Genomic DNA, 144179 nt, shown 5'->3' on the forward strand with positions numbered 1-144179 from the left:
ATAAGGGAACCTGTGTGAACAGCAGGCATTTAAACATGTGCTGTATGTATTTTAACCTTAAAGGATAAGAAGAAAGTGAAATTGTCATGATATATCTTCTTAAAACCAGCATACACAGCATGCGCGATGTATTTAAACACAGAAAATAATTTTGAATAAGCAACATATGATTAATTTGGTAGAATAATTGTGAAAAAAGTGCTTGGTAAAGTTGTAAGCTCAAGAATATGAATGTGTCCAGTAGATAGTTTAGTAGTAATGTTAAAAATAGTGATACAAGGATCTTCGTTCTCAGATAAGGTAGAGGTGCATCAATATGTTTTCACAAGTGAAAAGCCTGCCCTCTCGGTGCTTGCTTAGGTTAACGTGAGACAGTGTGTAACTGCGTATGGCTTTGTTTACTTAAAAACAGCACTAGAAAAGAAGCCTGCCTCAGTAATTTCGCATAGGGGGGATAAGGTACAATTTCTCTTCTCCCAATATCCCCTCATAACCCTATAACTCAATCGACTCGGTCAGTTCACTTCTCCCAATATCCTTTTATAGACCTGGAGAACTACGTTTTCTACAGATTTCCCTAAAAACTGGTTACAAACTGTATTTATCCAAAACAATTTCAATATGTAGCGTTTTTCTCCATTCATTCCCTCTAATACACAAACCCTGAATACCCCTGCTATGTAAGCATAGCTTCAGTAAATGTCACACACAGTGCACATCATGTCTGCTGTGTAATCACAATTTTGTGAAGTATTTATTAGCTTTTGATATTTTGAATCTCAGGTTGACAGGAGCTACATGAATACATGCCTTCGTTTCCTGACCCCCTTGTTCAGGGGATCATTTAAAGATGTACAGGGGTTTGTGAAAACATGCAGTCAGGAGACCCAATTCCAGGGCACACTTTGAGATGAAAAGCAATTAACTCCTCAGGCTATTTCCGTTTTCTACCCGGAAAGCTATTAAGTGTTTTATATACAGTACAATTTATCACTGCCACTCCAAAACACATTTTGAATGACATTTTCTAAGAATGCTAACCTGAAGAAAAAAAAGCAAAACAATTAAAACTAGTTTTCCATAGATACTATGGGATCATTTAGAAGAGATTAATTAGAAGGTTTAACAAACAAACAAGCGAATTTGTGGCCATGGCTTGCCTGACCTGAGACTCTTTAAACGCAGGGTTTAGTGTAGAAGACTGTACAATCCTAAGGCTGGTCTTTAAAAATCCTAACACAAAGGTTCATGATTATGAACAGGATTGCCACCCTTCTATATTATTATGATTTTTTCAATCCAGCCTCGCAAGCCAGAATGGTTCATGTGCAGTGCATTGTGTTCCTGGACAGGACAGAAACAGAAAGTGTTTTGTACAAGAAACAAAATCTAGTTACATAAGTAAAGCAGCTTTTCTCATTTCAAACATGCCTGGGCATTACAGGGTTGGGGTCACTACAATTGCAAGAGCTGCAATTCTGAAATACTGGCCAGAAACTGAGAAAATCTGTGTAGGACAAAATCAAGGCTTATTTCTCCCCTTACTTTTACTTATGATCAAATCCTAATGTAGAAACTTGCAGTGCCTTCCTATTAACAGTTACATTTTAATCTGTTTAGCTCAGTGAAGTTGTTGTTTTCATAAACATGCAAAAATGTTATTTGTCTGGATTTTGTTTACAAAATAAACCATAAAATGTATTGAACAAAGCAGCAGGTGGAGCCGTGCGCTTAAAGAATACTTTTTAAAGCAGCAGGGGGCGCTGTGCACTTAAAGAATACTCTTTAAAGACAACAAAGTGTGTGCTATAGGTGGCAGGTATTTCTGTACCTCTGTATATGAATTTATTTTAGTGCATTTGGTCCTGAAAGAATTAGTGTAGAGTTCTGAAAAGCAGTGTTCGTTTTTTTATGTGTTTGTTTTTATGGTAGGCACTGGCAACTGTGAAATTTAAGGAAAATAAAATTCTGTAAAGCTTCATCTTCAGAAATGTCTCAGTATCTCCGGGTCACAGGTAATTCAAACTTAACTTTTTGTAAACCATTTTGCACTGTTGCTCCATAAATCGTACTTTCCTGATGTACCTTTGTTCTTTAAGCTTGGCACCTGACACCTCTCTCATATACTGTACTTTTTCATGAGAGATCTTCATCTGAGCTAAAATTGATTATAATATCTGTCATATCAAATCTACTGCTTTGCAAAACAATAACATTCGGTCCCTTCTGTGACCCTTTTGATATGACAGTCATCTGTTTTAATCTCTGATCATTTACCAGTGTGTACCTCATAGGTCTTTGTCTAGATGCAGACATGTCTGTCTGAATAGTGTGTTTTATTATTTATAAAAGCAATTGCATGCTAACACTCCGTCCCAGTATTAAATAGAATATAACCCAGCAGAACCCAGTGTGAACTTGAAGAATCATTCTGTGCATAATTCCAGGTGGAAGAATATTCATTTAGAGCTCTGCACACATCAATAAAACCGTCCCCCCCCCACACACTGCATAGCAAGCGTCTACTTTGTTTCTCTAAAGTTGCAGTGTCCTAAAATGATGTAAATGCCGTGGAGATGTCTGTGAAGAAATGATTATGTAAGTGTCATTGATTTAATAGCTTGAACCTGGGTGTTAGCAGTTGTGTAATTGGATTGGTTAATCACTTGTACAAAGTAAAGGATGCTACAGTATGCACGGCTAATTAATTTGCAAATGTACTGACCCTTAATTGAGCGCGTTTATGAGAGGGCATGAGATTGCAGAGGCTTGGGTTGTACTAAAGTTGACATTTGTTGGCAGCATCAAAGGCTATAAAATGAATTGACTGGGAGCAAATGCACTGTCTGGGTGCTTGGTGATGGCCTGACCTAGCTATAGAGAAAGATGTGCTCACTTTAACCACTGACAGGCCTTCTGTGGAGAGGAGACACGCCAGTGTCTGCCAGAAGTGGGGGTTTTCATTCCAGCAATCACTCAATTAGTGCTCACTTTTGATTCTCCACAAAACCAGCACTTTACCTGCTTACTGAATTTTCCAACCTGTATAAAGCTGTAACCAGCTGCTCACATTAAACTTCGCTCAAACACTCTTAAAGGAGTGCTAACACATTGGAATGTAAGTTTCAATCTTAAACTGAGGAAACCCAAAGCCTTTTTATGGCATGGAACCTGGTTTCAGGAGACTAGGTTTCAGGCCACTGCACGGCACACCAGGGGAGACTTGGGGTTTGATACTTCTGGAACAAGTTTCAAGCCACTCTTCCTGAAAAAGGGGCTTTGTGTTCCCTCAGCTTAAGGGTTTATACATTTAAATAAATCACTCAACCGTTTGACTGATGTCGCAAAGTACCTCTCAAGCACTTCAAATCACTAAATAAAAAGCACATGTTTTTAAATATAAACTCATGGCGTGTACAGCAGCAGTCATTCCTGAAGGCTGTACAATGTGTAAGTTCTTTCATTCTTGGAAGGCTGTACAATGTGTGGAGTTCATTCATTCTTGGAAGGCTGTACAATGCGTGGAATTCTTTCATTCTTGGAAGGCTGTACAATGTGTGGAGTTCTTTCATTCTTGTAAGCTGTACAATGTGTAAGTTCTTTCATTCTCGGAAGGCTGTACAATGTGTAAGTTCTTTCATTCTCGGAAGGCTGTACAATGTGTGGAGTTCTTTCATTCTTGGAAGGCTGTACAATGCATGGAATTCTTTCATTCTCGGAAGGCTGTACAATGTGTAAGTTCTTTCATTCTTGTAAAGCTGTACAATGCATGGAATTCTTTCATTTTTGGAAGGCTGTACAATGTGTAAGTTCTTTCATTCTTGGAAGGCTGTACAATGTGTAAGTTCTTTCATTCTTGTAAGGCTGTACAATGTGTAAGTTCTTTCATTCTTGTAAGGCTGTACAATGTGTAAGTTCTTTCATTCTTGTAAGGCTGTACAATGTATACTTGCATGCCTTTGGTATGTCGTAGAATAAAGCAAAGAAGCTGTGAAAAGAGATGAATTATTGCTTATTCTACAAAGATATTCTAAAATGGCCTGGACACATTTGTTGGTACCCCTTAGAAAAGATAATAAATAATTTGATTATAGTGATATTTCAAACTAATTAGTTTCTTTAATTAGTATCACACATGTCTCCAATCTTGTAATCAGTCATTCAGCCTATTTAAATGGAGAAAAGTAGTCACTGTGCTGTTTGGTATCATTGTGTGCACCACACTGAACATGGACCAGAGAAAGCAAAGGAGAGAGTTGTCTGAGGAGATCAGAAAGAAAATAATAGACAAGCATGGTAAAGGTAAAGGCTACAAGACCATCTCCAAGCAGCTTGATGTTCCTGTGACAACAGTTGCAAATATTATAAAGAAATTTAAGGTCCATGAAACTGTAGCCAACCTCCCTGGGCGCGGCCGCAAGAGGAAAATCGACCCCAGATTGAACAGAAGGATAGTGCGAATGGTAGAAAAAGAACCAAGGATAACTGCCAAAGAGATACAAGCTGAACTCCAAGGTGAAGGTACGTCAGTTTCTGATCGCACCATCCGTCGCTTTGAATCTGTGCAGGGCACAATGAAATCTCAAGACTATCAAGGCATTCTGGAGCGAAGCGAATCCTATCGAACATCTATGGAAAGAGCTGAAACTTGCAGTCTGGAGAAGGCACACATCAAACCTGAGACAGCTGGAGCAGTTTGCTCAGGAAGAGTGGGCCAAACTACCTGTTAACAAGTGCAGAAGTCTCACTGAGAGCTACAGAAAACGTTTGATTGCAGTGATTGCCTCTAAAGGTTGTGCAACAAAATATTAGTTTAGCAGTCCCATCATTTTTGTCCATGCCATTTTCATTTGTTTTATTATTTACAATATTATGTTGAATAAAAAATCAAAAGCAAAGTCTGATTTCTATTAAATATGGAATAAACAATGGTGGATGCCAATTACTTTTGTCAGTTTCAAGTTATTTCAGAGAAAATTGTGCATTCTTCATTTTTTGTGAAGGGGTACCAACAAATTTGAGCACGTCTGTGTATATATATATATATACCCTTAACTGAACTTGTTCGGAGTCGGCTCCCACGTTGCTTCTCAAATCTTTTTGATGTGTGTTCCTAATACCTTTCACACAGCAGAGCCATTACTTGGGATGAAAAGAAAGAGATGGAGAAAAGAGCATAGTATAACACAGGGAGATGGAGTGCTGTGTGAGTGGAGTGGAGAGATCTAGCAGCATCAGTTAATGTGCCTGTCTGCAGAGTTATTGTTCCCTTGAAGGCTGGGGCTCTTTTTCTCTAGTGCAGCTGGACACTGGCTAACAGCTTTCTGAAAAGCCATGTGCCTATATCTGCCATCAAAGCTTTTAGCCTTCTGGGAACAGTACAGGTATAAATAGATGGGTTGTAAATGTGTTTGAAATCAAGAAATTTCTTACAGCTTTTAGCATGGATTTGTTACTTCTACTGAACCACGGTGCTGATGTGTAAATTAAATCATCCTTTGAAAATGTTTATAGGTGGTCAACGCTTAGTGTTTTGATTTATTTCTTGTAAAAACCAACGAGCCTCACTTTATAAACTGTCTTTGGCAACTGCGTTCCTTTTACACCTCACAGCAAATGCCAAACATTTTGAAATGTATCAAGTTAAATCTGTATTGCTATTTTGTTTTTTTTTCAAGTTTAACTCCTATATTATTTTCACAAAGTGGTGTTTTTTTCTCCCTTTCATATTATTATTATTATTATTATTATTATTATTTATTTCTTAGCAGACACCCTTATCCAGGGCGACTTACAATTGTTACAAGATATCACATTATTTTTACATACAATTACCCATTTATACAGTTGGGTTTTTACTGGAGCAATCTAGGTAAAGTACCTTGCTCAAGGGTACAGCAGCAGTGTCCCCTACCAGGGATTGAACCCACAACCCTCCGGTCAAGAGTCCAGAGCCCTAACCACTACTCCACACTGCTGCCCATATATGCTGCATATATTTTGTTAGACATTAAACACCAGCACAATGGATGTGTAACAGTACAATGCATGCTGTATGTTGTCAAAGACTTCTGGTCTTTGTACCGTTCAACGTTCATGGACACATAGTTGACAATTAGCAGATATTGGAGTCTTTTATGTACAATTGAGGAGATACAATATATTCCATCTGATATGTTTTTCACACAAACAGGATTGAAAGATCTCTTCACACACAGAGTCCTTTGGCTCAGGATGCCTAGCTGTCGCTGCAGTCAGTCATCTTGCAGATAATGGCAGCTGTGTTGGGCATTCATTTTCATCCAGTTTGTATTGCTGCATAACCAGCGTAAACCTGCATTATGTAACACACTCTGCAATCAAGAGAGATGCTGATAATATACTGCTAACTGTTTTGTTGGTATGTTATCAAGCCGGGATGTAATTACTAATGGGTTGACCCATCAAATATTCTGATGGAGTGTCAAACAATTCATTAATAAACACCAGTAATTGTTTCTTAAGTGATTTAGATGTCTTATGTATTGAGTAATTTTCTATTACCGAATGGAGGTCGTTCCATGTCAGTTTACAGAGTGTGTATGCCAGGCCATCTCATTTTGTGATGCAAGTGTATTTAAAGTAAATGTCCAGTCAGAAATGCATGCCTGCCAAGTCCCGCAGCAGGGAGGCGTGTGCCGGATAAGACGCCGTCAGGGACACAGCTGCACATTTCAAGCTTTTTTTCACCACTGCAATGGCTGTCAGTTTAGCCAAAAAAAGATAATTGTGGCGGAATGTAATTATTAAAAAGAAAAAAAAATCAACAATCAAAAATCAATCTTTACGCTTTTATGAATAGGTCCCATAGTCTCTCTCCGCCACACACTCATACTTGTGGTTGGGCATCAGTCCATCATTGAAACGAAACCTTCAGTAGGTTTTTTTTTTTTTTTCTCTTTCAGATACTGCTTAAGAGTTCTGAAAATCTCCACGATTTTCATCATTGTAATGATCTGCACGGTACGTTCCACCTTTTCAGCTTCTGGGTTTTTTTTGTTGTTTTTTTGTTTTAGTTTGGATTTTGCATTCTTTAGTAACCCCAGCCCATTAAGGTCATTTCACATTGGTGCCCTTATTTCACTTGTCTGATCGCAACGTTTGTAGTAATAATAAAGGCATGTTCTTTTTGTAGTAATAATAAAGGCATGTTCTTTTCGTAGTAATAATAAAGGCATGTTCTTTTTGTAGTAATAATAAAGGCATGTTCTTTTTGTAGTAATAATAAAGGCATGTTCTTTTCGTAGTAATAATAAAGGCATGTTCTTTTTGTAGTAATAATAAAGGCATGTTCTTTTCGTAGTAATAATAAAGGCATGTTCTTTTTGTAGTAATAATAAAGGCATGTTCTTTTCGTAGTAATAATAAAGGCATGTTCTTTTTGTAGTAATAATAAAGGCATGTTCTTTTTGTAGTAATAATAAAGGCATGTTCTTTTCGTAGTAATAATAAAGGCATGTTCTTTTCGTAGTAATAATAAAGGCATGTTCTTTTCTATTTCTATGTCCTTGTTGCAGGTTTTTTTTAGCACGAATCCTGACCATGTAAACTCTTGGCAAATGCTGTCCGTTTTATCTGTGGAAAGCTTTGGTATCCTTTCTTTGATTTATTTCAGAGGTGTCGGTTATTCACTAGATTATTCCTACGGTGGCTCAGTGTGTGTTTCACTGTGGATCTGATAAAGCCTTCATCTTTTCAGAGGGCCTGACAAGAGTGACAACTTGAATATGTGTGGAGGTTTGTGAAGGGGTGTGGCAAAGTGCCCCGCCCCTGTGTGCATTTGTGTGTTCTGTGTATGTATGTATGCGTGCGTATGTTAATGTTGGTGTATAGATTGGTACACGGGATATAAACGGGTCTGTGTTTCACGTGTATTTAAATTGTAGATTTATATTTAGGCACGAGGAGAGCACAAATCACTTCACGTGCTGGTTAAATGTAATATGTGAGCACGGGGTTGCACAGAATTAATTCACGTGCTGGGATTCAAGTGAATAATTAATTAGTAATTGAATCCCAGCACAACAGTATAAATAGGCACATTTTTAGTCACTCGTGGTTAGGTGTCGGAAGAGGAGAACGGGAGAGAGAGAGGAGAGTTAAAGATTGTAAAAGTAAAGATAAGTGTGTGTACTCACCGTGTTTGTTTGTCTCCGTGCACCGTTTGTGTTTAGTGCGTTTTGTTTGTCTTTTTACTTTGGCGTATAGTGCCGTGTCCTGTTTTGTGTACCGTTTAAAACCTTTTATTTGTTAATAAACGCTGAGTGCAGCCATTGCACTCAGCTCATCACAACCACTGTCTGTGTCTGTATTCCTTCCTGCTTCTGGTCTGACGCCACCCACTCTGGCCGTCTTTGTGACACGTGGTGTCTTCGTGGGATAGCCGCGCCTCCAAGCGTCAGACCAGGAGGGGTCTGGATAAAAAAAAAAAAAAAAAAAAAAAAAAAAAAGGATTACAAATATTGTTTTGGGGAAAAAAAAAAAAAAAAAAAAAGAGTCAATGGCAGAAGACGCCATCAAACTGCGGGGCTGGTTCCTGGAGAATGCTGGGCTGGAGGCCCAGTCTCTACCCATAGTCGTCCGGGCCCTGTGGATGATGGACAGTGAGAGATGGGAGGCATATCAGGAGGAACACACCCCAAACACCTTGGAGGAAGGTGTGGAGTTTGTCCTCAGCTACCTGGAGGCAACCATAAACGGAACAGCAGCCCAGGTAGCAGGACCACCAGCAGAGGAGTACCTGCTGTCCCCATCTCCACCAGCAGAGGGTGAATGCCTGCTGGTTTTGCCTCCACAGCCCAAGTGGGAGGAGCCCGAACGTCCTACGCCTGAGTGGGAGGAGCCCGAACGTCCTACGCCTGAGTGGGAGGAGCCCGAACGTCCTACGCCTGAGTGGGAGGAGCCCGAACGTCCTACGCCTGAGTGGGAGGAGCCCGAACGTCCTACGCCTGAGTGGGAGGAGCCCGAACGTCCTACGCCTGAGTGGGAGGAGCCCGAACGTCCTACGCCTGAGTGGGAGGAGCCCGAACGTCCTACGCCTGAGTGGGAGGAGCCCGAACGTCCTACGCCTGAGTGGGAGGAGCCCGAACGTCCTACGCCTGAGTGGGGGGAGCCCGAACGTCCTACGCCTGAGTGGGGGGAGCCCGAACGTCCTACGCCTGAGTGGGGGGAGCCCGAACGTCCTACGCCTGAGTGGGGGGAGCCCGAACGTCCTACGCCTGAGTGGGGGGAGCCCGAACGTCCACAGCCTGAGTGGGGGGAGCCCGAACGTCCACAGCCCAACAGGGAGGAGTCGGGGCGTCCACAGCCCAACAGGGAGGAGTCGGGGCGTCCACAGCCCAACAGGGAGGAGTCGGGGCGTCCACAGCCCAACAGGGAGGAGTCGGGGCGTCCACAGCCCAACAGGGAGGAGTCGGGGCGTCCACAGCCCAACAGGGAGGAGTCGGGGCGTCCACAGCCCAACAGGGAGGAGTCGGGGCGTCCACAGCCCAACAGGGAGGAGTCGGGGCGTCCACAGCCCAACAGGGAGGAGTCGGTGCGTCCACAGCCCAAAGGGAGGCAAGTCGGGGCTTCCACAGCCCTGGGACCCAAGCCACCAGCAGAGGGAAAATGCCTGCTGGTTCAGCCCCAAGAGCCGGAAGGGGAGGAGTTACAGGCTCAACCCCCTGAAAATTTTTTGGGGGGGAGAGGGGCAGGAGGCTGGTGTCCCCCAGCAGCCTCTATTCATGCTGATGAGGGCAGCACGGCGCGCACCAGCCCAGCCGCCACAGCGGAGGGAGCCAGCGCCGCCAGGAGCAGAGGAGCTGGAGCTGCCTCTGCCTCCACCTCCACCAGGAGCAGAGGAGCTGGAGCTGCCTCTGCCTCCACCACCGCCAGGAGCAGAGGAGCTGGAGCTGCCTCTGCCTCCACCACCGCCAGGAGCAGAGGAGCTGGAGCTGCCTCTGCCTCCACCACCGCCAGGAGCAGAGGAGCTGGAGCTGCCTCTGCCTCCACCACCACCAGGAGCAGAGGAGCTGGAGCTGCCTCTGCTTCCGCCACCGCCCGGAGCAGAGGAGCAGGAGCTGCCTCTGCTGCCCGTACCTCCACAGGGAGTACGGTGGCCGGAGCCCCAGAAAGGGGAGCTGCCGGCCACGAAGAAGGGGGACGAGGTCTGGAGACCACTTTCCCCAGCAGCAGTTTCGCTGCAGGAGTTCTTGTGGCCGGAGCCCCACAGGAGGGAGCTGCCGGCTACGAAGAAGGGGGAGGTCGGGGGACCACCTGCCCCCGCAGCTTTTTCGCTGCAGGACGGGACCAGCATGCTGTCAGCCGTGCCACTACCGGCAGGGGAGCTGACAGCATTTCCAGCCATGGGCCCACTGAAGCCTCCCTTCCCAGCCCGAGACTTTGGCCTGGACTGCTGGGTATTTAAGGGGGGAGGTGGCCGTTGAGGCCATGTGTGCTGCGCACAAGGGGGGGTATATGTGGCAAAGTGCCCCGCCCCTGTGTGCATTTGTGTGTTCTGTGTATGTATGTATGCGTGCGTATGTTAATGTTGGTGTATAGATTGGTACACGGGATATAAACGGGTCTGTGTTTCACGTGTATTTAAATTGTAGATTTATATTTAGGCACGAGGAGAGCACAAATCACTTCACGTGCTGGTTAAATGTAATATGTGAGCACGGGGTTGCACAGAATTAATTCACGTGCTGGGATTCAAGTGAATAATTAATTAGTAATTGAATCCCAGCACAACAGTATAAATAGGCACATTTTTAGTCACTCGTGGTTAGGTGTCGGAAGAGGAGAACGGGAGAGAGAGAGGAGAGTTAAAGATTGTAAAAGTAAAGATAAGTGTGTGTACTCACCGTGTTTGTTTGTCTCCGTGCACCGTTTGTGTTTAGTGCGTTTTGTTTGTCTTTTTACTCTGGCGTATAGTGCCGTGTCCTGTTTTGTGTACCGTTTAAAACCTTTTATTTGTTAATAAACGCTGAGTGCAGCCATTGCACTCAGCTCATCACAACCACTGTCTGTGTTTGAATTCCTTTCTGGTCTGACGCCACCCACTCCGGCCGTCTTTGTGACAAGGGGTCATTCCTTTAGCTTAAACAAACTGTATCAATAGCACATACTAGTGACTCTGACTGCATAGAAGATCAGTTCATTCAGGAGGGCAGGGTTGTCTTCAATGGGGGAATGTGAAAAGCAACAGCCAGCATAGTTTAAAAAAAAATATATATATATATATATATATATATATATATATATATATATATATATATATATATATATATATATTATATTAACAAGGTGTTAGGCTTTAATCAGAGTTGAAGAACTTATTTTACGTTGGTCTAAAGCAAAAACAGACAAGTACAGGTTTAGTAGAACATTGTGTTAACACTGCTGATTTTAAAGACTGTCATAGAGGATCCATGTGTGGTCTATCAGTAGATCCCAGGTGGTCCCTCATATTAGGCTACTGCATCTGCCCATTCCCACACCCTCTAAATGGCTCAGATCCAAAACTGCACTGTTACACTGAGTCAATGTTGATTACTTTAATGGTAAAGCACAATTAAACACTTATTTACAAAGCCTGGCAACTCAAATTCTCTGTTTCTGACTAATGGCGAAGACATTGAAAAAGAACAAGGTTTTGTCATAAACCAAGACACTGTTTCTGTTTTGTGCTAGATATGGTTTATTGTTGCATTTTTGACAATAACCTCAAAGGTCTCCAAATGCCACTTTGACATGCATAGAAAAATGTATGTGGATACAAGAGCTCTGTGACAATATGGCATATTATTGTGTTCTACAGATTAGGAGACACGTTCTTGTTGTTGATTCGAACCAGCAATGAAACTGGTTCAAATCAAATGATTTGCATTACTGCTGAATAGCTTTGTGTCATTGACTTGTAGATGTAAAATGCTTTGAAGTGCGTTCCGATGAAGGAGGGCAATGTGTTGGGGAGGCTGGTGTATTGTTTAAGTTAATTAACCTGAAGGTCACATTCTCAGCATGTCTGCTCTGACTTGTTAGAATCTGCAGCTTTTCCATCAAGCCTCATATAAAACTTGTTGTGCAGAGTTGGTGTTGGAGCAATGGCATGTCTACATTCACAGCCTGCAGAGGAAACACAGAGAAAGGCCAGGTGATAAGGTGGGTGGCTTGTGCAGCAGGGGATGACAAACAGGGTTTGATCCATCTTGAGGCACTACACACTGCTTTCTAATGACAGGCTGAAGATATTAAACCCAGGACTTTATTAATATAACACCACAAGAAAGAGCTACACATTAAGCTTAAACCAAAGTCATAATCTTCAACCTGCCTAAAAAAAGAAAGACAAACCTGCTATTTGAACATTGTTTAATACAAAGTGGAGTGCCAGTCATGGAGTTTGAATTGGAATGCTTGCCTGAGGCTTGAAGCATTGGGAGGATGTGATTTGTTGGACACAGCAGTCTCACAGGCAATGCAGGGTCAGTACAATAATGAATAGAGGCTAGCAGGCTAATTTAATGCTCTTTTCTTGAAGGCCAGTCTGCTCTCCTAATTGAGTTGTTAAGCATGGATTAGGGATCTAATGGTTTGCAAGAGGTGAGAGGCAGGGTTTGAAGATCTTCAGTTGTACGTCATGATGCATTTAATCAAAAAAACATAAAGGAATGGAATAGGACATGTCCAAGCTGCTGTAAGGCTTAACTTATACAGGCTAATTCATTTACCAACAAGTCGTCTGTCAAATGGAAAGCAAAGTCAGACAGACATTAGAGGTGCAGTAGCTAGGCTTGAACATGGCTGTGGGTCCTGCTCGTGGAGTTTCGAAAGAAGCACATGTTACAGCAAACATTAAGGGCTGGTTCATACTTCTGTCTCGGATTAATGCGATACATCAGGCACAGGCAGCTATAAAAGCTGCACAGCTTCACTCTGACCATGCAGCAAATATGATTTCAGGTCGCAAATGCACGAGAAAAGGCTGTACGACTTTCCAATAAAGACGCACGTCGAAAGAGTGTGGATGAACTAATTCTGACCTGTCGCACTGAAGTCTAAAACCAACCTGCCCATGTTTGCATACCTTGCTTTTGTGTAGTTTGTTGCACAGTCCACTTCCTGTCTGGAGAGTGAAATGTCCCCACCTCTTCGACACTGCCTTTCCTGTCATTAACTAACCAGTTTCTTCTCCCAATGACTGACAGACGTTGACCCCAAAGAAGTGAATCCTGGTAAGTGCAAGTTTTAACAGAGTATGTGAAAGTAAGGTGTACATACTGAGGTGCCATTTAGCTTTATGGCATAATATTTATCAGTCAAAGTATGTGAATAATAACAATGAATTTTACCTTCATACAATTTAGTGAAACCCCAAATTATTAAACGTGATTCAACAAACATTCTTCTACGTAATTTGCATAATGAAGGAACTGTTAATTGAGACGTGCATGTAACTGAGCTTGTTTGGATCATAGTTCAGTTACAGTAGGAACGTAACTTGGAGTACGGGTACTTTCAGAATTGAGCCCCACATTTGTTGAAACATTTTTCCGGACGCTTGCAGGATTGATTCTAAACTGTTGAGTCTGTGATTGATATCCACGTTCTTGGACAAAGAAGCTGCTTGATTGAACCTCACTTCATGCATTAGTTCTTGCCGAGTGCTTTTTCTTAACAGACCAATCCAGCTGTGAATCTTACAGATTTTGGAGATCGCGGCCTTCTAAAACTACAAGTCCGAGGACCTTTTGTTGACAGCGTGGCTTACAGGGAGACCGAATACATAGTCATCCAAGTTGAACAGCTGGAAGATGTTGGCTTGAGGAGAAGGCGTCCACAGCAGGTTTGCAATGGTTTAAGACACCGATTTGTTCAGATGATTCATTTGTTTTCTCTTCTCTGGCCTGTGGTCAGCCTGCTGCGTGGTGATCAATGTTCATAAACACACTCCTGAAATGACATGGTGCTGAAACCCACAGTCAGTGCCTGTGCCAGGGACAATAGCATTGATTTCGTCTTCTTTACTGTCAGCTTCCCTTCACACTTCAAGCTAATGTATCTTTTTATTCTTGAATAAACAATATGACTGGAACTAAATACAAGAAGAAGAACTGTGCACAAATAGGCTCGGGTATGTCACGGGCCGTGTGCTTTTATTCTTATTCTCTCATTGTGGTACAGGCGGGTTCTTCAGAATCCGCTCATCATATTAGTGTATACCAGGCCTGTACAAAATACATCGAAACACTTGCCATTGCTAGCACACTGTCACATGTAGTAATTGATCATTGTATAAATGAAGGCTGTTTCTAAATTTGAGGAAGACGTAAGGGTGAGTAAGTAGCTACCTTTTACGTCTCCAATTACGGTGCATTTGCATAATAGTTACTTAGTCAATGCATGTGCACTTACACATAATTACAATGTTATTATGCACAGTTACAATGTACTTAACTTGAATCTTTTTTGCACAGTATATGCAAGTACACAATTGTATCAGAAAATGGTTAGGATTATATAGTGTAAAAAACAAATTAAGTACATTGTAACAATGCATAAAACCATTGTAACTGTGTGTAAGTACACATGTATATACTAAGTAACTACTATGCAAATACACATTAATTAGACACTTAATGTAACGTGTTCCCCACTTTAATTATGTTTATATGTTGAGTGATTCTCATTGTAATTACTCATTTTTTATTTCATTATTATTTATTTATTATTATTATTTGTTTATTTAGCAGACGCCTTTACCCAAGGCGACTTACAGAGACTAGGGTGTGTGAGCTATGCATCAGCTGCAGAGTCACTTACAATTACGTCTCACCTGAAAGACGGAGCACAAGGAGGTTAAGTGACTTGCTCAGGGTCACACAATGAGTCAGTGGCTGAGGTGGGATTTGAACCGGTGACCTCTTTAACCACTGGACCGCACAGCCTCCTATTGCTTTTTATTTATTTATTTATTTATTTATTTATTTATTTATAAATAAATAAATTCACCTTTTTGGTATAGTCAGTTGTAGGTACCAGCCATCGAGCTGTCTAACAGCTTCTGTGCATCAAGTTTCCTTTTTTTTGCTGACAGTACACAGAGCTGTGCACTAGATGGCGATGGCTGTTACACTATAAAGTCAGAAAACACATGTATATATCTGTGAACCAGTCCTGACGAGCAGCTTGTGAACTCGGGCGGAAGCACTTACAGCAGCTCATCAAAAACACACACTATTGCAGCAGTAAGAACCAATACAAATGATTGCAAACATCATAACAAGGCAAGGGGAAATACAAACTCTGAACTCATTATTTAAAGCTGTCTACTCTTTTAAAGGAGTCGTGCACAACTCCCAGATCTATTCCAGTCCAGGTCTTTATTTCAACCAGGCCAACAGGTTCAGTGAATTAATCTAGGAGCTGGTTGGAATAAAGACCTGGACTGGAATACCCTTTCCTCACCTGGATGTCGCTGAATCAATATGTGCTGCTGTTTGTCCTCCTGTATCCCCACCTCTCGCTGGACTTGTGTGCATGTCAGGTCAGCTCCTCTTTCAGAGGCCACGGGTAACACTTTATAAGAAGTGTCAGAGATTGAAATCGAATTCCTGATCCACTAACACATTTTCTCTTGACTTCATATGAAGTAATAACACACTACATTTCACACACGCTCGTATGGTGAAATTATCAAGCTCATACTGGTGACAGATGAAATGATCCGTAAATATTTTCAGACCTGTCCTTTAGCATATCATGTTTATTTTTCTGCCAGTTCCTGGTCTAGTCCCGTATAGTTTAGTTTCCACGATAAGGAGCCATGGTTAACACACGTTTGTTATTCAGGATTAATTAGGGTTCAATGTAAAGTAACTTCAAAACCAGTTTTATCACAACTTCAATAGGGAATTACAAGTTGGTTATTTATTGTAGCCAAATTACTGACATTATTAAAAGTCCTGTATTGTCATTATTAGATGAAGTGACTCAAATGTCATCAACCCTTTCATCCATGAAATATTGAAAATAGATTCATAGATTTTTTTGTATCCGTCCCAATATTAGGTCGCTGTGCATGAAAGGGTTAAACTTATAAGTCTTTCATTGACTTCTCTGTTAAAAGAAGTGACTGAATTGCCATTACACAGGGCTTGAGTGGACAGGCAGTTTGCCTGGATTTTGATGATAACTAGTAGGCATTATTACATTGCCACTGAAAGCTGTATTTAAATTGTTTTGTGAAAAGCTTTCATCGTCATTGTGAACTGTAAGCCCTGAGGATGGAGCGATCTGGAATATAATATGGATGGCGTCAGCTTGTAATTGTTTCAGCACTTGCTACCATTTTCTTTTGATTAGGTTCTGTCACTACGCAACTCTGCACAGCGTGGACTTGATTACAGTGCAGAGCATGTCCTGTAGGAAAGCTCTTTCAAACACAATCTGAAATTCAAGTGTGTGCTGCTGTGCTTTGAAACAAACCCTCTCTCAGTTATAGCTTTTATGTATCTATTTATTTGAAATTGCAAGACACATCTTTGGAAAGGTCTTGGCTAATTGACTTGTCTTTTAAAAACTGCAGGTAACGTACAACTGGACCATTCCATTACATCCCCAAAGAATGGATCAAGTAACGAAGATGAGAACCTTTGAGATGCTGAACAGGTATGCCTGCTCCATTACAATGTGTTGCCTCTGCTCAGTTTGAACAGGAGATCTACCAATCCTATTTCAACACAGGACACTATATTGTGAACATTTGATAGATATCTCCTTTTGAGATGAACTGAATTCAATAACTTTTCAATACATGTACCTTAAAACGAATGTATTTAAGACTTTAAGCATTCTGTAATGCTTGCCAGGTTATTGGGGTTGGCAGTCATCTGTCCAGGGTGCTGAAATGTCATGTCAACCAGCTGAATTAAGACATGCTAAGTCCTGGCCTGTGCCTACATGTTTATGCTTATGACTTGTTCTGTCTTAGTCTGCAGCAGTGCACAGCTGTACCATTCCACACAGCAGCTTTAGAAAGTTTACACGGCCATGTTGTGGTACTCTATTCCTGAGTTGAAGTCTGACACAGGAAATAACATGCTGGTACTTTATAGCAGGCTTCCTGAAAAAGTGTGCATGTACGCAATACAGAAAAGCACACTGAGAAGCAAAGAAAATGGGACCAGCAATCGTGTTTCTAATGCAAATAGATGTAATACAATTTGAAAACCTTTTAAAACTATTTTAGGCACTTTGATGTAACATCATGTTGTGTTGTGGTGAGTGGTGTAGTAAATAAAATCAATGTCCAAACTTTCCAAAACAATCCGTATTTATTTTAAAGCTCCCAAAACAGTAAATCTGCCCCTCTACCAGCTATGGTATCGGTGGGTATACGACAGGTTACAGTCCCAAAAATAAGACGGCACTTCAAGGTTGTAACTTGAAAGTGCTCCGTGTCTCCTAACCCGGATGGTGCTGTGCTGGGTTGTGCATGTTGGTGCAGTGGTAAGTCGTGCTCTGGGTGGTAATGCTGGCTCTCCGGCTGTGCTGGGTTGTGTGTGTCAGTGCAGTGGTGAGTCGTGCTGTGGATGGTGATGCTGGCTCTCCAGGTACAGCTCCCTGGCTCCTCAATTCTCCACAACTACAATAACAAAACACAAGCTCCTGCTTCCTGATCACGTGTCGGCGTAGGGGCCGTACTCACATAGCTATGTCCCCTTTGTACTACCAAACTCCTCCCTGCGATCAGCCTGGTGTATCCAATCACTGCCCCAAACTCCTCCCTGCGATCAGCCCGGCACACTGGTGTGTCCAATCACTGCCTCAAACTCCTTCCTGCGATCAGCTTGACATCCTGGTGTATCCAATCACTGCCTGCCCCGCAGCTGATCACAGTAGAGTCGTTCAGAGCACTTGCGGCTACGCACTTCCCCCAAGATGGCCAACCTCCGGTTTCCGCCTACCTTCAAGTAAGCCCGTCTATGGGGAAGCATACCACCAACCTTACATAGCGCCCCTTTCTGGTTGGGAGGGAGATTTACAGCTCAAATCACTTCTCTCTCGCTCACACATCCTTGCAAAAGGGGTCAGTGTAAAGGTTTTGTAGTATTCACAGTATTAGGAGTTACATTTTAATGTCCCCCTGACTATGCAGTTTAGTGAATGTTGTAATGCTGTCCACTATTTCATTGATAAGATGGCTTGCTGTGGAGTCCTGTAATCATTTCATTTTTTTCTTCTCTTCCCTCCAGTGTCCCCGTCTCTATAGGCATCCAGGCTTTCCTGCAAGACAGTCAGGTTGTTCCTCTCAGTATGACTCATCAGTCCATCTATGCCAATGTGGAGACTCAAGTTGTAATTGCAGCCGTCATCCTGGCAGGAGTCTATGTTCTGATTTATATTTGAGGTAATTTGCTGTGGCAGGAGAAGCTGTACTATAGTTTCTAAAGGCGTGGCCACTGTGGCAGGAGAAGCTGGGAGAAATGAATTCAGCATGTTTGTTATTGATCAACGTCATCCAGATGACACTGTCGCCTCTGTCATAACTCCCTGTCAACGTCCAGCTCAGTTATTTTACCCTGTGTTTTTCTGCCCAGTTTAGTATGTCAAGTAATGTTTGACTTTAAGTAGATTCTGGGACGTTTTCCATTCTTTTAAGATGCTTGACATGGTGACCCGTGATTTGATGGTTCCAGCTCAAGTTGCAGGAGGACAGGATTCCTGCTTTTCCTATATATGTAATGAATCCCTGCGATAATAGTATTTAGGAGTGTAATTGGTTAGTATGATAGTTTTTACTGTATAGAGGTCTAGAAGCATGTCTGAAAGCTGGTAGCCCTCCAGTTTCCCAGTAATGCATTTTCACTCTTGGAAAGAGAAAATGAATTGACACCGACTCCTTCTGTAAATCCCACACCATGAATAACTACGATCTGTACCATTTCATAATCAGTAGCACCATAGCTGTTCTTTAAAGTGTACAACGCTGTATACAGCACTGCTTGTAAGCCAGATACAAATCACTCTCATCATATGCATGTCATACATTACATACTGTTAGTTTTTCTCAAGAATAGATACTACTTGTCCTCATTTGGACCCAAAATCTCCTTGACAGGCTTGAAGGTAAGCTCTGTACCATCCCAATCCAATCCTGCCTGCCCCCTGTCCTAGCAACCCACATGCTCGGTGAGTGACAGCTAAACAGCCCAATAACAAAAGAGGAAACAGAATCAACAAAGAACACTGAAATCCGTTATTCAGTTCTCGATTGCTAACTGTGTACTAAATGTTTGAACAGCTTTCTAAAAAGGCACAGATTCCTTTGCCTTTTTGAATGATTCCTAAAGGGAATGCCACACGTTCATTGAGTCTGAAAATGAAGCTTCACAGACACCATGCCGGTATTTTGTTACTTTTTATTACAAAGTCTGTTTTTTTTATTTTAGGAGTACAGTGATGGGAGAAAGCAAAGGCAGCCTGATTTAGATCATTCACTTTAATGCCATCAGAAGCCTGCCTGGGAAAACCTGTCAAGCTTTGACCTGGTGGAGAGGGTTTGATTTCCCAGAGTTCAAATCTAGCAGTTAAATACTCGGTGCTAGGCAGGCTGCCAGGGGTTTAATGTGGGGGCTGGGAATGTGCCATGTTGCAGCAGGTCACACCTGGTAGAAATGAATTGAGATATAAATACATTTCCTCTGCAGATTAGAGACTGTAAAGCAGAAGCGGCTCCTGTGTAATTGTGAAAGTGGTTTGGAGTTTTTAATTAAGTAGTGAAACGGTATTTAATGATAAAGGTTAGAAGTAGCTTTCTCCTTTCAAAAATAAAGCACCACAGAGGGTCCAGTGGTAAGTGTTTAGATCTGCTACCTTTTTTCGATCAAATATATAAACCTCATGAAGTTTAACATTGAAGCCTCTTTCTGAATTTTTCATAGAAGAGACTACCCTAAAATAGTTAATTCCAAAAATGAAAAAGCTGAATAAATAGTAGAAAACAATCTAGAAGGTTTTACGAGACCAAAGGAAGATGCTTCATTGTTATTTGGCTTATTTAACCCAAACTGCGTTGTGATATTCTATCGGACTCCAATGGCCCTGTCAGTGTAAGGGTTCAGTTCTAAGTGTTTAGTGTATGCAGCACACACTCTTTCAAAGGAGATCCATGTCCTTCGGCTGAACGCTTGATGGTGCTGCGGTTTGCCTTGGCTTGGCTTTATTACCTGTGTAGTAAAGAGACAGAAGACATCCAGCCTGGGACAGATGTCCACTGTGAGTGGCTTTGAATGAATAGAATCATAAGTGTTAATGGAAATGTTTACAGAGTGGTACTGATTTATGTGTGAGATTCAATTCAATGCTGTGTCCTACCCTTTCATACCCCAGGACTTTCTTTCAATTCAATGCTGTGCCCTACCCTTTCATACCCAAGGACTTTCTTTCAATTCAATGCTGTGCCCTACCCCTTCATACCCAAGGACTTTCTTTCAATTCAGTGCTGTGCCCTACCCTTTCATACCCCAGGACTTTCTTTCAATGCTGTGCCCTACCCTTTCATACCCCAGGACTTTCTTTCAATGCTGTGCCCTACCCTTTCATACCCCAGGACTTTCTTTCAATGCTGTGCCCTACCCTTTCATACCACAGGACTTTCTTTCCCAAAGAGCTTCATTCTTTCTTGTCATTCTTACACCACATCACAGTGGCTATTTTTCTTTTTATTTTTTGTTATTACGTCTGGTTTTTAAGCCACTTTGAACCACATAGCTGTTCATCAGCTGAAATTCAAATCCCTCTTTGTTTCCGGGCTTTGTACTGCATCATTAATTATGTCCAGGTTCAGGGCAGTTTACTTTTTAGTTCAAATGTAATTTTGATTTCTTTCTTCTTTTTTTTTTCTTTTACATTTTCCCTTACCATTGTTTTGCTGTTTGCAGTCTTGTTGAGCTATGGGAATTCAGATTTGGTTTGTTGTAGTTGGATACCATAATCTTGTGTCCAGTAGAGCACACAGCTGCAATGGGTATATTACTGGAATTTAGGGTCTATTAATTGGGCATTAGTGAGGATCTTAAATATTTATTTTTTGAGCTTGCTAGTTTAATGTTTAATATGCTTTACATTTTCAAAGAATGTAGGACATGTTGGATTCTCTTCAAACTAGTACCCTGCATGTGCTTTTTATTTTTAATTTAATTAAATCAATCTTTTTACTATACATATCTGGTATCCTTTAGTAATTGAATGGGCATGTTCAGCCTAGCCTTCAGTATTTAATGTTTCGGAGACACACTGGAATATTGTTAAGAGCAGTGTTTCTCCAAGGACTAAACTTGGTTATGTAACAGTGTACAGACGTTAAGAAGATGGAATGTGGCCTCTGGATAGAAAGTTGGCTGACATGTCTTTCATTAGACCTTCTAGATAACAATGAACTAAATAAGGGCCAACAGTAACTCACGATGGAGCCAGAAAGGGATGCAGTTAAACAGATAACCCACTAAAAACTCTCAAAAGTGAGTTTAGTTTAGATATGTTTGGAACCTTTCCAGAGTGCTAATTGTGATGATAACTTCTCACTGTGTTTTCAGTACAGCAAGGCCTATATTAAAGAGCTGGTCACCTGGTCCAAGCACTGAGTGGGTGGATATGTGTTCATTTTATCCAACAAGGATGGGTTTGTTCAATGGTGACTGTCCAGACTGGTATCACATTGAATGTTGTACCTGTACTGGCAGAAATATGTGAACAAATATCTGTCCAGTTGTTCGGCATGGGGTTATCATGGTCTCATAGGTTTATCCATAGTCTCATAGGGTTACCCATAGTCTCATAGGGTATAGTGTCATAGGGTTGTCATGGTCTCATAGGGTTGTCATGGTCTCATAGGCTTGTCATAGTCTCATAGGCTTGTCATGGTCTCATAGGGTTATCAAATTCTCATAGGGTTACCCATAGTCTCATAGGGTTATCATGGTCTCATAGGGTTATCCATAGTCTCATAGGGTTACCCATAGTCTCATAGGGTTACCCATAGTCTCATAGGGTTATCCATAGTCTCATAGGGTTACCCATAGTCTCATAGGGTTATCCATAGTCTCATAGGGTTATCCATAGTCTCATAGGGTTACCCATAGTCTCATAGGGTTATCCATAGTCTCATAGGGTTATCCATAGTCTCATAGGGTATAGTGTCATAGGGTTGTCATGGTCTCATAGGGTTGTCATGGTCTCATAGGCTTGTCATGGTCTCATAGGCTTGTCATGGTCTCATAGGGTTATCAAATTCTCATAGGGTTATCATAGTCTCATAGGTAGCTAATTGGTAGAATTTGGGGTGCCACTGCATTCAGTGGTCAATTGCTTATTGAAGTTATTCTTTTATTTTTGAAGAGGGCGAAATTAATGTATTTTGTAATATCAAGAAGCTTAGTTAAATCTGACCTGGGTTAATGAGCAATGGGCAATTAATGGCCCACACCAGACTGTTATCTATTCAGGGATACCAATATACATAGTAACCAAACAGCATGGGTAAAACCAGTGACATCTTCCACAGACAAGCATCCCCAATCGCTTAGATATGAATGCAAAATAAAAGCTGCAACACTTCGACCGAGTTTTAATGGCATAACTAGGGGAATCAATAAAAGGATTTAGACAGTAAATTTTATTATAGGCTTTTGCAAGGTTCAGTAATTATTTGAAAACAGGCTGATCTGGATGGTATTTTATTCTGCCTATTCCTGCCTCTTCAGTGCGTTTAGCAGATAGACTGCTTGATGATAATGATACATCTTGAGATCCTAATTCCTTCCCACCGCTATCCATTTCTAACAGTGATAAATTGCAGTTGAGGGATTGCTGTCATTACTGCACCTGGTACTTTGGCTCAAGCTTCATTGATGCCAGTTTCATTTTCTCACGATGCTGAGTGACTGTTGCTTACTGTATGTTTGCAGCTGTTGCAATACCTTCTTGGTGTTTCTTCTTCAATCGGTACTAAAGAAAGCTATATGTTTTTTTTTTTTTTTACCTTGTTTTATTGCTTAAAGCATCACTTGACAATGCACAAGGTGGTCGAACTCTCTTAGTATTAAAACAGGACAAAAAATGCACTGAACTCAAATAACCAAGTTAAACTTTTTTACCACAAAAAATACTTGGTGGTCAAGTTTTGAAGTACTGTAAGTCAACGTATTGTCCGTAATTCTTTTTTTTTTTTTTTTTTTTTTTTTTTTAGCAATTAAAGACATGCAGTAAACCAATTAAAATGACTGCGTTGAGGAAAAACCAACAAGAGGCTTTGAGCTTCACAAGGGTGCACACTTGAGCGGGCACAAACTATTTCTAATATCCATTCTTTTTATTTTGACTTTGAAAAAGGATTAGAGATACACAAACCCCCCAAGGCAGCAGCCCGCTGTGTGGACCCCGATGGCTGTATATTCAGAGGTTCTCAATCACATAACAGGCATTCCTCAATCCGCCAGCCAGTGGAAATGAATGCTGTTATGGTAGAAACACTGGACCACAGCTGGGTCCTTAAAGCAGCACCACCTGAGATTTTCAAAGCTCTTTCCTCGTATTGGCACCACAGATATCACAGCTGGTCTCAGTTTTCTCCAATTGAAACTCTTTAATTTGTTGCTTGTATTTAATACCTCTGTTTGGAACCTGCGGGTCATTTGTGTACCGCGCTGTAGATGGAAAGTTTTGGGCTGCTGTTTCCTGGTACTTAAACACTTCATGTGTTGTACTTAAATAGAATAAAATAAAACAAGGGAAGAACGAAAAGATTCTCAGTGCAATACAATGGGGAATAGTAACAATGTTCATAAAGCTAATAAGAGGTAAGGCAATAAATTGACAATGCTCAAGGTAGTACAAATCTCTTAGTTATGAAGTAGGTAGAAGAACAACAGATTTTGTTTGCCCGTTGACATCAAAGGACCAAAGAAGATTTTACTGCAAATCTGTTTTACTGTTTGTCCTCCTTTTAAACTATGGCGAGCCTAAGGTTTCAGTGACCCTGGTTATCACTAATCTTGGACTAACTAATGTTAACTTGGGTAAGATTAGTGTTAATCAGGGTCTGAGAAATTGCTCTAATGTTTAATTCCACAACTGAGAGAAGGCACTCCACCAGCATACATCATCCAATGTGTGTTGTGAGAATGGACATGTTGGGTCGTTTTTAAATAAAACTTTTTGTGCTGTGGTTCAAAATGAACAAAGAGAAATCAAAAAGAACAATAAATAAAAGTAAAGACGTCCTGTATAAATAGGAAAGATAAAATGCGAGAATACAAATGGGTTCTGACCTTTAGTGGTGCTGCGCAGTAATGGCACAGCTTGGAGTCCCAATCAGCTAATCAGCAAGCAGGATTTATTTCCTCCATTGTCTCACACATAATGCATCGTAATTCACAAAAACAAATTACCCACCTGCAATGAGCCATTGCACAATCAGGAGGTCACCATCTGCAAAGGGCCTCCTTCAAGCCTCTTGTCAGTTGATTAAAGCTGCAAGATTTGTGACCATAGTTGACTTTCTTACGGCACCAACATATTGATTTGTATTTACAAGTATCATCGTAAATCTTCTCATTACCCACACAGCATTATACCACACATGCATCTTCAAATGATGTCTTTGTAAATGTGGAGCAAAGATTGCTCTTCCAGCCTAAACCCTGAAATCAATCTGGCACAAGGTCACAGGTTCCATTTGATTAGGAAAACACTTCAGTGAATCGTCATGATTGTCTACTGCAATTCGTTTTAGGCAATGCAAACCCTAAACTTTGTGGAAATGCCTTCTGGGATTTCCCAGCTGCTTTGGGAGGCGTGTAGTGTAACATGACAGACTGGACATGTCGCAGTGACCATGCACTCTCCAGGGGTTAGCCAGTGCCTCACACAGCACTGTCAGGTACACCTGAGTCATGTGATTCTCCCATTCACACAACATGGAATCAAACAGCTACAAATGTAAACAAAATCGCTTAAACATGTCAGTTGTTAAAACGACCCCCTCTTTCTTTCTTTCCAAATTCGAATTTCAAATAACTTCTTTTCCTGGTTTTAACATTTAGAACTCAATCCGATACAGCCTGATGGAGACTCCAGCAGTGGCATCATGTAATACATTTTACATGATTTAAAATTCAATAGTTTTCTTTTTAAACAAAGGCAATGTTACTATTCTCATTAACAGGGCTGGCAATATCACTTGAGCACTATTGTTTTCTGCCTGCCTATAGATTGCCTATTGTTTTCATGTCACACGTCTGTCGTCATTTGTTGCAGACAGATTCAAGATTAATGGCAATGTGCTTTTGTTTCCCCAGATTGTTCACAGGACTCTTGCAGCAATGCTGGGCTCTCTGGCTGCTTTGTCTGCATTGGCTGTGATTGGTGATGTAAGGTTTGATATATCTACTCATTTGTATCCCTTTAAAGTCAATAATCTCTGCAAAGGAAGTTCACAAAACAACTCTCTTTACTATGTCATTTCATGTCTATTATCACCCAGTAATGGCTCTTTGATCAATATATTATGAAAGTTCAGAGATGTGTAATTTGGCTGTAATGCAGATTGCTCTGTCCAATGCTTTAAATAATAAACAAAACTATTGCTAATGCTTAGAATCTGCAGTGCAATTGGGTTAAAAGGCTTGATAATCACTACTTTTAACCCTCCAGTTTGAGATGCATACACGTTATCTTTTCCCTGTATTATTCTACAGTATATGAAGCATGATGAAACATTACCTATAAGAGACTCGAGTATCATATTCTACATGAGAAACACTACCTATAAGTTACTCCAGTCTCATACATGAGAAACACTACCTATAAGAGATTCCAGTCTCATACATGAGAAACACTGCCTATAAGAGACTCGTGTCTCATACATGAGAAACACTACCTATAAGAGACTCTAAACAAACCTTTCCACTAGTGCCCTGATCAGTGTAATGATCCCAGTATCTGACCCACTCCTCTCACCCCCTTACTGTTGTGAATAGCCCTTGTATTTTTATGCTGGACTTGCTCCCTGTCAGCTGGTAGGTGTTTGTGTAGAGGTTTGTAAATGGAAACCCTTCCTTATTTGTGCATCACCCTGGCATTTATTATAATTTACTTTATTAAACTTGTATTTGTTTCCCCTTCGCTTACTGCATGTTTTCTACAACTCCCAGGTGCTTTTTGTTTTTATGTGGTTGGTTGTACAATCAAAGCCTAATTAACAGACTTGTAGGTCCTTGGGAACCCACTCTTCTCTCAATTGAGTTGTTTGTACAAAGTCTTCGCTAGGCGTTTTGCAAGTAGCAATAAAAATGTTGCTTTTGAAAACAAGGGTGTGTTTTTCAACGTCCATCTTCTCTAAAAATACAGCTGCTGAAAATCAGGCTGTGGGCATCCTTCAGATGTATGTAGGTGTTTATGATCTGTCATTCAAATGGCAGTTTCTCATCTGAGAAAAGTGTGTGCTTTACTGCAGGTCAATTTGGAGAAGTAATTTGTAGAAGACAGGTGCTCTATTGCAATACAGCTGAATCTCTGAGACCTGTGTATTTTGGCGAGTGAGTGTCTCATTGGCTGTGGCGCTCCCGTGGATTAGGGAGGCAAAACCAGCAGAGACTGCTTCTCCTCATCGTGCTACAGCGAACCCCGCTGTCCAGACCCCCAGAGAGCTCATAGCGGACACCTGCAGGGCTGGCCTTTGTCCTCCAGAGGCCGGTAGCTGACAGCTGCTCTCGAGTTCCTGGGTGTAAAAGAGGAAGCTGGCTCGGCCGTGGGATCGGAGGATGCCCACTGAACCTCCGGATATCCTGAGCTGTGTGGGGAATTGCTGCAGTGAGGAGAGAAAATAATTGGACGTTCCAAATTGGGGAGAAAATCGGGGGTAAAATAATTGGGCACACTAAATAAAAATAATAATAATAATAAAAAAGAATAAATAATTGTCTGCACTTTTATGCACAACCTTTTTATAACAAAGCTGATTTCCTTGACACTGTTTGTTATTTAAGCTCATTCAAGTAGAGTATATGAATACATGAGTATTAACCACAGTGTGCGTTTGCAGGCTAATCGCCAAGTCGATGATTCTGCAGGATTGACTGATGATTGCATTCTTTGATTGCAGAGGCCAAGCCTGGTTACAGTGGTGGAGGGGATTGATTATGGAACCCTTGCGCTATTGTTTGGCATGGTAATTACAATCTTTACAGCAGGGAATCAAATGGGTTTACAAAAGCACAAGTGTTTTTAAATAGATTTTTTTTCATTTGTCAAATGCCCTATATCTCCAGAGGTGTGTGCAGGATATTAGTTAGGTGGATGAAGCTCACATATGTGGGCTATCATTATGACATTACAGGCCAGCAGTGTAAAGCCCCTTTCACAGTGGTACTCCTTTCAGGGTCCTGACCTGGGTTCTGGCTCCCTGGGTCACAATCCCGCGTAGTGTGAAACCATGTAGCATGGCGGCCGTTCGCAAGCCGATGAAATAACAAACAGCCGTGCCTGCGTGAAGGTTTCACTTCCAAAAGGAACATTTCTCTTTATTCTGTTTAGCCATATTTTTGTTGATTTTGAGACACACCATGATCCAGATTGCAGCAGGGATGAAGAAACATTTGCTCTAATCAGCATTTGAGCCGATTGTTCAATCCAGAGAAGCTAGGATGGAAGCGTCTGTAACAAGCTGCTTCCGGGGCATTGATACGCACGTTGTGTATTTGCTTCTGTCACCCAGGTCGACCCGGCTTTATCAAAAGCAGTGTGAAATCGCATAGCTGACCCGCATGACACCGGGTCCCAACCCGGGTAGGTTCTGACCCGGGTAGAGCATGCCAGTGTCAAAGGGGCTTAAGCAGTTTCAGCCCTATTGTAAATGTACTGCAAGGTCTTCCGGTCTACCAGGCAATTAAAAAAATGAAATAGTGGCAGCTAATTCTTCTTCTTTAAGAAGGCCTGTCATTATCATTGCCGGGCCCTTTGCATTCTCCTTTATGAATAATGCTATTCACTTTTAATATTCGCACTTCATTCTGTTATTATGCGCTGCACAAACAGGCATTTTCTAATGAAAGGTCAGATGCAAATGCAGGTCCTTTGTCTTCCAGTCTCTGATTAATAACAATGAGCAGAGCTGATTGATTGCATGTGAATGTGTATTTTAAACTGGGACTGCACTGTAGACAAGCCGCTGGTAATTCATGCTCTTGTGATGACTCTAACTAACAATAGCGCAGAAATATACACCATACAAGCTTTTAGAAACCATTTGAAAAGGCTTTTTACTTCTTTCTAATCATTTATAAAATGACATGGAACTTTACATGGCACACTGATACTATACATGCTGTACACTCGTACACTCAAATTGCATTTGTGGAGAAAAAAAAGAATGCAATAAAGATCCTGAATAATATGTATCCCTTCTGCATGTTGGTGTCCTTACTGCCCATATCATCTTCCTAGTTATGTAATGATAGTGCTGTCACACACAGAGTTTGTATCCGGTATGCATTTCTTAAACTTCTAATGAATAATCTGATACACGGCAAATGTTGTTTTTAATGTCTGTTTGTTTCTGTATTCTGCTTAGATGATTTTGGTGGTAATATTTTCAGAAACTAGATTTTTTGATTACTGTGCTGTCAAGGTAAGCTCATTGAGATATATATATTTTTTCAATTGTCATGGAGATTAATAAAAACTTAATTCATAACTTCAGCGGCCAACATTTAAGAGAATACAATGAGGTTTTGGGTTTAGTTGTAATGGTTATTATTTCTCAGTATGGTAGAGGAATGTCAGGAAATGGAAGGTATTGTGGAATGGCCTTGCTCAGTTGCTGTAATGTTTTTCATTTACTTACAGACAAGAAGCCAAACAAAATCAATACCCTATACTAAACCATATCAATAGCTAAAAACAAGTTCTCCAGCGCACAAGGATCAGTTAAGACTTTTCGAAGTTATATCTCTGAACATTGTCATCTTGTCTGTAAAAAGTAGCTGTCAGCCAGGTCTTAAACACACCAGTATGTTATACAGGTCATCAAAACACCAGTATATTATCATAGCAGTTACTTACTAGCTTTTCTAGTGGCCTATGTGTGACAATCAGAAAGATTTCAAGAGGAAGCGTGCTTTTAGTGGTGAAAGTCCCTGCTTAATCCCTCTGAAGGGTTGCAGTCTGTGTGTGCTCCTGTATTGGAAGAATACGAATGCATAATGTCTTGTAGTGCTGCTCCACAGGTTTGCCATCATTCACTGTCTGGTGAGGTTGCGAGCACATGCAAACCGTGACATTTTAAATGAGCAGCAGCATATTAAGTGCCTTAAAGGTGTGCAAATTAGATTTGCTGGAACAAATTCAACTTGGCATGGTAAACCTGTTGAGATGTGTTCACTGTATGAAGTAGGAAATGTTCATGCACTATCTGCTGCGTAACTTTAGATCGCAGTGTTTGGGTTTCTTGAGAATGCCAGTGGATGATACGCGGATCTTAAATCATGAATAGCTGCAAAATGTCTTCTGTATGCATCCCGTACATGTCGTACACAGAAGCCTAGGATCGTAAATTGTGGATTATATACTGTAACTTTCAAACCTTATGCAAAGTAGACATTACATCTACACAAACTCATTTCTAATATGTGGAGATAAAAGGAGAGGAAGGAGGCTCAGAAACGATGCCTCCCTTAGATCAGTACATGATGTTGACCACTGATGAATTACAATCTATGATAATTCATATTTCAATTCACACATTTTGATCTCATGCAGCTAAAACAGTAAATAATGTAATTGATGTTCTGTTGTATTCTCTGTGTTTGTCAGATAAGCAAGGTGCTTCACAAAACGAGCACGCTTCCTATTTGTTTGGCATGGTTTGTTGGAATTTTGAAAGCGTACCAAGACTGCAAAGTGTTTGAGTGGGCTGTTCGAGTACTTCATGATCCCTTCACTAGTGCAATGTCCCCAACTTCCTGCAGAGTGGAGATGGATCTCAGCGTGTTATTAGAGAAGGATTGACCGGGCAAAGAGCAATGCCCTTTTCTATACATGCAGCGGCACAGAGAGAGGTTCATTTAGAGGAGCCTGCCCTGCCCTTTGTAAAGATTGATCATTATGAACTTGGTATCGTGCCTTTTGCATTAGGCATATATTACGACCAGATAAAAGAAGCAGCTTGTTAGTTAAGAGCCATCTGCTAGAAGAGTGAATGTACTTGTACGTATTGTGCAAATCCTGTGAGTTATGCAAATCACTAAGGTAAACGGCTCTGGCAGCCACAGACAGTATTTTCCTGGGTCTGTAAATTGGCTTCTCTTGGGGAATATTAGCATTCTCTTTTCTGTTGTTATTTCTTTTAACATTTATGTGACCATTAATTTGGAAAGAAGAGCAGTGTACTAATGAGGCCAGCCGTGCATCCGAAAGGCATTCAGATGCAGTGTTACTGCAACAGCCAGTTATCCTTTCCAATAATTAATAAGAAGGTCTGGAATATGGGCTTGACCTTCCATTCTGAAAAATCTTGGACACAACGGACCAGACTTATCAAGGTCTCTTTACACAAAAAAGCAATTTGTGCGGTTTATTTCCCAGACACAGTATAAACTGTTAGGTCTAGTAAACAATCTGGAAGGTTAATTTAAGAACCTCAAGTAGTTATCAGTTATTTTTCTTATAAATAAGAGTAAGTAGCTTTAACAAAAACTGTTTAGCCTTAGACAAGATGTACGTCCTCCATTTGAAGGCCTGTGGGATTCTGGGGTGTGGCTGCCCTCTGTCTTACCATTCATCTCATGAATAGTGTATTTTTCTCCTATAGGCTTACCAGCTCTCCAGGGGAAGGGTGTGGCCCATGATTATCATTCTCTGTCTCACTGCTGCCATTCTGTCTGCTTTTCTGGACAATGTTACCACTATGCTTCTCTTCACCCCAGTCACAATAAGGTAACCCTTGTTACAGGTGTCTTCTAAGAAGCTCTGCTGCAGGGCTTCATGATGCAGCTTGCCAAGGGGTTGCAAGATCAGAATGCAGTTTTAATAGCAATTATCTGTAACTTTCCTGAGACCTCATTACCATAGAAAGAACTCGAATACCAGGAAATCCATACCGCTGAGTATTGCCTTTGGAGTCTTTTAAATGAGTTTCATACATCTTTGCTTAAGCTCAAGTTAATGGAAACAATTGTATTTAAGTCTGGTGTTGTAGCAATTTAAATTTGATCTCCTTTTTCGCCACCAGTTGTAGATCTGATCATTATATTGACCAGTAAAAAGTGTTAGTTTTCTCCTTTTCTGGGCTCATGATTTAAGAGTGAAGGTGGTAAACATTTGGGGTTTTTTATTATTATTATTATTATTATTATTATTATTATTATTATTATTAATAATGCCTCCTTCATATTCTAGCTTGCTAAATCACTTTCATTCTGATTTGCATTAATAGTTTAGCTAAAAAAAAAAAAAAACATATTCTTAGCATCATCAGTTCTCTAATTTGAACCTAACCTATGAATCTGAAATACTAAGATTAGAAATGTAATGAATGTATTCTTTACAGTAACCCCCCTCCTGTCTAGCCCATGTGACTTAACCTCCTTGTGCTCCGTCTTTCGGGTGAGACGTAGTTGTAAGTGACTCTGCAGCTGATGCATAGTTCACACACCCTAGTCTCTGTAAGTCGCCTTGGATAAAGGTGTCTGCTAAATAAACAAATCATAATAATAATAATAATAATAATGGTACTGCACAGTTCAGTTCTATTACTTTCTCGAAATCCAGTATTTCCAAATATGGCTTATTTCATGTCCACTATCCTTTTTGTCCCTAAATCCTTGCATATAATCCTGTAACCTATTGTGTGGAATCATCATGCACTGTTTATCACAGAAGAATTCTCAAATGTGCACCTCCGCTGTCAAGTGACAGGAAATTCCCCTGATCCAAAAAGAATGCTGGATCGTCAACGCAGGATTATATGCTCTGATTTAATGCAAGATTAACCTACAGTAAGAAGGCTATTAACAGGCATTAGCGGAGTCTTTGGTGGAGTTGCTGCTGCTGCTGCTGTGAAAATAGATGCATTTCACACGTGTTAGTAAAGCACAGCAGCATGGCAGGTGCTGGAGCTGTACATTGGTTCATTAAAAGGACTCTTAAACTCATTTCATATCCTACCAATAATTGTCTGGATTCGCATTCTGTTTGCATGGTTTGTCATCCGGACGCATTTCGAAGCACAATAACCCAGCTTGAAATATTGCAAATGAAGTGAAGGGTTAAAGCAGTCTAATCAAGACTTAAGGGCTTTTCTGTGTCTGTGCTTTACCCTGCAGGTTGTGTGAGGTGCTTAATCTAGACCCGAGGCATGTCCTGATTGCAGAAGTGATTTTCACAAACATTGGAGGAGCTGCCACAGCTGTCGGGGATCCACCCAAAGTGATCATCGTCTCAAACCAAGACCTGCAAAAGAAAGTATGCAATTCTTACTATGCTACTTGTGGCAGTAGGGGGCGTACAGTAGCCTAGAATCCTCTGTGGCTTGAGATCTTCTTGCCCGCTTGTAATTTAGGCATTTCTTAAATATTTTATAGACCCCTAATTTTAGTAACGGGCAATGTGGAGCTGCTCTCCAAGGAATCATTTACCAAAACGCATCCTGACTAAGATGTAGCTTGTACATTCATTTTGTGATGCCTTCATTACCGCTCAGGAACTTTAACTGTTGAATGCCCAAATTCTGTTTTTTTTTAAGCATTTTGAGGACAACTTGCCAAGCACGTGAAATGATGGAAATCCTTTAATCTAAGTAATAGGAACAGTATGGGGGATTAATGCCCTGCTACACTGTGCACTCGCCTTCCACCTTTGACCTTGCTGCTGTGAGTCTTTAACATATTGTTATAAAAACATCAAGCACACGCACACGGACGCACGCACGCACACACACACCCTCACCCTCACCCTCACGCGCGCACATACACACACCCACCCTCACGCGCGCACACACACACACCCACCCTCACCCACACACACACACACACACTCTCACCCTCACACACACACACACTCACCCTCAAACACACACACACACACCCTCAGACACCCTCACACACACACTCACACTTACCCTCACACACACCCTCACCCTCACACACACACACACACACACACTCTCACCCTCACACACACACCCCCTCAGACACACTCACACACACACTCACCCTCACACAACCACACTCACACTCACACACACTCACTCACACCCTCACACACGTACTCACCCTCACACACACACATACTCTCACCCTCACACACACACACTCACTCTCACACGCGCACTCACCCTCACACACTCACTCTCACACTCTCACACACGTGCACACACACACTCTCACACTCACACACACCCACAAACTCACACTCACACTTACACTCACTTTCACACACACTCTCACACACATATGCACACACTCACTCTCACACACGCACTCACCCTCACACACATCCTCACACTCACATTCACACACACTCACCCTCGCACACACCCACAAACTCACACTTACACTCACCCTCACACACACTCTCTCACACACATATGCACACACTCACTCTCACACACGCACTCACCCTCACACACATCCTCACACTCACATTCACACACACTCACCCTCGCACACACCCACAAACTCACACTTACACTCACCCTCACACACACTCTCTCACACACATATGCACACACTCACTCTCACACACGCACTCACCCTCACACACATGCACACACTCACTTTCACTCACCCTCACTCTCTCTCACACGCACACACTCACTCACTCTCACCCTCCACACACACACACACACACACACACACACACACACACACACACACACACACACACACACACACACACACACACACACACCACAAGGGAGTCACTCATTCAGTTCATACTTTATGACAAAGGCATTTTCGGTTTTTATTAGTGATCACTTGATGGCCCTATTTGCAATACAGGTTATAACATTTTTGCAACGAGTCCTTGAGATTTTAAATCCGGGAAAAGCAATTTAACTGAACTTGCTTTTTGTGTTTGGTTTGAATTAAAATAAACCCGAAAACAAAGAACCCTATGTTCCCAATCTTCTCTGTGCCCTACTCATTCCACGTCAGATCAGCACACTTTTTATATGACCTCATCTGACTTTAATGCAAACCACCACAGAAGATGGGAAGGTACGTGTTGCAAGTGCTGTGGACCAGTATCTTCATTGCACCTTTGTGAATGTCTAATCAGATGAAGTGTCGTGTACAGCAGTCTGTGTGTAGGACAATTATATTGATCTCTCACATAGAAGCAGGAAACACTGCAGCTTTATCAGACTATTTAAGGTGTTTGTTATCTTGTGAGCCCACGGTGAAAATAAATCTGATTAACAAAACAATGTAAACAAACTAGGGTGTAAATAAGGTCTGCTGAATGTGCACAGACCGAACCGTGGTGAAATGTTGTGAATGTGAACTTTATTGTGGAGCCCCGCAGCTTTCATTTTGACTTCCTGTTCCTCAGTTTTCTCCGCTCCTCTGAAGATTTCCTACTTTGTCAGCAGAAGCTGTTGAGCTTTAGGGTTTTCTTAAGGGCAGACGTTACCTCTGGCAATCTACAAATCCATTTGAAATAAACCCTCTGCGCTGAGGAGGGTACAGGAAGCAGAACACTTCAAAGATGAAAAAAAGAAAAGAAAATATTTTTTCCTTTTGGACCGGGTTGGGGTAGGTGTGTATTAGGGGTGCAGGAATTGAACGATATGCGTATTACAAGAGACACTCCCAGTTTGACTTGAGTTCCTGCAATTTCTTGTTACATTACGAAGTGTGTTTCTGCCCACCACATTCACAGGCTACTGCTGTTGCATAGAGGGTTGCTTTATTTCACTGTTTGGATAACCTGGAATAAACAGTTTAGTTGCAGGTGTTTTCTTTTTATTTCCTGAGTTCACACTTCACGTTCATCATGTGTCAATGCATGGAGCTCACGAGACTCGACTCGGTGATGTTTGGAGGATTGTCAGGTGTTTTTTCATCATGTGTCAATACATGCAGCTTTTAGATTTGTCTCAGTGATGTTTGCAGGATTGTCAGGTGTTTTGCACGGTCCTCTTTTAGATTCTTCTCGGTGGTGTTTGCAGGATTGTCAGGTGTTTTGCACGGTCCTCTTCTTTTAGATTTGTCACGGTGGTGTTTGCAGGATTGTCAGGTGTTTTGCACGGTCCTGTTCTTTTAGATTTGTCTCGGTGGTGTTTGCAGGATTGTCAGGTGTGTTTTGCACGGTCCTCTTTTAGATTTGTCTCGGTGGTGTTTGCAGGATTGTCAGGTGTGTTTTGCATGGTCCTGTTCTTTTAGATTTGTCTCAGTGATGTTTGCAGGATTGTCAGGTGTTTTGCACGGTCCTCTTTTAGATTCTTCTCGGTGGTGTTTGCAGGATTGTCAGGTGTTTTGCACGGTCCTCTTCTTTTAGATTTGTCACGGTGGTGTTTGCAGGATTGTCAGGTGTTTTGCATGGTCCTGTTCTTTTAGATTTGTCTCGGTGGTGTTTGCAGGATTGTCAGGTGTTTTGCACGGTCCTCTTCTTTTAGATTTGTCACGGTGATGTTTGCAGGATTGTCAGGTGTGTTTTGCACGGTCCTCTTCTTTTAGATTTGTCTCGGTGGTGTTTGCAGGATTGTCAGGTGTTTTGCACGGTCCTGTTCTTTTAGATTTGTCTCGGTGTTGTTTGCAGGATTGTCAGGTGTGTTTTGCACGGTCCTCTTTTAGATTTGTCTCGGTGGTGTTTGCAGGATTGTCAGGTGTTTTGCACGGTCCTGTTCTTTTAGATTTTTCTCAGTGATGTTTGCAGGATTGTCAGGTGTTTTGCACGGTCCTGTTCTTTTAGATTTGTCTCAGTGGTGTTTGCAGGATTGTCAGGTGTTTTGCACGGTCCTGTTCTTTCAGATTTTTCTCAGTGATGTTTGCAGGATTGTCGGGTGTTTTGCACGGTCCTCTTCTTTTAGATTTGTCTCGGTGTTGTTTGCAGGATTGTCAGGTGTTTTGCACGGTCCTGTTCTTTTAGATTTGTCTCGGTGGTGTTTGCAGGATTGTCAGGTGTTTTGCACGGTCCTCTTCTTTTAGATTTGTCTCGGTGGTGTTTGCAGGATTGTCGGGTGTTTTGCACGGTCCTGTTCTTTTAGATTTGTCTCGGTGTTGTTTGCAGGATTGTCAGGTGTGTTTTGCATGGTCCTGTTCTTTTAGATTTGTCACGGTGGTGTTTGCAGGATTGTCAGGTGTTTTGCACGGTCCTCTTTTAGATTTTTCTCTGTGGTGTTTGCAGGATTGTCAGGTGTTTTGCATGGTCCTGTTCTTTTAGATTTGTCTCGGTGGTGTTTGCAGGATTGTCAGGTGTGTTTTGCATGGTCCTGTTCTTTTAGATTTGTCACAGTGATGTTTGCAGGATTGTCAGGTGTGTTTTGCACGGTCCTCTTTTAGATTTGTCTCGGTGGTGTTTGCAGGATTGTCAGGTGTTTTGCACGGTCCTGTTCTATTAGATTTGTCTCGGTGTTGTTTGCAGGATTGTCAGGTGTTTTGCACGGTCCTCTTCTTTTAGATTTGTCTCGGTGTTGTTTGCAGGATTGTCAGGTGTTTTGCACGGTCCTGTTCTTTTAGATTTGTCTCGGTGGTGTTTGCAGGATTGTCGGGTGTGTTTTGCATGGTCCTGTTCTTTTAGATTTGTCACGGTGGTGTTTGCAGGATTGTCAGGTGTTTTGCACGGTCCTCTTTTAGATTTTTCTCGGTGGTGTTTGCAGGATTGTCAGGTGTTTTGCATGGTCCTGTTCTTTTAGATTTGTCTCGGTGGTGTTTGCAGGATTGTCAGGTGTGTTTTGCACGGTCCTCTTTTAGATTTGTCTCGGTGGTGTTTGCAGGATTGTCAGGTGTGTTTTGCATGGTCCTGTTCTTTTAGATTTGTCACGGTGATGTTTGCAGGATTGTCAGGTGTGTTTTGCACGGTCCTCTTTTAGATTTGTCTCGGTGGTGTTTGCAGGATTGTCAGGTGTTTTGCACGGTCCTGTTCTATTAGATTTGTCTCGGTGTTGTTTGCAGGATTGTCAGGTGTTTTGCACGGTCCTGTTCTATTAGATTTGTCTCGGTGTTGTTTGCAGGATTGTCTCCACCTCTGTGGAGATTGAGAGAGGGGAGTGTTGTTTTTCAGGCTGTTGGCATGAGCAGGAACCATGTCCTTAACAGCAGATTGATTGTAGGATTTAAGTAACACTGCATACTCTTAGCTGAAGTAATCTGTTAAGCTCCAATCACCCGTTCAGTCCTTGTTGAAAATGAAACTTTAATGAAAGCCCCCTCTACATACTAATGAATGGATAATACCAGGTATCTCTGTGGCTTAATGACAATGACTGTAGCCAAGTGTGCTACATGAATGAGCCATGCCATTCTGGATTAGGAGACCACAATACAATATACAAGGTTACCATTGCGCATAGGGCTGTTTTCTAAGGTCAACCACTTTTAGTTTATATTACTAATATTATTTTATTATTTAATTATACAACTTGACCCACGCTGTGACACAATACACTGTGTGTGTATATGTGTATATATATATATATATATATATATATATATATATATATATATATATATATATATATATATATATATATATAATTTATATTGTGCTTGTTGTATAAACACAATACCCATTAACAGTTAGGGGAGTTTGGTTCGCTGGTTAATTCTTTCTTGAGGGTACCCTTAAACATCCCAATCTTTCATCTGTCCGCATTCCTGGAATAACTACAGCACTGCATGGATGTACAGGAGTATCCTCTATCCTCTATTCCTGCCACAGCTAACCTGGATTGAGGTTTGGTGTTTGGTAAAGCCTGATGCTTAATTGAATTCCAGTGTCATGGACAGTGTGGCGCACACGACAATGCAGAGTGTGTAATTCCAGCGTCTTCATTCATGGACAGTGTGGCGCACACGACAATGCAGAGTGTGTAATTCCAGTGTCTTCATTCATGGACAGTGTGGAGCACACGACAATGCAGAGTGTGTAATTCCAGCGTCTTCATTCATGGACAGTGTGGCGCACACGACAATGCAGAGTGTGTAATTCCAGTGTCTTCATTCATGGACAGTGTGGAGCACACGACAATGCAGAGTGTGTAATTCCAGCGTCTTCATTCATGGACAGTGTGGCGCACACGACAATGCAGAGTGTGTAATTCCAGTGTCTTCATTCATGGACAGTGTGGAGCACACGACAATGCAGAGTGTGTAATTCCAGCGTTGTCTTCATTCATGGACAGTGTGGCGCACACGACAATGCAGAGGGTGTAATTCCAGCGTCTTCGTTTTCATTCTTGGGAATATTCCTCTGAGTCTTAACCCAACAGTGAAACAGAACCCTAAATTAAATCTATAAGAAACCAGTCCGGTAGACAGATGTTTCCTCGTTCTTCCTTCCTGAGACGGGCTGGCTATCCAGGTTAAAAGGAATTGTTGTCCTCTCTGTTGAATAGGCAGTTTCATTAGTTTAGCTATATAAAACTGAACCGCCAGAATGTGAGTTACACACTGGAGAAGTGAAATTGAATGGGGTATTTCAAATTAGGGAGAAACTGAATCTTATAAAAAGAAATCAAACTTGGTTAGCACTGCCTTGTTAAAAGCTGCTTTGATTTTGATGGTCCTTGGAATCTTTGAGTTGGGTCATGAACAAAAAGCATTGTAATTGGGTGATTTCGGTGATATTTCTTTGTAAAACACGAATCATAGTGGTTTTCAAAAGAGATTGTCTGACTTGTGTCAGAAGGTTTTATGTACGCGGGAAATAATAAATCCTCCACTAAGTCGTTAGATAGTTTTGCACACTTTTTTCAGGTAACACTTTAACATTAGGTGCCTAATTACTGTGTATTTACATAGTAATTACATACTTACACATAATTACAATGTTATTACGCATAGTTACAATGCTCTTAACATGTAAATCTTTTTGCACCATACAGTACACAATTGTATGAGAAGGGTTAGGATTAGGGTTATGTCATGCAAACAATGTTACAGAATTCCGTTGTAACTATGCATAATAACATTGTGTAATGTGTTTAGGAATTAGCTACAATGTAAATGCATGGCAATGAGAGACCCTTCATGTAAAGCTTTTCCTTTTTGAAATGCTGTTCTGTTGTTTCAGGGGATCGATTTTGCAGCGTTCACAGGGCTCATGTTCCTGGGAGTAACTCTTATTCTAATGACGTCCTTTCCATTCCTGAGGCTGCTTTATTGGAATAAAAAACTGTACAACAAGGAACCTGGAGAGATTGTTGGTAAGTTTGTCTTTTTGCATGTCCCATTGCAGGATTTGATGTTGCTGCACTTGCAGGTATCTCAACACAGAGTTTGCATTCTGTACTTCATTAGGAGCTTTGAAGGAAACTGATCCGCAGATAGACTAAATCTAATGTTGTTAACACCTGACAAACGGCACACTAAAACTGAGCCATTTGTTAAGAAGTAACAATTTTTTTCCCCTATAGATAAATACAGTATTTGACAAATCTTTGATTTACTCCCTTTAAGCTTATACAGTATCCCAAGACTGGCCAGCGGTTTCATTCTCCATGCATTTAATTTTGTACAAATATCTTATATCTTATTTGATAGCGCTCAATGTCTGCAGTAAATGGCTACACAGGGATGCACTTTTCAATTACAGTACCTTCGGTCTGGGTTTGGTACAGTCCTGTTAAAATGGTGTGGTGCAGCATTCATGCAGATGCAAATACAAAGCACCTTTGTACAGTGTGTGCCGTCTCTAGAGGATGGAATGAAAGGACATTTTAAAATCGTTTTTGAAAATTTTTCAAACACATACCTTCTAATTATTGTTTGTGTCTCATCTAAGAGTAAACCCCCCAGATGCAGCGATCAAGTTTAGATTTCTGGAAGTTATTCAGAAATGTTCAGTTACTTCTGTCTTGAGTTTCAGAAACAGTGATGTCATACCATGATCAGGTACCGTTAGGTTTATAATAAAAAATGCGAAAAATAACTTTTAAAATGTGTTTCATTCCTTATTGGGGGCTATACGTACTGTCACAAACAAATGAACCATAATGTGAAATAAAACACCCTCAGTTTTAATATTGCTTTCCTTTCACTTATTCATTTTCATTTACAATCTTTATTTTGAACAATACATTTATGAAGAGACTCCTCACATTGAAATGATTAAAAACAATAGAGGAAGAAAAAAACAAAGATTCATAACCGTTGCAGTGCTCATTATTCCCAGCAGGGAAAACCACAAATAAACTGGAATAACACCCTCTCCCCTCCATCCCTCAATCACACGACTGGAATGACCCTCCCCTTCCCTCTGCCCCCTCTCCCCTCCATCCCTCAATCACACGACTGGAATGACCCTCCCCTTCCCTCTGCCCCCTCTCCCCTCCATCCCTCAATCACACGACTGGAATGACCCTCCCCTTCCCTCTGTCTCCCTCTCCCCTCCATCCCTCAAACACACGACTGGAATGACCCTCCTCTTCCCTCTGTCCCCCTCTCCTCCATCCCTCAATCACACGACTGGAATGACCCTCCCCTTCCCTCTGCCCCCTCTCCCCTCCATCCCTCAATCACACGACTGGAATGACCCTCCCCTTCCCTCTGCCCCCTCTCCCCTCCATCCCTCAATCACACGACTGGAATGACCCTCCCCTTCCCTCTGTCTCCCTCTCCCCTCCATCCCTCAAACACACGACTGGAATGACCCTCCTCTTCCCTCTGTCCCCCTCTCCCCTCCATCCCTCAATCACACGACTGGAATGACCCTCCCCTTCCCTCTGCCCCCTCTCCCCTCCATCCCTCAAACACACGACTGGAATGACCCTCCTCTTCCCTCTGTCCCCCTCTCCTCCATCCCTCAATCACACGACTGGAATGACCCTCCCCTTCCCTCTGTCTCCCTCTCCCCTCCATCCCTCAATCACACGACTGGAATGACCCTCCCCTTCCCTCTGCCCCCCTCTCCTCCATCCCTCAATCACACGACTGGAATGACCCTCCCCTTCCCTCTGCCCCCTCTCCCCTCCATCCCTCAATCACACGACTGGAATGACCCTCCCCTTCCCTCTCTTCCCCCTCTCCTCCATCCCTCAATCACACGACTGGAATGACCCTCCCCTTCCCTCTGTCCCCCTCTCCTCCATCCCTCAATCACACGACTGGAATGACCCTCGCCTTCCCTCTGTCCCACTCTCCTCCATCCCTCAATCACACGACTGGAATGACCCTCCCCTTCCCTCTGCCCCCTCTCCTCCATCCCTCAATCACACGACTGGAATGACCCTCCCCTTCCCTCTGCCCCCTCTCCTCCATCCCTCAATCACACGACTGGAATGACCCTCCCCTTCCCTCTGCCCCCTCTCCCCTCCATCCCTCAATCACACGACTGGAATGACCCTCCCCTTCCCTCTGTCCCACTCTCCTCCATCCCTCAATCACACGACTGGAATGACCCTCCCCTTCCCTCTGTCCCACTCTCCTCCATCCCTCAATCACACGACTGGAATGACCCTCCCCTTCCCTCTGCCCCCTCTCCTCCATCCCTCAATCACACGACTGGAATGACCCTCCCCTTCCCTCTGTCCCCCTCTCCTCCATCCCTCAGTCACACGACTGGAATGACCCTCCCCTTCCCTCTGCCCCCCTCTCCTCCATCCCTCAATCACACGACTGGAATGACCCTCCCCTTCCCTCTGTCCCCCTCTCCTCCATACCTCAATCACACGACTGGAATGACCCTCCCCTTCCCTCTGCCCCCTCTCCTCCATCCCTCAATCACACGACTGGAATGACCCTCCCCTTCCCTCTGTCTCCCTCTCCCCTCCATCCCTCAGTCACACGACTGGAATGACCCTCCCCTTCCCTCTGCCCCCCTCTCCTCCATCCCTCAATCACACGACTGGAATGACCCTCCCCTTCCCTCTGTCCCCCTCTCCTCCATACCTCAATCACACGACTGGAATGACCCTCCCCTTCCCTCTGTCTCCCTCTCCCCTCCATCCCTCAATCACACGACTGGAATGACCCTCCTCTTCCCTCTGTCCCCCTCTCCTCCATCCCTCAATCACACGACTGGAATGACCCTCCCCTTCCCTCTGTCCCCCTCTCCTCCATCCCTCAATCACACGACTGGAATGACCCTCCCCTTCCCTCTGTCCCCCTCTCCTCCATCCCTCAATCACACAACTGGAATGACCCTCCCCTTCCCTCTGCCCCCTCTCCTCCATCCCTCAATCCTTCCCTTTCCATCTAATGAGAAACCTAATTGCTGTTGGGGTTACATTACCACAAAAAAAAAAATCCAGCCGTCCTAAAAAACCTTTGTGGGGGAAACAAAGAAGGGTAATCCGCTTTCATTCAGGGCGGGTGTTTAATTTGAGCATTACTGAGAGACACCCCAAGCAGTGCAAGAGACATGAAGCAAGCTGTATAAAGCTGTGACAGTAACTACCCAAGAGACTGAAGCTTCACTTTGTGTTGGGGAGACAACACCAGCTAGTGCTTGCAGACACAGCTTCCAAACAAGCTGCTAGGCTCCTGAGGCAATAATCCATATCTCGCCATTGTTCTGTAATTCTGTAAATTAAAAATTATACAAATCATCAAATCAAAAGCAAAGATGAAATGCAATTGGTGCAACTACAGGTAAGCTGTATTAACATGCAACATTGCAAATCGTACAGAAATATAGCATTCTATGCTTTGAAGTTCTCCGAACTAGACTTTTAATGATACAGTATCTGCACATAAAAGGGAATGCTCCCTTCAATGTCAGCCAAGTGCTCGCTTTGTGTTTTTCCACTGTATCAATGAATTATAAATAGGACTGGTTGTGTTGCCTCTGTGTTCATGACTTGCAGATAGAAGACAAATACTGTATGCAGTGCAATGTAACAGTGAAGTGATATTATATAGAAAAGATTACTAAACTCTTAGACAAGACTGCAGATCTCCATGGATTTCATATACCGGAGGCGGTAATGGTGTGTGTAAAAGTAAAGCTGCCTCGTGTGTATGTGTTCAGTGCAGCAATGTCCACACTGAAGAGCTCCTGCATAGTGTATTGGTCTCGGCTTCCATGTGCAGACTCTCCTCTTGATGGCACTCTTTGCTCTGCTCAGAATCAGACACATGACAATCGGCTTTAGTTCAAACTAAACTGATGACAGAAGCATGGTGTGGCAATTCCAGCTGTGTGAACGCTCACATAAAAACACACCTTACAAAACCCTTTAATCACTGGCTTAGCTCTTTAACAATACTAAGTTGCAAACATGTAAAATATATTTAATATATACCACATGCACATGCTTTTCAGCTTTGTCATTATTTCACTAGATTTTATATATATATATATATATATATATAATTAGGGCTGTCACTCGATTTAAGATTGATCGGTTAATTTAGTCTTTGTTTGGCTTTCTTCATGCTACAGTTGTAGTCAAAAGTTTACATACCCCAATGGAAATTTATAATCTGTAGAAATTTCTCGAAAACAAAAAATGTAGCAAAAGTTTTGTTTTGTCTACAATAATTTATTTCAGCAGTTTGTTTTTTAGCAAACTCCAAAAATGCTAATTCAAAAGTATTCATGCCCTTTGATGCTATGATCGCATTGTCTACAAGGTGCTAGAAATTTCAATGTTGAACCTAATTCTAAAAAAGTCTAGAAAATGCTGAATTGTAGCTGAACATTCGTAGAGAGTATAAAAGGGTTAGTATAGGATGATTGCTGTCATTACCAATATGTCAATATGGGGAAAAAGTAAAGAGCTATCTGAAGACCTTAGGCAGAATATGATTTATTGTTATAAAGCTGGAAAAGGATACAAGAAGATTTCTAAGCATTTGAGTATCCTGATTTCAACTCTTGGTGCTGTCACAACGCTCCCTCGGTCTGGAAGAAAGAAGGTTCTTTCACCAAGAACAAGTAGAAGAATTGTGAGGAAGGTTAATGGGTGGAGTGATGAAACAAAAATCAAGCTATTTGGTCATGCTGATAGTCGTTATGTTTGGAGATGAGGCATACAAAGAAATGAACATACCTACTGTCAAGCATGGAGGTGGTAATGTCCTTCTATGGAGCTGTTTTTCCTCTAATGGCACAGGAGATTTAGTTCCAATACATGGTAAAATGGTTGCTATAACATACCAAAAGATATTGGCCAATCATCTGAAACCCTCCGCTACAAAACTTGGTTTAAAGCGCAAATGGACATTCCAACACAACAATGATCCAAAGCACACATCAAAATCTACTTCAGAATGGTTAAAGAAGAATAAAATCAAGGTTCTGGAATGGCCCAGTCAAAGTCCCGATCCAACTGAGAATCTTTGGTTTGAGTTGAAGGCTGTGCACAAGAGAAGTCCTCAGAATTTGAATGGAACAATTTTTCGTTGAAGAATGGTCAAAAAATCACTAAAGAATCATGCCAAAAGCTCATTGACACATACCCTAATTGTTTAAAGATTATTGCTAAAGGTGCCTCAACTAGCTATTAATTTAATTTTCCTTGTCGGGGTATGAATAATTTTGAATTAGCATGTTTAGCAAAAAATTGCTGAAGTAAATAATTGTAGACTATTTCTTGTAATTTCTTGTAACTTTTTCCTCATCCACAAAGCAAAAGTTTTGCTACAAAATGTTTCCTCTAATTATTTGTTTTCAATAAATTCTACATTTCCATTGGGGTATGTACATTTTTTACTCTGTGTGTATGTGTGTATATAATATAATGTATGTTGACTAAGTGCAATAATACTGTATCTCTCTCGATGCACAACTGAGAAATCACACCATGAAGTCTAATCTGTTAATCATGGCTTGTATATTGATTTTGTTTCTCTGCACAGCCCTTATCCTGACATTATTTAAATGTGTGTAGACTAATGGGTTCCTGATAGAGATTGGGCATGCCAGCTGTACAGGCCCATTGAAACCCAGCATGCCTTTCAGCTTGGGGCAGGACGTGCTGCAGAGCCCCTGTGCTTGTGGCTGGCTAATGCAAATTAAACAAGTCCATGAAGTTCATCACGCTGAGCAATACATCAAGCAGCAGCACCTGACCTCCTTACCAGTCATGTGATGCCAGGGATCCTAAATCCAGCGCAGTGTGTGCTGTTTGCTCTGTACATGTACTGTGATGGGAATGCTGTGTTAGACGTTATTAATGGCACTAGCTTGATTGCACACCAACTCTTAATTGGTGCAGCGTTTGAACGGAATGGAACAATTTGAACAGGCTACACTCTTTAACATTCACATCAGTACTGTATGTGCGCAGATGGAAATAAGACCCCTATTGCACAGCAGTTTCACCCATTCCAGGTTTTGCTACAAGCTTGATTAGCCGCAGTGTGTATAGGTGACAAGCACAGGTGTGTCTTGTTAAACTCCTAATAAAACCAGGAAGGGATCAAACTGTTCTGCAATGGGAGTCTTATTTCCATCCCTGATGTGAACGTACACTGATGATTTGTATCCACACAATGCCACCCATTAATTCCTTGGCAGAAGCAAAAGGCCAAATATTGCTGAATATAAAGCAAAACGGAAAATAAGTGTTATGTTACAAAACTAGTAACTGACAAGTCAGAAATGTAATTCCATTTAAAGAGCAACTTGCTGATCTAATTGACCCTGAGCTTGCTCTCATGCAATTAGAATGACCCGTTGATGGAGAGACTGCACCAAAGCCAGTGGAGACCATGCTCTACACTCACACATTCATTTGAACCAGTTTCAAACGCTCCCAGAAATTCATTTCCAGAGAATAAGCCTCTAGGCTTTGTGTTCAGATGCAACTGCTGTTCCTGCCCTAATATTGGTTCATTGCAGTGTGTGAGACATTCTCTCTTAAAATACTCTGAAGTGATTCTAGTTTAAAATGCTGCTCCTGGAATTTTCTTGTAGTGTATTTGATATCCTTGAACAGAAATGAATTGAACTTTTGATGTATCCCGATTAGAATCCAAGAAAACCAAGATACATTTGAAATTAGTGACAAATAAAGCCAGAGCTGTTGACGTTGCTGCTGTCTGTGTTTCTCCATACAAGTTTGTTTTTAGTATACTTTTCTGTATTATAGTAAAACATGCAGTGTAATCTGTACAATATCTGCTTGATTTTGTATATGCCAGTTTCCTTGTTGTCACTTTACTGTTGTGTTCAGAACTAAAGCATGAAATCCATGTGTGGAGACTCACGGCTCAGCATTAACCCTGCCAGTCGTGAAGAGACTGCTGTGAAGTGTCTCTTGATGCACAAAGTGCTGACTCTGGAGAGCCTGCTGAGGAAGAAGCTGCAAACATTTCAAAGGTTTTTATTATTCATGTCTTCATCTGTGCTGGATGGCATGCAGATACCAATGTGCTAGCTTTGCCGTGTTCTGTGAAGGACAACGTCACATATCAAATACATGTACTTTTATATATAACTTTGATACAGTGCTCCAGTCATTGAGGTGCCATAAGCTGGAAGCTTATGCAATGCATTACAACTGAGCCCAAACCCCAATATTTATTTACATTCAGGACAAATTAACATCAGAAAATGTTGCCAGATTGAATTTTCATTCGCAGTAAATGATTGATTCCATTGCATAAAACAGTACAGTGAATGCATGACTTTAAGCATTTCTAGCACTGAGTAATCACTGCATTCGACCTGATTTTCTCAAGGTATATGCACAAAAACAAACCAACAACTGTTTAATGTTGCATTCCTAGTAACAAACAAAGACACAATGAGTTGTGTTTTCAAATGGTATTGTTTTATATTTTTTAATTGCCTTCTCCTGTAAACACCTTGCTAAATATAGCCTGTTGAATCCTATCAGATGCATAAATTCAGGCATGCTTTATCCTTATTCATTATACATCCAGTTAGGAAATATAATTCTGCAGCCTCAATTCATTTTGCATTCTTCTCTTCATAAGCCGACTTCATATGTTAAGATCAGTCTAACGGGACCCTACACTTTCATGTGTGACCTAATGTGGTGTCATTGTTATGGTCCTGTCACTTTTGTTTTCCAGATTAGAGACCTTCTGCGTTGATGTATTATTATCATTATTATTTATTTCTTAGCAGACGCCCTTATCCAGGGCGACTTACAATTGTTACAAGATATCACATTATACATTATTTCACATTATACAGATATCACATTATTTTACATACAATTACCCATTTATACAGTTGGGTTTTTACTGGAGCAATCTAGGTAAAGTACCTTGCTCAAGGGTACAACAGCAGTGTCCCCCACTGGGGATTGAACCCACAACCCTCCGGTCAAGAGTCCAGAACCCTAACCACTACTCCACACTGCTGCCTATAAAGTCACTCTATATTCAGCAGTGTGTTGATGTATTCACTGTATATTCAGCAGTGCGTAGATGTATTCACTCTATATTCAGCAGTGCGTAGATGTATTCACTCTATATTCAGCAGTGCGTTGATGTATTCACTCTACATTCAGCAGTGCGTTGATGTATTCACTCTATATTCAGCAGTGCGTTGATGTATTCACTCTATATTCAGCAGTGTGTTGATGTATTCACTGTATATTCAGCAGTGCGTTGATGTATTCACTCTATATTCAGCAGTGCGTTGATGTATTCACTCTATATTCAGCAGTGCGTTGATGTATTCACTCTATATTCAGCAGTGCGTTGATGTATTCACTCTATATTCAGCAGTGCGTTGATATGTTCACTCTATATTCAGCAGTCTATGTCTTGGAGCATTTGAAGTAGAGACTTGGACCTTAGTCATGTGTATGATTCATAACTGTGACTGTTATTAACCAGAGTGTGATGATAAGTAAAGTTATATTGTTAGGAGCTTGTCCCTATCCACTGTGTTTTGGATGGGTGACATTAACAATGATATTAATCGGATTTGACTGTACTTGGTTTAACACACAGTGTTATGCAGAACACTGCTGCATCCTGTCAATATATTTAACACAGTGTTTTGCAGAATATATATATATTTGCCAGTGATTTAAACTATGTTCAAATTGGCCTCCGTTATGTTTCAGGCAAATTTCACAAGAAGATAAAAACTGGGAAACTAATATTCAAGAACTGCAAAAAAAGGTAAGAAACAAACTGGGTACTGTGACTTGAGTTTTGAGAGATCTGCTGTACATTGTAACCTCATTGCAATGTGTTGGATGATTCTGATATTAATCAGATACTGTGACTTGAGTTTTGAGAGATCAGTCCTCTCTCACCACTGGTTCCATGAGGAAGTCTGCCTTTTATTAAAGGTAGAGCATTTCAGATGTGACAGTGTTTAGATCCTCTTTATTAAAGGTATTGCGTTTCAGATGTGACAGTGTTTAGATCCTCTTTATTAAAGGTATTGCATTTCAGATGTGACAGTGTTTAGATCCTCTTTATTAAAGGTATTGCATTTCAGATGTGACAGTGTTTAGATCCTCTTTATTAAAGGTATTGCATTTCAGATGTGACAGTGTTTAGATCCTCTTTATTAAAGGTATTGCATTTCAGATGTGACAGGGTTTAGATCCTCTTTATTAAAGGTATTGCATTTCAGATGTGACAGGGTTTAGATCCTCTTTATTAAAGGTATTGCATTTCAGATGTGACAGGGTTTAGATCCTCTTTATTAAAGGTATTGCATTTCAGATGTGACAGTGTTTAGATCCTCTTTATTAAAGGTATTGCATTTCAGATGTGGCCGTGTTTAGATCCTCTTTATTAAAGGTATTGCATTTCAGATGTGACAGTGTTTAGATCCTCTTTATTAAAGGTATTGCATTTCAGATGTGACAGTGTTTAGATCCTCTTTATTAAAGGTATTGCATTTCAGATGTGACAGTGTTTAGATCCTCTTTATTAAAGGTATTGCATTTCAGATGTGACAGTGTTTAGATCCTCTTCATTAAAGGTATTGCATTTCAGATGTGACAGTGTTTAGATCCTCTTTATTAAAGGTATTGCATTTCAGATGTGACAGTGTTTAGATCCTCTTTATTAAAGGTATTGCATTTCAGATGTGACAGTGTTTAGATCCTCTTTATTAAAGGTATTGCATTTCAGATGTGACAGTGTTTAGATCCTCTTTATTAAAGGTAGAGCGTTTCAGATGTGACAGTGTTTAGATCCTCTTTATTAAAGGTAGAGCATTTCAGATGTGACAGTGTTTAGACCCTCTTTATTAAAGGTAGAGCATTTCAGATGTGACACGGTTTAGATCCTCTTTATTAAAGGTATTGCATTTCAGATGTGATAGGGTTTAGATCCTCTTTATTAAAGGTATTGCATTTCAGATGTGACAGTGTTTAGATCCTCTACCTCTGTTTCTGATTCCACTGTCAACCAGAGCCCCTTTTCTTGTCATTATTGTGTGACTCATGTCAGCATCACTTAGTGCTGCATCCCTGGGTTACGCTTGCTAACATTACACACCTCGGTAACATGTAAAGCTGTTTTTTTTTTGTTTTGTTTTTTAATTTTTCTTTCCACAGCACAGAATAACAGACACAATCCTCCTGGTCAAATGCATCAGTGTTCTGGGAGTTGTAATCCTCATGTTCTTTCTCAATTCCTTTGTTCCAGGCATTTATCTTGATCTTGGTAAGTGTCTTGTATTAATATTACTGAGGAAACAGATACTTACATAAACAGATTGTCCTTGTATCTTGACTGCATACTTATAGGGTCCATGTAGTAATTATACGATAAGGCTTCCTTTTTTAAAGTGTTCAGGCAATCCATAATTACAAGATAATAATTAAAAGTAGGTAATTACATGGCTAGCTTTCCATCTGCTCCACTAAATTATGGGAATTATGTTTTTTTTTTAACAAGTAGTAGTTATTTTAAAACACACTTTTTTTCTTTAATATATTAATATATACACATTGGGAATTAGAGATGCATAAAATAGTGTGTTGCCCACAAATATTTCAAAAATACCTCAATGAAATGATAAAATGGCAGTACATAGTTTGTACTACACTCCAGTAAAACTACAGAGATGGGAGTGATTCTAAGAATTTGTGTGTTCTGTGCCGCCTGATACCCGGCACTCTTGGTCAAGCGCTTTGCTTGGACTTGGTCTTGCTCTTCTTCATATGACTCGGTCTTGTCCAATTCTACATTCATTTTGGCTTGGAATTAAACAGAACTTAAATTACATGATTGGTGCATCAAAGTGTTTCTGCCCAAGAATTTGTATACCAGGGATGTGTCAAGCGATCAAGTTCTATGGCATTATTTTCTTTTGAGATGAAAAGGCTACATTTTTGAGACTGGATGCACTCTCCCTCACAAGAATTAGCACAGAGCATTAGTAAATCCTTCTGAGAAAAGTCTATTAAGAAAATCTTACTGACCATTAATTAAAGACTTGTCTCAAGTAATAACAAGAACATGCTATGTTATAAATACTCTGTTGGTGTATCTAGGTGAAAAGATATTTTAAAGATCACGTTTCTTCTCCAAACGTGGTCATATTACTGAAGCTCTGTGTGTAGATGAGGTACAGCAGTAGGGGTAATAATTTAGAGATGCTGTGTATGTTTGGTTTAACTAATAAGATGGCTTGTTTTCTTTTATGCAGCTAGATAACCCATGGTGATCGTTCATCTTTATAAATTCTTTCTTGTATTTGTGCGTGTTCGTGTGTACGCAGACTATGACTGCATGTCTGTGGTCACGTTCCTCCATGCATCTTGGACTTTCCTTACCATACACTCTTGAAGGTGGATGATCATGGTGACCTCATTTCTCATGAGCTTCGGATTGGATTAATACTCTTCCACAGAATTACAGTACTTACCACAACATGTACAGTGGATATGCCCAATTAAATTAGCAAATATGTACTGTAATAGAAGTCTGGAAGAATCTCGACAAACTTTGTAAAAACATATCAAGGTGTAATAAAACAGTGATTGTAAGGCTCAGAGAGGTATGGTAAAGCTTATTAAACATGGTAAACTATGGTCAATGCAGAGCATAACCATGGAACTGTAGAATTACCATGCAAAATGACTGACTGTGGTAAACTTGAGGGGAAGATGCCAGCATGGCATCTATAGCATATACCAGTTTAGACAAGCGTGGGTAAGGAAAATGCTCCTCTAAAACACATCAACACATTTAATACATCGCTAGAGGTGTTATTCATTGAAATAAGGAATATTTACAGGGCCTGTAAATCAATGCGTCAATGTTTTCTAAGCATGTGGTTATCTTCATTTACTCTTGCAGTGATTTCAATAAAAATGCGCCGCTGTAAAGCTAGTTATCGGGGCTTTGTTCATAACTAGCTCCCTGTGTGAGCCTGTGAGATACACCCTAGTGATGTCACACCTAACAGCATATGACCTTTTCCTTGTATTGCTTGGCTAGTGTTTTATGTGCTAAAAACAAAAACGCCACTAACTGTAGAAATTCACACTTCCTTAATGAGATGTCACAATGGCAGATTGTTCTTGCACCCGCGTCTTGGTCATAATTCAAGCATATGCTATCTTTTTAAAATTAATAAGATACAGCATGGGACCCTAAGTACTTTACTTCCGTTAACACTTGTGGTTAATGCTACGATGACTTCATAATGGGCAACAGTTTATACACTTGAAGAACATGTTGGCATTGCCCTGGAAATGACATTAAATTTTCATTAAATAAACCTGCACTGCTGGATTGCGTCTGCCCTTTAATTCTTAGCCATTTGATTCAGCCCTGGTGTAGTGTAGGATGTATGAAAGTTCTCTGGGAAAATCCTCTGCTCAGTCTGTTGCCCATCAGAATCGTACCAACTGCATACAATTTCATTTCATTGTGTGCTCCCCCATGCCAGAGGAAGTCATGCAATCTGGTTTGAATCCTGGGCACACAGTGTCGCCGGGGCTGGGCCCCTAGGGATTGCTTAACTGGTCTTTGCACTCCTAAAGGGTAGAACATTGTCTGTGCAGAGTTTAGCTTATCTCGCCTCGGGGACCCTGTCAGGATGCGAGTGGTGGGAAGGAATGACGGGAAGTCCAAACAGAGGGGCCATGTACAACACAGTTTATTTTCAGTGACAATAGTGACAATGACAATTGTACTGCCAAACTCCTTCCCACGTTATAGGTTAAATTATGATGTTTAGATCAAATAAGAACACCTAGAATAATTCAATAAAATACCAGACCCTTGCAATCAAATGCAAAATTCACCCACTAAAGCAGTTTTTCTACTTGTTCTCCCTGCCTCTGGAATTCCCTGCCTCCAGTTGTCAGAAACTCTAGTACTCTCGAGTAATTTTAAGTGTATTAAAAACATGTTTTTTCCAAGCTTATGGAAAAAAGACATTTTCATATTTTAATAATTAGTATTTTTAATTGTTGTAATTAATGATTGATATTGTAGTTTTGCTTGTTTTTTAAAGCGCTTTGGGATGGCTTGCCATAAAAGACGCTGTATAAAAATAAATTGATTTCCGGTAGTTGATGTTTTTTTGTAAAGTGAAACTGGGTTGAGACCACCGGTAGGGTCCCCCCAGCCACCAGACAGAAATCACCTTTGATTTATGCTGGTCTTAAAATGGATCTAAGAAGCCTGAGTGAAAGGTGGCTCGCCGCTCTGGTAAGTATCTCATGAGGATGCAATGGATCTAAGAAGCCTGAGTGAAAGGTGCCTCGCCGCTGTGGTAAGTATCTCATGAGGATGCAATGGATCTAAGAAGCCTGAGTGAAAGGCCTCACCGCTCTGGTAAGTATCTCATGAGGATGCAATGGATCTAAGAAGCCTGAGTGAAAGGTGCGTCACCGCTCTGGTAAGTATCTCCATGAGGATGCAATGGATCTAAGAAGCCTGAGTGAAAGGTGCGTCACCGCTCTGGTAAGTATCTCATGAGGATGCAGCAGTAAAATCTGAAGCATTGTTTCAGATCAGGTTCAGAAAGAATAGAAAACATGTGTTTTAAGAATTCTGAAATGCACATATCTGCATTACCAAATGGAAAACAAGTGTTTTGCTTTCGTTTTGTGATGTTTGTATTCATGTTTCATGCAGGATGGATTGCTTTGTTTGGGGCTCTGTGGTTGCTGGTTCTAGCTGACATTCAGGACTTTGAGATAATCCTGCACTGAGTGGAATGGGCAACCCTCTTCTTCTTCGGTCCACTTTTTGTGCTGATGGAGGAAGGCACATCACATGGTCTCTGCTTTACACTGTTGCACATGCACAAGTGCACAAGTTACAGGGGAAAGCTGACCCGGATCTTCAGATCCCCTCCAAATAAATAGCTGAATGAATAAACTGCTGCACGGCGATTCTGTGACCAGGAAATGAATTACAAAACATACTAGAAAAGAAAGAAAAAAACTTGCAGTATGAGCTTCAAAAACAATTTCTGTCATTTATTTCTGTTATTTAGTTATTTACTTATGCTGTATCAGCTATATTTAAACAAGATACTGTAAAGCCATAAATATTTGCGACCAAAATATTTGGTGAATCACACACATAACCTATTTTGCTCCAGAAATGTTGGCAACCTGTTAATGTTGATGACCTGATATTCGTGCCAAAAATGGTTACGTTTGTTTGTTTTTTTTCCCATATGTGAAAAACGCATAATAAAAGGCTCATAAATATTTATGGTTTTACAGGATATAAAGTCATATTTACTATTCAGCCTTGCCTCTCATTATTTTGACTGAGTACTGCAGACTTGGCTAATAGTGGAAAATTAAATGCCTCTCAAGAAGACTATTGTTACCTCCAGGGTGCAATGCCCTGTCGGTAACAATAGTCTTCCCTGGGGTCAATAATTTTCCACTATAGCCCTCCTCTCCAGTCCATATTTACTATATACAGTATATACTTCAATGGAAAGATTCCACGCGTTCTAAATACAGTTGAGCTAGAGGCATACAATCTCTGATCACTCCATCAGCTATTATCAAAATGTTGTTTAAAGTAAATGTCAACCTTTTTAATAAGATGTCAATTGAGGAATGGCTAAATCAAAACATCCCAGAAAATACAAGCCCCTCTGAGATGTCTACAGGCGCTGTGAGATGTCTACATGCACTGTGAGATGTCTACAGGCACTGTAAGTTGTACAGCGAGTACTGTCAGACAAACTGACCCGGTTTCTTCATCAAGCTCTTCTGAAGGTCACACTGCTTATGCTGCCCAATTACAAGGCAACTTTCCCGGAAGTATTTTTAATAACTGCTCGATATCTGGAAATATTCAAATCAATTACCAAGGAAAAGACTACTACTACTTATTATTATTATTATTATTATTACAATCTTTTGTTCTCTGTTTTTAAAAACGCTTTTTTGTACTCATTTTATAGAGAAGGTCATTGTTATGGAGGACTATATTTATAGAACGTTCATTGTGGCAGGAAACGTAAAAAATAAATAAATAAGGAAAACATAAATAAGCCTGGGGTTAGGGTAAGGATGAGGGTAAGTAATAGACTTCCCAGAGAGGTCACATTTCTATTTGGGATTCTAGCATAGAAACAACAAACAAATAGAACAACAAATAAATCTCAAGAGGATCTCACGATAGCAAGTGCAGCAGTGTGGAGTAGTGGTTAGGGCTCTGGACTCTTGACCGGAGGGTTGTGGGTTCAATCCCCAGTGGGGGACACTGCTGTTGTACCCTTGAGCAAGGTACTTTACCTAGATTGCTCCAGTAAAAACCCAACTGTATAAATGGGTAATTGTATGTAAAATAATGTGATATCTGTATAATGTGAAATAATGTATAATGTGATATCTTGTAACAATTGTAAGTTGCCCTGGATAAGGGCGTCTGCTAAGAAATAAATAATAATAATAAAAAGTGTGTTTATTCTTAAACCTTGTCAGAGAGCACCAGGACTCTACTGTTTGTCAATGGGCTCAGTATTACCGTGTTTTTTTGGAGTCATAATCCACTTTGTTATAATAAACCCTATTGGCTTACCAGGTTACATAATGCAGCTTGACATCATTGCTTGTTTTGTAAGCCAACAACCTAACCGAGAAATTAATGTTACTGTTGCTCTTTTAATGAAAATGAATTAAGTGTTGTGGTTATTAGGGACATCTATTACAGTTTACTAAAGCAGTTAGTAATCTCTGTGCTTCTCATAAGCACACACACATGGACATAAACATAATCTGTAGTCCCACTGGTAACCAAAACCCGAGTCAAGAGTAAACAAAGATAACGGCTGCCAACTAGAATACAGGACATATGGGTTATTGTATTACTGCCAGGAGCAGGAGACTGCACAGCTAGGCCACATTGAGCAACACATTCAGAGCTCGGTCTGGTACTTTATAGAGATCAGTTAATCCCTCGCATGGGTTCGGCTTGGGTTCAGAATAACATGCCACTTTTTATTGTGAAAAACTGATCCAACACAAAGTGTGGAAATGCATTGATCCAAGTTGCTTTTTGGTTAATTGTTGATTGTTGTAAATCTTTAGGCATTGGCCCAGCTGCAGCTGATTGACTACATTGGAGAGCAGACAGCTGTATTGATAAAGGTAACTGTTAATATAATGCCAAACATGTTGATAACCTTGTCTACCCGCCATCAAGCAAGAACAATAAAATATCACCAATCTGTACAGCAAAAAAATACAGTAGTCATCCAGCATCATAAAAGAAAACTATTGAAAGTTAATCAAGGCCATTTTGACTTCTTCGATTCTCTCTCTGGTGGTTAATTTCCCTTCCCTTTGTGGATACGACGATGTGTCCTACACCAGGGCTTCTGTATCTCAATAATGAACACGCTTTAAAAGCTGTAGAATGTATTACAATGAATTTCAGTCGGATTGATATGTCAGGTTCCGTTTGGACTGCAAGATCTCAATGTGGATAACGATATATGACAACCAGCGCACTCCCCTGATTTCCTTTGTAGAATCTAAAGTCAAAACATAATGAGAGAGGATATCGTGGATCTGTTTCCCCAGTGCAAGCGAACAGAACTGGGGCCGTAATATTCCCATGTAATATTCACCACATGCTCTCCAAGGAAACTGTACGCTTCACTGTCCTCCAGTATGTCAAAGGGCACTGAAGCGTCAAACAGATTGTGTGTGGTTCATATTTATAACAGTCATGCCTTTCCCCTTCGGGGCTGTCTAAAATCGAGATGGTTTCATCTCTGTGAGTTTCTCCGGGTAATAGAAGTCCAAATTGAAAATGTAACTGTACTTGTTTTCCCAGGCCTTTGGGCTTTCCTTCAGCTGCTGCATGTCCTGTAAAGTGCTTTGAGATTGTCAGGCATACAAACACACAGTAAAAGCTGAAGATGTACAGGGGTTGGATCTGATGAGCCTGGAAGATATGTTGCTGTTACCCAGTGATTACCTGCCTCTAATTCCTTCAAGCAGTCGGAAATGAGAATCTGCAGCCAAGACATTTCTCCAGAATGGCTGCCTGTGCTGTCTCGAATACCGAAACTGCACTTTTTATGTAAAAAATACCATCTGTTGAATGCCGTTTGCAAAGCAGATGAATCAGCTGTGGTTACAGACAGTCCATGTTTTGTCCAACAAGGCAATATTCTCTTCTCTCTTTCCTAGGCTGTGCCTGAAGACCAGCGGCTGGCAGTCGCTGTCATCTTGGTGGTCTGGGTTTCTGCTCTGGCATCGTCCCTCATTGACAACATCCCATTCACAGCCACAATGGTGAGATGGAACTAATAACATTGACCACAAGCAGTTAATGCATTTCAAAGAGAAACCAGAGTCTCCCAGACCACCTTGCAACGCTTAAAACAAACACCTTACATTACCTTTGCTGTGTCCCGTGCTGTTCGTTTAAATACATTTGGAACAACATTATAAGGATGTTACACAAGGCAGTTAACTCGAGGTACTATATACTGTAGTGTAATAATTGTACAATGTCTTGATTTCTTTATTTATTGTCATTTGTCTCCAGTCCCCCCCGCAGGTATAATGTGTAGAATACTAATGTTCACACGAGTTCATAAAACCTGCCACAACTGTTTATTTCTCAAGCGTGCAAACACGTGAGCAGAAATGACTGGTACTGTTCCCTGCCTTGTAAAAGTTAATCGCATTAAAAACCAAAAAAAAGCTGTCATTAAGAGGACTGTCAAATTCATTTTAATTGAGACTTGCAGCGGCTACAATATGTGACTTGTTATTCGAATTGCTAAAAGCCCAAGTACATTCAGCCCTGGTGTAAACACATTTGTAATTGTAAACTTTCATGAATGACAGTGCAGTGAAGTGCAGTTTGTTGGGGCAGCCCTGGGTAAGCTCTGGCTTTCAGTAGAACTCCAGTCTCCGGAGTACAGGAGGTGTCTCTTTCAATGATTGATAGCATTGCTTTTTAAATGCACTAATCCAAATGCACCGAATAGAGGCATTTTATATATCATGTAAACCAATACCAATGGTACAGTGTCATTCCTTTTGCAATGCAATGTATTTGGTTGGAAGCAAGCGGTAAAGCGCTGCTAACAAAGTAATTATTCATTTTGTTGTTTTTCTGCCACTGTAGGCCAACCCAGTGTTTTATTTCCATATAAATGTTCATACTGTACATAAACATTCCATAATTTTACATTTTTTTATTTTCTTATTTATAAAATAGACTTTGAAAAAAAAAAGATTCTTTAAATCTTTGGGATTGTGGTCCACAGTGTCGATTGGCCTATCAGTCGTGTATTCCCAAATTAGATAAACATCCTGACTAGGATCTTACATTTCCAAGACTCTTCTCATCTCTGACTGTGGTATGGGTTTCTACTCTCATCACAACACTTGTTTTCCTATACACTGAAATCAAATTGTGTGTGTTGAGTGTTGGTGCGGAGACCAGTCTCAACAATTAAAAACAGCAATCTGCTTTTCTGGATGGAGAACACCTGTTTCCTGGCTTGAGATTCATTTCCCAGTTGTTTGCAGCTGATAAATGATGTATTGTGACATGTGGATGCACAACAGAAATAGCAAGGTGCAGTGTGTGTGAAACAATGCAGGGATTTCAATTACTAAGCATAGGCACCAAGCATTCAGATTGTGCAACAGGCGTGGAAATGGATGCTCGGTGGAGCCGTTGACGTGATCTTCAAAAGAGTTGTGTCTGTCTGATTACATGGTTTCATTTCCTAGTAGCTGTTTTTAATTACATATTCACGCAGGAGAAAGTCTGCTCTCAACCCTTTATTTTTAGCAGAAAAAACAAAAGTAAATAGAGGGATATATCTTTTGTAAAAACTCTTAGATCTTCAATCTGCTTTTTCTATTAGCTTCTGTATATAATGGTGCATGTTAGGTCATGGCACACACACTTCTAGACATAATCTCACTGCTGAGCTCTACCTGTGAACTAACCCTGACACGCCTGTAAGGATCATCGAAGGCTACACAGATACACTGGGGCCCAGCTGCAGTCGTGGGAGTTACTTGTTATTCTACTGGACCTGCCCGGACCAAGGAACAAGGCTTTCATAAAGTGGGGTACATTGTGAGCTGGCATAATAATCTGTGTCTGGAACAACATCAAAACTCACACCAAGAAATGAATCTGTTTCCTCCTCATAGTGGAACAGCGTTCTTAAAGTTCAGCTTCACATACATGCAATTAGGTGGGATATATAAGAAAGGCACTTGAGAGTGAGACAAGCTTACCTGAATCCTCTTCTCCTCCGTATCCGAGCTGTCTCCCAGAGCATTAGGTAACTAATCAATGATCTGGTCTGTGTTTAAAACTAGGTGCCACATGTGTTGTTTCTAACGATCAATGTTTACGCTATAGCTGTGTAACTTTTGACTATTGGAATCAATAAATGGAAACTTGCTAACATAGCGATTGGTATTGCGTGCCCTAGTTTGCAGACATCTCATTGTGTTTCCTGGTGTAGTTGCAGCTGTTGAGCTTGCTGCCTTGTGAAATGGAGACAATGAGGGCCTCTCCGCTTTGTTGACAATTACTGATCTTGAGTACCTTCTGCCTCTGATTGACTGTTGTGATTTATAGAGATGGGCTGTTGTGAATTATTTATCTTCGTGAAGATTGAAGCGCTGGTACATGACTGTTTATAAGGCTATGCTTAGCAACGCCCCGAATTATCTTAATAAATTGCTAATTACTTCCTGTAGTGTGTATAATCTTAGATCTCAGACATTTATTAGTTTTTCAGTTCCTAAAGTTTGTACGAAATTTGATCTTGGAGTGCACTTCAGGAAGACCTGAAGCTTTACTGGAGTTTAAACAAACAGTTGACATCTATGCAGCCGAGATGTTTTTGTTTTGGCCAGTGCTCCTAAATTGTTTCTTGTAATGTAACTTGTTTGTATCGGTTATGCTCATTTGAACTTGTGTGTGTGTGTGTTTTTTGTGGTTTGTATTAAATACCACCTTCTTGACCAGGTCCCCCTGAAAAAGAGAGAGATTTGAACCGCAATGAGACTTTCCTGGTTAAATAAAGCTTAAAAACAAAATAGAATCTTGTGTCAAAGCCTGTCTCGTGTGAGACAGCTGAGCAAGAAAAACAGCCTGCAATAAGTAAAGACTGAAAGTCTTTTCAGTTCTCTTAATGGCTCACTTTGGTATCACTTCAGTTTTCAGAGTGATTTATGCTGTTTGTCTGTAGCTAAAAAATGCCCTGCTTTTTATTGTGTTCCAGTTTGCTGTGTAAAATGACATTGAATCATACTGCAATCTGTTAAAGGCAGGCCAACATTCTGTGTTGTATCGTGGGATGTACTATAGATAGGAGCTACTGTTGAAATTGAAGAGCTGCTTTGTATTGCAGTGGCTCATGTTGTGTGTTTTGTTGAAATTAGCTTGGAAGAGTGATAACAGTATGACATATAAGGCAGCTTTTAAGGAAGGTTTTTTAGCACAGTTGAAGGCAGTACCTGGTTGTTTCTGCTTGTTGACCGTATTTGTTCTCTCTCTGCCTATGCTCATCCATAACACAAAGCTGAAGGAACATGAAGCCACTTTGTGGCTTGGAACTTGGTTTCAGGAGGACAACAGTGGAGACTTGGGGTTTGATATACGGCAAAGTTGCCTCAAACTAGGTCTCCTGGAACCAGGTTTCAAGCCACTGTTCATGAAAAAGTTCTTGTGTGTTTCCTTAGAGCTCCATAGGGAATAAAATCCTAAAACAACCGAAAAAAGAATCCATGGCAAACGTTTCTACTGTCTTTCTCAATGTCTTTATTTTTTATTTTTATTTTTATTTATTTAGTTGTTGCCAATGATTTTACCCCAGTTTTCTCCCCAATTTGGAATCGCCAATGGTGTTATTATTAATCCCTGGTGACTCGGGGAAACGGTGGCTGACACACGCGTCCTCTGAAACGTGTCTCTGCCAAGCCGCCTTTTTTCGTACTGTGGCTCCACAGCGAAGCCATCAGACCTATAGTGCCGGAAGAAAACACAGATCTGAATGGCTCCACAGCAGACCTGCAGGTGCCCTATCGGCTGCAGGGGTCGCTGGTCACGGTGAACTGTGGATTACCCTGCCGACCTAAGCCTTCCCTACCCGGGCGACGCTCGGCCAATTGTGCGCCGCCCCCTAGGAACCCCCGGTCATGGTCTTTAATGACATAGCCTGGATTAACAATTGCTGCGGAGTTCACATGGGGGGAAAACTGTGAAGCTGAGATGTCCTTGTGTTAACGTACGAATAATGTTGTTGTTGTTATTATTACAGAATTGATAGCAGTTAATGATCTTATTTTGATGAGCTGTTTTGAGATGTAAATGCAACTGCTTCACTTTTGATCTAGGACAAGCAGCACCAATGTTACAGGAGTGTCTGACCTTGCTTTCACACACTGTTTGTTTCCCCTGGTGTACAGTTTTAGAATTATCCTACAAGCTTTCCATTGGCAAGATTGCATTTAGACAATAAAACTCTGCTGTTCAGTTTTGTAGACATGAAAGACTTTATGTTCTCTTTATCGCCCTGCAGAATTTGTTATGTAATTTAATTTCGTTTAGCTCTAACAGAAACAGTCTGGATCGCTTAAGACACTGGAAGAACCTATGTTTTACTGAACTGTTACTGCTAATAAAGTGGTCTGGATGTCTAATTACATTTACCCAACAAGTTAATCAACTAGACTCTGCTCAAAAGTAACATTTGAGATGTTTTTTGGGGGGGTGTTATCTCCAGCCTGATAAGAGAATAGATGAGAGTTGAATTTTGAGACTAGCTGGATTGAGATCTCTCTGTACTGTACTGTATCACTGGAAGCATTATTGACTGGACTCATGTGCCTAACAGATCAGCCCAAGTGTGAATGCAAGGGGTCAGTGCCAGAGGAACCTCAAAGCATGGCTTTGTTTCGTCAACAGGGTTTTTAGAAAAAACAAACCGTTATTTCCATGAATTGTCAATAATAATCTGGCAGAATGTTTTCAAATCATTTTAAGCTGCTTTGAAGCTGGTGACTAACTTTCTTTTTGTCCTTGACAGATCCCTGTGCTCATTAATCTAAGTCAGGATGCCGATGTGAACTTACCACTGAATCCTCTCATTTATGCACTTGCAATGGGAGCTTGTCTTGGAGGTAAGAGACAAGCGCTCCTTCCTACATACAGCTCCCACTCTAGCCTGTCACAAGAGAAGACTGGAACTTCCTGTGCAACAAATAGGATGGTTACTGAGGAGATCCAGGCAGGATCACACTATCAGTTATAGACAGGCATTGCAATAGGAGGGTTACTGAGGAGATCCGGGCAGGATCACACTATCAGTTATAGACAGACATTGCAATAGGATGGTTACTGAGGAGATCCGGGCAGGATCACACTATCAGTTATGGACAGGCACCTCAATAGGATGGTTACTGAGGAGATCCGGGCAGGATCACACTATCAGTTATAGACAGGCATTGCAATAGGATGGTTACTGAGGAGATCCGGGCAGGATCACACTATCAGTTATAGACAGGCACTGCAATAGGATGGTTTAGTTACTGAGGAGATCCGGGCAGGATCACACTATCAGTTATAGACAGGCATTGCAATAGGATGGTTACTGAGGAGATCCGGGCAGGATCACACTATCAGTTATAGACAGGCATTGCAATAGGATGGTTACTGAGGAGATCCGGGCAGGATCACACTATCAGTTATAGACAGGCATTGCAATAGGATGGTTACTGAGGAGATCCGGGCAGGATCACACTATCAGTTATAGACAGGCACTGCAATAGGATGGTTTAGTTACTGAGGAGATCCAGGCAGGATCACACTATCAGTTATAGACAGGCACTGCAATAGGATGGTTACTGAGGAGATCCGGGCAGGATCACACTATCAGTTATAGACAGGCATTGCAATAGGATGGTTACTGAGGAGATCCGGGCAGGATCACACTATCAGTTATAGATGGTCACAGCTGCATTCTCTATTTGTCTTGCCAAACCTATTAAAAAAAATAAACATGATGGCATATATGTGTTTGTGTAAGAGAAAATAATAAACCTTAGAGATGTATCTGCCCATTACCAGCCTGCCACAGGTGGACTATTACAGCAGCTAGTTTATTTTTCTGTGGCAGAACCCAAACTGTAATGAGTTCTTATTAGTCGTATTGCTGGCTAGTAGAATCTGACATTATTATTTTCATTCGGCGAGTACCACTTAAAAACAACACCGCTTTCCTGAAGGAAGCAGGAGGGATCCGTCGCGTGGCAGTAAATTGGTATATTTAAAAGCAGACAGGAGAGAGAAAAGAGAACTCGTCGTGACAGCTTTGGATTGATTTGAGGAGCTGATGTTATCATTGCTGAATGAGATTTTTTTTCTCTAATATGTAGTGCAGAAAATTGACTCCTGTTTAAACGGAAGTGGTCTCAAGTTGTGCCGCCCGCAGGCAAACTCTGTGTATGTGTTCTTGTGGGAGGGAAAGCTGAACAGAATGAAGTTGGCAGGCTTGACATGAGCAATTCACAATTTCAAAAAGGGGATCATTCATTATTGTTGGGACACTATGGAAAGACATTGTTGGGACACTATGTAAGATTACACGATTACAATTTCAGAATCAGTAGACATACATTAAGGTCTTCACTGCAGACTTCAAGTGCTGTGTTGATTTGTCTGCGTTTTTAGATTATCACCCTTTTGATTTTTTTAATCCAATACACTTGGGGGGGGGGGGGGGGGGAGGTTATTATAAAAGCTAGCAGGAAACACTTCAGGAGACTGTAAATGGCTGTTCATGGTAGTTTCATTGTGAGCCTTACAGTAAAATGATTGTATTTCTTTCAGAAAAATAAATTGCGTTTTCATTGTACTGCCTCCTTTGGGGTGCATTTAAAAAAGGAATCGAAATGTGTTCTCGAGTCATTTTAATTGCATGTGTTCTAATATTTCAAGCTTAATACAAAGGCAGCATAATGGCCCTTGGTAAATTAGTATGGAGAACATGTAAAACTATCATTACAATGGCAATGTTTACTACTAGCATTGAATAGAGACAAGCTTGTTGCTGATATCTATTGAACATGAAATCATTACTCTTCTAACCTGATTAATTACACCCCACTTTAAACCACGTTGTGTCTTAAATATGTTCAACTTGTAAACACATGCTTCAACATAGCTTACAGTTCATGAGTGTGCAATAGATCTAAACATACAATATAACTAAGCATTACAATTCAACACGGCTTTCCCCTGACAAAGAGAGCCATTTCATTTGTAGTGTTACTTCTACAGTCTTTCATTTCAGGTTATATTGTGTGAGACAGGCAGGTTTTATTATTCACACCAGCTTTGTAATCATTTCTCCAGGGAATGGGACACTGATCGGAGCATCTGCCAATGTAGTCTGTGCTGGGATTGCAGAACAGCATGGGTACGGCTTCTCCTTCATGGAATTCTTCAGGTAAATTGATTTGCCTTCAGGAAATAAGGGCAGGATTCTCCACAAAGCTTACCAAGGATTGTTCTAAAGCAGAACTAACCCTACAGTCCTCTGCTGAATAATTTCCATTCCTTTACTAACCCTACAAAGGAATGGGCTAGTTGAAGAAAGGGCTACCCTTAGGAAAGTTTACTACAGTATTTCTGTAGTTTTCCCATGGTTATAATATCAATTTACCATAGTTTACTCTCTTTTGCCATGTTTATTAATATGCTTTACCATGCTTTCACTGTGCTTTATTACACTTTGCTATGCTTTTAAGGTGGTAAACTTTTATAAGGGGAACCCTCATTTTAATAAAAAGTAAGTTACATGCAGGAACATTGTGTAAAGTAGCATGTTGCTGGTGTATTTTAGCCAGCTTTTTGGTGCTACAGTGGTAGCTGTGGCCAGCTGTAAAGATGGCGAAGTGTGGCACACTAATTGAGGTTAATACGACAAGCTGCTCAAAAAGAACAGGACAGCAACCCTGTGCCATTGTTGTGACAGTCTTGCGTCAGGTACAGTGCTGGGCCACGCTACCACTGTAGCTCTGTTTTACTGAAAGCTGTATACTGATGCACAGTATGTAAAGAGCTTTAACTTTAAGAACATTGAATGGACCCTGCCATGCACGTGAATGCTTTACACTGAAGCTGGCACTCTGATTAGCAGGATGTGAATACCATTCAGTGATAAAGTAGGTCAGCTTGAGGTTTATTTTATTTTTTTCCCAATGCCAGCTAATGAAATTGTTCCAACAATGTTTTTTTCCAGTGACACCTACTAAGCTTGCTACTTAAATAGCATGCAAATAAAGCCATTCATTTTTTCTCAAAGCTGTGATTATGTTTGGTAGAGCAGATGAATTTCAGGAGACTGTATTATCTCATGCATGGGATCTATATTTAAAAGAATAATTCTCCTGGAATGTTAGTCATTATTGAAAGCAGATCACCAGTGAACCAGGACACTGCGTAGTTTACTGTGCACTAACGCTCTGGAACAGAAAAACAGAGAGGAAACTTTTGTCAACACTCTTGTGTGACCTTAGCATTAATAATAATAATAATAATAATAATAATAATAATAATAATCTTTTTTTAAAAATCTGTTCATTTGATGCTTTCTGCTTGCTACGTTACAGTTGTGCTGTTAATTTAATGTATTGGTTCAGGATGCCAATGTTGTCAGTGGCATAAGTCATTCTAACTCGAATGTATTTTAAAAACCATCCGTTTTGAACATTACTTGTGTACCTTAAGGGGTTAAAAGTGAACTGAACTTCCTGCAAGCTTCACTGGGTTGTTGAAGAATCAAGCTGAGATGCTTTTCACAGCATGTATGCTTTGTGCTGTATTTTATCAATCGTGTCTGCTCTTAGATGGGATGCGATTATTAACGGAACAGAATGAAAGGTTAACAACTCCAGATTGAACTGTAAGTCAAGATGATTTCTCTGACATTTATGAATGTTGTGGCACATTGTTTAGTCCAGTGATGGAAAGCTTTCTTAGACAAAGGAAAACAACTTCAGTCCCTGTGTCTTCTCCAAGGAATACACGTTATTTGGATTCCAGGATGTTTCAGTGTGACTGTGTTGCACTTGCATGGTTTATTACTAATTCATGGAATACTCTCAACACATTTTGCCACATGTGGGCCATCTCAGGGCCCCCTTATAATAGATCATTTCAGTTACAAAGTGAAATGAATTGGGATTTGGGATTTGGCCCAGAATGCATAAGTGTGGTGTCCGCATACATTGTAGAACAGATTTTGTGTATGATTTTCAAAATGTGCCGCTTCCACTGTTTTTACTGGGCCTGAGGGTGAGTTGCTTTTCATTTCGATTTACAGACATGGTCTTCATTGCTGTTTTACCAACGCTGTTTGGATTTTGGACAAGGTGTTACAATGATGGAAAAAGTGTGCTGTTAATGTATAATTTTAGTATTAACATGTTACTCTGTTTTGGGGTGGCAGAAAATCTATTTCTGTGAGTAAATATACTAAGAAATAGTCAGACGTTAAGGCTATACCACTGCCTTCTTTCTCCTTTAATGCTTGCTTTGGATTTTAAAAACAAATCAGGAACCCGCTGATGCTTCAAGTACATACAGAGGCGAATCTAAAAGAAAACATGATGGCTGTGAGCTGACCTGACAATGCAATCGCAATGTACAGTAGCTCGGTGTGCTTTGTCACTATGTGAGGGACGTAGCCGTGTGAAATGGCTTTGTTGCCCAATAGAATCATTGTGCTATGTATTGCCTTGCTCAACAATACAATAGCACAACAAAGATGTTCCTGAGGTGTGCTAGATGTTTCATTAACATAGCTTAACCCTGCGATGGCTCGGTACCGGTTTTGTAAAGCTTACTATTCAATGAAGGTCAAAAGTGCAGAACAATGATTGCTTGTATTATTTCAAGTGCCTAATAAGGTTCCCTGCAATCATGGGCCATTTAAGTAACTGACATTCACTAGTCGCGACTCTGTCAGAAATGTATCAAGTCAGGTGATTTGAGTGGACTGGAGGAGAGCAAAGTTTTACCACTCTTTTAGATGCTGAATTCCAATTAACAAAAACAGTAACTTGAGCCACATTGAACAGTAAAAGATGTATATGATGATTCATTTAAAATTGTATGTATGCATCTTTGTCATCTGTTGAAAAGATGAAAACAAAAAGGTGTTTTTTTTTCACTCTGTAAAAATCCAACAACGTCATTTTCCTAAACCTGTTTGAGGCTGAACTGTTGGAAAAGTACAAAAGAAAAGAGAGGAAACCAGGCAAAAAAAAAGACTTTTGCTTTCCCTTAATCCCAGAATGGAGACTCGCCATGTTTCCCCTGAGCGTGTTGTGTATTTCATTAACACCCCAGGGCACAGGCCCCAGCACTTTGTCCAGTGCTTTACCAAGGAGCTCAGATACCATTTTGATCTTTCTGTAAATGCACCCATCTGCCACTCTGTCTGTAATACACACACCCACACTGTTTTTGCAACCACAATGTTAACATTGGCAGAACATAAGAGGCTGTTTAGGCTTGGTGACTTCATCTTCTATCTTCTGTCTTGTGTCCCGCTTTGCTTCCAGCATGCCACCTGCTCCACTGCTAATGGCATTCGCATTAGTGTCACAAACAGGTCTCTGACAGTTTCACAGCCTGAGACGCCCCTGGCGTTCAGTATCAGAATATGCAGTAAAGCCATGCCATGCAGCGTTTTTTCTTTTCTTTTCTCAAAATCTCAAAAGAATGTATCTCATTCAGAATTGAAGAAATGCAGTACGTCAGTGTCAGTTCAGATGTGAGTCTTGAGCTTTTTTTTTTGTTTTATGCATATAGTCACCAAGTTGTGATGTTATGGGTGTTATATTGCACTCTTGGTCAGGCCTTTGTCCGAAGTAGTATAAATATGATGTGTAAACTATGCAGGGATTGTATTAGGAGGCTGTGTGGTCTAGTGGTTAAATAAAAGGGCTTGTAACCAGGAGGTCCCCGGTTCAAATCCCACCTCAGCCACTGACTCATTGTGTGACTGTGAGCAAGTCACTTAATCTCCTTGTGCTCCGTCTTTCGGGTGAGACGTAATTGTAAGTGACACTGCAGCTGATGCATAGTTCACACACCCTAGTCTCTGTAAGTCGCCTTGGATAAAGGCGTCTGCTAAATAAACAAATAATAATAATAATATAAATTGCTGTAACAAATCAAACAGCTTGGTTGCACTTTAGTTGCAGTTTCTGAAGAGGGTCTGACACTTTCAACTTTACTTTCCTTTTGAGTTTGTAGCTTTAGTGCAGTGTGTGTTTAGGTCACAGTGTGAAGTGCGCACATGCTGGTTCTGATTTTAGTTTCCTGAGAATCTGTTCCGGTGTGAACCACTCATTTTGGATTCGATGAACCTTCGCATGGTTTTCGTTACTCAAGAAGTTCTTCATTCATCATTGCAATGATCTGCATTTTTAATGACATCTGATTGGCTGAGCTATTGGAGACCTAACACACATGGTTCAGTAGCTGTCTTCAGCCATTGGTTTCAAACTATATCCAGTGTGTTTTTAAATGTCCTTTTTAAGGGATATAGGTAGTTTGTTACAATAGATCTGCAAGTGAATTCCCTGGCTGTAATGCTCTTCCACCCTCATGCTTGAACTGCATTTTAATACAAAACTCAAAAGCTTCAGGATTTAAACATGTTTTTATGCTCGGGGCTTAATTTAACTGCATGAAAACAAATTTACCCCTTGAAGACATAATAACTTTAAGAGTAGACAGATTAAAATCATTGGAGAGTTGAAGGCACTTGTGCCATAACATTCCTTTCCTGAGAAAAACAAGCCTGTGACGATGTGCAGTTGTAAACCTCACCTAAAGATACAGGCTTAGTCACAAGAACAGCTCATCCCGTGTAGAGATACGCCTGTGCGCTCACTCCCAGTGGAAGGACATGGAGTCAATGTATGCCAAGGGCTGTGAACACCGACACCCTATGAAATGAGACTTCAAATTCATAGATGTAAAGGATGGGCTGTGTAATGCAAGACTAAATGACCCATCAGATGCAGAGCGTACTTTAAGATGAGGAATGATCAATGTATGTTCATTTAATATGACTCGTGAATCAATCACTGGTCACACAGAGGTCTTAGGAAAGAGGGTTATACACCATGGTGAGAATACAACTTTCCCAGCTTTGACAGAAATGACTTTGCAGTCTGAATCAGTATGTAATAACTCTCTGTCGCTGTGGTGAATGAAAACCCTGGTCTATACTGAATTCCAGGTACTGTGATCTCCCGCGACAGGAATAGGCCACTTCTATCATCTTGTGTTTCTTTACCTGCATCACATGTACACCAAATCAGCTTTTTTTGTTTTATCTCAATAGAACTGTAAACAAGACCCCTGCTGATGCAGGCTGTATATTGTTCTGCATCTTCAGCTTGGCTATAGAAACAGGACAGTGTGTGACATTTAAGTCTGGCATGCCCTTCACAGAGATGAGTCTGTGTAGAGTAGAGCTGAGTGTCACAAATAGTTCTGATTACTATGTCATCTTCGGAAGAGTGATTCATTACAACAATTTACATACGGTGAAAACAAACTGATTTAAAAATCCATTGACTAATGTTTGAATACATAAGTGTACAGGATTATTATTATTATTTTAACTATTTTTCCAAGCTCTAGGAGTACATTATTTATTTAATTAATTTTTTTTTTTGGGGGGGGGGCAGTGAAGTTAAATGATAGCGAGTAAGGGAGGGGGGGGGGGGGGGGTGAAGTGAAGTTAAATGATAGCGAGTAAGGGGGGGGGGGGGGGGTGAAGTGAAGTTAAATGATAGCCAGTAAGGGGGCGACTGTAGCATGGCCAGGTGACTCCCTCTGCACGCAACACGGTTGTTCCTTAACCAGGTAAGCCACACGGGGAACCATCATTTTTTAACAAGATTTAGTATACTGGCATATTGGCATCTCCAACTTGAGCAATCACATAGTGAACAATATATTTTCAACCATTTTGTCAAGGCTTGCAGCATGCATTGATAAGCTCGTTAAGTGTCCAGTAATACACAGGCACATGGTCTGAAATAGGAGGCTATGGTGAGGGTTATTGTATAGACTGGCTTGCACTCACTCTGTGAAGTGCATCCAGAGATGTCAACGTGAACGCTGTGGTTTTTGATCAGCAGCAGGTATAAACTATAGCGGACCCTCGGCTGTAAATGCAGTTTTTATTACAGAAGGGCAGGAAGCCACAAACTCACACATTCAAACAGGCTTGGAATCTTCAGCACTGCCTGTCTATGTTTATTAAAACTACAAACTCCTTTCCTTTTCATTAAGTGTTCCAATTCGGCTTCAGAGAAGTTGGGGGGGAAAAAGGAGGAGAAACAGGAAGGAAAATGATTAAAAGAGACTTAGTGGTTCTAAAAACCATAGTAACAGATTGAGCAGTACATTTCACTGTGGGGGTTGAATATGTCCTAGATAGAGGTTGTCTTGCTTGTGCTTAATTCACACAGTTTAGCTGTCCTTTACATAATATGCGGTGGAAGATGTTCTTGTGCATTTATCAATGCCACTGAGGATTCCTTTAGCAGGTAACACAGCTGTGTAGGACGTGCCAGACAGAGAGGATGGGAAACAGACACCGAGACAGCAGATGGATTATTTAATTGCTCATTTATCATTGGCTACTTTGCATTATTACTGGAGATAACCTTCATTTATGTAATATGGACAGTTAATGTCATTTTCATTTTTAAATGCTGGTCACTGAATGGAGATGTTTGATGACCCTGAAAGACAAAAACAGCTTGTTTGGATCAATGCTTTCCACAGCTAGTTTGGATCAGTGCTTTAAACAGCTAGTCATTGTATTCATCATTGTATTTATCTTGCTCTTAATTGTATTATTACTTGCACTGTGATTCTTGAAATGTATTTGTTTATGACTGTAAGTCGCCCTGGGTAAGGGCGTCTGCTAAGAAATAAATAATAATAATAATAATAATAATAATAATAATAATAATAATAATAATAATAATAATAGCTTGGATCAGTGCTTTCCACAGCTAGTTTGGATCAGTGCTTTCCACATTTAGTTTGGATCAGTGCTTTCCACAGCTAGTTTGGATCAGTGCTTTCCACAGCTAGTTTGGATCAGTGCTTTCCACAGCTAGCTTGGATCACTGCTTTCCACAGCTAGTTTGGATCAGTGCTTTCCACAGCTAGTTTGGATCAGTGCTTTCCACAGCTAGTTTGGATCACTGCTTTCCACAGCTAGTTTGGATCACTGCTTTCCACAGCTAGTTTGGATCACTGCTTTCCACAGCTAGTTTGGATCAGTGCTTTCCACAGCTAGTTTGGATCAGTGCTTTCCACAGCTAGTTTGGATCACTGCTTTCCACAGCTAGTTTGGATCACTGCTTTCCACAGCTAGTTTGGATCAGTGCTTTCCACAGCTAGTTTGGATCAGTGCTTTCCACAGCTAGTTTGGATCACTGCTTTCCACAGCTAGTTTGGATCACTGCTTTCCACAGCTAGTTTGGATCAGTGCTTTCCACAGCTAGTTTGGATCAGTGCTTTCCACAGCTAGTTTGGATCACTGCTTTCCACAGCTAGTTTGGATCACTGCTTTCCACAGCTAGTTTGGATCAGTGCTTTCCACAGCTAGTTTGGATCAGTGCTTTCCACAGCTAGTTTGGATCAGTGCTTTCCACAGCTAGTTTGGATCAGTGCTTTCCACAGCTAGTTTGGATCACTGCTTTCCACAGCTAGTTTGGATCAGTGCTTTCCACAGCTAGTTTGGATCAGTGCTTTCCACAGCTAGTTTGGATCAGTGCTTTCCACAGCTAGTTTGGATCAGTGCTTTCCACAGCTAGTTTGGATCACTGCTTTCCACAGCTAGTTTGGATCAGTGCTTTCCACAGCTAGCTTGGATCAATGCTTTCCACAGCTAGTTTGGATCAGTGCTTTCCACAGCTAGTTTGGATCACTGCTTTCCACAGCTAGTTTGGATCACTGCTTTCCACAGCTAGTTTGGATCACTGCTTTCCACAGCTAGTTTGGATCAGTGCTTTCCACAGCTAGTTTGGATCACTGCTTTCCACAGCTAGTTTGGATCAGTGCTTTCCACAGCTAGTTTGGATCAGTGCTTTCCACAGCTAGTTTGGATCAGTGCTTTCCACAGCTAGCTTGGGTGAATGCTTTCCACTCTTACTGTATGTTAATGTTGATAATACACCAGTGATTATATATCCCTAGCTATGCAACTGATTACCATTCACCAAGAATGATAATGTGGAATGTAATAGTTTGGTGTAAGATAACTGGATGGGATGGTGTGTGATATAATAATATTGTTAAAGCATAGAAAAGTGTAATAATCATAGTGAAAGCATGGTACAGTATATGTAAGCATTTGTAAAGAACAGTGAAGCATAGTAAAGTCTATTAATAAGCATGCAAAACCAGGGTAAACTATGGTAAATCCAGTCTATAATCATGCACATGTTCATGCAGCTATAAGGGGGGAACAATGTGTCTGAGTTCAAACTACAAGCTCCTGATCATTTCAGTACTATTCTTCATTGAGGGCACTGCTGGGTGTGGTTCTAGTGTCAGTTTTAAGCCATGTCTTTTTTACATGTAGAAGTGTTGTTTCCTGAGCTGTAACAGAGCTGGCAGAATCATTAACATTCCTGTAACTAAGAGATCTGATGGTTATTGGGTTTGTATGCAACGTTATCATTAAAAAAAAAAAAAAAAAAAAACTGCATACAGTTTTATATTCATTATCATAATTCATATTTAATCCTATGGTTGGCATATATATCTTTTGTATTTTATACTACAGTGCAGATTTAAAAACTTGAGAACTAAGGCTGACAACCACTGACTTAAACTGTTACTACGTACGTTGACTGCAATTTTTGTTTAGGAACCACACCAGGACATTGTGACTATCTCTGCATTCAAACGCAGTTCTGTGTCTCTGCATTCAAACGCAGCTCTGTGTCTCTGCATTCAAACGCAGTTCTGTGTCTCTGCATTCAAACGCAGTTCTGTGTCTCTGCATTCAAACGCAGTTCTGTTTCTCTGCATTCAAACGCAGTTCTGTGTCTCTGCATTCAAACGCAGTTCTGTGTCTCTGCATTCAAACGCAGTTCTGTGTCTCTGCATTCAAACGCAGTTCTGTGTCTCTGCATTCAAACGCAGTTCTGTATCCCTGCATTCAAATGCAGTTAAGTGCCTGAATGTACTCTAAACCCCTGGCTGATGAGAATAGCACCACGCTTTGTAGTGTAACACCACTTATTCAGGGCTGCTGATTTGTACAATCAACATAACTGACTTTACTTGCCAGGGCCCTAATGTATCTCTTTGAGCATTCTTGTTTAACATGAATTCCCGTGGAGTTCTGCTTCATCAGCCCCACTCTGTAGCCAGTGTGAAAGTGCTGACCTGCTATTGATCTGCTTGATGCTGAATGAATTGCATTGAATTACTGAAATTGAAGGTGCTGAATAAATCCGGGCTCTGACACATTTATAGGTGTGTGGAAACTGATGCAGCTACTGAGCTCTGTGCTTTGTGCTATACATTTATAATGTGACCATTTTTGTTCAGACCCTTCATTGATTGTGCTACAAAGCACCATGTGGACTCCTTTATCTTCCTGCCATGGACAAATAGCTCATTTAACGGCTCAGTTATTGTCGAGTGCAGCTCTAATTATATGTATGAAACGATAACGTAACTGACACGAATGGACTTCCATTATGTCATTTTGAAAAGTGCTCGTCGAAATGATCAGTCTGATTTGGTGCTTGGTGGGTGGTTTGATTTTTGAACAAACGCTATCACTGTGAGATTTAGCACTCAATAGACAATGGAACCATACAGGATGCACCTGAGCAATTTGAGGTATTCAACACCAGTTTTATTCTTTATATGGGCATAATCACAGATTTTAAAGTGTTAGTTCCAGGAACGACAGGATTTCACACTAAAGCCCGTTTCACACTGGCACATCTACCTGGGTCCAGACCCGGGTTCTGGCTACCCAGGTCACAATCCTGCGTAGTGTGAAACCACTTACCTGGGTCGTACCCGGGTCCCAGTGACCCACTTCAGGATGTGGTTCAACACATTTTGATCCGGGTCGAGCGAAACAAAATGCATGACGGACGTTCGTTAGCCAACGAAATAACAAACAGCCACGCCTGCGTGAAGGTTTCACTTCCACAAGGAACATTTCTGTTCATTCTGTTTAGCCATATTTTTGTTGATTTTGAGACACACCATGAGCCAGATTGCAGCAGGGATGAAGAAACATTTGCTCCAATCAACAAGCTGCTTCCGGGGCATTCATACAGGTGTTGTTTACCTGCGTCTGTCATCCAGGTCAACCCAAAAGCAGTGTGAAATCATGTAGCCGACCCGTGTGTCATGTTTGTTTGGTGGCTTCATGCGCGTTTTCAACCTGAGGCCAGTGCAACCCTGTTGCATTCACATTTCATTTTTCAATCCAAGGATAGCATTTCACCCTGGCCGCCCTCTCTGTTACAGGGTCTTACACTAAGTGAAAGCTGCGTCCTCTCTGCTGGAAAGCCCTCTCTGTTACAGGGTCTCACACTAAGTGAAAGCTGCGTCCTCTCTGCTGGAAAGCCCTCTCTGTTACAGGGTCTCACACTAAGTGAAAGCTGCGTCCTCTCTGCTGGAAAGCCCTCTCTGTTACAGGGTCTCACACTAAGTGAAAGCTGCGTCCTCTCTGCTGGAAAGCCCTCTCTGTTACAGGGTCTCACACTAAGTGAAAGCTGCGTCCTCTCTGCTGGAAAGCCCTCTCTGTTACAGGGTCTCACACTAAGTGAAAGCTGCGTCCTCTCTGCTGGAAAGCCCTCTCTGTTACAGGGTCTCACACTAAGTGAAAGCTGCGTCCTCTCTGCTGGAAAGCCCTCTCTGTTACAGGGTTTCACACTAAGTGAAAGCTGCGTCCTCTCTGCTGGAAAGCCCTCTCTGTTACAGGGTCTCACACTAAGTGAAAGCTGCGTCCTCTCTGCTGGAAAGCCCTCTCTGTTACAGGGTCTCACACTAAGTGAAAGCTGCATCCTCTCTGCTGGAAAGCCCTCTCTGTTACAGGGTCTCACACTAAGTGAAAGCTGCGTCCTCTCTGCTGGAAAGCCCTCTCTGTTACAGGGTCTCACACTAAGTGAAAGCTGCGTCCTCTCTGCTGGAAAGCCCTCTCTGTTACAGGGTCTCACACTAAGTGAAAGCTGCGTCCTCTCTGCTGGAAAGCCCTCTCTGTTACAGGGTCTCACACTAAGTGAAAGCTGCGTCCTCTCTGCTGGAAAGCCCTCTCTGTTACAGGGTCTCACACTAAGTGAAAGCTGCGTCCTCTCTGCTGGAAAGCCCTCTCTGTTACAGGGTCTCACACTAAGTGAAAGCTGTGTCCTCTCTGCTGGAAAGCCCTCTCTGTTACAGGGTCTCACACTAAGTGAAAGCTGCGTCCTCTCTGCTGGAAAGCCCTCTCTGTTACAGGGTCTCACACTAAGTGAAAGCTGCGTCCTCTCTGCTGGAAAGCCCTCTCTGTTACAGGGTCTCACACTAAGTGAAAGCTGCGTCCTCTCTGCTGGAAAGCTCTCTCTGTTACAGGGTTTCACACTAAGTGAAAGCTGCGTCCTCTCTGCTGGAAAGCCCTCTCTGTTACAGGGTCTCACACTAAGTGAAAGCTGCGTCCTCTCTGCTGGAAAGCCCTCTCTGTTACAGGGTCTCACACTAAGTGAAAGCTGCGTCCTCTCTGCTGGAAAGCCCTCTCTGTTACAGGGTCTCACACTAAGTGAAAGCTGCGTCCTCTCTGCTGGAAAGCTCTCTCTGTTACAGGGTCTCACACTAAGTGAAAGCTGCGTCCTCTCTGCTGGAAAGCCCTCTCTGTTACAGGGTCTCACACTAAGTGAAAGCTGCGTCCTCTCTGCTGGAAAGCCCTCTCTGTTACAGGGTCTCACACTAAGTGAAAGCTGCGTCCTCTCTGCTGGAAAGCCCTCTCTGTTACAGGGTCTCACACTAAGTGAAAGCTGCGTCCTCTCTGCTGGAAAGCCCTCTCTGTTACAGGGTCTCACACTAAGTGAAAGCTGCGTCCTCTCTGCTGGAAAGCCCTCTCTGTTACAGGGTCTCACACTAAGTGAAAGCTGCGTCCTCTCTGCTGGAAAGCCCTCTCTGTTACAGGGTCTCACACTAAGTGAAAGCTGCGTCCTCTCTGCTGGAAAGCCCTCTCTGTTACAGGGTCTCACACTAAGTGAAAGCTGCGTCCTCTCTGCTGGAAAGCCCTCTCTGTTACAGGGTCTCACACTAAGTGAAAGCTGCGTCCTCTCTGCTGGAAAGCCCTCTCTGTTACAGGGTCTCACACTAAGTGAAAGCTGCGTCCTCTCTGCTGGAAAGCCCTCTCTGTTACAGGGTCTCACACTAAGTGAAAGCTGCATTCACCTCTGTTAGTTTGGTTTCAAGTACACTGCGATAACACTGAAGTAAAGAATTAATCTAATTCTGCCTTTTGCCAGCCTATTGGCACATCTGTGTGTTCCTCAGTTGGGTCTCCCATCACTTTGGAAAGAGGAGTCTCTCTCACACACCCACACACAAACAAAATAAATAATTTAGTGGTTCTGTTCTTCTTGAATTTACTTTTGCTAAATGGAGCATGCCGCCTTCTGATTTAAATCTTTTTTTAAATGTTTGCTTTTTCAGACCATAGCAAAGTGAAAGTTATTTCCAATGGTTGGGATGGTGATGACTCAAGAAAGACCGAAGCAGAGTTTTTTTTTTTTTCTCATTTTGGAATCCATCTGGCATTCATTCAAATTCAATGACAGAATGTCTGGGTGGATTGCACTATTATTATTATTATTATTATTATTATTATTATTATTATTATTATTATTATTATTATTATTATTATTATTATTATTTATTTCTTGGCAGATGCCCTTATCCAGGGCAACTTACAATTGTTACAAGGTATCACATTATTTTTACATACAATTACATTATTTTTTACACATTATTTTTACATACAATTACCCATTTAAACAGTTGGGTTTTTACTGGAGCAATCTAGGTAAAGTACTTTGCTCAAGGGTACAGCAGCTGTGTCCCCCACCTGGGATTGAACCCACAACCCTCCGGTCAAGAGTCCAGAGCCCTAACCACTACTACACACTGCTGCCCTAGAATGTTACCATTTAAAAAAAAATTTTCCCCAGTTTAGAATCCGTCTGGCTTTCCTTCAAATCCAATGACAGAACTCATTGCTAAGTAGATAGAGCTTGATCTAAAGAAAGGAATTCTCCTGAATGAATTAGGTTTAAACACGCTTTCCTGCTGTACAGTATGCAGCACTTGTTCTAAACAGAATACGCCATGATCATGTGAAACGCCCTCTTTTCTGGTCTGGGTTTGTCATGCATAGACTGTATTTTCCAATGTAAGCAGGGCTTGTGTAGATATGTACTACATTCAGAAATGGGATTACACTTTTGTCACAAGAAGTTATTCCACAGTCTGGCGAATAGCATGTTTTCTTTCGCCTGGATCAAAGGTGTAGTATCAAATGACTGCTGATGATGACAAAGTTCATTTTAGGGTAATATGCTCCTCTGTTATCTAAGAACATCTCCTGTGATCTGATCAGCTTTAGGCCATCTTTCAGCTTAGAAAACCCTGCCTGTCAAGCCAGCCAGACCTTGAGTCTAATGAGGTTTGACTTGACCCATAGATCAAGATTATATCATGCCTAATCAAATCACAGCAGAAGCTTGCTAAGTACCATTGGGTTTTCTGTCAAGGTGCACACCTTGTACGTTTTACATTGCAGCACACTTTCAGGCAGTTTCAAAAGAAAGAGAATAAAAGAGCTGCAGCAGATATTCTATATGAATTGTGTGATAACGGGCAGAGATAGTCGGGTACAATAGAAAAACTAAATGAGTTGAACTGAAAATATCTTTCACATTTTAAGCCTTGTGTTTTTTTTTTTTTTCTATGTATAATTCTGGTTGAATCTATAAGAAAATGTACCTAAATTCTTTAATACAAATACAGTAGTCACTTTTTTAATTTTCTTCCATTTTAGACCTGCCTTATTTGCATAACCTTGCAGTAAAGTCTCAGGGGCCGGCCTTAGGAGTGAAAGAAAATCAGAACAGTAGGACTGTGTGCTTTTTGGTTCGTTATTATCTTAATTGATTGACTCAGATAATCAGATTATCTGTATAAAACTAATTATCGAGAAACCTAACATCCACACAACCCCTGTACCTTTTCAAGGTAGAATGTACTGTACTCTACTGTAAATATATGGGATAGAGCAATTTCTCCATGACAACGGGGCAGAACCGCACTCCACACAACACGACGGGTTAAATCATTTGGAGAATTTTAGTATCTAATTTTACAACCAAATCTTACGGGTATGGTTTGTGATGGTGTTTAAAAGACCATTATAATTGATGAGAATGCCCTAGATTTGTTCTGTTTAAAAGACCAGCTGCTCTGGATGCAAGCTGCTGTAATTTGCTTTGCTTTCATTTATATTTTATATATACAGATGAGCCTGCTTTATTTCATGATTGCCGTGCAGGCATCATTTGTGCTATAAAGTGGGTCAGGATATAAAGCGGGTTTCACGTTTGCCTGTGTGTGTGTGTGTGTGTGTGTGTGTCTGTGTGTGTATATATATATATATATATATATACAGACGTGCTCAAATTTGTTGGTACCCCTCCATAAAAAACGAAGAATGCACAATTTTCTCTGAAATAACTTGAAACTGACAAAAGTAATTGGCATCCACCATTGTTTATTCCATATTTAATAGAAATCAGACTTTGCTTTTGATTTTTTATTCAACATAATATTGTAAATAAGAAAACAAATGAAAATGGCATGGACAAAAATGATGGGACCGCTAACCTAATATTTTGTTGCACAACCTTTAGAGGCAATTACTACAATCAAATGTTTTCTGTATCTCTCAATGAGACTTCTGCACCTGTTAACAGGTAGTTTGGCCCACTCTTCCTGAGCAAACTGCTCCAGCTGTCTCAGGTTTGATGGGTGCCTTCTCCAGACTGCAAGTTTCAGCTCTTTCCATAGATGTTCGATAGGATTCAGATCAGGACTCATAGAAGGCCACTTCAGAATAGTCCAATGTTTTGTTCTTATCCATTCTTGGGTGCTTTTAGCTGTGTGTTTTGGGTCATTATCCTGTTGGAGGACCCATGACCTGCGACTGAGACAGAGCTTTCTGACACTGGGCAGTACGTTTCGCTCCAGAATGCCTTGATAGTCTTGAGATTTCATTGTGCCCTGCACAGATTCAAGGCACCCTGTGCCAGGCGCAGCAAAGCAGCCCCAAAACATAACCGAGCGTCCTCCATGTTTCACTGTAGGTATGGTGTTCTTTTCTTTGAAAGCTTCATTTTTTCATCTGTGAACATAGAGCTGATGTGACTTGCCAAAAAGCTCCAGTTTTGACTCATCTGTCCAAAGGACATTCTCCCAGAAGAATTGTGGCTTGTCAATTTGCATTTTAGCAAATTCCAGTCTGGCTTTTTTATGTTTTTCTTTCAAAAATTGAGTCCTCCTGGGTCTTCTTCCATGGAGCCCACTTTTGCTCAATAAGCGACGGATGGTGCGATCAGAAACTGACGTACCTTCACCTTGGAGTTCAGCTTGTATCTCTTTGGCAGTTATCCTTGGTTCTTTTTCTACCATTCGCACTATCCTTCTGTTCAATCTGGGGTTGATTTTCCTCTTGCGGCCGTGCCCAGGGAGGTTGGCTACAGTTCCATGGACCTTAAACTTCTTAATAATATTTGCAACTGTTGTCACAGGAACATCAAGCTGCTTGGAGATGGTCTTGTAGCCTTTACCTTTACCATGCTTGTCTATTATTTTCTTTCTGATCTCCTCAGACAACTCTCTCCTTTGCTTTCTCTGGTCCATGTTCAGTGTGGTGCACACAATGATACCAAACAGCACAGTGACTACTTTTCTCCATTTAAATAGGCTGAATGACTGATTACAAGATTGGAGACATGTGTGATACTAATTAAAGAAACTAATTAGTTTGAAATATCACTATAATCCAATTATTTATTATCTTTTCTAAGGGGTACCAACAAATGTGTCCAGGCCATTTTAGAATATCTTTGTAGAATAAGCAATAATTCATCTCTTTTCACAGCTTCTTTGCTTTATTCTATGACATACCAAAGGCATGCAAGTATACATGATAAAATAGCTTTTAATTTCATCACTTTTCAGGAAGAATGAAGCATTATTTCAATGACCTGTAAGGGTACCAACAAATTTGAGCACGTCTGTGTGTGTATGTATGTATGTATATGTATATGTATATGTATATATATATATATATATATATATATATATATATATATATATATATATATATATATATATATATATATATATATATATATACTGTATATACAGTGCATTGCAAAAGTATTCAGACCCCTGACCAATTCTCTCATATTACTGAATTACAAATGGTACATTGAAATTTCGTTCTGTTTGATATTTTATTTTAAAACACTGAAACTCAAAATCAATTGTAAGGTGACATTGGTTTTATGTTGGGAAATATTTTTAAGAAAAATAAAAAAATTGAACTATCTTGCTTGCATAAGTATTCAACCCCTGTGCTGTGGAAGCTCCCAGTTTACACCGATGAAAGAAATTGCCCTAACAAGGACACAATTACCTTACCATCGGCCTCCACCTGTGAACCATTAAAGTTGCTGTCACATTTTCTGGATAAAAACCCCACTGTTGAAGGATCATTGGTCAGGCTGTGAATCTGAAGGAAAATGAAGACCAAAGAGCATTCTACAGAAGTTAGAGATAAAGTAATACAAATGCATAGATTAGGGAAAGGGTACAAAATAATATCCAAGTGTTTGGATATCCCAGTGAGCACAGTTGGATCAATAATCAGGAAGTGGAAGCTGCATCACACCACCCAGGCACTGCCAAGAAAAGGCCGTCCCTCAAAACTCAGCGCTCAAACAAGGAGACTTGTGAGAGAAGCCACAGAGAGGCCAACAATCACTTTGAAGGAGCTACAGAGTTCAGTGGCTGGGAGTGGAGTAATGGTGCACCAGTCAACCATATCAAGAGCTCTGCATAACACTGGCCTGTATGGGGGGGTGGCAAGAAAGAAGCCGTTACTCAAAAAGTACCATCTGAAAGTACGTCTGGAGTTTGCCAGAAAGCATGAGAGTGATCCAGCTGCGATGTGGGAAAAGGTTTTGTGGTCAGATGAGACCAAGATAGAGCTTTTTGGCCAAAACTCAAAGCGCTATGTGTGGCGCAAACCTAACACTGCCCATGCCTCAAGACACACCATCCCTACAGTGAAGTATGGTGGTAGCTGCATCATGTTGTGGGGATGCGTCTCATCAGCAGGGACTGGGCATCTTGTTAAAATTGAAGGAAGAATGGATGGAGCAAAATACAGGGAAATACTGCAAGAGAACCTGCTTCAGTCCCCTAAAAAACTGAAGCTTGGGAGGAAATTCACCTTTCAGCAGGTGATTGATACCAAGCACAAGGCCAAAGCAACATTGGAGTGGCTCAAGAACAAAAAGGTGAATGTCCTACAGTGGCCCAGTCAAAGTCCTGATCTCAATCCTATTGAGAATCTGTGGCACTATTTGAAAATTGCGGTCCACAAGCGTCGTCCAACCAACCTGAACAACCTGGAGCAAATCAGCCAAGAAGAATGGGCCAAAATCACTCCGACACTGTGTGCAAAGCTGGTACATACTTACCCCAAAAGACTTAAAGCTGTTAGCGAAAGGTGGCTCTACCAAATATTAATGTGTGGGGGTTGAATACTTATGCAAGCAAGATAGTTCAATTTTTTATTTTTCTTAAAAATATTTCCCAACATAAAACCAATGTCACCTTACAATAATTGATTTTGAGTTTGTGTTTTAAAATAAAATATCAAACAGAACGAAATTTCAATGTACAGTAATATGAGAGAATTGGTCAGGGGTCTGAATACTTTTGCAAGGCACTGTGTATGTGTATAGATATATAGATATGATGCTGCAGTTTTTTAAATGTATTATAAAAACTCAGATGTTAATAGCATTGGTCATTTTTAAGTGACATATTGTACAGCTTTGTGGGTCTATACAATCCCCTGGATGTAGTTCCATGGTTGTGATCCTCTCTCTCAGCTAGTCTGGTTTGTTAGCTCCAGCACACAGGATTTCCTTGGCAGGATTTTCTCACCTTGTGAGCTGAATGTAATGATGATGATGTCAGGGATCTCGGCTACAACTTGCCTATAGGGGAATAATTAGCTGTTTCTGTTCACCAGAAAAAAGTTAGGGGTTATGGTGAAGTTTTCGTATGCATTGATGTGTAGAAAGCTAACCCTTCTCAGGAAATGAAAGCTTTTATCCTCGATCGTTACCTATTGATAGGATTTCTGTACAGTGTTGAACTAATGTATTCCTTTGTATGACAGATAAAAGGTAAATCCCTTTATTCCTGAATGGTTTTAAAAAGGAACCCTGAGACTCTGGATTATCCAAACCCCATGTCTCTACACTGTATAAATAAAGGAACCCTCGGACTCTGGATTATCCAAACCCCATGTCTCTACACTGTATAAATAAAGGAACCCTGAGACTCTGGATTATCCAAACCCCATGTCTCTACACTGTATAAATAAAGGAACCCTGAGACTCTGGATTATCCAAACCCCATGTCTCTACACTGTATAAATAAAGGAACCCTGAGACTCTGGATTATCGAAACCCCATGTCTCTACACTGTATAAATAAAGGAACCCTGAGACTCTGGATTATCCAAACCCCATGTCTCTACACTGTATAAATAAAGGAACCCTGAGACTCTGGATTATCCAAACCCCATGTCTCTATACTGTATAAATAAAGGAACCCTGAGACTCTGGATTATCCAAACCCCATGTCTCTACACTGTATAAATAAAGGAACCCTGAGACTCTGGATTATCCAAACCCCATGTCTCTACACTGTATAAATAAAGGAACCCTGAGACTCTGGATTATCCAAACCCCATGTCTCTATACTGTATAAATAAAGGAACCCTGAGACTCTGGATTATCCAAACCCCATGTCTCTACACTGTATAAATAAAGGAACCCTGAGACTCTGGATTATCCAAACCCCATGTCTCTACACTGTATAAATAAAGGAACCCTGAGACTCTGGATTATCCAAACCCCATGTCTCTACAATGTATAAATAAAGGAACCCTGAGACTCTGGATTATCCAAACCCCATGTCTCTACACTGTATAAATAAAGGAACCCTGAGACTCTGGATTATCGAAACCCCATGTCTCTACACTGTATAAATAAAGGAACCCTGAGACTCTGGATTATCCAAACCCCATGTCTCTACACTGTATAAATAAAGGAACCCTGAGACTCTGGATTATCCAAACCCCATGTCTCTATACTGTATAAATAAAGGAACCCTGAGACTCTGGATTATCCAAACCCCATGTCTCTACACTGTATAAATAAAGGAACCCTGAGACTCTGGATTATCCAAACCCCATGTCTCTACACTGTATAAATAAAGGAACCCTGAGACTCTGGATTATCCAAACCCCATGTCTCTATACTGTATAAATAAAGGAACCCTGAGACTCTGGATTATCCAAACCCCATGTCTCTACAATGTATAAATAAAGGAACCCTGAGACTCTGGATTATCCAAACCCCATGTCTCTACACTGTATAAATAAAGGAACCCTGAGACTCTGGATTATCCAAACCCCATGTCTCTATACTGTATAAATAAAGGAACCCTGAGACTCTGGATTATCGAAACCCCATGTCTCTACACTGTATAAATAAATGAACCCTGAGACTCTGGATTATCCAAACCCCATGTCTCTACACTGTATAAATAAATGAACCCTGAGACTCTGGATTATCCAAACCCCATGTCTCTACACTGTATAAATAAAGTAAACCTGAGACTCTGGATTATCCAAACCCCATGTCTCTACACTGTATAAATAAATTAACCCTCGGACTCTGGATTATCCAAACCCCATGTCTCTACACTGTATAAATAAAGGAACCCTGAGACTCTGGATTATCCAAACCCCATGTCTCTACACTGTATAAATAAATTAACCCTCGGACTCTGGATTATCCAAACCCCATGTCTCTACACTGTATAAATAAAGGAACCCTGAGACTCTGGATTATCCAAACCCCATGTCTCTACACTGTATAAATAAATTAACCCTCGGACTCTGGATTATCCAAACCCCATGTCTCTACACTGTATAAATAAAGGAACCCTGAGACTCTGGATTATCCAAACCCCATGTCTCTACACTGTATAAATAAATTAACCCTCGGACTCTGGATTATCGAAACCCCATGTCTCTACACTGTATAAATAAAGGAACCCTGAGACTCTGGATTATCCAAACCCCATGTCTCTACACTGTATAAATAAATGAACCCTCGGGCTCTGGATTATCCAAACCCCATGTCTCTACACTGTATAAATAAATGAACCCTCGGACTCTGGATTATCGAAACCCCATGTCTCTATACTGTATAAATAAAGGAACCCTGAGACTCTGGATTATCGAAACCCCATGTCTCTACACTGTATAAATAAAGGAACCCTGAGACTCTGGATTATCCAAACCCCATGTCTCTACACTGTATAAATAAAGGAACCCTGAGACTCTGGATTATCCAAACCCCATGTCTCTACACTGTATAAATAAAGGAACCCTGAGACTCTGGATTATCCAAACCCCATGTCTCTATACTGTATAAGCAAATGGAATGCAGCCACAATTACCCCCGATCATCAGAACAGAATGTGTGTAATTGAGCGCCTCTCACTATTCTCATAGCAGAATACAGGAGTACAATTACTCACAACATCGATGCAACATGCAGGCTTGCATTTTCAGAGCTTGTTAAAGTCCTTTACGCACCTGTCACTACGTTGCGTGATTCTGTACGTGTCTAATTTACTCGTCACTTTTCATTTACTCAGCACTGGTTTTCATGTATTAAACTACCATGCAAGCTTCTCATTGTGAGGATCAAACACATCAACACTGGTTTTCAAGCTTCTCAGTGTGAGGATCAAACTCATCAACACTGGTTTTCATGCATTAAACTACCATGCAAGCTTCTCAGTGTGAGGATCAAACATGTCAACACTGGTTTTCATGCATTAAACTACCATGCAAGCTTCTCAGTGTGAGGATCAAACTCATCAACACTGGTTTTCATGCATTAAACTACCATGCAAGCTCTTCATTGTGAGGATCAAACACATCAACACTGGTTTTCATGCTGAGAGATTTGCTGTGGCTGTCCTTATAAAATGTTAATGAATCTTTATGATTACACTCGCATGCCTTTAAAAGAGTAACCTGCTGTCATCTTTAAACTGTATACTTAGTGCAGATGCTTTTGTTATAATTAGTTTTTACCAAATACATGGTTGGCTGCAACCAATTTGCTTCTCTGTTGGAATTTGGAAGAGTTTAACTTTTTTTTTTTTTTAATTCAGGTAATATATTTTGTAATAGCTTTTTAATTTAAATTTTTTTTAATTCCATCATATCAAGGGCTTGATTTTTCGTGAGTGTTCTAAATCCTGTAATAAATAACTCACCTTTTAAAGTAAGGTATTTGTTTTGAGTCTGGTTTATTCAGAGGCTTTGCAACCGAATGTGATAACTTTCCATGAACTTTTAATCCGCTGCATCAAATAGGAACAGAATGAGAGGGCGGAGACAAACCATGCTGGATGTTAGAGGGGGTCAGGGAGAGGGGGGCAGGGAGGGGGAGGGGGAGGGGGAGAGGGGGTCAGGGAGAGGGGGGCAGGGAGAGGGGGGCAGGGAGGGGGAGGGGGAGGGGGAGAGGGAGAGGGAGAGGGGGGCAGGGACAGGGGAGATATGTAAAACAACCAGGTTCATTTTATAATTCTGGCGAGTGTAGTCCTGCTGTGAATGGAGTAGTGTTTAGGAAATGGATATGTAAAACGACCAGGTTCATTGTAAATGAAAAGGCCACATTTTATAATTGTGCCAAGTGATTTCTTTTAACATGTTGAATACCCTTAAGTGATATTGGATTAGCTTGTCAGTGATGGATATATAATTGGTCATCAGGTGCTTTCTTCCCATGTCCACTCGTTGGTGGGGATCATGCCGGTGAAGTGCCACCGGACAATGGGAAGCAGTTGATAAATCACGTCGCTGTAGCACATGCAAACAGATTGGACCCCACGAGTCAGTGACATAGTATTAACGTATAGCAAGAATTTGCAGGAAAAAACAGGACCTCACATGCAAACAGCAGCACATTATTCCTGCTGTTCCCTTAATACAATTATCTGGGCTCTTAAACGCTCACAGATACAGGAGAAGAGTCTTTTCAAAAGGAATGAATGATCTTGTGTCCTCAAGCAGTGTCTGAAAGAACTAGACATGTCTTTGGTGTGTTGCAGTGTAGAGGCAGAGCACTTCCATGCTGTGTGGAGCTCTGACAGAGCTATACATGTCTCTGGTGTGTTGCAGTGTAGAGGCAGAGCACTTCCATGCTGTGTGGAGCTCTGACAGAGTTAGACATGTCTCTGGTGTGTTGCAGTGTAGAGGCAGAGCACTTCCATGCTGTGTGGAGCTCTGACAGAGCTAGGCATGTCTTTGGTGTGTTGCAGTGTAGAGGCAGAGCACTTCCATGCTGTGTGGAGCTCTGACAGAGCTAGACATGTCTTTGGTGTGTTGCAGTGTAGAGGCAGAGCACTTCCATGCTGTGTGGAGCTCTGACAGAGCTAGACATGTCTGTGGTGTGTTGCAGTGTAGAGGCAGAGCACTTCCATGCTGTGTGGAGCTCTGACAGAGCTAGACATGTCTCTGGTGTGTTGCAGTGTAGAGGCAGAGCACTTCCATGCTGTGTGGAGCTCTGACAGAGCTAGACATGTCTCTGGTGTGTTGCAGTGTAGAGGCAGAGCACTTCCATGCTGTGTGGAGCTCTGACAGAGCTAGACATGTCTCTGGTGTGTTGCAGTGTAGAGGCAGAGCACTTCCATGCTGTGTGGAGTTCTGACAGAGCTAGACATGTCTCTGGTGTGTTGCAGTGTAGAGGCAGAGCACTTCCATGCTGTGTGGAGCTCTGACAGAGCTAGACATGTCTCTGGTGTGTTGCAGTGTAGAGGCAGTGCACTTCCATGCTGTGTGGAGCTCTGACAGAGCTAGACATGTCTCTGGTGTGTTGCAGTGTAGAGGCAGAGCACTTCCATGCTGTGTGGAGCTCTGACAGAGCTAGACATGTCTCTGGTGTGTTGCAGTGTAGAGGCAGAGCACTTCCATGCTGTGTGGAGCTCTGACAGAGCTAGACATGTCTCTGGTGTGTTGCAGTGTAGAGGCAGAGCACTTCCATGCTGTGTGGAGCTCTGACAGAGCTAGACATGTCTGTGGTGTGTTGCAGTGTAGAGGCAGAGCACTTCCATGCTGTGTGGAGCTCTGACAGAGCTAGACATTTCTCTGGTGTGTTGCAGTGTAGAGGCAGAGCACTTCCATGCTAGTTCTAGTTGTCTTCCCAGATGTTCCTGAGACACCCTCTGCATAAATACCGTAACCCTGATTGAGGTGATTTTAGATTCTCCAGTGGTTTTGCAAGACGTGTACACAGTATGAACTCAATGCTACATAGTGTAGTCACAGGGTACGTTTCTGAAATGCAGCAAATGCATACGTTTGGTTGTAAATCGCATGTATTTTTGTATAATGATGTTGATTCTTTGCTCAATCTGTTATGCTGATTGTGTTATGGAGATATGTGTTCAAACACAGGGCTCCCAAAATGGACGGCCTGTGTTTTGTTGCACAGAGCACCTCTACATATATATGCTGTGAATAAAATGCAGCGCTTCGATTGGCTCAGATTGATTAATGACGACAACATGACTTCTATAATTCTGAATCTCGACCCTAACCCTGAAGAAAATTATACCATGAATAAATATAACCCTAACGAGAAGACATTTGGTTCTAGGAATGAGTAGTGAACAGTTTCATTGTCTCACAGAGAACGTGTCGAGGTGTTTGTCTTGCTGCTAAAGTATATTCCCCGGATAATGTAGTTTTATCTTATAAATATTCATTTTGTACTGACTTTCCCTCGGACGTCCCTTGGTTTGACAAGCCCAACATGTTTGTGCTCCAGAACATACTTGAACACCGGAAACCGTTCTGGATTCCCCCTCACAGAGACTGTATGCAGTGTTAATGACAGCATTGAGGTACCCAGTGTGTGCTGAGGCACATTCTGTAGTCCTCAAGAGTTTATCTACTGTAGTGTTCCTGTGTTTGAGGTCAAACTTGGGTTAACTATGTCAGCTCATTTTAAGACTTGAATCAAGCTCCCCCTAATTCTTCTTTGTCTCTGTCAAATACAGCTGAATATAGTTGTGGTTCTGAAACGCATTTACAATTCATATGTATAACTGCTCAGATTGGCAGCTTCTTCCATTAACAGCAAAGCATACAGGATTTTCTTTTCTTTTTTTTGTTGTACATATACTTTGTTTTGTAAAATGTCAAATGATTAAACAACAATACAAGACACAGAGGTCTGTACATGATCTGTGTTTATAGGATTGCTAAACTGATCTTTATGCTCAAATCTGTGATGATGTACATCCAAGTGCTTCGATGCTTATGTTTTTTATTTACTATATCACTTAGCTACATAATTTATATTACAGACGTAATCTGATCCCCAAATAGCAGCCCCTGCAATTTAATTTCATAATGCTGTGTGTGTGTGTGTTAAGGGTAATCCATTTGTAATAAATATTGGTTTGAAATCCATTGGAAATCGTATGTCTTCAGGGCAGTCTTCATAGCTGTAGTTGTACAGTCTGTTTCAAGTCCCTATGAAGACCCTGGGGCTCCCTGTGGTGGTTGTAATACAGATATTCCACTGTCCTTTGTATTTCAGGCTGGGGTTTCCAATGGTGCTTGTGTCCACCTCCATCGGTATGTGCTATCTGCTGGTCATTCACGTTGCACTCGGATGGAACTCCCAACTCGCCCACATGCTTGGACCAAAGAGCTCTGCTTCTGTTTTCATCATCACCATGAATAGAGCTTGATCAATCACTAGAAAAAGAGTTTACAACTCAGTTTAAAACGACGGGCAACCCGACACTTGATCACGTTCCAACATACAGTGATGAAGTGCGCGTGTAATGCATGTGTGCGGAATAACACCACAAGGGAATGCTCTTTGTTCTAGGAGCACATTTCATTTGTATTGTTTTGTAAACTTGCCTTGCAGCATTGAATACTATCAGATGCTTGGGAGATGTTTCACTGTTACAGTTCATGTTTAGCCCTGGAAAACCTGTTGTTTATGATAGAAATGCTAGCATATGCTGGGTTCTGCGGTTACTGAAGAGCTGACAACAAGAAATGCATACAATGTGAATTCATGTTTGTTTTTTGATATATGATGTACAGCAGGAGAGCCCCACGTGGGGGATTATTATTATTTTACTGTCGCCACAAAATCACACTGAATACAAGCAGCTGGCACACAACAATGAGCAGGGAGACTCCCTGTTACATTGCTGCCTCTGAAGGTTCCTGTGACAAGGATGACCGAGGTTTGAGACTCAGAGACAGTTTTAAAGTTCAAAATAAAGCTTGTTAATAAACTAAAAATACAAAATAAATAGGCATAAGGGCCAAACAAAAAGGTTTCAAAAACACAAAACAATCAACACCAAACAAAACTTACAAAATAAAGCTTCCAGGCTGGGCGTTGCCTTCACTGGTTTCAATAACACATCACAAACAAAACCACTCTTCTTCTCCTTCCAGAACTCTCCCTCCAACTGGGAGGCTGAGGCCTCCTTTTATGCCAGGTGGCTAAGTCCATAATTGAATAATTAATTGACTGATTGCTCCCACCTGAAGCAATCAATCTGGGCAGGGAGGAGAATTTAACTCCTTCCCTGCCAGTATTTCTAAGGGCAGAGCCCTGCTCTGCCACAGTTCCCCTTTTGGGATGTTCCCTGGCTGTGTAGGTGGGACTGCATTATTGGTTCTCTGTTTGTGAATACATGTGCTCTGAGTTCCATGGGCATCTTGTTGAGGTTATGATGAGAACCTGATGGACTGAGCTGCACCTGGTGGGAGGGATTTCCAAGGGGAATATAGACTGGGGTCAGGAGAGATACAATGGTTGCAAGTTTGAAGATGGATCTAAAGCTAATACTGTACATATACATTCTCTCTCTCTCTCTCTCTCTCTCTCTCTCTCTCTCTCTATATATATATATATATATACAGACATGCTCAAATTTGTTGGTACCCTTACAGCTCATTGAAATAATGCTTCATTCCTCCTGAAAAGTGATGAAATTAAAAGCTGTTTTATCATGTATACTTGCATGCCTTTGGTATGTCATAGAATAAAGCAAAGAAGCTGTGAAAAGAGATGAATTATTGCTTATTCTACAAATATATTCTAAAATGGCCTGGACACATTTGTTGGTACCCCTTAGAAAAGATAAAAAATAATTGGATTATAGTGATATTTCAAACTAATTAGTTTCTTTAATTAGTATCACACATGTCTCCAATCTTGAATCAGTCATTCAGCCTATTTAAATGGAGAAAAGTAGTCACTGTGCTGTTTGGTATCATTGTGACAAGCATGGTAAAGGTAAAGGCTACAAGACCATCTCCAAGCAGCTTGATGTTCCTGTGACAACAGTTGCAAATATTATTAAGAAGTTTAAGGTCCATGGAACTGTAGCCAACCTCCCTGGGCGCGGCCGCAAGAGGAAAATCAACCCCAGATTGAACAGAAGGATAGTGCGAATGGTAGAAAAAGAACCAAGGATAACTGCCAAAGTGATACAAGCTGAACTCCAAGGTGAAGGTACGTCAGTTTCTGATCACACCATCCGTCGCTTATTGAGCAAAAGTGGGCTCCATGGAAGAAGACCCAGGAGGACTCAATTTTTGAAAGAAAAACATAAAAAAGCCAGACTGGAATTTGCTGAAATGCATATTGACAAGCCACAATCCTTCTGGGAGTATGTCCTTTGGACAGATGAGTCAAAACTGGAGCTTTTTGGCAAGTCACATCAGCTCTATGTTCACAGACGAAAAAATGAAGCTTTCAAAGAAAAGAACACCATACCTACAGTGAAACATGGAGGACGCTCGGTTATGTTTTGGGGCTGCTTTGCTGCGCCTGGCACAGGGTGCCTTGAATCTGTGCAGGGCACAATGAAATCTCAAGACTATCAAGGCATTCTGGAACGAAACGTACTGCCCAGTGTCAGAAAGCTCTGTCTCAGTCGCAGGTCATGGGTCCTCCAACAGGATAATGACCCAAAACACAGCTAAAAGCACCCAAGAATGGATAAGAACAAAACATTGGACTATTCTGAAGTGGCCTTCTATGAGTCCTGATCTGAATCCTATCGAACATCTATGGAAAGAGCTGAAACTTGCAGTCTGGAGAAGGCACCCATCAAACCTGAGACAGCTGGAGCAGTTTGCTCAGGAAGAGTGGGCCAAACTACCTGTTAACAGGTGCAGAAGTCTCATTGAGAGCTACAGAAAACGTTTGATTGCAGTGATTGCCTCTAAAGGTTGTGCAACAAAATATAAGGTTAGCGGTCCCATCATTTTTGTCCATGCCATTTTCATTTGTTTTCTTATTTACAATATTATGTTGAATAAAAAATCAAAAGCAAAGTCTGATTTCTATTAAATATGGAATAAACAGTGGTGGATGCCAATTACTTTTGTCAGTTTCAAGTTATTTCAGAGAAAATTGTGCATTCTTCGTTTTTTGTGGAGGGGTACCAACAAATTTGAGCATGTCTGTATATATGGACTGGAGAGGAGGGCTATAATAGAGAATTATTGACCCTACGGAAGACTAATTTGTTACCGACAGGGAGTTATAATGCCCGAAGCCGCAGGCATTAATGTCTCATTTTTAACCTAGCTGACAGACTTTTTCCAGCATTGTCAGGATGACATTTAGTGTACTGATTTCAAAGGAACTGTGCACAAAGCATTAGCAACGAGGACAGTCCAGTCATGAATCTTCATTCAGCTGTGTTCCTAACAGACTGCGACATTTGTTATGGAATCCTTCTAGCTCCTTTAATCCTGTTGGTATATTATACTGTTTTCATACACAATGCACTGCTGCTATTGGAGTTTAATCTGCTATCTGATTCTGCATGATTAATGCACCTTCACTTTCTGTTACTTTTTAAAAATGCTTTGACATTAGGCTACTGTTGTCTATACTTGTCATCTCTTTTAAATGAAATATAAGCATCAACCTTGCATTGAACCCATCCTGATGAAATTGCAATGAATATATTAACCAGCCAGAGTTAAGAAAAATGTCATTCTGACAACCCCTCTCCCTTGGGTCCCAGACAGACACACAACCAGGGAAACTACAAATTGCCCAGTGAAACTAAATTATGAACCAGCCTCAAGCCTAAACCAGGCATTGTCACTTGCAGAAGCAACAAGAGTAATTATCATGCTTTATCCTTCTTTATTATTCTTCAATTTGTAATTTGCAGAAATCATTGACATTATTAAAATGGCCATTTTTACAGATGGAACCAGTAATAGACATCTACAAGTTTATACATGTGGCATCAGTGAGAACAAGCATGTTAGTAACATACAGACCCTGCCACAGCATCCACCACACTGTATGCACAGACAGACTGATGGACAGATGCCTCCATACACCCCCTCATCCCTGACATTGTGATACTCTCAATAACACTGTATGCACAGATAGACTGATATAGTATATATGTTTAGTTCTCCCAGATGCCTGCTTCTGCCAAGGTTAACAGAGCCTTCCACACACGATAGTGCTTATTAATTTAAAGATAGGGGAAGCCCTATTTTAAAGTCTGACCAGCTTCCAAGAGTGTATGCACTCTAATAACAAAGGCACATAGACAAGCTTTTTTTCTAACATTAACACTTGTTCAGTTTTCTTAGTTAAAATCCTTGTAACCTGTTCATAATTTGCTGCAATATTCTTTATGCTGGTTTTATGTTCTTTAAAACACAGTGCAATTATTACAATAATCTGACAGTGTCAGTTAGTACTGAACTTCTCTCATTTTTAACTGTAATATGTTCTTTCAGCAATAATTTCGTATTTTTTATAACAGTTTTACTTTAAATGATTTTCTAACATGTATTTCTAATTCAGATACTTCAGACCTCAGGTCAGGTCTGCTCTATGCTTTCCTCCAGCTCAGGTCAGCTCTCTGTGCGTTCCTCCAGCTCAGGTCTGCTCTATGCTTTCCTCCAGCTCAGGTCAGCTCTCTGTGCGTTCCTCCAGCTCAGGTCTGCTCTATGCTTTCCTCCAGCTCAGGTCAGCTCTCTCTGCATTCCTCCAGCTCAGGTCAGCTCTCTCTACATTTCTCCAGCTCAGGTCTGCTCTGTGCTTTTCTCCAGCTCAGGTCTGCTCTCTGAGTTCCTCCAGCTCAGGTCTGCTCTCTCTGCATTCCTCCAGCTCATGTCTGCTCTCTCTGAGTTCCTCCAGCTCATGTCTGCTCTCTCTGCATTCCTCCAGCTCATGTCTGCTCTCTCTGAGTTCCTCCAGCTCAGGTCAGCTCTCTGCGTTCCTCCAGCTCAGGTCTGCTCTCTCTGCATTCCTCCAGCTCATGTCTGCTCTCTCTGAGTTCCTCCAGCTCAGGTCTGCTCTCTCTGCATTCCTCCAGCTCATGTCTGCTCTCTCTGAGTTCCTCCAGCTCAGGTCTGCTCTCTCTGCATTCCTCCAGCTCAGGTCAGCTCTCTGCGTTCCTCCAGCTCAGGTCTGCTCTCTCTGCATTCCTCCAGCTCATGTCTGCTCTCTCTGAGTTCCTCCAGCTCAGGTCTGCTCTCTCTGCATTCCTCCAGCTCATGTCTGCTCTCTCTGAGTTCCTCCAGCTCAGGTCTGCTCTCTCTGCATTCCTCCAGCTCATGTCTGCTCTCTCTGAGTTCCTCCAGCTCAGGTCTGCTCTCTCTGCATTCCTCCAGCTCATGTCTGCTCTCTCTGAGTTCCTCCAGCTCAGGTCTGCTCTCTCTGCATTCCTCCAGCTCATGTCTGCTCTCTCTGAGTTCCTCCAGCTCAGGTCTGCTCTCTCTGCATTCCTCCAGCTCATGTCTGCTCTCTCTGAGTTCCTCCAGCTCAGGTCTGCTCTCTCTGCATTCCTCCAGCTCAGGTCTGCTCTCTCTGCATTCCTCCAGCTCAGGTCAGCTCTCTATGCGTTCCTCCAGCTCATGTCTGCTCTCTCTGTGTTCCTCCAGCTCAGGTCTGCTCTCTCTGTGTTCCTCCAGCTCATGTCTGCTCTCTCTGAGTTCCTCCAGCTCAGGTCTGCTCTCTCTGCATTCCTCCAGCTCATGTCTGCTCTCTCTGAGTTCCTCCAGCTCAGGTCTGCTCTCTCTGCATTCCTCCAGCTCATGTCTGCTCTCTGTGCGTTCCTCCAGCTCAGGTCAGCTCTCTATGCGTTCCTCCAGCTCAGGTCAGCTCTCTGCGTTCCTCCAGCTCAGGTCAGCTCTCTATGCGTTCCTCCAGCTCATGTCTGCTCTCTGTGCGTTCCTCCAGCTCAGGTCAGCTCTCTGCGTTCCTCCAGCTCAGGTCTGTTCTCTCTGAGTTCCTCCAGCTCAGGTCTGCTCTCTCTGCATTCCTCCAGCTCATGTCTGCTCTCTGTGCGTTCCTCCTGCTCAGGTCAGCTCTCTATGCGTTCCTCCAGCTCAGGTCAGCTCTCTGCGTTCCTCCAGCTCAGGTCAGCTCTCTATGCGTTCCTCCAGCTCAGGTCAGCTCTCTGTGCGTTCCTCCAGCTCAGGTCTGCTCTCTGTGTTCCTCCAGCTCAGGTCTGCTCTCTCTGTGTTCCTCCAGCTCAGGTCTGCTCTCTCTGCGTTCCTCCAGCTCAGGTTAGCTCTCTGTGCGTTCCTCCAGCTCAGGTCTGCTCTCTGTGCGTTCCACCAGCTCAGGTCTGCTCTCTGTCTCTTCAGTCCTCCTCGTCTCTGTGCCCAGACTCTGGAACTCACTCCCTGAGAATATCCACCAGGCTGACTCGCTTCTGAATTTTGAAAGTAGGTTACAAACTTTCCTTTGGGCTTATTCTTGATTGTGCAGCTCTTTGTGATAACTCTGTTGTGAAAGGTGCTTTATAAAAAACAATTGTATTGTATTGTATTGTATTGTTATAGAAAGCAATGGTACCATTTATAAATGGTAAACCAAATGGTGTTTAATTTCAATATGTACTACACCCACTGACCTTCAGTTCTCCTGAGCTGTTGTGGGGAACATAATGGGACTTTGTAATATTGGGGAGGTTGAATAATTGGACACTAATTTATAAGAACGAACCTCAATTGACTCGCTGTGCATCAGGATTTGCGCCTCACAACCAATCATAATACAGGGAGCTCCCAGGTGCTTACATTAGGCATTTTCATGATGTGAGCCCACCTGCAGCCAGTCTTATTGGAGCTACAGCAGGATAGAAATCGCTCCACAGACAGCTTTACCTGCCTTTATATAAACCTGAATCACTGAAAGTTCAACAGGATGAAACACTGGCTTATCAAGGTCGCCTCAACACAATCAGATTATATTTAGAACTTGTAATCGCTGAACTGATTTTACACATGAACAGCTGCATTCGCTGTAACCCACAATGAACTGGCAAGCGGAGATGCATGGCCAACATGACATCACCATCACCTACTGTCAAGTGATGCTCGTTGCTGTTTAGCATCACATAAAACAGGTGGGTATGACTTAGTAGGGCAGTGAACAGGTACAGCACTGCAGTATTGTATTTGCAACTTTATATGGCATCCACTTCTATTTTGGAGTGTTTTGAAGTTATGGATGAAGAGTTTAAAACCTATATCAGGGTTGGCTAATTCCGGCCCAGGAGGAACTTTAATAGGCAAATACGTTGGGGTCTGAATGGACATTTAATTGGTGCAAATAAATAATTGAGAACATGGTTGGAACAAAGAGCTGGAATGGAAGAGCCACCCCTGGTCTACAGCTATTCTGCATTTCTAATTAGACAAAGCAGAAGCCTCACTGTTTACTAAGTGCACTGAAATGGGGGGAGAAACTCAACTCCCTCAAAGAGCCAGTATCATGACCATTGATATGTTATAAGAACACCTGCAACATGTATTGGACCGGATTGTACGGAAATGGAAAAAAAACAGAGAACGTTTTCGGGTAAAATGGGTTACAATTGAAACAGAATGCCTGCATATCGTAATGAAGGTTAAACCATGATACTGGATTTGTGTGGTGCCTGACTGAAGCAGTGCTATATTGTATTACACTGCCTTGATACATTGTATTACAGTATGTGAAAGGTGCTTTACCCATGGCAGCTGCTGTTGTGTCACACTAAAACAGTCCCAGCAGTTTTCTATCACAACTTGTCAGGCTTACAGCACCGAGAAGACCTTTTAAAAATGAGCATTGCTGTCACTCACACTGTAGTATGCTTTGCATAGACAAGCTGTCAATTCTTATTAAAAAAGCGTAACGTCCAAACACAAATCTAAATGATGGAAACTCTATCTGTTTTTGTTTCGCTTACACTGGCAGGTTTAATAGCCAGTTTTATACAGTATGATATATTAAAGTTCAGTTGTGTTAAACAAGACATATTTTCCAAGCTGGAAATATATCTTGGAAATATCCTTCTTTGCAGCGCAAGCAGTGCAATATTTATTGGCCTTACTAATTAAACAGAAACGTACATTTGAAAACGATAGACGGGTTATTCAGTTCATGTTAAGTGGATATCATTTGTCCCCCTCCACACCATGTTTGAATTGTTTGTATAACTTGTTAAACTTAACTTCCCGACATTATAACCTATTGTAACGATACAGAAGTAAGAAACACAATAGTGAATTGCAACAAAACTAATATTATTTACTGTTGTTTTCAATTCAAAATGCTGTGGAAAAAGTACTATACAGTCAATAGAATTGTACTGTAAACACATGATAAGGCACACAATAAAAGTGGATAAGGGAAATGGTTTTAGCCATATAATCCACAGCTGGATATTGGACTTTGCATCTCAAACCCAAGTGTAACTGTGGGGTTTGTTCATCAGTGTGGCGGGTTTGGGGATCTTTTACAAATACTTCTTTACACTTCCTTAAAATCAATCAATAAAAAACAAGATCTGGGAAGCCTTTTCTCGATAATTGCATGTGGGTATAACAATGTTTAAATACTGGGTAGGCAGTTCTAAATGAAAGATGCTGCAGTACCTGTGGCTACCACTGTAGATGTTGCTCCCCTGTGTTTATTATAGAGGCGATTATTATTATTATTTATTTCTTAGCAGACGCCCTTATCCAGGGCGACTTACAATTGTTACAAGATATCACATTATACATTATTTCACATTATACAGATATCACATTATTTTTACATACAATTACCCATTTATACAGTTGGGTTTTTACTGGAGCAGTCTAGGTAAAGTACCTTGCTCAAGGGTACAACAGCAGTGTCCTCCCCTGGGGATTGAACCCACAACCCTCCACTCAAGAGTCCAGACCCCTAACCACTACTCCACACTGCTGCCCCTGCGATGAAGCACATGCTCTCAGTGAAGGGTTCAAGGGAGGTCCATCATCCACAGCTCTTAAACACTCAATAGAGCTGAATTAAGAGATACCAAAACTACATGTGGAAACTAGAACATGTTTTGGTTTTCAGCAATTGTTTTGAGTTTTATATCTCATACTACATTAATACAAATGCAAAGCACATTGCAGTTCAGTACACATGTTTATTTTGTATCTGTTTAGCCGAGAATCATTCAAGTCCATATTTAGAGCTTCATGTTAGAAGTTGAGTTGCCTGGTGAACTGTCTTGGACTCCTGAATCAATTCAAGTTCTTGTGTGTTGATAATCTCTATTGTGATGCTGCAGCTAATCCCAAAGGCTTGCTGGGACTCTGCAGTGGTTAGCAGAGGCCTACTTTCCAATGAAAAGTAATTAAATAATTTTAATTGAATTATTCAGTTATTAACTAAACTTCATCCACACTTTCTGTGTAATGATCTAAGTGGCTGATGCCCTCTTCTCTCCTTCTAACAATTTCTCCTCATGCTTTTGTAGGCTGTGCTGTCATGACTCCAGGGAAAGAAGGGGCCAGGTGATGAACTATGGTATGTATTCTCAACCTGTATCCAGGTTCATGAGGAAGGAAAGAAGGGGCCAGGTGATGAACTATGGTACGTATTCTCAACCTGTATCCAGGTTCATGAGGAGGGAAAGAAGGGGCCAGGTGATGAACTATGGCACGTATTCTCAGCCTGTATCCAGGTTCATGAGGAGGGAAAGAAGGGGCCAGGTGATGAACTATGGCACGTATTCTTAGCCTGTATCCAGGTTCGTGAGGAGGGGCCAGGTGATGAACTATGGCACGTATTCTCAGCCTGTATCCAGGTTCATGAGGAGGGGCCAGGTGATGAACTATGGTACGTATTCTCAGCCTGTATCCAGGTTCATGAGGAGGGAAAGAAGGGGCCAGGTGATGAACTATGGCACGTATTCTCAACCTGTATCCAGGTGCTGTGTGGAAATAAAAACAACCCTTTGATCCAACCATCTTAAATCTTTACATTTTGATAACATGAACTGCAAAAAAATAATAAATAAAACAAACATTTAAAAGAATACAATAATACACACATTCATCACAGGAGCTCATTTCTGTATAGTCTCAATCCAGAGACCATACTACACTTTGTGAGCTTTCTCCTAGAAATCATCTTCACCAATGCCAAGTGCTGTATCCAATCAGACGGCTATTTCGTGCACAGCTCATATTTGATAATGTGAGAATTTGGAGCCTGTGCTTTTTCTGAGAGTAATCGGTGCCTATTGTGATGTGAAAAGACACACATGGGTTTAATATGGGAGTAGACCTGAACCCCCCTGTGTAATTAGACAGAAATTATTATTATTTATTTCTTAGCAGACTCTCTTATCCAAGGCGACTTACAATTGTTACAAGATATCATGTTATTTTTTTTACATACAATTACATTATTTTTTACACATTATTTTTACATTCAAATTACCCATTTATACAGCTGGGTTTTTATTGGAGCAATCTAGGTAAAGTACCTTGCTCAAGGGTACAGCAGCAGTGTCCCCCACCAGGGATTGAACCCACGACCCTCTGATCAAGAGTCATTAGATGTAAAGAAGAGTCAAATGGTTCTGATCAAAACCCTGATTAAACACAGTGGAACTCCCTGTGTCGTTAACATACACAGAAACTCTCCGGTTGTTGCAATAGCGTACTCCAGGGATTTGTGGGGATTTTCAATGTAATAAAGATGGGATTGTATTCTGCATAAGGAAGTCAGGACTGTTTTGTATAGATTTCAATATTGCCAAAGTCATATCATCCTACATGGGGCATTCCTTGAGAAACTGGAAAATGTATTCACTACAAATCAGACCTGGGGCCATTTCTAATTATAATTACAACGTGAATGATTGAGCTTGGAAAGGTGTGTAATTGGACTGTAATTGATCAATTCTACACTAGAATTACAATGACAACTACAATTATGCAGGTGTGCCAAGGTGCAACTTAATTCTGAATTACACAATTAGAATTTAGTTTTTTTATATACAGCTCTGGAAAAAATTAAGAGACCACTGCAAAATTATCAGTTTCTCTGGTTTTACTATTTATAGGTATGTGTTTGGGTAAAATGAACATTTTTGTTTTATTCTATAAACTACTGACAACATTTCTCCCAAATTCCAAATAAAAATATTGTCATTTAGAGCATTTATTTGCAGAAAATGACAACTGGTCAAAATAACAAAAAAGATGCAGTGTTGTCAGACCTCGAATAATGCAAAGAAAATAAGTTCATATTCATTTTTAACCAACACAATACTAATGTTTTAACTTAGGACGAGTTCAGAAATCAATATTTGGTGGAATAACCCTGGTTTTCAAGCACAGCTTTCATGCGTCTTGGCATGCTCTCCACCAGTCTTTCACATTGATGTTGGGTGACTTTATGCCACTCCTGGCGCAAAAATTCAAGCAGCTCGGCTTTGTTTGATGGCTTGTGACCATCCATCTTCCTCTTGATCACATTCCAGAGGTTTTCAATGGGTTCAGGTCTGGAGACTGGGCTGGCCATGACAGGGTCCTGATCTGGTGGTCCTCCATCCACACCTTGATTGACCTGGCTGTGTGGCATGGAGCATTGTCCTGCTGGAAAAAACAATCCTCAGAGTTGGGGAACATTGTCAGAGCAGAAGGAAGCAAGTTTTCTTCCAGGACAACCTTGTACTTGGCTTGATTCATGCCAAAGGTGCCCGATTCCAGCCTTGCTGAAGCACCCCCCAGATCATCACCGATCCTCCACCACATTTCACAGTGGGTGCGAGACACTGTGGCTTGTAGGCCTCTCCAGGTCTCCGTCTAACCATTAGACGACCAGGTGTTGGGCAAAGCTGAAAACTGGACTCATCTGGGGGTTCTTCAGCAAGGCTGGAATCGGGCAGATTTGTCTTTGTGAAGGACGCATGAATCAAGCCAAGTACAAGGTTGTCCTGGAAGAAAACTTGCTTCCTTCTGCTCTGACAATGTTCCCCAACTCTGAGGATTGTTTTTTCCAGCAGGACAATGCTCCATGCCACACAGCCAGGTCAATCAAGGTGTGGATGGAGGACCACCAGATCAGGACCCTGTCATGGCCAGCCCAATCTCCAGACCTGAGCTCCATTGAAAACCTCTGGAATGTGATCAAGAGGAAGATGGATGGTCACAAGCCATCAAACAAAGCTGAGTTGCTTGAATTTTTGCGCCAGGAGTGGCATAAAGTCACCCAACATCAATGTGAAAGACTGGTGGAGAGAATGCCAAGACGCATGAAAGCTGTGCTTGAAAATCAGGGTTATTCCACCAAATATTGATTTCTGAACTCTTCCTAAGTTAAAACATTAGTATTGTGTTGGTTAAAAATGAATATGAACTTATTTTCTTTGCATTATTCGAGGTCTGACAACATTGCATCTTTTTTGTTATTTTGACCAGTTGTCATTTTCTGCAAATAAATGCTCTAAATGACAATATTTTTATTTGGAATTTGGGAGAAATGTTGTCAGTAGTTTATAGAATAAAACAAAAATGTTCATTTTACCCAAACACATACCTATAAATAGTAAAACCAGAGAAACTGATAATTTTGCAGTGGTCTCTTAATTTTTTCCAGAGCTGTATATATAATTTTTCCAAACAATGCAAGGAATTACCTAACATGATTTGATTGAGAATAAAGAAAAATAATGTTTTTTGAGTAAAGGAGTCTTAAAGAAAAACAGGTGAATGGAAATGATTCTAATGCTTTTTCTGACTCTACTCTCATGGGTCCTTCTTTCTGTTTGGTTGTTAGCACTAGAGTATGTTAATAGGGAGGCAGTTTAGTTATGAGAAACATCATTGTTTGAACATCCAATGAAATGCTTTCTAACATTTAATAGTGCAGTCAAAAAAAAAGAAAAAAACTGAAAGTTGAATTTAAGGGTCTAAACTGTGGGTAGCTATCCTCAGCACTGAGCCCAGGTCCTTGTTCCAGCAATGTCTCTAGCTGTTTAACTAACCCCGTGACCAGCTCTCTAAGCACGGACTCATTTCATTATACTTAATAAACCTGCTGAATCTATACTAACCCCCTGACCAGCTCCTGAAGCACGGACTCATTTCATTATACTTAATAAACCTGCTGAATCTATACTAACCCCCTGACCAGCTCCTGAAGCACAGACTCATTTCATTATACTTAATAAACCTGCTGAATCTATACTAACCCCCTGACCAGCTCCTGAAGCTCTGACTCATTTCATTATACTTAATAAACCTGCTGAATCTATACTAACCCCCTGACCAGCTCCTGAAGCTCTGACTCATTTCATTATACTTAATAAACCTGCTGAATCTATACTAACCCCCTGACCAGCTCCTGAAGCACGGACTCATTTCATTATACTTAATAAACCAGCTGAATCTATACTAACCCCCTGACCAGCTCCTGAAGCACAGACTCATTTCATTATACTTAATAAACCTGCTGAATCTATACTAACCCCCTGACCAGCTCCTGAAGCACGGACTCATTTCATTATACTTAATAAACCTGCTGAATCTATACTAACCCCCTGACCAGCTCCTGAAGCACGGACTCATTTCATTATACTTAATAAACCTGCTGAATCTATACTAACCCCCTGACCAGCTCCTGAAGCACAGACTCATTTCATTATACTTAATAAACCTGCTGAATCTATACTAACCCCCTGACCAGCTCCTGAAGCTCTGACTCATTTCATTATACTTAATAAACCTGCTGAATCTATACTAACCCCCTGACCAGCTCCTGAAGCACGGACTCATTTCATTATACTTAATAAACCAGCTGAATCTATACTAACCCCCTGACCAGCTCCTGAAGCACGGACTCATTTCATTATACTTAATAAACCTGCTGAATCTATACTAACCCCCTGACCAGCTCCTGAAGCACGGACTCATTTCATTATACTTAATAAACCTGCTGAATCTATACTAACCCCCTGACCAGCTCCTGAAGCACGGACTCATTTCATTATACTTAATAAACCTGCTGAATCTATACTAACCCCCTGACCAGCTCCTGAAGCACGAACTCATTTCATTATACTTAATAAACCTGCTGAATCTATACTAACCCCCTGACCAGCTCCTGAAGCACAGACTCATTTCATTATACTTAATAAACCTGCTGAATCTATACTAACCCCCTGACCAGCTCCTGAAGCACGGACTCATTTCATTATACTTAATAAACCTGCTGAATCTATACTAACCCCCTGACCAGCTCCTGAAGCACAGACTCATTTCATTATACTTAATAAACCTGCTGAATCTATACTAACCCCCTGACCAGCTCCTGAAGCACGGACTCATTTCATTATACTTAATAAACCTGCTGAATCTATACTATCCCCCTGACCAGCTCCTGAAGCACGGACTCATTTCATTATACTTAATAAACCTGCTGAATCTATACTAACCCCCTGACCAGCTCCTGAAGCACGGACTCATTTCATTATACTTAATAAACCTGCTGAATCTATACTAACCCCCTGACCAGCTCCTGAAGCTCTGACTTAATAAACCTGGAACGGAACAGCAGAGATGCCTACCCCTGGTCTAAACAAACCAGTACAAAATCATACTAGGTCAAATTAAAAGCTCAGTAGAATGTACTAAGTGTGACCTGGCTTAACCTTCCCCGACCTCTTAGATCCTTGATCTCTCAGCTGTTAAGAGGACCATTGTGCAGTGTGAGAGGACAGTGGTATCTTGATAGGGTTTACCCCTTTGATGTTTTTAGACATGTAAAATGTTTTTGTCAAATTTTCAACAGTGCTTAAGTAAGCTGTAGCATTGGTTTGGCCTTCCGGAGTAGTTAAGGGACCCAGGATCTACCAGGAGAGCGGACCCCACACCTGAGTGATGTTAGAACCAGAGGAGTTAAGGGACCCAGGATCTACCAGGAGAGCGGACCCCACACCTGAGTGATGTCAGAACTAGAGTAGATTCAGGGTGAAGGGTGTAATAATCAGGTCCAACACAAGTTTCCATGCAGATCGTGGAGGTTTAGAAATGGGTTAAAGAGAAATAGAGACACAGTTTTACTGCTCTTGGCAGCTCCTCTGGCACCTTCTTGGACGAATAAGACAGATCAAACTGTGCTTGGGAATACTGTAGAGCATATGGCTTCAGTTTAATTTTTTTAGAAAAATGAAAATGCAATTCAGACACACAGCAGGGCTTGTTGGTTTGATTGGCAAGGTGAGTGGTGTGTAAGCTAAGCAGTCACAGTCCAGTTTTAAAATGAGTTTTGTTTTTAGAAGCCAGATGGGTTCTTCAAAGAGCTGAGTAGGAATTTAGCTGGCATGGAGGTTGAAAGGAGCAGATTGAAAGAGTCAGGTTGATGCTTGAAGATACCTAAGCGGCCAGCTTATTAACTTTATCTCCCTTTAAAAAATTTTTTTTTGCCCTCCCAAAATAAATATTAACAAACGTTATTAATAAACGTTAAAAACTACGGCAGTAATGGTTATGTTTTAGTAAAAAGAGACAAAATTAGTCAAAATGTACTCAAATTTGGTTCGGGTTTTTCAATGTTACTAATGGCTACTGCTAGATATGCAATGCATATTATACATGCACGCATGCATATATATGGTCTAATTACCATTATATATTGTAAGTAAACTATATTGTACTGTAAAGGCTATGTATTTAACCACCACCAAAACACCACAATAACAATGTCCAGTTATACAGTATGTCAAAAAAAATATTAAAGGAAGGTTGGTGTTTCTTATGTGTTTCACTTACATGAAATTTCACAACATTAGGATGTATAGGTTTGTTAATTCTTGCCACCCGTACACAGATGCCAATTACCGGACTGTCCGGGTCAAACCCGAACAGGTGGCACCCCTACTCATAATCCCATGAATGAGTTCATGTACAGGGTATAAACATGCACGTAAAATCGAAGGTTTATCAGATTACAGTCCAATGCAATCCCACAAGTCTATAGGGGCTAGGTGTGTATGACAAACAGTTTGGTGAAGACTGGTGCAAAACTAAGGCAGTCATCGAGTTCACCCACTATAGTGTGACATATGGACAGCAGCTTCCAATCAATCACATTTGCTCTGTAACTGCATACTATGTGTTTGAGAAAGTTACAAAATAAATGGGACGCACCATCAGCTGTGTAACATTCCCAGTTAAGTGCAACAGAAAGCTGCAGAGAGGAATCGGTAGAAAAGAATGAGATTGTCTGCGGTGAACTGTGAACTCACACAGAGAAGCTTTTTTCATTGCGACTATTGAAACAACCATAGGACATGAGTCACTTAAGAAATAAAGAAGCTGCTAGGTTCAGAGACCATGACTTTGCTATTCCATTCATATCCATGGCCTCTGCAATGAGGCAGATCTGAACTGGATGATCAGAGACCAGCTTGCTCCTGTGATTTCACTCAAATGTCAGGATGTCTAAATAACACCCTTTGCGAGGGATGTTTTAATCTATGCTTTACCTTCTTAGATCCTCAGGCAAAGTGGTCTGTGATTACTGAACAGTCTTTCTAGTGATTCTTAGATCAAAATAGCTCAACTGTGTGTATGGTATTTTTATTAATTAGTCATTTAGCCAAGGCTTTTATCCAGAGAGACTTACAGAGACTAGGGGGTAAACTATGCATCACAACTGTGGCTGCAGAGTCACTTACAATAGGACCTTGTTTGTTTTACGTCTCATCCGAAGGACGGAGCATAGGTGACTTGCTCATGGTCACACACAGTGAGTCAGTGGCTGAGCTGGGATTGAACTGGGAACCTCCTGCACCACCAAGACACCATTATAGAAGCAATGGAACTGTATACTAAGAATGTAGAATTGAATTCAAACAGACCACAGCACCATAATCACGAGAATGTGTTCTGTGGTGTTGTAGGATGAATACTTCCTATTATCAAATGTTTCTGTTTGCACACAGTATAATACAATAAGAATTACTGATGGCAGCACTGCACTGAATCCTGTCAAATATTTTCCCTTCCATAATGTGTTAAACTTACTATGGGCATTCACATAGCCAACTTACAGTGTGTAAAGTGAGCATTGGTTTACTTGCATGGTATACAATAAGAAATGTAAGGCTGGTCTCTGGTCTGAAGCATGCTCTGGCTCACCCAGCTATCCTTCTCTTAATTCTATGTATTGTTTTATGACTCTGTATTTAACATAGCCTCTAGTTAAGGGCTTTGCTGTTGCTACTGCTAGTCTGAACCCCCACAGCCTGTTGCAGTGAATAGCTAAAGAAAAGATCTGCACTATTGCGTATGGCCTTGTCCAGTAATAATGTACGAGAACAATTTGTTTTTTCAGCCGAAGAAAGGGAACATCACTGATTTTCCTTTTTATAAAAGGACACGGCTGTCAAATTGATGTACTGTACTGTAGGCCTGACCCTTTTGTAGCAAATCTTGTTCTTATAAAAAGGGCCCCTTTTCACAGAAGCCACATTGTCACATTAAGTGTATCTGTTATTTTCTCCTGTGGCTTCCCCTCAAATCTTCACTCTTAAACATTTAATAAGCTGTATGTAGCTGACAATGTGTCATATTTTTCTTTATATTCTATAGTTATATTTTTCTTTTTAAGTATGCAGTTAGTTTGAAGTTGTATCTATAATTTGCTGTTTCCCATGGACGTAATGATACACAATTGTGCAGACAATGCTAGTAATTTAGAACACTTTGGTTGAAAGCAGAGTGATTTAATCATTCCTTATTTTGTCTACTGTGAATCTATCCCATTTTACAATACCTGCTGTTGTTGCTTTTTTTACATGGGTCAGGGTGCAATAGACATAATTCATTTGTTATAACTCGCACGTTACTTTATTGTATTAAAAGTTTTAAAAGATTGTATTAAAATATTGTATTATTGTATTAAAAGATCATTTGCTTAATTAGACCTTTTTACTTGTTTTCAGCTCTTAAACAGTTGTAGATTGCAACATTTTAGGAGCTGACAATTAAAAAGGTATAATTAAGCAAATTATGAGTTCAATTAAGGGTCTAGGTAAGTAATTGAGAGTCTGTAGTACTCTTGAGTTGTTTGCTGTTCTGTTTTGTAATTTTAATGTGACATTTCCTCCTTTCACAATAAAGTAAACACCCAATCTTTCTAATCTGTTCCCTCCACTCGCTTTTCACAGCAGTCTGGTGGTATGTACAGTCTAGGCTCCACACAATCTCTCTCTCAGAATTTTTGAGACTTTGCTACGAGTTCACTTTGTGTTTCTAGCAATTGGAATGGAGAGTCTTTATCAGATTGGTCTCATGTTGTTGCACACGTTCCAGTCCAATACCTTCTTCTCTCTTAGTCCAGTGCACTCCATTAGCCCTCTCTTCTCTTGGGGACTACTTGCTGGGTATACAAATAGTTTCAATAAATCCACTGTTGGCTTTGCTAGGGATGTGGTTGAGCTACTAAAGCATCTGTGTCTGGATGGTCTATTGATTCCTGAAGCTTTATTAGGCTTACTGCAAATATTGGCCCAGTACTTTAGCTTCTCCAGGTTTCAATGTAATATAACATATGTGGTATATGTGGTACTGTTACTACAAAATCATGGACAACCAAAGCCAGTCATTTTATGTCCAGTTTTGGACTGTACTATTTAGTCATGGCACTAAAACGTTGTTCAAGCTTCATGTGAGACAATCAGAACAGATATTGCTGGTATCATACAATCCATATCCTACACCTACAGGATGGAACTCACTTGCAGAGTAGTGGTTAGGGCTCTGGACTCTTGACCGGTGGGTCGTGGGTTCAATCCCAGGTGGGGGACACTGCTGCTGTACCCTTGAGCAAGGTACTTTACCTAGATTGCTCCAGTAAAAACCCAACTGTATAAATGGGCAAATGTACGTAAAAATAATGTGTTGTCTTGTAACAATTGTAAGTTGCCCTGGATAAGGGCGTCAGCTAAGAAATAAATAATATTAATATAAAATAATAATATCCAGAATGCGGAGTCTGTCAGTGTTTGAAAGTCTAAGCTCAAAATGTGTCTCTTTGCTTTCACTAGCGAGCAGTCTTGCGCTTTCTTGGTTTGCTGTTTATTTTTGTAAAGCATCCTGGGATGCTTGCACATGAAGGACACTATATAAATTAACTTGGTATGGTATGGTATGGTGTGTGGTATGGTATCCCATGGTATTGTATGGTACGGTATGCTATGGTATGGTATGGTACGGTACAGTACAGTATGGTATGGTACAGTATGGTTTGGTATGGTATCTGATGAATAGCAGCTGCTGGCTTAATTCAATCAAGAATAAAATAAAACTACACCTTGCTTCCACTGGCATGGGTGGCACAGGGACACGGCTGTGCAGATGTTTCCTGTCTCTCAGCGCCTTGCTTCCACTGGCATGGGAGGCACAGGGACACGGCTGTGCAGATGTTTCCTGTCTCTCAGCGCCTTGCTTCCACTGGCATGGGAGGCACAGGGACACGGCTGTGCAGATGTTTCCTGTCTCTCAGCGCCTTGCTTCCACTGGCATGGGAGGCACAGGGACACGGCTGTGCAGATGTTTCCTGTCTCTCAGCGCCTTGCTTCCACTGGCATGGGAGGCACAGGGACACGGCTGTGCAGATGTTTCCTGTCTCTCAGCGCCTTGCTTCCACTGGCATGGGAGGCACAGGGACACGGCTGTGCAGATGTTTCCTGTCTCTCAGCGCCTTGCTTCCACTGGCATGGGAGGCCCAGGGACACGGCTGTGCAGATGTTTCCTGTCTCTCAGCGCCTTGCTTCCACTGGCATGGGAGGCACAGGGACACGGCTGTGCTGATGTTTCTTGTCTCTCAGCAGCTTTTTCTTTCAGCAGAGGACTCAAAAGACTCCCAAACAGTTCAACTGTCAGATGCTTTGAACGGGTAGCATCTGTTCCAAATGCCTTCATTCCTCTAATGATGTAAGGATGCTCTGTCTAATGTTTCACACAGTCGAAGCGTGGAGTACTGTGTGCTGACGTCTGCTAATGTTGGCAATTGTTGATAAAGCTGACGATATTGTTGGCTGCTGATGTACACTGTCACAGAGCTGCACATTGTGTTTCTGCTCTGTCTGATATAGACTGTCACAGAGCTGCACATTGTGTTTCTGCTCCGTCTGATATAGACTGTCACAGAGCTGCACATTGTGTTTCTGCTCTGTCTGATATAGACTGTCACAGAGCTGCACATTGTGTTTCTGCTCCGTCTGATATAGACTGTCACAGAGCTGCACATTGTGTTTCTGCCCTGTCTGATATAGACTGTCACAGAGCTGCACATTGTGTTTCTGCTCCGTCTGATATAGACTGTCACAGAGCTGCACATTGTGTTTCTGCTCTGTCTGATGTACACTGTCACAGAGCTGCACATTGTGTTTCTGCTCCGTCTGATATAGACTGTCACAGAGCTGCACATTGTGTTTCTGCTCTGTCTGATATAGACTGTCACAGAGCTGCACATTGTGTTTCTGCTCCGTCTGATATAGACTGTCACAGAGCTGCACATTGTGTTTCTGCTCCGTCTGATATAGACTGTCACAGAGCTGCACATTGTGTTTCTGCTCCGTCTGATATAGACTGTCACAGAGCTGCACATTGTGTTTCTGCTCCGTCTGATATAGACTGTCACAGAGCTGCACATTGTGTGTCTGCCCTGTCTGATATAGACTGTCACAGAGCTGCACATTGTGTTTCTGCTCCGTCTGATATAGACTGTCACAGAGCTGCACATTGTGTTTCTGCTCCGTCTGATATAGACTGTCACAGAGCTGCACATTGTGTTTCTGCTCCGTCTGATATAGACTGTCACAGAGCTGCACATTGTGTTTCTGCTCTGTCTGATATAGACTGTCACAGAGCTGCACATTGTGTTTCTGCTCCGTCTGATATAGACTGTCACAGAGCTGCACATTGTGTTTCTGCTCTGTCTGATGTACACTGTCACAGAGCTGCACATTGTGTTTCTGCTCTGTCTGATATAGACTGTCACAGAGCTGCACATTGTGTTTCTGCTCTGTCTGATATAGACTGTCACAGAGCTGCACCTTGTGTTTCTGCTCTGTCTGATATAGACTGTCACAGAGCTGCACATTGTGTTTCTGCTCTGTCTGATATAGACTGTCACAGAGCTGCACATTGTGTTTCTGCTCCGTCTGATATAGACTGTCACAGAGCTGCACATTGTGTTCCTGCTCTGTCTGATGTACACTGTCACAGATCTGCACATTGTGTTTCTGCTCTGTCTGATATAGACTGTCACAGAGCTGCACATTGTGTTTCTGCTCCGTCTGATATAGACTGTCACAGAGCTGCACATTGTGTTTCTGCTCTGTCTGATATAGACTGTCACAGAGCTGCACATTGTGTTTCTGCTCCGTCTGATATAGACTGTTACAGAGCTGCACATTGTGTTTCTGCTCCGTCTGATATAGACTGTCACAGAGCTGCACATTGTCTTTCTGCTCCGTCTGATATAGACTGTCACAGAGCTGCACATTGTGTTTCTGCTCTGTCTGATATAGACTGTCACAGAGCTGCACATTGTCTTTCTGCTCTGTCTGATGTACACTGTCACAGAGCTGCACATTGTCTTTCTGCTCTGTCTGATGTACACTGTCACAGAGCTGCACATTGTGTGTCTGCTCTGTCTGATATAGACTGTCACAGAGCTGCACATTGTCTTTCTGCTCTGTCACCATTTTAAGTCTGCACTTTTTGTCTAGTATTGTTTGAAGACCCAAAGGGTCTTTTCAGTGGTTTTCCTCTGTAGAGATTCCTTGTTAACTGCATCTTTACCTGTGCATTTTTCTTGATAAGAGGAACTGAAATGGGCCAGTCTGAAATCAACACACTGTCACCTGGGTTCAGCAATATTAAAAGGGTATCACTGTCGCTTACATGACCCATGTACAGTAATCTATACCCTCGAGACCAGTCACTGTTATCGCTGTCGCTTACATGACCTGTGTAGAGTAATCTATACCCTCGAGACCAGTCACTGTTATCGCTGTCGCTTACATGACCTGTGTAGAGTAATCTATACCCTCGAGACCAGTCACTGTTATCGCTGTCGCTTACATGACCCGAGTAATCTATACCCTCGAGGCCAGTCACTGTTTCACTGTCGCTTACATGACCTGTGTACAGTAATCTATACCCTCGAGGCCAGTAACTGTTATCACTGTCGCTTACATGACCTGTGTAGAGTAATCTATACCCTCGAGGCCAGCAACTGTTATCACTGTCGCTTACATGACCCGTGTAGAGTAATCTATACCCTCTAGACCAGGCACTGTTATCACTGTCGCTTACATGACCCGTGTAGAGTAATCTATACCCTCGAGACCAGTCACTGTTATCACTGTCGCTTACATGACCCGTGTACAGTAATCTATACCCTCGAGACCAGTCACTGTTATCACTGTCGCTTACATGACCCGTGTACAGTAATCTATACCCTCGAGACCAGTCACTGTTATCACTGTCGCTTACATGACCCGTGTACAGTAATCTATACCCTCGAGACCAGTCACTGTTATCACTGTCGCTTACATGACCCGTGTACAGTAATCTATACCCTCGAGACCAGTCACTATTCTGTCAAAATTAAACTTAACTTTATGGCGGGGAGTTGAAAGTGACAGTACCTAACTACAGTAACACATTGCAACAGTGCTAATTCTGTATGATGATAGTTGTGGGGTAATGGGTGGGGAACTAAAGGCCATGGGAAGACTTTGTTTTGTACTGGGCAGATTTATTTAGCCTTAGGAGTGGGTGCACTTATTTACCTTCTGTGGCTTGTAGAGAATGTCAGTATTGAAGTGGAATGCACCCTGTTTATTTCTTTATTTAGTGCCTGCAGTTCTCTGAGTCCACCTCTTATTCACAGGGGTGTCTGTGGTGCACGCAGTATCAGTGCAAGCAGATCTTTTTACAAACACAGAATATGCTTACATCAATCATTTATGGAAATGAATAATAACGCATCACACTGAGACAAAAACAACAATTAATATACAATGGCAAATTACACTTAAACATGACCCCTTGGGTGTATGTGATGGATTTTTACATTGTGATAGTACTGCACACATTCAGTATGTTTGAGAGGGCAAAATCTATGTTGTGTCTTTCAAATTCAGAGATACTGTACACAATATATATTTTTTATAGAATATATCTGAATTTGAGGCAATCCAGTTTCTGAGGTAAAGCGGACGAAAATGTTTATACAGTAAAAAATAAAATAAATAAAAAGAATAATAATTTGGACGATCATAAACTCTAGGGACAGGACACCTGTTGACATTACTGAATAGTCTGAAGTGTGCGTTCCCCTGACAGATCATCTGAGATCAGTTTACATGAAAAACACCAAAATAAACTCCACAACCCTGCAATCTCAAATACTACTACTACTAATAATACAAAAGAATTAGCAGCTCCATAGCAATGCAGTCTCTAAAGAAGTGCAATTCCAGTCTTAATAAAAACAATAATAATAATAATTTCAAACAGGTAAGAGACAGGGGGATGTGAACCTGCAACCTTCGGGACTTAAGAGGATTGCGATAGACTACCAGGGCAATATTTCTTGTATTATTTCTTTGCCACCAAAAATAACCACAGCTTTTACTGTGGAATACTTGTAATGTGTGCTGATCACAGTGTGCAGACAGCTGTCAAAACCATTGTTTTAATCCAGCTCTGGCCTTCAAGGCAATTCATTCAGATACCAAGTCAATTGTCCCTCAGAGCCTGTGCTGAATGTCATACAGCATCATCCCAGTCTGACACCCATTTCACATCAGTTTGCTCTTGAGCAGTGAACCAGTCGTCGCTTGGCAAAGCCAAGTACAGCACTCTTGTGTATGTGATCTTATTGAGCTGTCTGATAGATGGAGATTTTGCCACTATAAATATGAGCATGAGCATTGTAGATAGAGTATACCTGATTGATATTCTGTACAATGGAAGTATGATCAGACAAGGTATGATGTACAATTATTAGGGTTGACTGCCTCCATTTCACATACACAGACCTCCTGATGATGCGACAGACCAATATATACTCTGCAGGATTCACTTTTTTTTTTAGGATAAATTCTGTGCTGCACTGTGCGACATTTTAGTTGATAAACTTTTGTGTCTGAAACCTCCAAAGTAAGTGAAGTTATGTTTCTTCTTCATGCGCATTCCTGAGATTTCACTTAAATACCTCAACTGTGCACTGCATGCAGCCTTTTCTATATATATATAACACATTGAGATGTATAATATACACCCTCGTTAGCACATTCCCCCTTTTCTATATATATATAACACATTGAGATGTACAATATACACCCTTGTTAGCACATTCCCCCTGGTACCATGTGGTCTCATCCGTGTTGCAATAATGGAAAGCTCGGGCAATTTCATAGAAGCCTATAACATACCTTCTGGACTTCAAGATAACGTGGGCATTGATTGATGCAGTTTATGACTGACACAGACATTTCTTATTATCTTTTGTTTTCTTCTGCTATATACGCACCAGCTTAAAAACAAAAAGGATCACCGTACACATAAGCTGTCAAAAAAATCATTCTGGTGAAACAACAAATAAAAACTAAGTTTTGGAACTCTCTTCCTGAAAATTCTGCTGCTGCTTCCATTTTTAAATGCTAAACGGTATCAGTTTGAAATGAATTCTTTTTTTTGGTAAAGGTGAGGCAGAATTATTGCTTGACCATATATTTCCTGGCATGTCTACATTTCTGTGCTGCTTTAGTTTTGCTTTTTAAAGTGTCAGAAACGTGTCTTTGGGAGATCACCTTGTCTTCAGACTCAATTTGCTCTGAGTCTTGGGATGAGGATCCATTATAGTAATGAGTATTTTGTCTGAAATGACTGTGCTGTGTTATACCTGTCCTGCTTTTGATTTGGGACACTTACTGTAAGTTACTCAAACTGAGAATTTCAGCGCAGCCATTTAGCATGTATGCAATGCAGACGATTCCAACCACTCACATTTCCTTCTGCAGCAAAATCACCTTTTCATATTTCTGGAGTATCGGGGGGATAGCTGGTCGCTGTTAATTTAGAATTACAAGACAAAGCAATGTGGAAGGCAAACCGTTTTTCAGGCATTTCAAACAACATACTAACCGACAAGACTTTATCCCTCCATGGCAGGTATTGATGTTGAAAGCACCCAATTGGATACCCCTGAACAGTCAAGCTCTGTATCTGTGGCTTTAACCCGTCATCTTTCTTTTCTTCACTGTTCTCTAATATCGTTAGTGCTCGGAGAGACCTTTCTTTTTTATGAATGAAGACAGCCCAGGCATGGGTATGTCACAAGCTTTAATAGAGTTCAGATGCAGGTTATTTGTACAAATATGTAGTATTCCAGGGAGCCAAGAAGTAATGATGTCTGAAATGTATCCACATAATATCACATCTACACAACAGATAAGTGCATTAAAAACACGAGCGCTGCGTGCATCACTTGATGGACTAGATTCTCAATTTGTTATTGCAATATGTCATTTTCATAATTTCTTCAAACCAGAAACAAACAACTGAGACATTGGCCTGATTCACTATGCATGCCCCTCTCATTTCCAGGTTGTGTAAACGTACAGAATGTACTTCCCTAATGAGTCTCTGCTCACAGCCATGTGTAAGGGCCTGTGCTGCTGCTCCCCAGAATCCACCTGGACAACGACATTGCAATGCGGTCGAGAGTTCACCTCTGAATATGTGCAGAACACAATCTATATCCAAAACTGTGAGCGATCACCAGCCGAAATCCAGACAGTGATATTAAACTGGACCAAACAAGCTGGTTTGACCTCCGATTCTGAGCCCCTGCCGTCAGTGCATTTGATCTGCACATAATTGCAGTGAAAACATTTGAAAGATGGGACTTAGTCAGTTGAAGTGAAGTATTTTGATCACAGTTAAGGCACCCACTCAGGTTTTATGAACGAAAGGAAAATCGGTAACACTTTACATTGTGTCTCTAATTACTGTGTATTTAAAATGAATGTTTTTTTCATGATATAACCCTCACCCTAACCCTAACCCTATCCCTAATTCTAAACCTAATCCTCACCCCCCTAACACCTTTCTGATACGATTGTGTACCTACATATGTCGTGCAAAAAGATGTACACGTTAAATACATTGTAACCATGCATAATAACATTGTAAGTATATGTAAGTACACATGTAACTACTGTGTAACTACTGTGTAAATACACAGTAATTAGATACTTAATGTAAAGTGTTACAGCAAGTTCTAACCAAATAATTCTAGGTTGTTCAAGGGTTCCGTTCTTTACTGCTTCCTCAGGCTCATGATTCTACTAATGATTAACGCACCTTCAATTAATCTAATTAGCCAACAGATTACTTAAATAGAATCTGCTCGCATGCTTATTATTCTAATGGCTGATGCATCATACTCTACCCCAAAATAAGTTAATATGAATGACTTTTGGTCAATGTGAATGACAGTCTTTATGCTTTATGAAGCTCAGTTCGGCCGGGACTCAATGCTCCGTGAGCATTCACACCTTGAATAGCATCAGAGAATATTATTCCAGTCATCCCGCTGGGGGACATTTTCAAGCTAATAGGTTGAATGCAGGGTTTACTCACTTTCATCACCGGACATGATGTTCTGTACTGTTGTTGCACTTGTTTTCAAGGTTTTTACATGTGTTGACTTGCTGTAAACCCATGTAAAAATACTCTAAAGTTCATAACGCTGCAATAATGTACTAGCTTTGGATGTAACTGTAGCATCAAGCTCCAGGATGCACACTGAAGTCCTTCATGCAGAGGCCAGTTGCACACATTCATCATAAAGGAGATCTCACATGGGATTGCTGCTGCAGCTGGTGCATGCTTGTCGTATCTTTCTGTCAGCATCTCTTGGGCAGAGTACATTGGTATATGAACTGAAACATTGGGGCTGGCATGGACCCCAAAAGGAAAATCCCTTCTTCTTATTTTACCATCTGGGTGAGATGGAGAAGCACCTGCACCCCTCGTGAACTCATGTTGCTTTCATAAAAGAAAAAGAAACTTCCCCACCTCTACCTAAAACAATGCACTGAAATTATAGGCATGCTGCTAACCCCTAAGGATAATAGATTCTCTGCCAAAGTTAGATTTGAATGTTCAGCTCCCTTAGAAAGTCTTCAATTGACTCTGTCACCAATAACAAATATGGTCTAAAATCTTCGCCTACGCTGCTTAACACCACTAGGCATGCAGATCTCGGACAGTATTTATTTGCACAGGCTGGAACACTTGTTAGGAGGCAATTGTGATGTTCTCCCTTCACTCAGCTGTGTGGCATTTCTAGGTTACATAGACTGATTCAGAACCATGTGTACGGTTTCATTCCCAGTAGACCGATTCCAATACAACTTGAAGACCATTGAAAACTGTAATAGCCCTCTGTGGTGCTTCACTGCCACCACTGCATGCCGATCGGATGTGAGTTGTATTGACTTTCAAGTGGAACTAATCCATATGCTGCATTGTAGAGAGCTGGTTGTTCTGCTACAGGTGTAGAAATGAATGCAACATGAGCTGTAAGACAGAAGAAAAGGCAATGCCTGAAATGATAACCTGGTCAAGTCACACCCCTAAAATTCACTTGAGCATGTTTTCTCAACACCATTAGCATCTCCATATGTCATTCGCTGTGCCATACATCACACTGTCGTGTGCACTATGCCAACTACCTCAGGGATTCACTGTGCCATACATCACACTGTCATGTGCACTATGCCAACTACCTCAGTGACATACTGTGCTATACATCACACTGTTGTGTGCACTATGCCAACTACCTCAGCAACTCACTGTGTTTGGAATTGGCTTGGATTTATGACCGAGTGGGGCAGATTCTCTCAATTTGTTATAATGTCGGGCTTGATTTATGCAAAAGTGTATTTACTTAAACAATAAAAAGAGTGATGCTATTGCAAGGCTAATGCATTCCAACAAGATATGGGCAAAATGAAATTCAGAAAAAAATCGAATTTCTGAAAATGCAACATTAAAATTTAAATATAGCTCAAAGATAATGGAAAAACTATGCATTTGGAAGCTACTCTGCCAAGAGATTTATATGTCAGAGTTGAGTGAAAGTGACTACTTTAATATTTATGAACTTCATACATACTAGACTATATAAAACTGGTGGTATAGAACATTATTCAGCTCTAGAGATACATCTTTAATTTAATTGCCAAAAGCCTCTATAAATGGGAAGAGAATGCCATTAATTGAGTTCAACATGCCATATATTTTTTATTTGAATTCTCAAGGATCGAATTTATTTTTCAGCATACATGTTGCATGTCATTTATATAGATACAAGTATACATGGAGATAAAGCCTGGAGAATTGCAGGTTTTTTTGTCCCCTGTACTTTTACCATTGCTTTTTCAATAAACATTCAGTAGAGTTTGATTTTAGAATTATCAAAACTAGTTTGGATAATTAGAACTTGTGAAGTCATTCACTACATAGTTAATGATGTAACGATCTGCTGTTCCTTGTCTTATTTAACCCTTCAGTTCATTTATCCATGTATGTTCCTTTATTCTTCTACACTGTACATTATCTCATTTAGTTTCTTCTAAAAGTACACAGTTTAGGTCCTGCTATTCTTGGGAAGAAAGAGTGTATTGCAAGCACTTCATTGCAATTCACAAAACAACTAACACACCAAAAGCACCGCGCCGTTCCTTCAACATCACTATCGCTATTCCATGATCACCCTATTTATACACCCGCGGTCATCCTATTTATACACCCGCAATAACCCTATTTATACACCCGCAATAACCCTATTTATACACCCGCGATCACCCTATTTATACACCCGCGATCATCCTATTTATACACCCGTGATCACCCTATTTATACACCCGCGATCACCCTATTTATACACCCGCGATCATCCTATTTATACACCCGTGATCACCCTATTTATACACCCGCGATCACCCTATTTATACACCCGCAATCACCCTATTTATACACCCGCAATAACCCTATTTATACACCCTCAATAACCCTATTTATACACCCGCGATCACCCTATTTATACACCTGCGGTCATCCTATTTATACACCCGCGATCATCCTATTTATACACCCGCAATCACCCTATTTATACACCTGTGATCACCCTATTTATACACCCGCGATCACCCTATTTATACACCCGTGATCACCCTATTTATACACCCTCAATAACCCTATTTATACACCCGCGATCACCCTATTCATACACCTGCGATCATCCTATTTATACACCCGCAATAACCCTATTTATACACCCGCAATAACCCTATTTATACACCCGCGATCACCCTATTTATACACCTGTGATCACCCTATTTATACACCCGCGATCACCCTATTTATACACCCGTGATCACCCTATTTATACACCCGCGATCACCCTATTTATACACCCGCAATCACCCTATTTATACACCCGTGATCACCCTATTTATACACCCGCGATCACCCTATTTATACACCCGCGGTCATCCTATTTATACACCCGCAATCACCCTATTTATACACCCGCAATAACCCTATTTATACACCCGCGATCACCCTATTTATACACCTGTGATCACCCTATTTATACACCCGCGATCACCCTATTTATACACCCGTGATCACCCTATTTATACACCCGCGATCACCCTATTTATACACCCGTGATCACCCTATTTATACACCCGCGATCACCCTATTTATACACCCGCAATCACCCTATTTATACACCCGTGATCACCCTATTTATACACCCGTGATCACCCTATTTATACACCCGCGATCACCCTATTCATACACCCGTGATCACCCTATTCATACACCCGCGATCACCCTATTTATACACCCGCGATCACCCTATTTATACACCTGCGACATGGGGATGTGTAACGCTGTATTACAGGTACATTATTTAAACAGTTGTAGCAGCACGTGGGGATGTGGAATGCTATATTTTTCAGAACCCCGCTGCTTACTCTTTAATATGGAAACATGTGTTTCAAGCCAGTACCACTTTTTTGCTGAAATCAGTTCAGCTAGACTATTTTATTAAAATTAATATTTTTCCTTCACTTTCTTTTTTTTGTTTTACAGAATTTGTAAGGCGCATAACTAGCAGGAATGAGTTCATCATAGTTCTGTAACTCTGCAGATATTACTGATGAATGGGGCATCATTTGCAACAACAATATTTTAATAGATACAACATGACACCAAAATATAGCATGCTAAATGACAATGATTTGCTAAAATGAGTATGGAGTTTGTGTATTAGGGCTTAAATCTATGCCTCATTTATTCTGATGACAATTTCACTCAATACGGAGTACCAGCCACTTATGAAATTCATTACTGTTATTCATTATTACTAATATCATATTTTATATCTTTTTCAAAGTCTATATGATGGCATGCATGTGCTTTGTTAGCTAAAAAAATATTATCATCTGTTTCATACTTTGTTAGGGAAAAACATTTAAAAAGCAATGCAAAATAAATAAAGATGCCTTCAGTGACAGATGGAGTGTATTCTGAGTGGGTATAGGGGGCTGTTTATCACAGCATATGTTGATTATCAAGTTTAACAAATAAAACCTTTGATTAAAAAAAGACAGAAAACAAAAATAAACGGAAGGATGCTAATTGTCTATAGACAATGCTTTAATGAAGTAACACAGCTTGTGAAATAAAGCATGCATACATGCTGTCTTAACATGGCTCAATATCATGTTAAAAGAAGTAATTGTACACTGCAAATAAAGTGTTCATCTTAGGAAAAAAGGGCATGCTATATACGCTTGCTGTAACTCAAGATCATTTTGGATGACCCCTTCAGCAATAGATTTTAAACACATTTGTTTTGCACTAAATATTACAAGTCCACAATTGTATCCAAAAAGGGTTAGGGTTAGGTCACATCGTACAGAAAGATTTACACATAAAGTACATTCTAACTATGCATAATAACACTGTAATTATGTATGAGTACACATGTGTTTACTAAGTAAATACTATGTAAATACACAGTAATTAGAGAAACTTCATGCACAGTGTTGCTCTGTGAAACTTTTCATATACACAGAGCCCCCGTGGCGCGCCCCCACAATGCTTGCAGCTACAGGAGAGGCCGTTTGGTCTTGGCTTGTTAACAGGATCTCTGAACAAGTCAATCTTAGAGAGGCTGTGGTCATGTTCAATCTGCCTCGGTTTCCAGCAGCAAGGAACAATTCAATATGCTCCCAGATGCTTACTTCATTTAGATGAAGCTCTGAGCCTGCTCAGGACCACGATGGTGTCATTGGGAACAGTGTGATGGGCCCAGTCATTTTGCCATTGGATCTGAATGAGCACAAGAACAATTCCAAAAATATAACAGAGTGATGGGCCCGGTCATTCTGCCATTGGATCCAAAAATATTCACACCGCAGGAGCCCATTTAGGGAAAGTGCAAATATTTTCTTCACCCCAGATACTTAAAAGCGATACAATGTTTATTTTTTCCTTTACTTGTACTTTTCTTTATTTAACTATTTGGAACCCTCTGAGTCTAGATATGTCACTTTGCTTCATTTGCATATGGAAGCTAGTTGTGTCACTTCCTTCACCAGAAGTAACTGGGGCAGAGCGAAGTCTCCAATCAGACTGTCAGAGTCACAGTTCTGCCCATTGTGATGTCACTCTGCTGCTGACGGAAACAGACAGGACACATTTCAAATAGATACAGGTGGCAGGTGAAAACCAAGTATGGCTAAATTAGGAGGGACCCCTTCGTTTCTCTTTGTTATTGGGCTGTCTGGTACATGTCACAAGGAAACACATGTGTGAGAGGTTGGCGTTGCTGGAATTGATCAAGGGATGTATGTTAGAGCAGGTGTACACTGGGGCAAATCTGTTGTGAAGAGCTGTGTGCTGTGTAGGACAAAACCCCTGCACACAATAATATTGTATCAAGAGTTGTTCTTGTAATATTTTTTCAATCACATTTTGAATAATTAGTCTATTTGGAGTAAAAGGGGTTAAAAAACGTTACAATTAACTGGCGGCTATTATAAAACAGACTGGGAGCAATCAAGTAGACATTTTGTAAGTCAAAGGAGAAATGCATTGCATCTTCTAAATTTTTAAAATGCTCCACTGGGCACTAAAACTGCTTGTGAGGCCCATCCAGAGTGCAGCTAGATAACATTGAGAGAGTCCTTCATTAGCACATGCTGTTCCTACTCAGTGAGACCCATCCAGAGTGCAGCTAGATAACATTGAGAGAGTCCTTCATTAGCACATGCTGTTCCTACTCAGTGAGACCCATCCAGAGTGCAGCTAGATAACATTGAGCGAGTCCTTCATTAACACATGCTGTTCCTACTCAATGAGACCCACCCAGAGTGCAGCTAGATAACATTGAGGGAGTCCTTCACTGCCATTAACACATGCTGTTCCTACTCAATGAGACCCACCCAGAGTGCAGCTAGATAACATTGAGGGAGTCCTTCACTGCCATTAACACATGCTGTTCCTACTCAATACTCAAACTTTGTCAATGGAAAGATTTTGAGTTCATGATAATATGGGAACACCAACTACTGTAAATGTAGAATTGAAACAGTTTTTACTGGGATTTAATTGACTGATGGATGCTTCAAAACTCCATATCAATACTCTAATGTAAACTTTTTATTTTAACACATGCATTACAAGATTTGGATTCATGTACTATACATACTATGGGCTAAGTTCTCAAAGTCATTTACTCCAAAATGCCACATTTTATATAGAAACGAAAACCACATCCCCAAATAAATTCTTCCAACTCCATTGTGCTGCCTTTGCATCTAATTGTGTGGGTTGGTACAGTAACAATGCTGCAGGGCTTCTTCAAGGTATCTCTGTATAAACTTGTCTGTGGGAGAGCTTACTGAGACCATCACTTTTGTAATATATGAAGCATGTTTTTGTATGTTTACACTGATGTAAAGATTTAATTTGCTGATGAGCCATGCTTGATAAGCCAGGCAGCCCCAATTAGACGGTGGCTGAGCAGGTTAATGATTTCTAATTCCAGTTTAAGGCAGCTGTTTGATGATGTAGCTGGCTCCCTTGATCATCATTGCCAATTGTTATTCCACTGAGTAGAAATCAGAAAAGAAGAGCATGCATCAATGGAATCCTGAGATTGAAGGGATCTCTAGGATCATTTAATTTCCTTCTGAAGCTTGAATAATTCTGCCCTCACAAAGTATTTTAGAGACCCATCATCACTCCAGTTATTTTCACACTAGAAGTTATATCGACATTTAGGGGTCAGATCAGGGGAATTACAGAAACAACCAGCACTGCTCAGAGGTTTTCAATCACTGCTGCTGGTTCAGAGTGCTGGTGTTAGTACGGGAGCTGCCAGCACTGCTCAGAGCTTGTGGTTTGCTGGTTTTCAATCACTGCTGCTGGTTCAGAGTGCTGGTGTTAGTACAGGAGCTGCCAGCACTGCTCAGAGCTTGTGGTTTGCTGGTTTTCAATCACTGCTGCTGGTTCAGAGTGCTGGTGTTAGTACAGGAGCTGCCAGCACTGCTCAGAGCTTGTGGTTTGCTGGTTTTCAATCACTGCTGCTGGTTCAGAGAGCTGGTGTTAGTACAGGAGCTGCCAGCACTGCTCAGAGCTTGTGGTTTGCTGGTTTTCAATCACTGCTGCTGGTTCAGAGAGCTGGTGTTAGTACAGGAGCTGCCAGCACTGCTCAGAGCTTGTGGTTTGCTTTTTTTCAATTTACAGGAGCTGGTTACACTGCTGCAGGAAAAAAGCTCCATTATAATTGTTTTTTTTTCATCAATAAAGGGACAACGTAATTGAATGTTTTTTTAAACAATGAGCAAACCATGTAAGTTAATGTAATAACAGACTAGCAATAAAAGAGAGAATCTTCAGAAAGATCTATCTAAATTCAGATAACTCTTAATCAAAGCAAACCCCTATGGCAATGTTCCTCTGAAAGCCGGAGTTGCATTACTGGATAATCTAGATGCCCTGTTGCCTTTACTGAACTCTAAGTGATCATAAATAAGCATTTTGGTCCATTAGAGCCCCATGTTGTGCTGTGTTTCACATGAAGGTCCACACAGGGTGTTGTGGATGTAGATGGAGGTTAGGTGTGAGCTATGGGGGAAGGTTTTATCTTCACACCGGGTGGAGGCTCCTAAAGCAATGACTGTTAATTGACATTTTTTCTTTTCTTTGATAAATATTATTCTACCACAGCAATGTATACAATTAACAAACATTTTCCTGTTTACTCCTGCTGAGTATTCCTATAAAGCTGGATTTACTTCCAAAGCCCCATTGCTTGCATTTCTAATGGCATTAATTATCACATTCTGTCACTTTAATATAATTAAAATTGCAGACAAGATAAATGAACTGTGCACATGGATTTATCTTAATCGGAAATTGGTTTGGTGAGGTGGGTTAATATGCATTTTAAGTAAACAATATATTAAAGTTGCATAACTACATACAGCAGGATTAATGAATGTGAAGGTGGGGTGTGAGATTCTGAGTCCCTTTTCTTTTCATGTTATCTTATCCATGTTAGGCTTTTTATTAAACCAAAGAAACCTTACAACTAAGCCCCTCATGAATGGCATTATCTGGAGAAAAGTAATGTTTTTTATTTTATTTTGTGTAATTATGCCAAATACATGGTGGTTCTTCCCCAATTCGTAACACTATGCATGTAATCATTTTCAAATGTTGTTATCCATAATACCCTAACTATAAACCTAACCCTATCCCAACTAACCCTTACTCTAAACCTAACCCTTTGGTTAGAGTTATTTGGCACCTATATGGAATGTGATTGTATATCCTGGATACACAAGGGCACTGCAAACACAAGACACAGATGTAAGGCTTAGATTCTCCAAACTGCCTCAGAGAGTATCCAGAACACCTATAGAGGGCGCCCCTGAACATCCCTCCAGCACTCTCTCCCAGTCTCTCTCAAGCAGAGCTACCAATTGTCCAAATGCACCATCTTTTAACAAAAAGCCCTCTTCATATGTGATGTAAGCTGACAGGATCAGCAGCATGCTTGATTAGCTTTTGGTTTCAACTTGGCACTGGCAGGGCTGGCGTCAGCACCCAGACAAGGGCCCCGACGCTAATTTCAAATCTGAGTAAATGTACTATTTCTGTGCCAGCTATCCTACTCAAGCAGCCTTTAGGGCTCGAAACGTTTCATTTTCACTAAACTAAACTAAACTGTACGCATGCAGTGCATTGAAACCTTTCAGATCTCCCCTTTTTTCTTTTCTCTTTTCCTGCTTGCATCCTGTTCCTTTAGTCCCGCCTCTTCTCACTCCCTATTGGCTTCCATCCTCCCAAGTTCTTCGTAAAGCCGAAAGCTATTGGCTGATCTCGACATACAATTATACAAATGTGCCAATTAAAGACAGTCTATGACTGGCACATTTACTTTCCAACAATCAAGACTTTCATTTGACAAGCGTTTTGTCGAGCCTCATAATCATTACCTCTATTATTATGATAACGCCTATTATAATTATATGATTTCAAACCATCAAAAAAGAACCACTGGAACCAACAAATAAAAAAAACGCAAATCTGAATGTCAAAAACAGAAGAATTAAGACTACAAAAAAGAACATCTAAAAAATGGAATAAGCACACTGAAATTTTCTCTGTAAATTTAAAAATGATTATTTCTGTAATGTGTTTGTTCTGTTTTCTGTTAATTGTGTACTAAGTCGGCTAGAGTAAAAAGAAAGTGCAGTACAGGTATTCATTTGATTTTACTGCTGTATTTATTGCACAGTGATTATAATGGTTTTCATTTGTTTTAAATTGGACGACTCATGTCTCCCCCCAGACATGTCCGGTTTAGTGAGGGACTACTGATTATGGAAAACATGACCACAAGATGTTATACATAAAAGATAAAAAGTCTATCTAGCTTACTTTAAACTTTAAATAATGCAACCTATGCTCAGTAATGGTTAATTAGTTCATAAGCTTTGACCATCCCTGGTAGGAAAGGTCTCACCCTGATCATCCATTCTGAATTGGTAAGAAAAACACCTTGACCCACACACCAAATGCTTTTGTTTAATACAAAAATAATGAAACTGCAAATGTGTTTGTGCACTGTGATTTGGTGAGGAACCTAATGTTGTGTTCTTCGCTCATTCATTTGACAAGTGAATTATTTTTCTGTTTCTCAATTTCTTTTGGTTGATTATCTGTCAAGGAGCATCATAAGCCACTGGGCTCCACCTAACCTCATTTATTAAGATTCACTGCACATAATCAATGACATGCAGTCTGGTCCTTTTAAACACACTGCCAAGCCAGGCTACAGTGATATGACTCCTTCAATTAATGATAAACACTTCAAGGAGTTTCTCCTTAAGACTGAAACTTGGCACTCCAATTCAGCCCTAACTTAACACAGGTTCTTCTTTAATAGGGGCGTGCAGTTAGGCCAGTTAAACAGCATTGAGAGGACACTGAAAGTATGGTAACAATACATGATGGCAGCATTAGAGCATGTGGCTATGATCTACCTTTATTGTATGGTATATCTATCCCCCATTTATCAAGCATGTTTTAGGCTCTTCCAATACCAGATCAAGTCGCCAATCAAATAGATAGTATCTTATTTGTCCTTCAATAAACAATACCTCAGATGAATGGCAAGGAAAGGATTACATTACCTCAATCAGTCACATCCCCGCTGTACACCAGAGTTCGCCTCCTGCTCCACAGTCTCCACCTGCTGTTTGGCTTCGTCTAACGGGGAGGGCAGCTATCCTGCCCCCCCCTGCCCATGACTTCCCTATGGTCAGCCTCTCCACTTATCTGCAACCTAATTCATGGGTAGGTGTACTTTGAAAGGCAAGGCCAAAGGCCAACTAATGTAGTGTAAAATCAGCATATTGTAGCAGCGTTGTCTAGTCTATAGTGTAAAATCAGCATAATGTAGCAGCATTGTCTAGTCTATAGTGTAAAATCAGCATAATGTAGCAGCGTTGTCTAGACTATAGTGTAAAATAAGCATAATGTAGCAGCATTGTCTAGTCTATAGTGTAAAATCAGCATATTGCAGCAGTGTTGTCTAGTCTATAGAGTAAAATAAGCATATTGTAGCAGCGTTGTCTAGTCTTTAGTGTCAAATCAGCATAATGTAGCAGCGTTGTCTAGACTATAGTGTAAAATAAGCATAATGTTGTAGTGTTGTCTAGTCTATAGTGTAAAATCAGCATAATGTTGTAGTGTTGTCTAGTCTATAGTGTAAAATCAGCATAATGTAGCAGCGTTGTCTAGTCTATAATGTAAAATCAGCATAATGTAGCAGCGTTGTCTAGTCTATAGTGTAAAATCAGCATATTGCAGCAGTGTTGTCTAGTCTATAATGTAAAATAAGCATAATGTTGTAGTGTTGTCTAGTCTATAGTGTAAAATCAGCATAATGTAGCAGCGCTGTCTAGTCTATAGTGTAAAATCAGCATAATGTAGCAGCGTTGTCTAGTCTATAATGTAAAATAAGCATAATGTTGTAGTGTTGTCTAGTCTATAGTGTAAAATCAGCATATTGCAGCAGTGTTGTCTAGTCTATAATGTAAAATCAGCATAATGTAGCAGCGTTGTCTAGTCTATAGTGTAAAATCAGCATATTGCAGCAGTGTTGTCTAGTCTATAATGTAAAATAAGCATAATGTTGTAGTGTTGTCTAGTCTATAGTGTAAAATCAGCATAATGTAGCAGCGTTGTCTAGTCTATAATGTAAAATAAGCATAATGTTGTAGTGTTGTCTAGTCTATAGTGTAAAATCAGCATAATGTAGCAGCGTTGTCTAGTCTATAATGTAAAATAAGCATAATGTTGTAGTGTTGTCTAGTCTATAGTGTAAAATCAGCATAATGTTGTAGTGTTGTCTAGTCTATAGTGTAAAATCAGCATAATGTAGCAGCGTTGTCTAGTCTATAATGTAAAATCAGCATAATGTAGCAGCGTTGTCTAGTCTATAGTGTAAAATCAGCATATTGCAGCAGTGTTGTCTAGTCTATAATGTAAAATAAGCATAATGTTGTAGTGTTGTCTAGTCTATAGTGTAAAATCAGCATAATGTAGCAGCGCTGTCTAGTCTATAGTGTAAAATCAGCATAATGTAGCAGCGTTGTCTAGTCTATAATGTAAAATAAGCATAATGTTGTAGTGTTGTCTAGTCTATAGTGTAAAATCAGCATATTGCAGCAGTGTTGTCTAGTCTATAATGTAAAATAAGCATAATGTTGTAGTGTTGTCTAGTCTATAGTGTAAAATCAGCATAATGTAGCAGCGCTGTCTAGTCTATAGTGTAAAATCAGCATAATGTTGTAGTGTTGTCTAGTCTATAGTGTAAAATCAGCATAATGTAGCAGTGTTGTCTAGTCTATAGTGTAAAATCAGCATAATGTAGCAGTGTTGTCTAGTCTATAGTGTAAAATCAGCATAATGTAGCAGCGCTGTCTAGTCTATAGTGTAAAATCAGCATAATGTAGCAGCGCTGTCTAGTCTATAGTGTAAAATCAGCATAATGTTGTAGTGTTGTCTAGTCTATAGTGTAAAATCAGCATAATGTAGCAGTGTTGTCTAGTCTATAGTGTAAAATCAGCATATTGCAGCAGTGTTGTCTAGTCTATAGTGTAAAATCAGCATATTGCAGCAGTGTTGTCTAGTCTATAGTGTAAAATCAGCATATTGCAGCAGTGTTGTCTAGTCTATAGTGTAAAATCAGCATATTGTAGCAGTGTTGTCTAGTCTATAATGTAAAATAAGCATAATGTAGCAGTGTTGTCTAGTCTATAGTGTAAAATCAGCATATTGCAGCAGTGTTGTCTAGTCTATAGTGTAAAATCAGCATATTGCAGCAGTGTTGTCTAGTCTATAGTGTAAAATCAGCATATTGCAGCAGTGTTGTCTAGTCTATAGTGTAAAATCAGCATATTGCAGCAGTGTTGTCTAGTCTATAGTGTAAAATCAGCATATTGCAGCAGTGTTGTCTAGTCTATAGTGTAAAATACGTATGTAGTAGTGTATTTAAACTAAGCTGTTTTTTAAATCGCACATTAAGCCCGGTTAAGCCTTTGCTTAAACAAACCATAATGTAATACACTAAATGAAAGACCCGGTATGGTGAGGGTGCAAGCACACTGCGTTATGTTTGCTCACTTGCTGTTCCAGCTCTTTATATGCCTCTCTGTCATTGTTCTGGTTTTAATTGTTAACATCCTGGCATCTGCACAGTTTATTTTTGTTTTTATCAAAGGCCTTTTGAACCGATCTGTGTTCTCTACTGTCTAGTACAAGGACATGCCAAGTTCCAAGCAGCACAAAGATTCCGGTAACACTTTACATTGTGTCTCTAATTACTGTGTATTTACAAAGTAGTTACATAGTAAATACATGTGTACTTACACATAATTACAATGTTATTGTGCATAGTTACAATGTACTTAACATATACATGTTTTTGCATGATACAACCCCAATCCTAACCCTAACTCTAAACCTAACCCTTTTATGATACAACTGTGTACTTTCATATATCATGCAACAATATTTACACATTAAGTACATTGTAACCACACGTAATAACATTGTAATTCTGTGTAGGTACACATGCATTTACTATGTAAGTACTATGTAAATACACAGTGATTAGAGACATTTAATGTAAAGTGTTACCAAGATTCCCGCTGAAACAATATGGTCTGCTTTTTTAGTTCATATTTCCGGGGATCACGTTGGGGCTGGGAGCTCGGCCCTGTATAAACTCTACAGATCTGCATCCATTGTGGTGGATAATAAGACTACCTTCTGTAGCTCTCTCCATTCTGCTAGTACAGTTACACCTCCCGCTCCACCCAGCTTGTATATAAAACTGTGTGACTGCCTTCCTTGTAGCTCTCTCCATTCTGCTAGTACAGTTACACCTCATGCTCCACCCAGCTTGTATCTAAAACGATGTGCTGCATTAAGGTTCAAATGTTTTGCGTAAAAGATTGCTCTGCTTTTGTTAAAAGTTTGTAAACATTTATTGGTCATGCATTTGAACTCAGCAATATCAGACTACACAGTTAATGAGTATGATGAGTAAATACTTGGACTACACCACTGTCTACAGTGGAATGCAAATCCAGATCATACTAATGAATCCTCACTACAAATCCAGACCATACTAATGAATCCTCACTACAAATACAGATAATTCTAATGAATCCTCACTACAAATACAGATAATTCTAATGAATCCTCACTACAAATCCAGATCATACTAATGAATCCTCACTACAAATACAGATAATTCTAATGAATCCTCACTACAAATACAGATAATTCTAATGAATCCTCACTACAAATCCAGATCATACTAATGAATCCTCACTACAAATACAGATAATTCTAATGAATCCTCACTACAAATACAGATAATTCTAATGAATCCTCACTACAAATACAGATCATACTAATGAATCCTCACTACAAATACAGATAATTCTAATGAATCCTCACTACAAATACAGATAATTCTGATGAATCCTCACTGCACATCACTAAAGCTTTTGGAAATATGGGCCTTTAAATCACACTTTCTCTCTTTTTTTTATCAATCATAACAAATAAAAAGCTCCTTATTCTTTTCTTAACTCTGCTAATACTTTTAGCATACTTCACTGCCTCAGAGAATAAAGCAATCTAAAAATCCACAGCTTAATGACTGAACAAGATCGAAATGATAATGTGAGTGAAGTAGAAAGAAAAATGGGTGGAAGGAAAATGTGTGTAAGGCTTCATTTTGACATTTTGACAACAGCTGTTTTAAGGGGATTGTCTTTAAATGTGAGTGAGGTTCTTCAATCTATCTAACTATCTATCTATCTATCTATCTATCTATCTATCTATCTAATATATATATATATATATATATATATATATATATATATATAAGAAATGCAACAATGAATCAATTAATTGGTTATCAATCAATTAAGCTATTCCTAATCTACATTAATGATTTAGATTCTGGTATAGTAAGCAAACTTGTTAAATTTGCAGACGACACAAAAACACTGTTGCAGCAGCAAAGGTCATTCAAAATGATCTAGACAGCATTCAGAACTGGGCAGACACATGGCAAATGAAATTTAATAGAGAAAAGTGTAAAGTATTGCATGCGGGCAATAAAAATGTGCATTATAAATATCATATGGGAGATAGTGAAATTGAAGAAGGGAACTATGAAAAAGACCTAGGAGTTTATGTTGACTCAGAAATGTCTTCATCTAGACAATGTGGGGAAGCTATAAAAAAGGCTAACAAGATGCTCGGATATATTGTGAGAAGTGTTGAATTTAAATCAAGGGAAGTAATGTTAAAACTCTACAATGCATTAGTAAGACCTCACCTAGAATATTGTGTTCAGTTCTGGTCACCTCGTTACAAAAAGGATATTGCTGCTCTAGAAAGAGTGCAAAGAAGAGCAACCAGAATTATCCCTGGTTTAAAAGGCATGTCGTATGCAGACAGGCTAAAAGAATTGAATCTATTCAGTCTTGAACAAAGAAGACTACGCGGCGATCTGATTCAAACATTCAAAATCCTAAAAGGTATAGACAATGTCAACCCGGGGGACTTCTTTGACTTGAAAAAAGAAAAAAGGACCAGGGGTCATAAATGGAGATTAGATAAAGGGGCATTCAGAACAGAAAATAGGAGGCACTTTTTTACACAGAGAATTGTGAGGGTCTGGAACAAACTCCCCAGTAATGCTGTTGAAGCTGACACCCTGGGATCCTTCAAGAAGCTGCTTGATGAGATTCTGGGATCAATAAGCTACTAACAACCAAACGAGCAAGATGGGCTGAATGGCCTCCTCTCGTTTGTAAACTTTCTTATGTTCTTATGTTCTTATGTTCTAAGCATTGACTGATGTGGTGCCATGTTGGAGCCTCACATATATATTACTAGCACTTCATTTTTTAAGTTGCTTTTTGAGTTTTCTCAATGCATATATTATATTACTCTGTATAACATTTTCTTAATGCATATATTATATTACTCTGCATAATGATATATGAAGAGTCGACACATCATTGTCATCGGTATTGCGAATAATACATTGATAACTGTCTGCTATTAGATTAGGGAATTGGTTGTGGATTGAACCTCTAATATATGTATATACACAGTGGACCTCGTTTATCCGTGTGCTTGTGGGGACAAAGGTCCACGGATGTATGAAATCCGCGGATAAATGATGTGACGAGAATGCATGAATAAACCACAGAAACTAGCAATGTAAACCAAATTAGCGTTTACTGGAGATATATGCAATACAACATATTACAAAGACAGAACAATGTTTTAAAATGAGCTTACTTTGACAGTGTTACCCCATATATATATATATATATATATATATATATATATATATATATATATATATATATATATATACACTGTATTGACGTTATTAAATGGTGACTGCTGTTCACAGTTGGCACATGCTGAAACACATACACCAGGAGGTATACTGGAGGTATAACATTAGTTTGTTGCGTGGGACTCCAGCAACATTAGGGGCTGGAAGCAGCTCAGATAAAAGAGAAGCTCAACACTTTGTTCTTTTGGCTGAATGACACATGCGGTTTGCATCATGAGGAAAATATTCAGAGAAAAAAGGCACTCTACAGAGCATTTAAAAGGGACCAAGAACAAAGTGCACAGAAAGAGTACTTGGAACTGCAAACGCAAGTCAAAAAGGAAGTTAGAAAGGTCAAGAGAGAGATAGAAATGAACATTGCTAAGGGGGCTAAAACCAATTCCAAAACAGTTTTCCAATATTATAACAGAAAAAGAACATTCAAGGATGAGGTCAAATGTCTAAGAGATATAAATGGCAAAAACATAGATGAAGAGAAAAAATATATTCAATTATTACTTTTCACAAGTTTTTACAAAGGAGGATACAGACAACATGCCCCACAGGTCGACAATCTGATTCAAGTATTCAAAATTCTAAAAGGTATAGACAATGTCAACCCAGGGGACTTTTTTGACCTGAAAAAAGAAACAAGGACCAGGGGCCACAAATGGAGATTAGATAAAGGGGCATTCAGAACAGAAAATAGGAGGAACTTTTTTACACAGAGAATTGTGTCTGTAACCAACTCTCCAGTAATATTGTTGAAGCCAACACCCTGGGATCCTTCAAGAAGCTGCTTGATGAGATTCTGGGATCAATAAGCTACTAACAACCAAGTGAGGATTGTAGGTTCAATCCCAGGTGGGGGACACTGCTGCTATACTACTTTACCTAGATTGCTCTGGTAAAAAAAAAAAAACTGTATAAATAGGTAATTGTATGTAAAAATAATGTGTAAAAAATAATGTAGTTGTTTGTAAAAATAATGTGATATCTTGTAACAATTGCTGGATAAAGGCATCTGCTAAGAAATAAATAATAATAATAATAATACCTGAATCAAGAAGAAAGGAAAGCATTAAAAACACAAAGGTCAAGAAAGCTTACAAATCCACAGCGAGGGGCGATCCCTTTCTAGCTGATATTAAAATGCCACCACGTAAAGAACACTCAAGAAGGCACTAGGTGAGACATTTCACTACATGATGGTGCTAAACTGGATTTTAATCACAAAGGTTACATGGTTTTTAAATATGATGCAGGAGGTGGTGACAGCTAATCGAATCACATGAAAGTGATGTCTTTTCACAGGGAAGGTTTGCAGCACTCCTTGCTCTGTGCTCTGAATCAGATGCTGCTGCCACGTGAAAGTTGGATGAACAAGGCACTGTTGTGGATACCTCATTTTTTTGTCAGTGGAACTTTGATTATTGTAACAGTTTCTCAAGCCAGTAAGTAATATCAGAAAACACATTGTGAATTGTGCTGTTCATTTTGTTACAGACATCCCCTCCACATCCTCCTTCTTGTAACAGGCCCATGCTATGAGGCTCAGAGCCCCAGGAGATATCAGAAGAAACAGAAATGAAAAGTTGCTGGCTTAGTCGTCCATTTGTTGAGTTACCTGACAAGAAAATAAATAATGTTCCTAAAATCTGAATTCACCAAAAAGCGGAACCTATCCATCACCCAAAATAGACCCTGTTCACATTGTGCAAACTGGAAAGAAGTGGCTATTAACAGCAGCAACAGTGTATGCTACTGTACATCTACAGACAGTGCGGTTTATCATTTTATTACATGTGTCTCTAAAGCACGGAGCTAAAATGAAAATGGTTTCGCATGCAGTATATTTACATTTTCTGAGTATAAATCTGAAAATGCAACCCCAAGCCGTCGATCCACAGGGAGTTCATTTATGTCATCAATTAGTTTGCAAAAAGATGCCCCTTAATTCCAGAGAGCTGTGCGTGAGGCTGCACAATCCTGCAGACATGCCACAATGATGAAGAGAAACATTCCATTAAGCGTTTGAGACGCCTGTCTCGCTGACACGTGATCAGATGCTGTCTGCTGACACGTGATCAGATGCTGTCTGCTGACACGTGATCAGATGCTGTCTGCTGACACGTGATCAGATGCTGTCTGCTGACACGTGATCAGATGCTGTCTGCTGACACGTGATCAGATGCTGTCTGCTGACACGTGATCAGATGCTGTCTGCTGACACGTGATCAGATGCTGTCTGCTGACACGTGGTCAGATGCTGTCTGCTGACATGGCAGTGATACACTTCAAACCCTCCTGAGCTTCCTGTCACTTCGGTTGCATTCATAACTAATAGCTTTCAACTTTCACCTTCATTCAGCAAGTTTAGATAACAAATGTGTTTTCAGAGAAATCCACCAAGAAAGAATGTTTGTTTTCTGGCCTTCGGTTAATGACATTATTCAGGGCATCAAAGCCACTTTAAAGGCTCAGCTATATATAGATATATTGTATGATTCTCTAGGTCAGTTGAGCTGTGGTTGTTGTACTGAAAACATGTACTTTTAGGTCTTTAATGTAACAAAGCCTCCACCACCCTGTCAAAGATTCATAGCTGAGATCCTTTCAGCTACTGACTTCATATTTGCAGGGTTATAGAAACAGACCCTGATTAACACTAATCGTACACTACCTCCCCTACGGTAACATTAGGTAGCCCAAGATTAGTGCTGATTAGGGTCTGTTAAACCAAACATCTCTGTTGTATGTGTTGGTGCCCATTGCATTGGCCACTGACCCAGACCATCATATTAAGGTTGTGACATTTTAGGTTTCTGCTCTATAGAAACAGTGAGATACTGTCTTCACATTTGATTGACAGCTGTATTCTATGACTTTTTCAATAGAATTCCATCAGTGTTGTGCAGTAAAAATGAATGATTTCACTGCCACATTTGCTTAGGGATAATACAACTTCTCAGAGGTAACATTACTACACAGAATCAACAAATGAACCAGCCCTGTAATACCTATAGATGATCAATAGTGAAAAGAAAGCATTGACTTCATTTTATGTGGTAGATGCATACTGGATCAGCTCCAGTTTGCAGTGCATGCAGATTACATTGGCACCTTGAATATGTGTCCACCTGTCGTGCAGTCCCTTTGATTCATTCCGGTTTCACTGTAATATCAAAAGTTAGCAGGTCCAACCCAGCGCCACCACAAGCAAAACAAGCTGCAGTTTAACACATCCAAGAAATAAACCAGGGGTTCATTGTTTCACTGTTTCTCCCAGAGCCCTGACAGGACAGAAACATTAGAGCTGCCTAAAATCTACTCTCTCTCTAATAATTCTTTTTGAGTATTTCATGATGTGGCATTATTAGGATGTCCCCCCCCCCCCCCCCCCCCTCTCTCTCTCTCTCTCTCTCTCTCTCTCTCTCCCCAAATCAATTAAACATGTGATAACAATTGTTTAGACACGACTGCTTGCCTCCTTTATAAAGAAGAATGATCTTGGCCATGTTCCCACACAACTGGATCCGGGCTAGCGGTTAGAGGCAGATTATATGGCATGGGCAGCCCTTTCAGTACATTGATATTGATTCTGTATACGCAGTTCAGCTTGAGTGCATTCACAGGTTTGTTAAATATCCCATTTAAAAGGCAAAACACATCTTGGATTAGAAGTAGAAGTAAATTGATTTGCCCTGACTGAGGTTTGAGGCACCGGACTGTTGTATACATTGATGTTTCCCTTGTATACACTGTGTAGATAGTGAACTAGGGGTTTAAATATCACATTTGCATTGTTTATTGAGCAAAAAAGATCGATATTTTTAATCAACAAAGTCATTTATTTCTATTTGACTTTGTTCATTTATAAGACCCACAGTATGTCTATTTGGTTCATATTATTTCACTAACAACCTCTTTGTGGCTTATGTGTATTTTTGCTGATTGAATTAAAAGAGGGATAATTAATTAGTTAATTAATTATGCCGTTTTTTTTTTTTTAGAAACAATATCCTTTAGAATTTATTTGAGAAATCCCTTTCCCAAAGTTAAAGTACAAAAGATATGGCTAAAAAACTAGGGCAATCTTCATTTTCCTGGGACATCAACCCTGAGCATGCATGATGGCTGGGAATGTACTGATCACATGACATGGTACAGTTTCAAGAAGCAAACTCCACAATGGTTGTGTTGATAGTTCATTATTTAGCATCATGTGAACAAATGATTGATTTGCTCAGATTTTTAATACTGAAGCTATAACTGGAGGACACATTAAGACTCCTCTGACTCATGTTTACTCAGCACGGATGATTGTTTGTCCTTATACATTTGGATACACCTTGTACTTATTGCTTAACTGTACCCACTCAGCCCCCTGCTAACTACATATACAGTATGTATCTGAGCAAAGACAATCATTACTTTTTTTTAAATTTAGAGTGCCCAATTATTTTATACCCGATTTTCTCCCCGATTTAGACTGTCCAATTATGTTCCCTCATAGCAGTATAGAAACAGACCCTGATTAACACTAATCGTACACTACCTCCCCTACGGCAACATTAGGTAGCCCAAGATTAGTGCTGATTAGGGTCTGTTAAACCAAACATCTCTGTTGTATGTGTTGGTGCCCATTACATTGGCCACTGACCCAGACCATCATATTAAGGTTGTGACATTTTAGGTTTCTGCTCTATAGAAACAGTGAGATACTGTCTTCACATTTGATTGACAGCTGTATTCTATGACTTTTTCAATAGAATTCCATCAGTGTTGTGCAGTAAAAATGAATGATTTCACTGCCACATTTACTTAGGGATAATACAACTTCTCAGAGGTAACATTACTACACAGAATCAACAAATGAACCAGCCCTGTAATACTTATAGACGATCAATAGTGAAAAGAAACCTAGACTTATAGGACGTACCTTACCATTATCATGTGCCTAATAAAAAGCATGTTTTACTGACATACAGGCCTGTGTGAAATCTCTAAAGTACTGAAGGCTTGGTTATTTTAAAAACGACGCTGTTCTAAATATAATAGGGCAGCACTGTGTAGCTTGGATGACACATTCTAAACCAAGCCCTGCATGCCCTTTCTGCTAATGAGGGTCTTAGTTTCCTTTACAAGAGCTCTTGAGAGGAATGCTGGTTTAAAAAGACTGTGGGCACAGCCTATACTGAATATACCATGTGCTCGCTTCTGAGAAGACTGCTGCCTTTAATGAGCTTTAGTACAGAATACACAGAGATGTGTCTCAGAACATTCAGCTTGCTTTCCAAAGCTAAACTTGTTATCATCCATGACTACATTAGCTGGCCTATCTGTAGTGATCTTTATTAGTGTTAGACTTGGCTTATCTGTCCCTCTTGCTGGGCTGATTTCAGATGTTGAGAAATGGTGTGGTTTGTGCAGATCCACAATTGAACACGACTGTGAGATTAAAAACAAAAACTCAACAACAAGTTGAAAATGGCATTGATGCAGGCAGGTCATAGGTACAGTAAAAAAAAAAAAAAAACATGTAACATGCATTCTTATACCAAATGCATTCCTGGATTAGGAAACAAGTAGAACAGCAAGTGTTGAATACTGACATTTAAAATGCTCCCTGCCCTTATGGCTTGTTGTTGTATCTCTTCAGGACATTATGATTAATAATAATAATAATAATAATAATAATAATAATAATAATAATAATAATAATAATAATAATAATAGAGCCAGGTTGTAATACTGCATTGTATTGCATTTTATTTTGATTAGAGAAATGCAGCCCAATTCACAATTCCAAAAGCTTTTGCAATGTTTTAGGCCTAAACCATGCCATAATCGAGTAAACCTGGAAAAAGGCAATTTAAAGGTCAATGATTTATTTTATTTTAATTTGGGTTGCTTTCTGCACTGAGTTGATTTAATAGCAAACATAATGTTTATGTTTGCCCTTTCTTAATGAAAAGTCCCTGAGGCAGCAACAATGTCATATCACATGTTCTTAAAAAAACAAAGAAAAAACTTCTGCCCTATTTGGGCACTGATGTTGGTACATCATGTTATACAACACGATGACATAGCGAGGATTTAATATCCCGTTTCCTTGAAGTAACTGAAGTCGGAGTTGCACAAGTTGGGAGGTAATTCAGGCTGCTGCATGCTGGTCCAATGATGGTAACATTGTGCACATCGGCATGGTAAACAGGTGTTGGGCTGCAGGGTGACTTCCACACTACTGGGTCATGTGACACTGGTCTTGCCTCTGAAAAAAGCATCTGTAATACTGTGTGTCTAATACGTCTGCACAGAGAAGCTGCAATAGGGAGAAGCTGGATCCTATTGTAAATTATAAAAATATGAAAAATACAACATAACATAAGAGGCTTTAATTAGCCCTTCGTGGACTCGCTATCAGCAAAGTTACATTTAGTTTCCATGGTAACCATTCCAGTAGCTTTTGGACCCAATGAAAACAGCAGAGGATGCAAGTGATCATTTTCCATTCCTCCATGAACCTGGATCTGTGAGCTGTGTCTGGTGTCTATGGAGAGATTTACACCGCTGCCATAGTCAGGCTCCCCATCACTAAGGACTTAATGAACAGGATGTGTTTTCATATCACATTATCCTTGTGAGATCATCCCCCCGAATATTCTCAAAATACAGTATAATCAAAAATCAATGAAAGGGTGAGGAAATATGTAGTGCTTCAGCACTCCGCCACCTACATATCCTAACATATTCTTATACTGTACAACAAAACAAAAAAGCAGATTGTATTTTATTTTAGGAGTAGACTTTGCTTCTGTTACTCTAACTTCAGGGTGACTAAAACATTAATTAAATGTGTTGCCAGTTTGAGTTTATCTCACATTATGCTGCTGTATCATTTTCTAATTACAATGTACATTATTTAGAGAATTCTTCACTTGATCGTTCCTCCAATTCAGCTGTCTTTCGAGGTCAATTTAAGGCAGCTCAATGCAGGTATGAGATATCGCAGCTGTCTTATTCACTGTGTTCTTCTGGGTATCATTTCCTTGTTTGAGCCGTTTTTATAACTCAGAAGTTTAAACACACACTTGTTGCCTCAATATAAAGCAGCATGTCAATCTCAAACATGTGTAATCTCTAAGCACAGCTGTGCACCAGAGTAGAACCATTAACCTGTGCCCCTGCGGCACTCTCCTCGTGGTGGAGTACGCTGGTAACAAATTCCATAGCGAACAAATGCCTGCACATCTGCCAATGTGTCTAATGTAAGTGTTTACAAACAGAACAGTACATTTAGGAACGGTCTGCAGTAATGTCTTTTACCACAGTATTGCAGTTATTTGCAATTTTCAGCCCCTATAGACACAAAGAGGCTAACATGCAGGAATAAGTCATATCTTTCATGGCGTTTTTGTTGACAGCATTCGGTTTGAACTGGGACTTGGTGGGACTTGGTTTAATTGACTGACTTGTCTGCCATTAATCACTCAACTGAAATTAGAATAACTGGTAAAAGAACATGTGTTTAGGTGTTGCCATGTGGGTGTGAAACAATGGATGGAGGACGTGGGTCTTTCTTGGCCTAGTACAAGGTTAAATATTATTCATGTGGATCATTAAAACAAAAACACTATGCTTTGATGTTTTAATTAAGCCAGCTTTTCTATGAGTTATAAAGGCACACCACTAAAGTAGGGGCTACAACACAAATACACATTTGTTTGAGATTTAATCACAGATCAGTTAGTCTGATCTACGCACTGTGCAGGCATTGAGTCCTAGTGACAGGTGTTTCACTGGTCTGTCATAACAATTCCAATGAAATGCAGCACTATGTATAACTGTGGGAAATAACTGAAGTAGTGTCAATTTCCAGCCAGATATTCACTTTTGTTATCATATATTCATATACATCATCATAAGTTTAACACAAATCCAAATTTGTATTCTTATTTGTAACACGTACAGTCTCATTGGTTATTTTTTATTGGGTTGGGTTGTATTTGTGACTGAACTGGATGCAACAGGCGATAATGTGTTGAGGCTTCTGAGTCAGCAACAGTACTATGAGCACCACCACATACAGTACAGTTGGTGTTGGTGTTGGTGTTAGGGTAGGGTAGAGGTTAGGGTAGGGTTGGTGTTGGTGTTAGGGTAGGGTAGAGTTTAGGGTAGGGTTGGTGTTGGTGTTGGTGTTAGGGTAGGGTTGGTGTTGGTGTTAGGGTAGGGTAGATGTTAGGGTAGCGTTGGTGTTGGTGTTACATTTGTGTTATTTCATCATGTTTTTTTTAATCTGTAATGTATTTTGCTTTTGCATTATTGTGTATTGTTTCTTAGGTACTATGATATCAGTGTATCATTGTAATATAAAGTCAAGTAGACTAAGGTTTCGGATAGTGTCTTCACTGTACAGAGCATTGTCTACCTGGACTCATTTATTCAAGCTGTAACTGATTCATCTTGAGTGTTTCGAAGTGATGGAAGGTCAATAAATTACCCTGGAGGCAAAACTAAATTCAATGGCGTATGTATTAAGATCTGCAGCTGTTTATTACAAAAAAACGTCAATGTTGAAATGCTAATTTGTTTAAATGATGTCCTTGGAACATTGTGAACTATTTGTTATTCTTTGTATATATTGTATGGAAGATGTATCCTATTGCTGTTAAATGCAATGCATACAGCAACAATGTATGAGCCTCCGAGGACACTGACACTGCCAGGTTTTTCTATGAGGTGTATTTCAGATGAGAAAATGATTGTGGTGATTGTTGCTGTTGCCAGCAGCCATTCCACCTTGTATTCCCATCTTGTCAAATCATGGGAGCTGCTGCATGAAGTGTTGGGCCTTGTCAGTAGGGAGGATCCCCACAGACATTGGTCCCGTAGGAGATGGGTTTGGTTAGGGTTAGGGTTAGGGTTAGGAGATGGGTTTGGAGGTCTGCTACTTTGTGCCTTTTAAAGTTTAGGTTTGTAGTGTTTTATAGGGGTGTTATATGTGTTTTAAAAATCTGTTTGTCAGCAAGAATTTGATGGTCTGAAATAATTCTGATATTTCATGATGTGTCATTATTAGGATGTCCATGCCCTGCTCCCCCCTCTCTCTCCCTCTGTCCATCTCTCTCTCTCTCTCTCTCTCTCTCTCTCTCTCTCTCTCTCTCTCTCTTGACTTGTTTTTAACTACACTTTATATATTGTTGCCCAATTAAGGATGACTGAATTCAAGCAGTTTTTGAGTGGAGCAAGTTGATGTATTTGTTGTATTTAGGAGGTGGATTTCTGGGTTGGTGACCTACACGTATCTGCTTTAAGATCATGCTGGTTCTTATTTTTGTCTTCTATCTACAACATAGTTTATTTTATAATACGTATGTTTTGCATGTTTTATGTGTAGCATGTTTTATGTTTTGCATGGTTTTTAATACAACAATTATATCTGAAAGCTGCACTGATGTTAAAGTGTAAAAAGTCCACGATATTTATCCATTTGGACCCTGTCATAAACCAGGCAACAGAGGTGCTGAATGTGTATAACATGGTTCTGACTGTTACCATTAGCGTCTTCATTTAAGAACATAGCCACAAATTACAGGGAGGCTTGGCTAGTCTGAGAGAGTGTAATTCCCATCCTTTTCAGATATATTACACTGTAGAAAACTGACAAAAACATGTGACAGCAATGATTTTTCCATTGAGGACCTCCTGACGGAGATTATCCGGGTGTGATTCATTCAGCGCGGCGGCTCCGGTTCAGGGACCTCAAAAAATCTGGTCTTTGTCTTTTGAATGAATCTAATTGCTTGGGGAACCCCTGACATAAACAGTCAGGCTTCACCTGTAGGGATGGAAACATTTATAGTTGAGAGGTAGAGCTTAGTAGCGCTTAGATGCCTTTTAGTTGCTTGATCGACCTTTCCCATGGAAAATTTAATTGGACAACGAACACTTCAGATGTGGAATAAAAATGTCATCCATCGGCCATCCTTAGGTGTTTAGTGTATAAATTAACCTTTATATTCAATTGAGATACAGGCAGCGTTTAAAGCTGCAGTACATTTAGGGTTTTGTTTTATTACCTCAACAGTTTTCTTTTGAAACATGTAGTAGCTTCATTTGTGACACCGTGCATCAGTTAACTCTAATCCTGTCTCTTATTTGCTTTGGGAGAGAAAGGTATTTTATTAGTTAAAGTAAGGCCTGTTACAGATGTTTTAATAAAGGGCGGCTGTCATTTATTTATTTTCTTTACAATTAATTTTGTTTGACTTGAGAGGAAAAACATATTCTAAACAAAATAGCCCCCCCCCCCAACCTCCCACACTTTATTAAAACAAGCATAATGGTGTAGTTAACAACTTTGGAACCTGGACGGAGATTTAATTGGTCCAATTAAACAATAAAAAACATGACCGGAACAAAGACCTTATCATGAAGAGCTAGAGTAAGCGTTGCCCATCCCGATCTGCCGTGTGGTCCTATCCCAGCTGGCTTCTGTCCATAGTTCTGAAAAGGAGTGTTGTAGTCAACCCAGCACAATGAAACCCTGCATGAAAACATCTCCACATCAAATTTAGCTAAGAATTTAGTGTGATATGGCAGAAACTACTTATCTTCCAATAAAAAAGTATGTTTTCAACAATTGTTAAAATAATAGAACAAAGCCAATCACACAAAGTACTGTTCAGTGCATTGGCCCAGACTGTCTATCAGTAACACCAGACTGGCTAGGTGTACTTGTCTATCAGTAACACTAAATGCCTGGCTTACCTGCTGCAAGAAACTCTCTGCAACTTAAGTAACTGTTCCACTCAGCTGAGGTAGCAATCGAGAAGAAAAAGGTTTGTTACATTGCTTAAATGATAAAGCAGTGTCGGTCACACGAAGGACAAGTGGCTCCAGGTGGGAAGGAGGAAAGCACAATCTGCAGAGCTTCATGTGTTCTGCTACAAGGCAGACTTATTTATTCCTGTACTGCACTGCACCATTCTTCAATCTAATACATCGTTTTTCATACATTTCTACTCAGTTTATCCAATGCTTCTTGTTAGCTTTGCACTGTGTAGATTTTATTAAAATCTACTGGACTCTTTTGTTTCTAATATCACTCTATATTGCCCTCCTTTGCAATGTTTGAAAACACAAACATGCCCACTTTGTTGTTGGTAGTGAATTATAAATACAACGTACTGAGGTTTATGATCTCTGCAGTGTTACTCGTTTCTAATTTACTTTATATTTTTACCCATGTTGCTTTACCTTTTGATTAATGCTTAATGTAGCTGCCACAGAGTCTGTACAACCTGAATAGAAAAAGAAACCTTACACTTTTTTACACAGAGAATTGTGAGGGTCTGGAACCAACTCCCCAGTAATGTTGTTGAAGCTGACACCCTGGGATCCTTCAAGAAGCTGCTTGATGAGATTCTGGGATCAATAAGCTACTAACAACCAAATGAGCAAGATGGGCTGAATGGCCTCCTCTCGTTTGTAAACTTTCTTATGTTCTTATGTTCTTAGAAGGGGTAAAGCCAAAGGGACTTTCAGAACACACACTATTCTCCTGCTTCAAACTCACCAGCATGCATGTTATCAATGGATCAGTAAAGGGACTTTCAGAACACACACTATTCTCCTGCTTCAAACTCACCAGCATGCATGTTATCAATTGATCAGTAAAGGGGCTTTCAGAACGCACACTATTCTCCTGCTTCAAACTCACCAGCATGCATGTTATCAATGGATCAGTAAAGGGACTTTCAGAACGCACACTATTCTCCTGCTTCAAACTCACCAGCATGCATGTTATCAATGGAACAGTAAAGGGGCTTTCAGAACGCACACTATTCTCCTGCTTCAAACTCACCAGCATGCATGTTATCAATGGATCAGTAAAGGGGCTTTCAGAACGCACACTATTCTCCTGCTTCAAACTCACCAGCATGCATGTTATCAATGGAACAGTAAAGGGGCTTTCAGAACGCACACTATTCTCCTGCTTCAAACTCACCAGCATGCATGTTATCAATGGAACAGTAAAGGGGCTTTCAGAACGCACACTATTCTCCTGCTTCAAACTCACCAGCATGCATGTTATCAATGGATCAGTAAAGGGGCTTTCAGAACGCACACTATTCTCCTGCTTCAAACTCACCAGCATGCATGTTATCAATGGATCAGTAAAGGGGCTTTCAGAACGCACACTATTCTCCTGCTTCAAACTCACCAGCATGCATCTTATCAATGGAACAGTAAAGGGACTTTCAGAACACACACTATTCTCCTGCTTCAAACTCACCAGCATGCATGTTATCAATTGATCAGTAAAGGGGCTTTCAGAACGCACACTATTCTCCTGCTTCAAACTCACCAGCATGCATGTTATCAATGGAACAGTAAAGGGCTTTCAGAACGCACACTACTCTCCTGCTTCAAACTCACCAGCATGCATGTTATCAATGGAACAATAAAGGGGTCTAGTTTGATGATCTAAACAATGGCCTCTCTCCTACAGTGCTGACTGTTACACAACAAGTCTCTTTCCACTGTGATTGTATTGTATTTAGTGTTAATAAGAGGGATGGATCACCCCTGCAGGAACACATAAGTGAAATTTAGTTAAACAGAGTTAAAGATAAGATATACATAAAAAAATGTTGCATGATATAACCTTAATCCTAACCCCATCCCCTAACCATAACGCTATCCCCCTAACTCTTATTTACCATCCAAATAGCTTTACACGCTAAGTACATTTTAATTATGCATAATAACATTGTAATTATGTGTAAGTACACATGAGGTCACTCACCTTATAGGAGTGCATACCAATGTTTTAAAATCCATTGTATTTTTTATGAGCACCATCATATTCCAGACTGAAGAATAAACACAACAAAAGAAGAACCACAAGAGTGTTGAACCGTAGATAAGAGGGCCAGTGATGATATTTGTAGTGCTATTACACTGTAAGAAAATGGGTTTTCAAATCTTTATTAGCACTCCTGAAAGACTCCATTATGATGTCATTTATACAGTTTCAACAGCATATTTAAAACTACATTTTCTAATACAAGCAGTTTATTTGTGATGGCCAGATGTGTCCCAAAGTAAACAGTGCAGTACTAACCATTTGCAGTTTTTTACAGTGATGTTTC

At 40.6% G+C, this 144179-nt stretch overlaps 1 protein-coding gene across 1 annotated transcript; it reads left to right on the forward strand.

The window, feature by feature from the left end:
* The first annotated feature begins 6025 nt into the window (after positions 1-6025).
* LOC117972966 (P protein-like) lies at positions 6026-88856 on the forward strand. Its single transcript, XM_059029675.1, is given in 23 exon segments — positions 6026-6033; positions 6945-7002; positions 7557-7629; positions 13716-13870; positions 16613-16695; positions 18282-18426; positions 18428-18436; positions 25386-25457; positions 27191-27256; positions 28658-28714; positions 30896-31020; positions 32409-32547; positions 39322-39454; positions 46370-46409; positions 46411-46515; positions 48242-48299; positions 49697-49805; positions 53238-53363; positions 55662-55723; positions 56774-56878; positions 61660-61753; positions 63987-64080; positions 88696-88856. Coding segments are annotated over 23 exon segments (2070 nt in total). The 3' UTR covers positions 88850-88856.
* Positions 88857-144179: the final 55323 nt, after the last annotated feature.

This window comes from Acipenser ruthenus, chromosome 8 (genome assembly GCF_902713425.1).
Source record: "Acipenser ruthenus chromosome 8, fAciRut3.2 maternal haplotype, whole genome shotgun sequence".
Classification (NCBI taxonomy): Eukaryota; Metazoa; Chordata; class Actinopteri; order Acipenseriformes; family Acipenseridae; genus Acipenser; species Acipenser ruthenus.